Here is a 103,981-nt window from a genome sequence, read left to right as displayed (position 1 = left end):
ATAATGAACACAACCTAAAAGACCAACAAGTATACACTGGGTTATTCCAAACAATGAGATATTGTTGACAACAGTATTTTTCAAAACTATTGTCAACATGGTATATTGTTTTTAGAAATCAAGCAAAAATACTGTATTTTCAATATGATCTCAGTTTGGTGAAAAACATGTGTGGCAGGAGAATGTATTGAGATATCAATTCATTATTTTGTGTTTGGTTCACTATACTTTTTCTCTTTCAACCCTCATCTCCAATTCCAAAAAGAAAATCGGGCCCGTTGTACTCCTTTACCCCTGGGGAAGTCGGTGCTATAGGACTGAAAGCAGATGCTGTCTGCCAACAACCTCCCTTCCTGGCTTGTGTTTTCTGAAAGCCTGAGTTCCTAGGGAGGATTGTGCTGGGGGTCGGGTTGGGGGGTGGGATGGAAAGAGATTTAGGGGAGAGGTAATTGAGAGAGAGAAGGAAAGCAACCAGACAGAGTTTTGCAAGACTGGGAAGAATGCTAGAAGTCTACAGATCCTTTGTTAGGTGGAAACTCCACTCCCAAATAGGGCCCAAAGGAGCAGATGACGGGAGCTCAGAAGAGAACATCTCCGTGATACAATTAAGAGGGTTGGACTTCAAACATTAAAACTTCTGACCTCGGCAAAGAGCCCTGGGACCAATCTTGGCACAGAAACACCACAGCTCCCTGCTCTCTAGAACAATCCAGGCTTGGACAATGAACATAGCAGCAGCAACCATAGGATCCCCTTTTCTGGGCACTCTTGGAGTTTGGTCTGATCTTAGGGAGGGAGAACTCATTCCCAACAACAACAAAAAACAATCAACTGCGACTGCATTTTCCATTAGTAAAGTGGGATAGAAGCCTGAAGTCAGATTTATTTTCATATTTTAAAAATAATGATGTGGCATTTCTTACACAAGTCTGTAAAGTAAGATTCATGCCAGCTACACATGTATATATAAAAGAAACAATTCTGAAAGGTTAAACACCAAAACGATAAGAATGGCTATCTCTGGGTAATGAGATTATGGATGTTAGTATGTTTTCCATTTTGTTTACCTTTATTTTCTAGTTTTTCTGTAACTGATAGATAGATATAAAACTTTAAATGTGTTATATTCAAAATACAGTATACAGAAAATCATGTTTAGCAAAATCATGCTTATACCTTTCTTTACATTTTAAATTTATATTTATTCTCTACATGTATATTTATATTAGTCCTGTTTTCCATATGCTTTAGAGTGACTAAATAAGCAAATTAGCCAAGATCATGGACCTAAGAGTGACACGGCCCTGAGTTTCACACACAACTTCACAACTTACTACCTATTTCACCTCGTGTTTCTCAGAAGCAGACCTGAGATAAGGATTCATGTGCAAGTGATTTATTAGGGAAAAGTTCCCAGGGGAAACCAGAAAGAGAGTGGGTGAGGCAGGAAAGAGAAGGGAAAGAAGCCAAGCAAGGGTAAGATTTCAGACAAAGTAGAAGGAAGTCTCAGCCTGATCGTGAAGGGAGCTCTAAAGTGTAAAATTGTGCCTCAGTTTGTCCCGCATTGAGGCAAGAGAGCTGGGCTTTGCTATCTCCAAACCAGTCAGTCATTGCCTATGTGGCCACCTTGAGGAACATAACCTCCCAGGATTTCCAGCTTTCTGAGCAGTCAAATCAAGCAACTCCAACAGCCCAAGGGCAGAAGAATCACAGGTGTCAGCCATTAGAAGCAAAGCGCACAGAAGTTGGGGGGCGGATGCACAGAAGCAAAAGGGATACAAAGAGATCTGGGTGCAGCAACGGCAATTTCCCCCACGCTACTTCAAGGTTTTTGCCCTGTCTGTCGCTTTCACCTGAAATCTTTCCTCACCCGGATATCTGCACGGCTCAATCCTTTTCCTCCAAATCTTTGCCTAAATGTCACCTTCTCAATGAAGTCCACCTGCTTCTTTCTTTTAAATTTGTAATCCCTCCCCTGACCTGCCGATCCCTTTTAACATGTTCCATTTTTATTCCACAATTCTTAGCACCTTCTAACATATTCTATCATATAATTGCTATTTTACTCTTTAATGTCTGCCTTTCCCCACTACAATGTAAGCTCCATGAGCACACAGATTTTTGTCTGTTTTGTTTCCCATGCATCCTCAGTACCTGCAACAGTGCCTGAAACATAGTACGCACTCAGTAATGTTGTTGAATGAATTGATCAATGAATCTAGGAATTTATCCTAAAGATATAATTAACAATTTGGAAAAAGCAAAGTACTCAATAAATACCCACAAGTTTGTCACTGGATGAATGTAGTTATGTTGACATCTATCAATATATAAGTCAATATACCTATTATTAACTTCCTATTCTCAATCTCAGAATAATTATTTCATGCAGAACAGTAATGAGTTAAAAAAAAAAAATAAGTCCACAAAGTAAAGTGATGTTCGATTCCTCTATATCCTTACTGATTTCTGCTTTGGTCTCCTTGCACTATCAATTACTAAGAGGTATATTAAAATCCCTCACTATTTTGTATATTTGTCTATTTTTCATTATACTTCTGTCTAGTTCTGCTTATACTTTTTGAGGCTATGTTATTAGGTGCAAACGAATTTAAAATTGTTTCGTCATGGTGAATTGAACTATTACCCATATGAATGTCCGCCTCTTTATCCCCAGTAATTTTTTTTGCCTTGAAGTCTACCTTGCTGATAGTAATATGAAGGTTTTTGACTACCAGGTGTTAGAAATTTAGGTTGCAAATTATATGAGAGCACCGCTAGAGTCTGCAATATCCTAAGACCCCCCCCCCCTTTGTTCAGCGTCAAAGGAACTTTCCCTGAAGTGGGGAAGATCGCCCTTATACTTTTAGCATCCACACTTTTATTAGGGGACATCTCCTTTTAGATTATTAGGCTGTTCACCATAAACAGATTCTAGGCTTTGTCTTCTGTCCCTCAAATCTCAGTAGCCCATGAAACTTTTAGCTCAAGTTCACTAGCTTGGTAAACGCCCTCAGGGTAAAAATAGTTTCGGTGCTTTGCTTACCAATTAGGTCTTTGCTTTCACTTAGATTTTGGCCTGGTAATTTCTTAAAATCTTGTCAACTGACACGTTTAAGAAGAGTTTTAAAATACTTTATCCAGCATTTTTCAATGTTTCCGTGAGATGTGGTGGTCTGAATAATTGGGAACGGAACTCCATGATTTATCTTCCTTTGACATGAACTTGAATTTGTAGAATAGCAGAGAAACTACAAGAGAAGTGCAGCAATGAAATTGCAGAAAGAAACAGCAGGAACCTGTCTGAGTGGTAAACTTTTCTCTTGTAAGAACGATAATAAAGTCTGATGTGGAAATATGTACAAATTTATGTTAAAGGCTTTGTATTTGGTGTTGGAGGCTTTGAAGAATAAGAGATGCTATATAGTGTTTTATGGACTAGGAAAATAAATTTCTTATGGAAATATAGTAGGATTGCTAGGCGATGTTCAGCACCCGCTTGTCAAAATTTAAAGGGGGAATAGTTATCAGAGTTGAGTGATTTTTAGCTGATCAGGAGCAGAAGAAGTGTAAGAGGAGAGTTGGATTTAACTGGAGTTCAGGTTTTCCCAGATATGTAAGATTGAGGCAAAGAGGGGCAAGGGAATTAAGGATGTATGTAAATGAGTGATCACGGAATTGAACCATAGATATAAGCTGGGATGGAGAGAAGTGAAAACAGGAGGAGGGTATACATAGTGAACAGTGAAACATGGTATAGCCAATGGATTGGAGATCCCAGCGGAATTGAAGAATCTAGGGGGTAGGGATACTGGAGCAAGTGACCTGGAAAGATAGAAGTGACGGTTGGAGAGTGGAATTCTTGAAATCAGTATTTTAGAGATGGTATCATTATTAGTGATAATAAGGTCTAGAGTATGACAAATGGGTGTAGTTAGCTGATGTAGGGTGGAGAATAAGACCCAGAGAAACGAAACATGTTTGATGGATTGTTTATGTGGGGGCTGAAGTCACCAAAAATGACAAAATTAGTAGGGAAGAGGAAAGAAGACAGTGAACTAGATGCTAAAGTCTTCAGTGAATGAGAGGTAACAACCAAGTGGATTGTAGATAATCGCAACAAAGAGGGATAATGGGTGGTTTGGTCTAATAGCTTAGGCTTCAAAGGAAATGGAATGTGTAAAAGGTGAAAGGAGATATGGTCTGGAAATTGCAAGGAAGAGGAAAGAAAGAAAAATACCTCACCTACAGGCCCAGTGGTACTACGGGAATAGGAGGAAAAAACAGTGGGAGAGAAAAATTGCTGTAATTCGTGTATTATTTTATTTATTTATTTATTTAATAATGTACTGAGCAGCTACAGTGTGCTCAGCAGTTTGCCAGACCATAGGGCTAATGAGACGCAGGCACAGTAATAATTTGTTAGTGACTTTGTCTAATAGAAGCTAGAATGGATTCTCTGTTCAGGGAAAAATAATTTGGTCTAGTTCCACATACTATCATGTCTGGTTGAATTGTTCCTAGACCTAAAATAATGCTGCCTAAGAATAAAAATAATGGATTAGGCATCTGTTCGGTTCTAAAGGAAATAAAGTTATCTTCTTTAAGTACAGCTGCATTTGATTTTAAAATTTAACTATATACTACAGTAATCAAAATAATGTGATATTGGTGTAAGTATGTACGTATACATCAATGGAGCAGAACAGAGAATCCATAAATAGACATACATTTACATGGTCAATTGAATTGACTTTCCACAAAAATTTTAAAGTAATCTCATGGGGGAAATATAATCTTTTCAACAAGCGTTGCTAGAAAAATCGAATAGCCATATGCAAAAAACAAAAACAGAAAAACTTTGACCTTCACTTCTCACCATATAAAAAAATCAACTCAAAATGGATCATAGACCTAAATGTAAAATATAAACTCTAAAATTCTTGGAAGAAAACGTAGAAAAAATCTTTGTGACTTTAGTTTAGACAAAACGTTCTTAGACATTACACCAAAAGCACAATCCATTAAAAATTGGTAAATTTTATCTTATCAAAATTAAAAACTGTTGCTCTGTAGGACACACTGTTATATGACGAAAAGACGAGACACAGGCTGGGAGAAAATATTGAAAATCATATATCTAATAAAGGACTTGTATCCAGAATGTATAAAGAATTCTCAAAACTCTATAGCAAGAAAACAAATAGCCTGATGTTAAAATGGGCAAAATATTTGAACCAGACACTTCACCAAATAAGATATACAAAAGGCAAATAAACAAATGAAAAGATGCTTGACATCATTAGTCATTAGGAAAATGCAAAGTAAAATCACAATGAAATTACAGTTAATACCCACTAGGCTGACTGTACTTAAAGGGTTGCCAATACAAAATGTTGCAGAAGATGTGTAGCAACTTGAACCCTTGTACGTTCCCGGCGGGAAAGTAAATGGTACAGCCACTGTGGAAAACTATTTGGCAGTTCCTCAAAATGTTAAACATAAAGTTACCATATGACCTAGCAATTCCACTCCTAGGTATATACCCAAGAGAAATGAAAGCATACGTCTATAAGAAAACCTGTATGTAAATGTTCATAGCAGCATTATTCACAATAGCCTAAAAAGTAGAAACAACCCAAATTTTCATCAACTGATGAATAGATAAATAAAGGTGGTATATACATACAATGGAATATTATTTGACGATAAAAAGAAATGAAATACTGATACATACTAAATGTGAATGAATTTTGAAAACATTAGGATAAGTGAAAGAAGTCAGACACAAAAGGCAACATATGGTATGATTCATTTATATGTAATATACACAATAAGCCAATTCATAGAGACAGAAAGTAGATTGGTGTTTGCCTAGGGCTGGTGGGTGGGAGTGTGAAGAAATGGGGAGTAACTGCTAATGGGTTCCTTTGGGGGTTATGGAATTTTTTTTTTTTTTTGAGGAAGATTAGCCCTGAGCTAACATCTGCTGCCAATCCTCCTCTTTTTGCTGAGGAAGACTGGCCCTGAGCTAACATCTGTGCCCATCTTCCTCTACTTTATATGCAGGACGCTAGCCACAGCGTGGCTTGCCAAGTGGTGCCATGTCCGCACCCAGGATTCAAACCGGTGAACCCTGGGCCGCCAAAGCAGAATGTGCGCACTTAACTGCTATGCCACCCAGCTGGCCCCTATGGAAATATTTTATATCTTACTTGTGGTGGTTTTTACATGACTGACTATATTTGTCAAAGTTTGTCAAATTATACATTTAAAGATAGTCAATTTCATTGTACATAAATTATGCTTCAATAAAGCTTACTATTTTTTTTAAAAGATCCAAAATTAACCCACATTGATTAATAGACAAGGATCCATACTTTTGCATGACAGCTCTTGACGACATACATCACAAACCACCTTTGGAGGATAAACCGAATAGGGCTATGAAGTTTTTTCACATTCGCTATCCCCACTGGAACTTTTTCCAAAGGATCATTACCCTCTTCATCATTTGGCACTCTTTCTAAGAAACAAAACATTTCTCATTCAAGAAATAGTAATTGGAAGATTTGAACTACTTATGCTCTCCCAATAGGAAAAACTATGAATGCTATTGACGCATATTTTGATTGAATCAAATTTATTTTTTCACAAATATGGTGCTAGCATTTCAACCTATATAAATGGTGGCTCAATCTAATAGTTTTGAAATGTTGATGTAATTGGAAATATACCATGTGAATTAGAAATTAGAGAAATTAGAACTCAAATTTAGATAAATACAATCTTATTTAATATAACTTAAGTTAAATAACTAACAGTGGTACTAGTAGTGGCTAGATTTGTTTGGAGGGTGAATAAATAAAAGCTCATTCACCTGAGAACAAATCTCTTATTACAGCTGGAGGCCAAAAGAATAAGGCCTACCATTTGAGTATGTCTGATAATCATTAGCTTGAGTACACCTAGCCTCTGCTAGTTTGATTTTCAAAATAAACTCATTATTAAGAACTTTTTAACATGCTTAGGGTCTTATTATCCTGTAAATTAGAATAATTGTTACAGGCAATGAAATTTTTTAATTGCAAGTTTTAATATTAGGCCTGTAGAGTTAATGAAACAGTTTTATTATGAATTTAATTAATAATGTAGGGTTGTGATACTAATCATGCACTGCTGAATTAATTATGTATGCTGTTCATCATGCAAGATTTGATATGGGTTGCTTTGGGCTATGAAACTCTAGAATTTACAAAAGCAACATTTGGTGAATGCATTGTACATTTTACTCAGAAAAACTTCAATGTCTTCTAGACCTTAGTATCTGAGAACACTGCAAATTGCTGTATCTTAGAATATGCACGTCTGCCGGTTAATACTCTAAGTCAGTGGTTTCCAAAAGTTTTTTAGTATGGGCTTCTATTGGCAAAATAATTAGCATGCACATCAATGAATGTATATTTATCTATTCATAAATAGTAAACGTATAATATTGTACTAATACATTATGTAAATTATAAAACAGAAAACCTTATCATTTGAAAGGGCAAGATAAAAAAACAAAAAACGTCTTATACATCTATTAGGGCCTATGCACCCCTCTTGAAGACCAGTGGTTCTAAATAAGGGAAGTACATACATATATCCTTGCTTGGGAGCAAGAGACAGGCATTAGTTCATGTGGAAAGGGCAACACAGAAATTAATGTCAAATCTAGAAAACAGGGAAAATAAAAATTAAAAATTTGAAGTGAGCAATTACTAAAGAAATAATATGCTTTAATCAGAAATGGGACAGTTCTTTTACTAATGAGAACATTGTATTACTAGCTTGTGAAACCAAAATATTCCATTTAGCACCATCTAATAAAGATGAGGATATAATCTCAGAAAAAGAATGAATTAACCAGGACTTGACGGGAAAAGAATTTATAAGAAGAATAATTTAACTGGTAGCTAGGGTAAGATAGTGTCAAACTTGCTTTACGGATGTTAAAAACTAAGAGTAAAAAATAAAATACAAAGGTTAATTTGTGCCTAATGTCATTCCTGACACAAAGAAAAGCAGATTCATAGACAATGCAACCTACTTAGCAAGGTATTTAAGACAGGAGACACTCCTGCTTGTGTATCTGTTGGAAAGCAAAAAGGAAGGAGGTTCAGACATAAAAATAAAACAAAAAGCTACTCAAAGATGAAATGGCCAAAGATTCTACAGGTAAAAATTTCAGACAGAATAGCTATGGGATCTTGAAGAAAAGTCACACTAGTTGGAGAAAGTGACATCCAGGCTGACAACACTGATACAAGCATGAGTTACTAGATCACAACACATCATTGGGTACCAATAACGACCAGTGATGAGAAAGCACACTGGAAAATTAAAGGAATGCTCGGACTGAGAAAATGAGCTAAAATCTACTTCTGGCAATAAATTATGAAGTCATTCTATCACCCAGTTTGATGAGACAGATCATACACCCATAGCCAATTTTTTTTAGGAAGTGAAAGAAGGGGTATTATTTTGGTAGATAGCAGCATCAGTGAGGTAAACACACACACAAACAAAGGGCTTGGAAATAAGGTTTCCCTCTGAAAGCTAAGCAAGTGTAAGCCAGCCACAATGGATGTGAGGAGCAGACTGTAGGACACAATCAGAGGACTGCCTATCCAGGTATGACAGCAGAACATGCACACACCCAACGTGCCAGGCAAGGTTGAGTGGGGACCAGCCAGATGAAGGGGAAGAAAGGGCGTGTTGCAGGCAGAAGGGGCAGCACGTGCCAAAGCTAGGGGGCGAGAGAGAGCAGGATGCATTGAGAGAATGTTCAAAAGTTCACTATGGCCAAAGAAGCGAAGAAGGGGGAGCAGGCAGGGGCAGAGCTGTGGAAGGCCTTGCCTGCCCCATAAGGTTGTTTGACCCTAATAAGTTCCAATGCAGTGGGAAGCCAGCCATTGAGGTGTTTTCCGTGAGACGTGAAGGACTCAGATTTGAGGGAGATCTCTTTGGCTGCAGAGTACGTTGGAGCCGTTCCCACCTGCACCCTGCAGCAGAGGCAGGTAGACCAGGTAGGAGGCTGCTGCAGTCATGCAGAAGAGAGCTGGCCAGGCGAGGGTGGCAGAAGTGGCAAACGGGAGGTGTGGGCTGATGAGAGACACTTCGGAGGGAGATGGATGGCATGTGGGGGTGAGGCAGAGGAGGGGCTCTGGCTTGGGCAGCAGGCTGGGTTGTTGGTGCCCTTGGCTGAAAGTGAGGAAGAGGAGGAAGGAGGGGGCAGGAACAGTTGGAGGACGAAGGGGAGGAGCTCAGGTCGAGAAAAGCTGAGTTTTAGGAACCTGTGAGTTGTCCAAATGGAGCTCTTCAGTGACCAGTTGACCATGTGGATCTGGAGTTGGGGTGCGAGGTCTGCCCTGGGTGATAAAAATGTGGGTGTCATCAGCCTGCAGAACCCCGAGGGTGGGTCGGCTGACTAGAGGAAGGCAGACCATGAAAATGGAGAAGGGAAATGGGAAACAGGAGAAGACCAGAGGCGCAGACAACAGGGGCCAAATGTATATGACATGGTGTGGGAAAGAAGGAGGACTTTTGTAACATCCCCAAGTCAATATCCTTTCTTTCCTTACTCCTTCCGTTTCCTACTTGCCGTGTGTCTGTGTTTCTGGAGGGGAGGCAGGCTGGGTGGGTAGGTGTCATCCTGTTATGCTCCTTCTATTCTTTGGGCCTCTGAGGACTCCTGGTGTTCTTCCTCTTTGGAGGAAGGCAGTTTTCTTTTCCTTTTTTTCCCCTCTTCCAGGCTGTTTGTGCAGTTCTGTCTGCCAGAGCCTGCAGGTGGGGACTTCTCAGACATGTACATTAAGATGCAGCATAATCTGGTGGTGAAGAGCACGGGTTTGGGAGACAGTTCAGACTCTAACTTAACTAATTTCTACCTGTGTGCATGCTAGCAAAGATGCTTAACTTTTCTGAGTCTCTATTTCCTCATCTATAAAGAAATACCTATCCCTAAGATATTTTATAAAAATTGAAATGGATAACTCATAGAAAGCTTTCATCACATTTATTGCTATTATCATTATTATCATTATTATTATCAGTATTATTATTATCATTTCTACCTTTATCCTTCCTGTTCCAGGACAATCTGGAGCCTGCCATCCCAGGGCTTTTATGCCAGGCATCAGTAGGAAGAAAGAGTGTCAGAAGCATACCGTATTCATGACCTATAATAAACTTTGTACTTTCTAGACCAGGAGGAAGCCACAGGGCTAGTTTGAGGCCTGATGGAGCAGTTCTGGCTGTTGATTCTGATAGCCCAAGGTAAGAGTTCCCTTCCCCAAGATACCATCTGATCTACTACAACATGACATGGGAAGTTCTCACATTCCAGCAGATTTGTTTGGAGTCCCAGAGTCCTTATTGATGAGATTTTGATTATAGGGTCAACCAGTAAACCAGTTCCAGATTTACCCTTTAAAATAAAACTAAAATAGGTGAAACACATTTTTTTTGGATTCCAGATCCCTGGGGGAGGGGGGGGGGGTCCTAGATCCAGATAAGAGAAAGGCACTTCTCCACTTAGTAGTCAGGATTGTCATGGTTACCGAATGTTTCACATGACTCACAAGTACACCCTGCTCTCCTATAAAGCATTATTTGCATTTCAAAGAAACACGCATTTTTCAAAATCCCCTTCTAAAAACATTTGTTTCAATGGGGAAAATAGAATTAATGTCTAGAAAAGTTGAGACTTGCAATAGCAAAGTTATATTTGCTGCAAGAATTTTAATAATAAAGTTTTTACTAGAGCTATAAGTATACAGCTATAAAACATAGACCTCAATGAGCAAATTCAGGGTTTGATTACATGGAACATTTGCTCGGGAGTAATGGCTTTTCTTCTCCTTACCAACAAAAGCTCTATCGTTAACATAAAGCTTCTTACACATTCTTATCAATTTTTATCACTTTTATCACTGTTAGGATAAACAAAGCTTAAAGGCATCCCAACCAAGTTGGTGTGTTAAGCTTAAAAAAAAATACAGGTGACAGTCGCTCCCAATTTTGATGGCATCAATACCAACTACTCTTTACCTAATGCAAATTAGGTTTCCCAGTTGATCAGTCACCTTATATCCAATTTGAATTATGAAAATGTGGTTGTGAGAGAAATGCTTGCACTGAATAAAAATAGGCCATTAGCTGGGACTTGGGAATCCTTGTTATTCAGACATTTTTTATAGACTCTTACATAATATTCTATAATGTGCTGTAATATTTAATTATCTCACAACATTAAAAGGTAAAAGTTTTAATTATAAATGAAACTGGTTGGGGAGAGGAGTGAGAAGTAAATTGAATTATAGCGCAATTTCTCAGTATTTAATTATTTTAACTGGATATATGTTTTTTGAAATGAGAAAGGACTTATCCAATGACCCATCACTATTTATAGGGTCTTGGTTAATTTACTTAACCTTCTCCTGATCTCATCTGTCAAGTTGAGCAAGATAACTTGTGATTTAAAGAGACAGGAATTTTTCCTCAGTCAAAAAAACTTCCTCTGTCCTGGGAAAGAATTATTGAAGATGAAAAAATGAGGGGCTCCTGAACAAGGAGATACTTGTGCCCTCCTCCAATAGTGTCTCAAAGATGTGGCAAGCCTCAGATAGCACAGCCATGAGATGGTCAGCAACTCCAGCTTTGATAAAGATTTCCATTCCTCTAGCATACAGCAGAAGCACCAGAGCCATCAAGCCTGAAATGAGTTTGCAATTTCGAACAATGTGTGTCTCAGCAGACCATGTCGATGTGCCTGCCTTTGTGATGCTCTAGCTCCTGAATTTGACAGCACTTGAGGTGTAAGGGAGCCACAAAAATAAATGAGGCTGATTTTTCTTCCATTGTAGCAAGATGGGGGCTCAAAGTTTAAATTCCTCCAAGGCACCTTCTATCCCCAAAAGCCCAGAGCCACCAGTGGGTATTAGATTAATGAGAAGCCCATTCGTCAGAGTAGGTGATAGTGCTTGAGTCACCTTTGATTGTCTAGTTGAACAATACCTGCCCTGCCTGTAGCAACTTCTCTACTAGTTTCAAAAAATTCAGAAGAGAGTTGTATGGCAGTCAATTTAACACCTGCTAAAGTCTGTTCTAAAATGGCCCAGAGCCACACATCCTATATCTAAATGTCCCTCAACCTTTGTTCCAGCTTCTAATCTCATTACAGGCAGAGCACATTTTTACGAGGTGCTCTGCTCTGCCACACAGTCCCCTTCCACAATTCCTACACTGAAGGAGACCGGATTCTTAGCCAGGTTAGAGGGAGAAAACTAGCCTCTGAGGAAGAGTGTTTCTGAGACAACCACTAGCAAATTAGAGAAGCACAAGCATGCTCCTCTTTTAGATTTGTTTATGGAAAAGCTAGGCATTTCCTGATAGACTGCAGGATAGCTAGTAAAGCTTAAGTTAGGGCCTCCTGGTGGGAGGAGCATATGGATAGGAGGCACATTTTCATTGTAAGAATGCAGATTGGCTAGTTATAGTAGAGGTAGTAGTCACTATTGATGCTCTCTCCAGATTCCATTTACTGGGCCAATACATCCATCCCCCACCTGCTATGAGCGTTGGCTGCCAAAGATTCATAGCTGCACCCTTGTCAGAGGATAGCTGAAAGCTAAAACCCCTCTCCCCTCATGCCACCTCACACATGCATCACCCAAGCTTGCAGTCAGTGAATATGAAAGCCTGGCTCCTTTGTCTCAAGGTGGATCAATTCTCTGGTGCCCTTCACGTCCCAGAGCTAGCTGCCCTGGGCTCAGGCTGAGGCTACACTTCCGCTGAATTACATCTGTGCCTAATTTCCTCCCCTGTTCTATGCTGCTCCCCTCACCTCCACACAGGTTTCATCTGAGAACACTCCCTCAATAAACCACTTTCACAGGAATCCCCACCTCAGGCCGTTCATCTAGGGAACCCCACTTAGGACACAAGGGTGTTAATTTATGTTTCATTTCTATGTCTGTCCATGTTCTCCATTTTCCCTTTCTCAATCAAGCCAACTCTGTACTTCCTGGCCTCAAAGTCAGTTTGTGGCAGGACTTTTCAGATTTTGTTTGCCCCAAACCCCAAATCCATTGTGAATAATGGAGTTTGGGAAGTAAGGGATTTCTCTCACACGAAAGAGAAATCCCCCCTCCCACTGGAGGGGAAAAGAGAGAGGTTTCTGAGTCCCTTGAGCAGATAGGACCTGTGGCCTGTTCTCTAACAGCCCACAGAAAAGAGTATGGCTGATGGCCATATGATGCACCTTGGAGGCTGGAACCTATTCTGGGCTCCCAGCCTCACCAAATTCCTGTGCCCTCTATGCCAAGCATGGCACAGAAGCTGCCCAACTGGCCCACCTGGAAACTTGGATGATGGATATCACAGCCATGACTAGTGCAGAAAGATATCCCCTTGTAAGTATACATAATTTTTTAGAAAATGAAATCATCTAATATTTCTTTGACACCTGAGTCTGAGAACTAAGTTTCATACCTGCTACATGAAAGGCCAGGAAAAGGGGAAGATTTTGATTTTGATATTTTATTATGAAATAATCTATTAAAAGAATAGTTATGAAGCATTTTCATTCGCTAATAAAAGGCATACCCTGCAATGTAACCTGAAAAAAAATTCCAGGATAACACACACAGTGTAATTGCAATAATGTTAAACATGCACATCCACATTCTTACACAGAAAGACAAGGAATGGTAATTATTGGTGGCTTATTTTTATTTTCTTCCTTATAGTTTTCTGTATTTTCTAAACTTTTCATAGTCAGGATTAATGTCTTTCAAATCAGCTGGTCTCTTCTTGTTCTGCTCTCAAGCCCAGGTGAGTTGGTATATGTAGTACCAGGCACCAGCACCAATCACCAAGCTGGCTGCCGTCAAGCCCAGATCCTGAGCATGGCCTACGCAGCAGCTGTTGTGAGCCTCTCAGGGGTCTCTCTCAGGCTAGTGAGAGCTGGTCGGAGGCAGGAGTCTGAAATTGCAGTCAAGCTGGATCTAGGGGACAGGGGTTTCTTGGGGAGGGGGGGAGGAAGTGAGGCTTTGGGCTTCTCCTTCTTTTGCATTGACAACCACCACCGATGTACAGATGGGCAGACATGGACAGACCAAAGCCAGAACCAGACAGAAATAAACAGGAAACAATGGGTTCTTAGCGCTCTGGTGGATGCACTAACACCGGAATGTGGGTCCAAACCCCAACCTTTCCCTGTTCCCGGTTCAGGTTGTCAGGCCGGTCTCTCAAATCACAGTCCCCCATCCCATTGCCCTGCTCTCCAATAACTGCTTCCTCCTCTCTGCCTTCTTAAGTCAATGCTGCCAACCATCTCTGCTGCTGGCACTGCTCTGCCTTTAACAAAACACCAAATGAAAAAGAGGCTGGATTCAGGTGTTTCCATGGGGAAACAGAGAAGTGCCTCCAAACTGGAAAATTGTGCTGCTACTCTCCACCCTCACTCCAGGAGTCTCCAATCACCACCCAGCCTTATGCAGACCTACAGGAACCAGGATGGATTTCCCCCTCATCCTCCTCCTTCTTCCTTGCCCACAGTCATGCCACCTCCAAGGAAACACGGAGCTGGTTACCTAACCAGGAACCACTATCTAGACCAAGACTTCAGCATATAGGCTCCTGGTCTCATGAGGTAACATCACTGGTGAGTTCGGGTCCCAAATTTCCCCTCCTAATAGTAGCAAAGCAGAGAGTGGCCACCCGCCCCCCCCCCCGCCACTCCCGACAGGACACTGTTACTCTTTTTAGTCTTTGCACACCCAACAAACATGTCATTCTTTTATTAATGGAAGGGGCAGCATCTTCTCCTGGGCTACTGGACAATTCTACTGCTTCTGGGGGAATTGTCCCATCCTTTTCTGTGCTCCCTCCAGCTTTTATCTTCAGAATCACTAATGTTCACTTCCCCAGTCCTGAAAATACCTGGAGATAGGGATGGGGGAAGGGTGTCAGGAAAGGAAACAGAAAGAAGGAATGGATTTTGTGACTTTCTTGTTAGCACTATTCTGTTCCTTTTTTTTTAAACACAAATATGCATTATTTTTATTATTGGAAAATATGATAGAACTATTTTTTATTTAAGAAAAAAAGATTCACTTTTTTTTAAAAAAGTATGTATCATAAACAATCATTCTCAGTGCATAATGAGTTTTACACATGCCACTCAAAGAAATTGTAATGTCTTCTACATCTTGTCACATGACAAGACCCTGATTTAGGTAAAAACTCATTTGAGAGTTTACAAATCTGCTAATGTGGCATAACCAACTAGGCTTTATTTCTGGAATGCAAGAGAGTGATTCAGTGTTTGAAAGCCATTCATTTACTCACTTATTCAACACATTTACTGAGCACCTACCACATGTGATGCCTTGTTCTCAATGCTGTGGTTACAGCAGTGAATAAAACAGACCTAAATCTCTAATCTCATGGCCCTTACATTGTAGTGAGAGAAACAATAAGCAAGATAAATAAACAAAATATATAGTATATTGCTAGTGATCCATACTAAAAAAAATATTAAAAGCAGGAAAAGAAGAAATGAAGAGTTGAGATGGGTTGAACTTTTAAATAGGGTGGCCAGGGAAGGAATCACTAGAAAGGTGACCTTTGAGTAAAGAGATGAAGTCAGTGAGGGATCTAAGTATGGTGATATCTGGGGGAAGAATCTCACAGGCAGGAGGACAAGCAAGTGCAAAGGCTCTGTGAAGGCAACAAGCCAGTATGATTCAGGAACATCAAGGAGGCCAGGATGGCTGAGCCAAAGGGAGAGCAGTAGAAGAAGAGGCAGAGAGGTAAAAAGGTTGAATAGAATAAGGCCTGGTCAGTTGTCCCAAGGACATTTGCATTTACTCTAAACATCATGTGAAGTGGGTGGGGAGTTTGAACAAAGGGGATGTGTTGAGAATAGACTATAGGGAGACTACAGTGACAGGGAGACTGGTCTATCTACATCATTCGTTACAGCAGGAAAATGAAGGAGAAAGGAAACCTTACAATCAAAGCATTTGATAAACTTACCCATTCCTAAATTTTAAAAAACTATTAGTTAAATAGCAATAGAAGGAAACTTCGTTTATGAAGTAAAGAATTATACATAATTTAATGAATCATTCTTGGTTAGGTTAAATTAGATATAAAAGAAAATATCCTTAACCTGATGAAGAACATATACCAGAGGCTCTTCTGACTGGCAGATTCCTCACTCCTTGTGGGTTACCAAGACCACAGAACTTATGACTTGCCTTCACTCACTGACATTATTTCTTTGTACTACTTTTTTCTGGTACTGGTAAACATAAGTGAAAGTAACCTTGAAGAAAGGAGAGAATCTATCAGAAAGAGCAAAAGTTACGCTAAATGATGAAACAAAGGCGGCATTCTCATTTCCTTCAAGAATAGGATCGGGTGGTTCTCAAGTACCACCATTACTCACCACAGTTCTGGAGGTTCTGGCTAATGTAACGCATGCAGAAAAGGAAAGGAAAAAAAGGTAGAAATATTGGAAAGGAAGAAATGAAAAAATCTTCATTTGCAGATGATTATGTATACATACCTGGAAAAACCAAAGGTATCACCTGAAAACTACTGGAATTCATAAGACAGATCACAAAAATTGGCAGATATGAAATAAATATATAATAGCAGAACATTTTCCTAAAGCAGAAAATTACCTACCAGAAACTGTAGATGGACAAAGGAATAGCATTTCAGCAACAAAGACTACTAAATACCTAGGAAAAACCTAACAAGTAATAGGAATTACTTAGCTAAAGAAACTTATGGAAATTTGATTAACAAACATAAAAATAAATCTCAGCAAAATGGAGACATACCATACTCCTGGAGCAGAAGTCTCAGTTTTAAGATGTTAACGCTCCTCAAATTAATCTGCAGATTTATTGCAATTACAATTCTAATTCCAAATGCTTACTATTTGTTTATTGTTGCTCAATTTGGATCTTGATAAATAAGCACAAATACACTTACTAATATGTGAATAAAAAGAAAACTGGAGATTGTTAGCAATGGTTGGGAATGGAAAAAATATCACAGAGCTCTTTCCCTGTATACTTTATATATTTCTTTATTGTTTTGAATAATTTTTACCCACTAATATATATAACTTTTATTACCAGGAAAAAAAACCCCAAGAGATTCTTAATCTGGACTATTACAGATAACACAGAGTCCCTAAGCCATTGTATTGGTTATTAATATCAAGGAGAGGGAACGCAGACCCCTTGAAAAACTAGGGAGGTCAATAACCTCTATTCTCGAAAAACATGCACTTAGCCACACATACATTCACAAACAAAACATTGTGTACAATTTCAAGTAGACCACAGAGGTGGCCAGTTAAGCACGCCTACTCCAGGTTAATCATTATGGTCAGTGGGGAGAGTCCAATGGGTCAGGGCATATATTTGGCTGAGCGGGCACCGAGGCGGGCGTGGGCTGCAGGTAGTGGCCCTGCAGCAAGGCTAGGTTCTCTCTGAGTGCCCTGGGTAAGGAAGCCAGAGCTGAGAGGCTCAGCAGGCCGCACCTCTCAGGCCAGGTGGTAGTAGCAGCAGTGTTAGGAGCAACCTTAACTCGGGCACCATGAATGAGGGCAGAGCGGGCTGACCTGGGTGCTTCCCCCAGCAATCACTTCTCCAGGCTTCCTGGAAACCCGCAGCTGCAGTGTTATGTGGGAGCAGCAATCCCTCTGTGCACCCCTGAGTTCCCTCTGTGGGAATGTGGGGGAGGGAGGGCGGAAAGAAGCCAAAGGCATTTACCCAGGTTGGTCACCTGAGTAAAGGCGACATTTCCCACCCTGGTCACCTGTCCATGTCTACTTTTGGAGTGAGCAACAGAGTCAGGTGCCTGACTGCAGGTGATGAGAGGTTCTGGGATACGGGAGAGGGAGGGGGTAGAGGGACAGCACCTTCCTCCCTCCCCTCTTGACACAGGGCAGGGAGCATTGGACCATCTCCGCATCCCTCATGTGGGTCATTTCCTTGGCCTGACAGCTCTTCCTTTTGCCCAGAGCTGAATCAAGAAACTGGAACCTAATCCAGGGACAGGTGTTCAAAACTGCCATGGTTACAGCCATCAAATTACAGAAGGTTCCCGCAGCAGTCAGCAATGGTTTAGCAACATTAAATAAATGTATTTCTCTAACAGAACAAGACAGGATCATTTATTTATCCAACTTAAAAGCTGTCCCAGAAGGAGAAAAAGTAGGAAATTATTTGTCCAAAATAAATAAGATCGGACAACTGAGTATCTCTCCGTGGATCAATTTACAGATCATATGGAAACATGCTTACCTTGTTGAGAAAAAATCCATTTTTGGATGTTCAAGTACCTTAGCATGTTTTGAAAACTATTCCTATATGGCCAACAGAATTCATTGTCTATGTGGTAAAAATTAACCAAAATTAATGGTGCCTTCCAATACTAGTGGGAAATCTTTCTTATAAAACATGCCTACCTTTTTTGTTGCTGTGTCCCACACTGAACTCTTGTTTTGCTGCATTTTCTTACTCTAACGATAAAGGGTGGTGATAGCTTTAAAAACAAAACAGAGGAGTGTTACAGCAGTACAGACCCCACTCCCACTCCTTGTCTCCTTTTTCACACTCTGCCCCTTACCTACTGGAGCAGGGGCCCAACTGCAAGGGAAATGGTGGGCACTAGTGCATGAGAGACTGGAAGGGCTACTTGTGGCCTCCGGGACTTCAAAGACAAAAAAAATGAGTGACAGGACCTGATGTGGTGGGGTAAGGTGGGAGCAGGGGTAAAGGAGAGGGCTCTGTTCTTGGAGGGAGTGGAAATTGGGGACCCAAGCTTACTGGCGATGCGGTCCTCACGTGACCAGGAGCTGACGTGGGCAAAGGTACTTAAAGCCCTGACCGCCGTCCTCCGTCCTCCTCTGGGTACCAACTCTATTGCGCTGCGCACTGCCGTGCGTTTAACCCAGGCGAGGAGGAGGAGGAGAAAATTCCCCCAGATCGGGCAGGTGGGTGTGAGGGTGGGCATGGCCTGGCACCTCTGAAAGGGGTAGCCCAGAGATGCGGGAGTCTGAGGCCACGGGCGCCTCCACCTCGCCCGCTCCTGGCCGGCTTTCCAGACCCCCGCGCTCAGTCGCAGCTCATTTTGGTGGGCGGCGGGGAGAGGGGGAGGGGGGAACGTAACGACTCTGATGTACTTGCGGAGAATCCGCTTACTTCCTCTCCCAGCCAGTGTTTTCTGTTTTTGTTTTTGACACTCAGGCCCCGCACCCCACATCCCGTCCTGTTTTGAGAAGAGGAGGGAAGAGAAATAAACGTGGCAGCGCACATAAGGCCAGTGGGGAGGTTGGGAAAGGGGGACCGGAGGGGCACGCAATTTGGAAACAATCTGGCTTGTTCACTCCCACCCTCACTTTGCAGATACCTTCCCCAACCACCGCCCCCGCAGCCTCCCTTCCCCCCGGCCAACCCCTGTCCTTTGGGGGCGCTGGGAAATGGGTGTGCCAGCCACTGTAGGGGAGATGGCGGGTTTGGCGCTGTTTGGGTTTCACAGGCGGGGGGGCCCCTGAGACAATCTGGTATTAAACTGCCGTGCTAACTCCCAGGCTGCTTTCCAGACACCTCCGACCCACACAACCCTTCACCCCCGTTTTTTCCGTCCTAGGAAAGGAGCTCGGGTACGCTGCTGGAGAAATGGCGGTTAACGGGAGATTTGGGTGGGGGGTAGGAGGCGGAGCCCAGAGCGGAGAAACAGTGGAAAATCACGACCCTCAAACCGAAAGGACAGATATTGGGGCCCCTATTCTGCAGGCTAACGCTAGCCCTAGGCGCTGGGGCTTGGGCTGAAGGGCGGGTGGTCATAAGAGAGGGACACTAGATTGTTCACAATAATCCCTCGTCCCGCTTCCCATCCAGCGTTCGCCGCACCCTCGCCCCGCCCCCTCCCGCTTCAGTGCAGGAGAAGGGGTGTGGCTGCGTGTCTGGGAGAAATGGCGGACGAGGGGGCGGGGCAAAGGGAAGGAGGGGTTGAGTGCCTGGGGAGTCTGCGCAGGAGGTGGGGATTGGGGGTGGAGGCGGGGGTGAGGAGTTGGAATTGAGAGGTGGAACCATTTGTCATTCTGGTATGTGAATGATAAAAGGCAATTATTGGGACTTTTGTCCTCGGTCTGTTCCATCCACCAGGCTCTCAGTCTCCAACGTCTGCTGTCTATATTCCTGCCCTTCAGTCTGTCCTTAGGATGGAGCCCTAACTGAACTGAAGGAAGGAGAGAAATCCCTGAATCCTTGGAGGTCAGTGGGTGCGGAGGAACTGTCTGGGAACCCCTGGTGTGGGTGTGGCAGAAACCAGAGCAGAGTCTGACACGAGGGGCTCCTCTTCCTCATCATCTCCCTCTTTACAAGACACCTGTGCCCCTGGCCAGTCCTTTTTGGTGCAAGAAGAGGGGTGTGGTATCCGCCGCCTTAATTAATGGTTTGAAGAGGAAGAGATAGGGAAAGAGGAGCCCTGAGAGGGGCAAACTTCGCCTCCAGGGATTCAAATCAGGAAAGGAAGTGGAATCCATTTACCAAAGGCCCCAAAACCCAAAAACGCCCTGTCTGGGGTCTCTCCGCAGGTCTGTCTGCCTTTTGGGCCCTGTACGACTACAGGCCTGGAGGAAAAGAGCAAACTGCTTCTGCTGCCAGTGGGTTGGTAGGTGCATGAGCACCATCTGGAGACCTTGAAGTGGGGGTAGGGATATCAGAGCAGAATCTGGGATCTCTACTGTCTTTCATGCTCTCCACCAGCTTTCTTGACATCCATACTGCCTGTCATCCCCCACTTAGGTGCTGGGAAGTGATATGTGTTGTCATTGAGCAGGGTGGGCTAAGGCTGAAGATGTAGAAAACATTGGATAACCCAGGTCCTGAATCAGCAAACACAGGCCTTGACTCCTGTATCTGTATACTAGCCTACCCGCCAAGCATTATGACCTCAGACTCTCCTCTAAGTAGGCCTGAGTAGGCATGAAGAGAGCCAGAGCTCTAAGCCTCATTTCTATCCTTTAACCCAGGTCCTGCTCAGTTTGCAGCCTCGGCGGAACTTTCGAGCCTGAACTGAAGCACCTCACCCAGACGTGCACGCATCCCTCTTGGGCAAGCCAACTCCACGACCTGGGTCAGAGAATTACTACAGCTGCAACATGAGCCGCGTTCGGGATGCTGGCTGCGTAGCCGCCGGGATAGTGATTGGAGCTAGTGCCTGGTACTGTGTCTACAAATACGCCAGGGGAAGAAACCAGACAAAAAAGAGACTGGCCAAGCCCAAGACCCGGGCTGTGGCCGGGACTGGAGCCAGGGCTAGAGCTGGACTAAGGGCTGGATTCACAATTGACCTTGGGCCAGGATTTGGTCCTCCAACCCCAGTCCGCACTAAGGCAAAGAACAGGGCCCAAGATGAAGCCACTGCTCTGAACGTGGCTGGAAGTGAGGCAGTCGCCCCGGCTGCATCCAGTGCTGGGGCTCAGAGTGGGGGAGGAAGTCAGGCCCAGCGGGCAGAAGGGGCCGGGGTTGGGTCTAAGACTGAATCAGTAGTCGGGGCCACAGCGGCTTCTGCAATGGCACCACCTCCCAGGGAGGCAGAAGCTCCCACAGCTGTAGAGACCCCCACAATGGCAGGGGCTCCCAAATTGGCAGAAGTCTCTGGCACAGCAGAGGCTTCAGGGGCGCCAGCAGTGCTTCCTGGGGCACCAGTGCCTACTGAGGCAGCAGAGGCTCCCGTACTGGCAGCGCCCTCTGGGGCAGCAGCACCTACTGGGGCTGCAGAGGCTCCTGGGACTTCAGGGTCCCCTAGAACAGCGGCAGCGGCCAAGAAAGCAACCCCTGGGGCTCATACTGGAGCTATACCTAAGGCCGGGTCAGCGACTGGAGCTGTACCCAAAGGTGGAGCAAAGGGTGGAACTAGGTCCCGGACTGGAGGCAAGGGCAAAGGCAAGAAAAACAAGGTTGAAGTAGACGAATTGGGCCTGGGCTTCCGACCTGGGGATGGGGCTGCAGCCGCTGCTGCAGCCTCTGCTAATGGGGGACAAGCTTTCCTGGCAGAGGTCCCCGATTCTGAGGAAGGGGAGTCCGGGTGGACTGACACAGAGTCTGAGTCAGACTCTGAGCCTGAGACCCAGCAGAGAGGGCGAGGGAGGAGACCCGTTGCTGTGCAGAAGCGCCCCTTTCCTTATGAAATTGATGAGATTCTGGGTGTCCGAGATCTCAGGAAAGTCCTTGCTTTGCTTCAGAAATCGGATGATCCTTTCATCCAACAGGTAGCTTTGCTCACTTTGAGCAACAATGCCAATTACTCGTGCAACCAAGACACAATTCGCAAATTGGGAGGCCTCCCAATTATTGCAAACATGATCAACAAAAGTGATCCCCACATTAAGGAAAAAGCCTTAATGGCCATGAATAACCTGAGTGAGAATTACGAAAATCAGGGCCGGCTTCAGGTATACATGAATAAAGTGATGGATGATATCATGGCCTCTAATCTGAACTCAGCAGTACAGGTAGTTGGACTAAAATTTTTAACCAACATGACTATTACTAATGACTACCAGCACCTACTTGTCAATTCCATTGCAAACTTTTTTCGTTTGTTATCTCAGGGAGGTGGAAAAATCAAGGTTGAGATTTTGAAAATACTTTCGAATTTTGCTGAAAATCCAGATATGTTAAAAAAACTGCTCAGTACCCAAGTGCCGTCATCATTTAGTTCCCTCTACAATTCTTATGTGGAATCAGAAATTCTTATTAATGCCCTTACTCTATTTGAGATCATCTACGACAATCTCAGAGCAGAAGTATTCAACTACAGAGAATTCAATAAAGGTTCCCTTTTTTACTTATGCACTACATCTGGAGTGTGTGTTAAGAAAATTCGAGCCTTAGCAGATCACCACGACCTCTTGGTGAAAGTGAAAGTTATAAAACTAGTGGACAAATTCTGATTGGCTATGTGCTCTTAAAAGACTTGAAATTTCTTGGTTTTGCAGTCTGGAAGCAATGAAAATTGAAAGTTACTGCTTTTCCACTTGCTTAAATAGTAAAGGGATCCTTTCAGCTGCCAGTTTTGAATAATGCATCATCCAGAGTGATGTTATCTGTGACAGTCTCCAGCTTTAAGCTGAACCATTTTATGGATACCAAATAAATAGTCCTCTTTTACTGAAAACACATTTGTGATTTTAATCGTGCTGCTTGAATGGAAATATTTTTACTGGTTCCTCTATGTGAATTGACAGTGAACCTGTCCATCATGAGTAGCCTACACTTCTATCATTTGTTTTGACTTGAATTTATCCACCAAAGACTTCATTTGTGTATCATCAATAAAGTTGTATGTTTCAAGTGACAAAAAATTGTTCTCGTGCTTTAATTTAAAATCTAACTGGAGAGATAAGGTACATAAATACAAAAGGATTACTAACAGTAACATCTGGACATCTGTTCATTGTCAAATATATACTGTCTGGTTAAATGAAGCAAACGTTGCTAGAAAGCTTCAAGGAAGAAGGGCACACAAGCTGGGCCCCGAAGGATGGCATGAGAAAACATAGACAGGCATTCCAGGAGGGGGACACGGCTTGAAGAAAGGCACAGAGGTGGGAAATCTGTTCCTGTGATAGGAAGGTAACCAGTTTGCCTGGAATGGAAGCTACGGGAAAAGGAATGATGAGGGATAAAGATGGAAATGCAGGGTGAAGAAAGTTTGAGGAAGATGCTGAACCCCAAGCTGAGATATTGAAATAATATCCTGTCATATTCTGGGAGTTATTGGACATTTTTGACAAAAGGAAAAATAATCTTATAGCAATGTGCAAAATGGATTGGAGCTAGGATGGGGTTAGGTATGGAGACTGGAAACAAGAATATTTGTTAGGAAGTGATGATAAACCAAGCATGAGATGAAGAACAAAATGGGGTGGTGTCTATAGGAACTGTTATGGAATGATGGTAACAAAAGGCACTTAAAAAAAAGTACCAAGATCTGCTACCTGATTTGGCTGTAGGTCCACAGAGGGAGAATCATATAATCTGGTGCAGGTCCTAACAGAAAGCCCTCTTTCTTGGGCAGTTCTGGCAACCAAGTAATGCCAAAGTGAGTTACCATTTCCAGTGATGAGAAAAAGCAGTGTGACAGAAAGAATGACTCTTGGTGCAAAGAGTGGGGTTTTTCTTCCCCCTATGGTTAGCGGTCTAGGTCTGCCTTCTTTTCCAAGAGAGGCAGTGGTGAGGCCTTTATGGGAACCTACCCCAACCTCTGAGTTCAATTAAGAGCAGATGCATCTTCCTTCCTCTCCCCACTGGCCCACTGAAGCAATGGAAGAAGAAAATGGGAGACATCCCAGACATTCTCCAAACCCAGCCTGCTTTCCTGACACCCCTCACGAAATCCTCATTTTTGTGAAAGTGTGTGGTAGGCTGTGGCAGGGATAGAGATAGGGACTCTTGGGAGGGAGGCACACAGAAAAGGGACACATTGATATTATATACTGGTACAATTTATCTTGAAGGCAATTTAACAATCTACATAAGAGGTTTTAAAGATGTACCCGCCTTTCAGCCAAGCATTCCACTTGTAGGATTTTTTTTCCTCAGGAAAGAATCAAATCATTGTACACAGAGGAATATACAAGGATGCTCATTTGAGTACTGTTTCTAAAAGAGAAAAGTTAGAAGCAACTTAAATACCTACCACTATGGAATTAGCTAAACAATGGGTGGTATGTCCATGCAGTAAAATATTATCCAACGATTAAAAACTGTGATGTACTTCTATATTATTGGCATGAAAAGACATTCACCATATGTAAAAGTTGGTGGCATCAGTCAAAAAAGGCTCCTGCAGTTGCAAATTGATGAAAATTCTTTCAGATGTTTACTAAGCCATCTCTCTGTACTTTTACACAGAATTGGAATCATATTGTACATGAGTGGTTCTCAACGTCTAGTCCACAGACCACTGCAGCTCCCTGAAACTGTAAGATCAAAATTATTTTCAAAACAATACTAACATGGTATTTGCTATTTTCATTAGGATGACATTTGCACTAATGCTACAAAAGGAGTAGTGGGTAAAATTGCTGGTGCCTTAAGATCGATCAAAGCAGTGTCCCCAAACTGTACTAGTAGTGATTGATTTCCTTACAACCACACATTCAAAATCTTTTTAAATACAGTTTCATTTTAAAATGTCCTTAACAGAGTGTTTATTTATCATAAAATTATTAATATTATTAAATCTCGATGCTTGAGTGCTTGTCTTGTCTTCTTCTTTTTTTTAAGATTGGCCCTGAGCTAACATCTGTTGCCAATCTTCCTTTTTTTTTTTTCTCCCCAAAGCCCCCCAGTACATAGTTGTATATCCTAGTTGTAGGTCCTTCTGGTTGTGCTATGTGGGATGGCAACGCAGCACGGCCTGACGAATGGTGCCATGTCATGTCGGCGCCCAGGATCCAAACGGGTGAAACCCTGGGCTGCTGAAGTAGAGCATGCGCACTTAACCACTCGGCCATGGGGCCAGCCCCATTAAGTGCTTGTCTTTTTACTATTCTGTGTAATAAAATAAGAAGGGTGCACAGAGTACTTCTGCCGCACAGCTTAACACAGTGGTTGTCTCCAAGAAAAATACGTGCATGATTATTTGAGTTGTGCCCTAATTTAGCTGCTTTTTTCGTGGAACATCATTTTTGCTTGAAAGAATGACTGGCAGAAAAACTGTGGCTTTTCAGACATGGTATTGGGCAGACATTTTCTTGAAAATGATTGAGATGAGCCTTCAAGGAAGGCAACTGGTGGCATTTGCCGCCAACAGTAAAATTGGAGTTTTCAAGCAAAATTAGAATTTTGGAAAACTTGCATCCACAAATATAGGCTTGACAGCTTGCAATACTTAAGGATTTTCCTAAATTGATCAGCGGTGATAATGAAGACGAAAGCCTTTTTTCTTTATCTCCTTTTAGGAGAGAAATGATGGCGGCCTCTAGGGCCTAATGTTAATCTTACTCGGTTTTACAGTGAGCATTGTAACCTATATGACATCAAAGCCGTGGCCATTTAATAAAGAAATCACTGCGGTGGTAACAAGGTGAACCTGGGTGAGGCTAGACCCAAGATTTTTTGAACCCTTAATAAGGAGAATCTGAAAAGATGTCAATCCTGGAACTATAATGTCTTTTTCTGGGTACGTTAGAGGTGATATCTGTGCTCATATACTGAAGAGGGATGGATCAGTGTCTCTCACCTTGATCCCAGCTATTTGGGTAATCCAACCAGCTTCCTTTGCCTTGATTAGCAATGGAAACTTTCATCTCCTTCAGATGAAACTTATTCCCCTGCAGAGGTATGTAGTCTGGCCTTATGAATGAGCTAGGAATCACACAATAGGCGAATATTTCATTTCCTAAAGTCTAAGTTTTTGTGTCTTAAATCACATCACATGTGAAAGATCAATGGCATAGTCCAGGTATGGCTGACATTTAAAAGGGTAGTTCTTTGGAAAGATCTTAGTAAAACAATAGTAGACACCAGGAATTTAGCACCAGCTATATAGTGTTCTATTATTCCCGAAACGTAACTGTTGAAACATTCCTTAGACATTCTGTACTATAGTTTTTACCTTTTACATTGTGTGTCCAGGGCTTGGGTGAAGTGGGACAGTTCTCACAACCATGTTTGCATTGAATAGTCCCGCCTTCCTTGCTTTAATTTATTGGTCTGGGTAAACAATTGGATCAAGAAGTGATTATGTTCTTTTTTAAAAAAAATTGATAAACGCAAGGACTGAGAATACAAGGCTGTCATTCTAGTGGTAGAGCACAAGGATAAAGTGATACAAACTCCTGCTCTTGAAGTCCCTGGAGCTGCCCTTATTTCCACCCTTTATCAGGCCAAGTATTCCACTTTTCCATTACTTGTAAGATATATCACAATACCTTTCCTTATATTCCATTTTTGTGCTTAAGCAAAAGGCTACAGACTAAGACCAGAAATACGGTAAAAAGCAATAGACTCTCAAGAAAACATGGAATATTTGAGTTGAGGTGGGCAAAGTGCAAAGCCGGGGTTGAAAACTAACAGCCTATGATTAACTGAGAGTGCTTTCCCTCTGACAATAGGTTCTAGGTAACAAGGTAGTTGCTCCCATAGAACAATTTGATGGAGAAGAGGAATTGGGTAGGATCAGATATTTGTTTCTAAGGACACTGAGCAACTTCCAGTGAAAACAATGAGTAGACTAAATTATGGAATACCTGATTCAATGGAAAAGATAAAATAGAGCAATTGGGAACCCTACTGCAAGAATCTCTCTCCACTTAAGGCTGTCAGACCGAGACAACTCGAAAAATGAGTTTGGAAATTGGACTTCTCTATTGTTTATTGTAATATGAGTTGAATGCACCACTTTACTAGATTTCCTTAGTGAAACTTGGGACAATGGTAACCTAAATAGGTGATCTAGGAAATCCTGAGCTTTTCTTGGTCTTTAGAAAAGAGTTCCCACTGTGCCCTGCTTATAAGGAAAAGAAAGAGCAATTTGCCTCATATGCCCTCACTGAGACTCATACTTTGAAATATGAAAACACTTTAGGTATGAGGGTGATATTGCAATATCAGAACAAAAAAAAAGAGGAGACATAGATTTTGAGTGTGCTTGACTAAGAACATAAGTTTATATCAGTTCAAATTAATTGCAATTGGGGCTCTCACCTATTATTAATATATTGATTAGCTCTAGACTTAAGTTACATACAAATAGTAAAATTTCAAGAGTGGCCATTAAGATACTAGAGAGTATATAACATCTGATGCATTAAAGGGAAAAAACGCACTAAGAAAAATATTAAGCCATAAAAAGGTGAGAAATGAGAAAAGTGGAGCCTCAAAAAAGTAAGACAAATAGGAAGCACATAGCTCACATGTATTAACAATCACAGTAAGTGAAAATGGACTAAACCTACTAATTAAAAGATATTGTCAGATTTTAAAAATCCAGCTCCATGCTAAAAGATAAGCATGCAGAAACTTTGAAAGTGAAAGGATAGAAAAATATATCATGCAAGCACTAACCAAAAGGAAGTTGGCATAGACAAATTAATATGACACAAAATAAATTTTAAGACACAAAGCGTTATTAAAGACAAAAAGTACAGGTGAATGTTAAACAGTGGTACAACCATACCATGGAATACTATTTGACAATAAAAAGGAATGAACCATTGATACACACAACAACTTGAATGGATCTCAAGAGCATTGTACTGAGTGAAAAAAAGTCAATCTCAAAAGGTCACATACTGGGCTGGTCCCGTGGCTGTGTTGTTAAGTTCGCATGCTCCACTTTACTGGCCCAGGGTTTACACGGTTCAGATCCTGGGTGTGGACCTAGTACTGCTCATCAAGCCATGCTGAGATAGCATCCCACATAGCGGAACCAGAAGGACCTACAACTGGAATATACAACTATGTACTGGGGGCCTTTGGGGAGGAAAGAAAAAAAAAAGATTGGCAGCAGATGTTAGCTCAGGTGCCAATCTTTAAAAAAAAAAAAGGTCACATACTGTATGATCCTACTTATAAAATCTTGAAATGAAAATATTATAGAAATGGAGAAAAGATTAGTGGCTGTCAGGAGTCAGGGATGGTGAAGTGGAGGGCGTGTGTGACTATAAAGAGGTAGCACACAGGAGATCTTTGCAGTGATGGAACAGTTCCACATCTTGATTGCAATGGTGTGATAAAATGGCATAGAACTATCCACGCACATTGTACCAACATCAATTTCCTGATTTTGATATCATACTATCGTTAGGTAAGATGTAACCTTTGGGGTAAACTGTGAAGGATGCAGAAGACCTCTGTGTACTATCCTTGCAACTCCCTGTGAATCTACAATTATTTCAAAATGAAACTTTTTAAAAATGATGATAAAATGTTCAATTCACCACAAAAAATAATCATTCTAAATGTATGGGCATTTAATAAAGTAACCTCAAAATATATAAGGAAAAATGTTATGGAACTATAAAAGGAAATGAACAAATTGCAATCACATGAGAGAATTCAATTTACTTCTTTAAAGTATTTAAAAGACAAGGAGAACAAGAAATAGTAAAGATATAAAATAGTGAACAATGCAATCAACAAGCTGATTTAATGGACATTTACAGAATCCTGCACCCAATAATGAGAGGATACATTTTCTTCTCAAGCATACATAGGACATTTGCAATAATTGACATGGACTTGGCCATATAGCAAGTCTCAACAAATTTCTAAGAACAGGTATCATAAAGATCATCTTATCTGACCAAAATGCAATTAAGATAGAATTTAATAATAACAATATAACATTTAAAAAAATGTGTTTGGAAATTTTAAAACATGCTTCCAAATAATTCATACCTCAAAAAGGAAGCATAATGGAAATTTTAAAATACCAGTAACTGGATAATAATGAAAATACTAAAGATTAAGATTTGTGGGATTCAGTAAAAACAGTATTTCAAGGGAAATTTATGGGCTTAAATTTTTTATGTCATATGATATGTACAGAATAGGTAAATCTATAGAGACAGAAAGTAGAATCACGGTTGACAGGTGCTGGAGGGGCAGTGGAGGAGAGATGGAGAATGACAGCTAATGGTTTCAGGGTTTCTTTTTGGGGTGATAAAAATGTTTTTAAATTGATTGTGGTGATGGCTGCACAACGTTGTGAATATACTAAAAAACATTGAATGGTACACTTTAAATTGGTGCATTGTTTAGTATGTGAATTGTCTCTCAATAAAGCTGTTTTTTTTAATCTTATGTTAGACTAGAAAAAAGGCTAAACACTAATAAGCTAAGTATCCAAATTAAGAAGTTATAAAAAGGCCAACATAATAAGCCTAAAAACAAGAATGAAAGAGAGAAGAGCAGAAATAGATGAACTAGAAAGCAAAAACACATTAGACAGTATCAACAAAGCCAAAAGCTGGTCCTTCAAATGGTATGATTAAAAAGGCAAACCTTTAATGAGACTGATTAAGAAAAAAAAAGGTGAAAATAAACAATATTAGCAATGAACACAAGGACATAATAAATAAATAAGCAGAGATTTTAAAAGATAACAGAATACTATGATTAACTTTATGACAATGAATTTGAAAGCATGGATGAATTCCTTGAGAAACAGAACTTACCAAAACTGACTCAACAAGAAACAGAAAACCCAAAGTGTCCTATAACCATCGAGGAATTTAAATCAGTAGTTTAAAAGTCCATCTGCTCCAAAAAACAGGCCCAGATGGAATAGATGATTCCAATCTTATACAGATTCTTCCAGAGAAGAGAAAGAAGTAATACTATCCAATGCACTTTTTGCAACTAGTAGCAACCTTTATATCAAAACCAGACAAAGTCAGTATGAAAAAGGAAAATCATAGATAGGTCTCACTTATAAACATAGATGTGAAAATTTTAAACAAAATACTAGCAAGTAGAATCCAACAATGTATAAAAAAATTCATGATCAATGTTGGAATGCAAAATTGGCTTAACATAAAAAAAATCTATCAAAGCTTGAGTGACACATTCTAACATTTATACTGAAGTATCAAAATTCAAAAAGAGCTACATCAATTTTGAAAAATAAGAATAAAGAGGGGAGACTTATTCTACCAGATAGTAAGATATACTACATAACCATATATTAGTCAGGATAACAATTGGCTATGCTACTATAACAAATGAACCCCCAAATCCCAGTGAAATAAACAAAAGTTTATTTCTTTTTTTACATAAAATTTAATCAGTGTTGGGCAGCTCTCCAATCTTCCACACAGTTACTCAGTAATCCAGGCTTCTTCCATCTTGTGGCTCCTCCATCTCAACACGTGGCCTTTTATACAGGATTTTAAACTACTTTGGCCCAGAAGTCAAATTACTTTTGCTTATACTACCTTGTCCAGATCTAGTCATATGGCCTCAATATAAATGCAAGGCAGACTGGGAAAGTAGGGAAGTACAAAGATCACTTGGTGAGTACTAGCTGCCCTTGCCATAACACAGTAATAAAAGTATGTGGAAGAGATAAACAGATAAGTGGAAAGGCTTAGAAACAGACTTAAGTAAATATAGAAACTTAATACACTATAAAATTGACATCACAAATCAATGAAGAAAGGATGGACTGCTTAGTATATGGTATTGGGAAGACTGGCTCACTATTTGAAGAAAAACAAAACTGGACCCTTCTCTAGCACCAAATATAAATCTGGACTCCGGAGGATGAAAGACCTAAATACGAAAGCTAAACTTATGAAGTTAATAGAAGAAAATGTAAGAGAATATCGGGGCCAGCCCCGTGGCACAGCAGTTAAGTTCACATGTTTTGCTTCGGTGGCCCAGGGTTTGCCAGTTCGGATCCTGGGTTTGGAGCTATGCACCACTTGTCAAGCCATGCTGTGGCAGGCATCCTACATATAAAGTAGAGGAAGATGGGCACGGATGTTAGCTCAGGGCCAATCTTCCTCAGCAAAAAGAGGAAGATTGCTGGCAGATGTTAGCTCAGGGCTAATCTTCCTCAAAAAAAAAAAATATATATATATAGGGGAATATCTTTGTGGCCCAGAATTAGATAATAATTTCTTAAACAAAACCTCAGAAGTACATATCATAAGGCAAAAAAGATTAATAGATTTGACTACATAAAAACTAAGAATCTCTATTCAATAAAGGACATCATGGACAAAGTTAATAGATGACAGATAGAAAAAAACATATTTGCAATATCTTAAACTAACAAAAGAGTAATGTCTAGCATATACAGAGTCCTCCTGAAAATCTGAAAGGAAATGATAGGAATATACCACCCTAAGTAGGCAAAATATATTAAAAGTATACTCAAAGAAGAGGAAAACCAAAATGCTTAGAAAAACATAAAGAGATGTTCAAACTCATTATTAATCAGATAATTGCTAATTAAAATACAATTATAAATACATTTACACCTATTTGGCTGGCAATTAGAAAGCTGAGACATGCCAATTGTTAGTGAGAGTGTGGGGATACAGGAACTCTACCACACACAGCTGATTAGATTTTAGATGGGAGCTACTATTTCAAAAAGCAATCTGACAATACTTAATCAAATTAATTATACATATGCCCTATCGCCCAATAATTCCATTTATTTTATATATATTCCAGGACGCTACCCACACAGGTCCATAAGGGAACATGTATGAGGACATTCACCACAGTGTTTGAGATAGATAGTAAGCAGTTGGAAGCAGTCTAGATTCCGTTTCCAGGAAAATGAAGAAGTAAATTAGAGCGGATGAACACTGTGGTACTTCATGCAATGGTTTAAAACTACAGACCAGAGGCATGTAACATTTTTTTTTAAATACTACTGAGGGGGAAAAGACAGAATGAGAACCACAGCACCATACCACTATGTAAATTAAAAATTAATGCACACAAATTAATGCAAGTTTTAAAAGAACTCAGAAAAACAAAAATATACCCATCAAATATAGATTTCCCCCACTATCCGAAAGTAGAGTGTTCCTATGAAATCTTTTGTAAGTTGAAATGCCATAAGATGAAGAAGCAAGTACCATTATTTTTATATGGGAAAATTTTTGAGCATTCTCAGACTCAAAAAATAACCTATCAAATTATAGCAAATAACACATAAAACATAAAATAACACTAACATATAGTCAAAGCAGGAATTATATGATAAATACACAGGCTATATAAAGTAGTAATAATGTGTGCATAGTATAGTTTCACTTACCACTATCGGGAAGACAACAAGCATGCCAGAAGACTGAGAGGTGGTGATGATGATGGCGTGTTAGGCTGAGTCGTCCGAGGTTGGAGTGGTGGGAGGTACAGGAGACCGGGGTGCAGAGAGAGAGGAAGAGGGTCAGCTAGCAACATCCCATTCGTAGGAATCCATCAGGGCAGGCAGGTCACTCACATCTACACCTTCTTCTATGTTTGCCTGCCTCGAGGTCGAAGGTCGAGGTTCCTTGTCTGCTGTGTCTGTTGTGGCTGATGTAGCTGATGTAGAAGGCTTGAAATACGACAGTGTGCTTGATTGCTTAGCCTCTATAACCACTGGTTGCAAAACAAACGCTATTTTCACAAAGCAAAAATCTTCAGATTTCTTTTGGTTAGCGAAAACAGAAAAAAGGCAATGAAATTATTTTCACTGAAAAATTAAGGAATCAATTTGAGGAAAAATCTATCATAAAAAATATTTCCAACTTAAGGAGGCCTTATTTCATGCAAGTGCCTTAGCCCAATTAAGTTTTACAATTATTTTGTTTTTCTACATAAGAAATGTTTATAAACATACCAAGGTGTTTGATAAGTTTTTAGATGGAATCCTTCGAAACAATGAGATTCAACTCTGGGCAAAGGGAAGAGTTGTGAGGCCAAGCCAACTGAGAGTGTGAGAGATGCGGAGTGATCTGATCCTCCCTGTCCTGTCAAGAGAGGGGCAAGTTGCTGTCTCCCGACCCCTTCCTGTGTTCCAGAGCTTCTCATTATTTGCATTCAGGCATGTGACTGTCTTGCTCACTCCAAAAATATACACGGACAGGTGACCAAGGCGGTGACCTGAGTAAATGCCTTTGGCCCCTTCCATCTGTCTTCCAAATTCCCATAGAGATAACTCAGCCCCAGCATAGATGGGAACACCATTCCTACCAATGGAAACCGAATGGAAACCCTCCTAGACCCCTGCAGCTGAGAGCCTCTATGAAGCCTGGAAAAGTGATTGCTGGGAGGAAAGGCCCTTCAGACACACCTGTTCTCTGTCCTTATTCATGGTGCCTGAGTAGAAGCTTCCCTGGCCCCTGTCTGCTGCCTCCCACCTAGCCTGAGGAGTGCAGTCTAGTGGGCCTCTCAAGCCCAAACTCCAGGGAACCCAAAAGGAGCTTAGGCTCGCTGCAGGGTTGCTGCCTGTCCATTACCCTCCTCCCTAGCGGCCCCTCAGCCAGGCTTAAACCAGTGTCCAAAGAACTCTCACCCATTCACCATACCAATTAACATAGACCAGGTGCTCTCTGGCCGAGTCTATAAATACCTGGAAAGGATATGTAAGGTTGTGTGCTGGGAGTGAAGGGAGGGTATATGTGGATTTTTCAGGAGAGAGAAGCTATAGTTACCAACACAGGAATCACTGGCCCAGAAGGTCTATGCTTATATTTGTTTTAAATCTGATGTTTTCTATTTTCTTTTAATAATGAAATTAATAGTCATTGTAAAAATATTCAAACAATGCAGAAATGTATTCATTTATTCATTTAATGTCTTTATTGAGCACCTATGCAAAGTACTAAGAATACAATGGTGAGAAAAACAGGCTATGTCTTTGCACTTGTGAAGCTCACAGACTAGTAGGGGATATACATAAATCAAATAATCATACAAGTGTATGTAAAACTATAATTCCATATAAGTACAAAGAAGGAATGGAACACAGGTGTACAAGAGTATATAGCAGAAGATCAAGACACACTCTAAAGGGGTAGATAAGGGACAGGGAAAATTTCCCTAAGAAAGTGAAATTTGAGCCTTAATAAGGATAAGTATTGTTAACTAGGCAAATAAGACAATATAAATGTCTTGTAATCTCACTGTTACAGAATGCCATGGCTAATACATTGTGGCATATCCTTCCAGTTGTTTTACTATCCATGTACACATATGTATGTGCATATATATGTATGTATTTATGTGTAACTGCAATAAATCTCAATCCACAAACTCAAGTGTGTAAGACATCCAACTTTTATTTTTTATAGCAATACTTACAATTTCCATTTTGTCTTCTCATTCCATGAGGGTGACTGAAACAGTATCAGTTCAAGATCTACTGTTTTCTCCACGATTGCGTCTAAGTTCAAGGATGTTTATGCCATGCCTTAGAGCTGTTGTAAGGAAGGAATCCATGTGGTTCTAGTATCATTGTTCTACATGATTCACCACTTTCATTCCTTCCTTGTGGCCCCTTCAGACATGGTGATCTCTATTTGCTTCTGTGTCATCCTAATCAATCCTGTCATCCTGTCAACACGATCAAGACTTTCTCTGCTACTTCCCAGCCACTGCTATGCTGGGATACAGAAGGTATGACCCTCTCCTACCTGGCTGAAAGTAATGTTAGCACCCATCCCCAAAGATGTCTCTTAAGAGGCATGACACAAGTCACCCGCACAATCCAATCCAACAAACCTATCTGAGGAACTTTCAGTCAATACAGACTGAACTGATGAGGAAAGTTTCTCCCTTCCCACTTGAAACTCACAGAAATGATAGAATATGCACCCCCTCTAAAATAGTAATATAGTCAAACTCATAATCATAAAATGGAAATCCCCAAGAAACAACTAAGGGACTAAAAACACTGAGCAGGAGGTAAAGAGAAACAGACGGATATTGGTTTTAAGGGCTGGAGACGAGGATTTTAATCCCATATGGCAAGAGAAGGCAATGCCTCTAGGCAGTGGAAGATGCGAAGCTACTACTGAGCTCCTGTCCAAATCCAGACTCCACAGAAGCACAACCAGCACATAAAATGATGACTAGAAAACCTTTTCTCACAGCAAAGATATATAACAAGAAAGCTTGTCTTTTATGTGAAGTTATGGGTGGATAAAGAGCCCCCTGGGAGCAATCAGGACTCAGGCCAGTTCCACCCATAGGTGTGGGGTTGAATTCACAGTTCCTACATGTTAGAGAACCCAGTGGACATAAGCTAATGTAAAAATTAATCTGGAGCTGGCAAAACGTGTATGGCCCTAGCAGAGGTAAACCCAAAAGCAAGGAGATAATTAAGACATTCAAAGATAGCTCTCAGAAAATCACCCAGAATGCAGCACAAAAGGTGAAGTGGTGCAAAATACGAATGAGAAACTAGAAGACATGGTAGAAAGAATGCCTGGGAGAGTTCCATGGAGGCCAATGAGAAGGAGGAAAAAGCAATATTTGAAGAGATTGTGGCACAGCATTTTCAACAACTGAAGCAAGACATAAATCCTCATATTGAACATACTGAGTCTTGAACAGGCTGAATACAAATGAAACCATAACTAGACACATCTTAGTGTAAGCATCAACTATACCTAGCATATTTTCATGTGTTTAGGCTTTGGGAAAACACAAAGCCCTTCCATAAACCTTTCCTGAAGAAGGGAATAGGAAAAATGGGAAAGTAAGAAATACTGTGAGAGAGAAAAACAAAAACATAAGTTTATATCTAAAACAATATTCTATCATATATGCACACATGTAAATACATATATATTTATAATCTCCAGTGGAATATTAAGTCCCTATTTTAAGAATACATAAGATACCATCTTCAAGGAAAGGAGGAAAGGGCACTCTCTTTCCAGGATTCCAGTGAGAGAGTACATGGAAATGTTCAATAGTTTTTTGTGTCTGTCACCCTTCCTTAGTAAATCATTGTATATTTTCTTCTTTCCAACTATTCAGAGGTTTGCCTTGCAGACATAAGCAGGATGAGCCCATTGGGAAATGGTGTCAGCTGTTGATCAAGCCACAGTCTCTACACAGCTTATTTGCTTGTACTCTGTTTTTCTCCTAGACACTAAACTCTGAGTACAGCTCTTTTAAGCTACAACTAAGGTAACCAACATACCATACAATAGAATAATGGTGGCTGGAACACTGTGCTAATGTGATACATTACAAACCCGGAAGGGGTGGGGGAGACAGACTGAGAGAACAGATGAAATATGGGTAACAGTCTAAAGGTACTTTCCAGAAAATCTTTAATCTACGACTTAGGTAGGCATCACCAGGTAGGTCTAAGAAACAACGTTTTAAGAAAATGTGGGTATAGTGAGGAATAAACACAGAATGATAAAATTGATTTCAATAAAATTTCAATCAAATCCCGGTCCTGCCTCCAAGGGACATCTCCCAGAAGACCTTCCTTGGAGTTTTCCCTTCTCCAAATTTCACCAGTCTCTTCTATTACTTCCATAAGTGACTATTCATATCCATTGCCTGTGCACTTCAAAATTCATATTATCTCCCACTGAAATAGAACTATTGAAGGAGTCAGATACAATCTTTAGTAAAATAAGTAATAACAGCATTAAAAGGAATGTAGTTAAAGCAAGAAAAATAATTTCTGGGATTGAAAAACATGATTTTCAAATTTAAAAACTCAATCAGAATAAATGAAAGAAGGAATACACTCTAAAAAGGAGAGAAATTTATAGGCACATCCTCTTATCTTAACAAAACAAAATTAGAAATAAATAATAAAAGATCACCACAAAATGACAGTATAGCACTATTCCATGAAATAACCCCTGGGTCAAAGAGAAAATTAAAAACAAAATTGCAAGCTATAAGGAAAGCAAAGAAAAAGAGAATGCATCCTATCAAAGCCTATGGGGCAATGTCTAAAGCTGTACTCAGAGAAAAATAAATAGTCTTAATGGCCATTATTATTCAAGAAGACCATAAATAAAGGAAATAAGCACTCTTCTTGAAGAATTAGAAAAGTACAACCGAACAAATCCAAAGATAGAAGAAATTAGTAAAAGTTAAAGTTAAAAATAATGACCAAAAAAAGACAATTGTAGAAGTGATAAATAAAAAGCTGGTTCTTTGAAAAGACCAATAATACAAATACATTCTTCATGACTACAACTAAGTAAAAACAGAGGGAAAGAAAAAGTATACAAATTATGACTAATAAAGGGCTTAACTACATAAATAGATGTGATTAAAAGAATTATAATTTTACATACAAATCTATGATATGAAATTTAAAAACCTAAAAGTAATGGATGATTTCCTAGTAGAATAGAAGTTACCAACATTAACCCAGGAAATAGAAAGTCTGAGTAGACAAATTACTAAAGATTGGAAATGTGATTATAGATCTACCACTAAAAAGAAAGGAACCAGATCAAATGGTTTTGCAGTTCAGTTATATCTAACCTTTCAAGAAGAGAAAATATCAATGTTACTTGGATTCTACCAGAAAAAGGGAAAAAACCTGAAAGTTCACTAATGAATTTTATAAAGCTAGCAAACAAACCTAAGACTAAAACCTGTTAAAGATAATACATAAAAGATAACTATAAAAAATATTAATAGTAAATACAAAAATCAAAATAAAATATTAACAAATTATAAACATATAAACAAATAGAACTCAGAAGTTTAGCAAGAAAAAGCCATACTATGACCTAGTAGGGATTGATCCACAAGGCAAAAATGGTCAAAATCTGAAAATTCTATCAATATAATTCATTTCACAAAAAATTAAAAGGAAAAAAGTACATTTCAGTCAGTAGATATTGAAAAGCCATTAGGAAAAAAAATCAGTAGCTACTCCTATTGAATACCAAGAGGAATAGAAGGGAATAACTTAAACATTGAAAGGGCTTTTTACCAATAATCAACAGCAATCCTCATTCTAATCATGAAATGATAAAGTCATTTCCACTAAAACCAGGAACGAGTCAAGGTTATCCACAATCTCCATTTTTATTCAACAGTATTTTTGGAGATTAAAGCTATTACAATAAGATAAGAAAATAAATAATTAGCGTAAAATTGGGAAAAGTTAAAACTAATTTCTATTTACAATTGATATGATTGTATTCGTCTAAAACACAAAAGATTATTTAAAAATCACAAAGTCAATAAGCAAATTAGAAGAGGTGGTGAGACATAAGATAAATACAAAAAATTAATAGCTTTTCTCTATTCTAGCAAGTTTTTAGGGAGCACTATACTGTAGAGACCATGTGCTAACATCATTTTCTAATTTTTTTCTTAAAAATACATATATTACTGGTGAAAGAAGTATCATCTATCAAACTCATCCACAGAATGTTTTCATCAATTGCAACTTCAACCAATTGTCTCAGTGTCAATATCCCACTGATATCATTTCATTATATTATTCATTATATTATTTTCTCTATTTGTACCAAAATGTGTGTTTAAATCTGTATCTCTTCCAGTTTTTTGATAAGAATATTATTTTATCTTGTAAGTGTCCCCCAATGAATGAAATGTCTTAATTCATAGTGCTCAAGCCCTCTAGATATGACAGTTCATCGCGTGTTTCAAAAAGATCAGTTTCTTATCTTTGGTTCCAAGGCACACATGACAATATATAATAACTCTCCTGCTTGGAAGACTGAATTAGCTAGCAGATTTTCAAACACTCAAATACACTGATTATCTCATTCATTGTCCTATGTCCCAGGACAGCATTAAAATTTCTTTGAGTGAAGTGTTGTCACATTCATGTAAGTCACCTGCTAGACTAACTTTTACAAATTGTGGCATTTTCATAGCCCAAAGTGCACTGTATTTATCCTTTTGGTGTTTTAAATGTCTTCATAATAGACCCATACCACAATGAATTACTAGTACCACAACCCAAAATTATTAATTTCATCTTTTATAAAACAGGTTCTGTGGCATAGGACTTCACCAACAGTCCTCAGTGCATCATATCTCAAAGATACCAAAACAGCAATAATGTTCCCATTTATAGAGAAAAATAACAATGGTAAATAACCTATGACTAATAATGCATGAAAAGTGCTGCCAAAAAGTGGAGGAAAAGACGGCATATTCAATGTCTGGGGCTGGGAGAAAGAAGTAAAATTACATCTCTACTTCATAAAACACACAAAAGCACATACCAGAAGAATTAAACACACACCTACACACACACACACACACACACAGAGTTATTTTTAAAAGCTTGAAGAAAATATAAAAAGTTATTTTAAAATTTTGGGTTGGGAAAAGCCTACCTCAGTATGACTCAAAACCTAGAAGCCATAAAGGGAAAGGCTGAGTGATATGACTGCCTTAAAATGTCGATCATCTACAGAGAAAGACACGACGAACAAAGTTAAATGAGGTAAGAGATACATGGAAAGATGCATATGATGTATTTTAAGTGAAATAAAAGTTTCAAAATACAACAATATATGAACTGAGTTCTTTTTCTGATAAAAATGTGACTATGTATATCGTTTATGTTTGTATGTTCATAAACTACAATAGACTGGTAACAGTAGCTAACTGTACAGATGGGTGAGAAGAGGACAGTTTCATGTTTTAATTTATATGTTTATCTGTTTTAATTTTTAGTAGATGAGCTACTTCTATGGTTTAAGAAAAGACAATAAAGATTAAAATAGAGTTCATTGTGAAAAATAATCTCTCAGAGTGCAGAGAACTCCCAAATCCGTCTCAGAGTGGTAGTCAAACGTCCATATGGATGCACAATCCTGTTCACGGATGCAGAGGCTATAATATGGACTTCACTCCCAAACACTAATTTTTCCCCTTTCTAAGTTAAAACAAATATACCTGGGATTTCAATCAGTAGTTAAAAAATAGCTGATTCCAGGATATTACTAACATCTTAATACTTCCCCAATTATCCTCACCTAAACAAATGTGATTATATATATGTGTGACATATATTTATAGATATTCATAAGTTATGACATGCATAACATAAAGGTGTAACCTCTATATTAGAAGAAACTAACCAGAATTTATTGAATTTTCATAAGCGACATGGTGTAATTTAATACTTTTAATTTTTGGCTATAGATTACATGAACCTGCTTAACAAGGGGTGATAACTGATGAAGTAAATAATAACTGGTTATAAAGAGTCATTCTCCAAGTCAGTTTGAATGGATTTAAGATTTATAAAATACTTTAAATAGTTTGTTTTATTTGGTCTTGCTTAGATTCCATTTTTTCTAATATCAAAAAGAGAATCCGTTTAACTCATTTTAAATGATGGAAGAAAGTAAAAATTAAAAGGTTGTTTTATGGATCCATTTCATTATGTCTGGATTTTCATTACAGCTTATTGAAAGAAAGCCACAAAAATTAGCATGAACATAGTTAAATCACATTTTAGTGAAGAGAAGACTGAAATGGAAATAGAAAAGAATAACTAAAGAGGTGCCAATTCATTTTTCTTGGGATTCAAAAAAATTTAATGTCAAGTTATCATTACTGATCAAACAAAAAAATGCAGAAAAGGGACAGACCAACCAATATGTAGGGGAGAATGCACTGCAAATAGTACAGTTTTCTCCTGCTGTAAAAGTATACATCTTCCAAATTATGTATGAAAGCTAATTAATAATGCATCTTAATAGTCATAAAAGTACCATCCATTGATGCTTTGCCTCTGGCAAAGGGGCCTCATGGCAGACAAAATTTATAATTGTGTCCAGGGAGAAATATATTCTAGCTGTTGAATACAAGTATTTGATTTTACCAACAGGTCAGTCCCCATAGCAGACATGGATACACCAGGTTCTCCTCCTTTGACAGCACCAACATCTAAGTCAGTTTGCCCTGATTCCCTGAGCTCTAAATAAACAATCTTCTGATGATAATTTGGTTTCTGATGTAGACTGAGCTTAAGGAGAGAATGTTCTCAGCAGCCAACATAATAATCTGGTCTACTGGGCATTACGTTTCTTATAGTAACATAAATTATCATTCTGTTTTTTTATCTTCAAAAAGAAATTCCACCCCATTTGATAACATGTCCTCTGCAAGCTTAGAAATGCTCAACAAGCAGGAGGCTCTAGGCCCAAACAAAGATGCTTGTGTTACACCTACTCTTTCACATTTTAAAATGCAAATGGTCAACAGGGCCAGAGAGTTACACTTAGCCCACTCTCAATGGTGGACTGAATTACATTTGCATGAATCTTTCAGGATAAAGTTACCCCTTCAACAAGGCTTCTTTCCCGACCCTTTCCTTCTCCCTCCCCCCAGGCCTGTCCCTAGACACACACATTGCCCAAGCTCTTCACACAGACCCCAGAGGGACCCAATGGAGAGGCCAAGTGTGGAGCTATGGCACTCTGAAAGTAACTACACATTACCCTGCTTCACACATACCTCAGGGCAGGGCAGACCAGGGGCCATTCTCCTAGTTTTCTGCACCCCAGGATGGCAGCAAGATAGGTCTGGTGTAGAGGCAAGGAAGAGCCACAGTTTAAACAGAGAACCCAGACAAAACCTCCAGCCTGGGGTGTGATGTAAAAGGAATGTACAAAGACAGCATTGAAAATAGTCACAATCATTCCTAGAAAAGCCATTCTCAAGGGAGCTTAGCAGAGAAATTAACCAAACACAGGCATAAACACAAAATTTCCCTGAACCACATCAATTTGCTAAACCTACACTTAGAATCTCTTTAGAAACAAGGCAAGTAAAATATGAGTTAAAAAAAAACAATTTCCTGAACCTTGAAATATTATGCTTTGGGTGACAATTTATAAGAGAACTATAATCCATCTTTGTAAAATCGCCTTTGAACACATTTGCCTAGGATAGACCACTTATATTCCTAAAATCATTAGATAAGAAGAAAATCAAAAGAGCAAGATAACCTCCAACTTTCCACCTTCCTCGGTTTCCCAGGAGCTGCCATCCTCTCTAAAGGGAGGACACTGCCTCCTCCCTGCCCCCATCAGCTGCCACAATCACAGCCACAGTCCTAGAACTGTGCCCTTCCCAAAATGATTGAGTGGCAACCTCCGATGTGAAAACATCGGGACATCAGCATGTGGCTTGCCTGGACCAGGAGTCACACATCTGTCTCACACTTCCCAACCTCCGGTGATTCAGTTCTAAATAATACCAGGTGTGCGACATCAAAAGTGCATGCAGTGCACATAGGGCTGCGCCACGCTAAGACTGGTTCCTTCTCAGTCTCTGTTCAACAAGGGTTCCAAACAATCGTGGCATCCAGTCACATCCAGGGTCACTGTGTTACCACAGCAACAGCAATTATTATTCTGTACTAAATGCCCACTAGCAGATGACCTGGTGTTGTGGGAATTCAATGGCCACCCCAAAAGACACAGAAGCACAAAGACACTACTGCCAAAGATCTCCCAGAAGGAGGAAATAAAGATAGAAGGGCGAGGGAGGGAGAGGGAAGAAGAATGGGAAAGAAGAGACCTGTGAGAGCAGATGGAGCTGGTGAGGCCTGGGCCCCTGCCACACAGAGGCTTTTTATTACTCAAAGTGAACCTCATTTTCTCCCCAGGCATAAAAGTGATTCAGCACCCCGAGTTCAACACGGCTTGATCTGAATATTTTTTGTAGGTGTTGAAGCTACATATCTGGGTGAGGAGACAAGTTTTTTCTCATTGTCTCTATTTTCTCAAGTACCTCCAGTGAATATTTTTTTAGGAGAGAAGTACAAAAATTTTAAATCAGGAGCAGGCCCCATGGCCGAGTGGTTAAGTGCGCGTGCTCCACTTCAGCAGCCCAGGGTTTCACCCGTTTGGATCCTGGGCGCCGACATGGCACCGTTCATCAGGCCATGCTGAGGCAGCATCCCACACAGCACAACCAGAAGGGCCTACAGCTAGAATATACAACTATGTACTGGGGGGCTTTAGGGAGAAGAAGAAAAAAAGAAGACTGGCAACAGATGTTAGCTCAGGTGCCAATCTTTAAAAAAAAATTGTTTTAATCAGGCTCTGAAAATTTATCTACAGTGTCATCCAATTTTATGGATATAATATCTAGGTATATGGATAGTAAACGTGTCTGGAAGGGTATACACTCAGTTTCAATTCTGTGCTTCTCTCCCCAGCTGCCACAGTCCCTCACACAGTTCTTTTTGCAGCCCTCCACTCTTACACTCGACACCTTCTCTCTGGCCATCACATCTGCTCCCATGTCCTCAGTTATCATTCATTCTCTGCTGGCTCCCAAATCTTTATTTGCAGCCTGGTCTTCTCCTCCCAGCGCCAGATCAATACACTCAAATGACAATAGGGTGTCGCCATATGGATGTCACACAGGTACCTCAAAGTCAGTTTATTGTAAATGGATTAGCTTTCTCCTCTCAAGTCTTCTTCTCCTACTTAATAATAGAGCAAGAAAAATGTTAGTTCCCTCTTCCCCACCCGGCCTTTAAAACTGGTGTCAGATGAGTCTTCACATGTGCATGATTCAGTAGGGTCACCATACCCCACAACTTTAGGTGAATCAGTCCCTGATCTTTGTGTCTACTACAGAGAACGTTAGAGTAAGTATACGCAAGCCTGGGGCTAAAACCAGACCATAAGTGAACAGAGGATATTACCCTTTCCTGGCCTCACATATCAAGCAGGATAACATCTCCAAACCCACTAGGAAGATGTTGTGGGAGCTGGTGAGATCACATCTTAGGAAACACTTTGAGTCCTTAGAAATAAGAAAACTCTATCGTTTGAGGAATTATTTTAACAGTTGCCTTGCAGGAATGACAGAACTCTACAAAGTAGTCACTTAATAAATGCTAGCCTTTATTGTTATTATTATTTATTAAAAGACACTGACACATGGCAGAATGCCCCCAGCAAAACAAAGGTCAACCAAAAAAACTATCAACTCTGCATTCTAGAAAATTAAAGGTGCTTACTTTTCTTAATTAACTGCTATGTGCCAGAACATTCTAAGTATTTTGCATGTATTACTTCATTTACTCTTCACAATGAGCCCTATCTTCACCACTCATCTATCATTTCAAAGCGGAAACTTCAACCCATCTCATTTTTAATCTAAATATTTTTTCTACTCAGTACATGCTCCAATCAATCACCTGCTTCATTCCCAACACTTTCCTTTTTCAAAAATTTCTGAAGAATCAAGATTCATTTTAGATAAATAAGAACAAATAAATGAATAAAACGTAAAGAGATAAAGATCACTCGTTATCTTTCCACCCAAAGATAACCACTATTACTATTTGGGTGTCTGTAATTCCAGAGTTTTTAGTGTCTACTTAAACATATGTTTTATTATTCTCAAAAAAAAAAAGGAATTGTACCATGAATACTGCTATCTAATCTTCTTTTCCCACTTAACAATGCATGATGAATATCTTTTCCTGGCAATATAGATTTGAATCAACATATTTATCATATACCATGTGAACATTCTTTAATTTCTTTAACCAATCCCATATGCTAGACACCTGTTTCCAATTTTCACTATTTTAGACAGTGCTGGGATGAACAGCCTTGTACATACAGTCTTTAGCCAATTGTTCAATTATTTCCTTAGGACAAAGGGTTTACACATTTCAAGGCTTATGATATGTATTACCAAATGGCCCTCCACAAACCTTGCACCAGTGTAAACTTATTCCTACCACCAGGGTTTGAAAGGGCCCATTTTGTCACACCCTCGTGGACACTGCACGTAGGTGAGAGAGGGACTTTTATATGAATTCCAATTCTTTTCCTAGTCAAAAATATTCAGTGGCTCTCTGTGTTCAGTGGGATAATATTCAAACAGCTCTCCACAAACTAGCTTCTCCCAGCTTTCCAAATTTATTTACTTCCATTCCCCACACTCTCCACTCTAAGCAGACTAGTCGTCTCCTCACTGTTATAGGAAGAGAATTCCTACCTCTATGCCTTCCTCACACCAGTCCCCCCTTACTCTCATCTCAGGGAATGCCCTAACTACCTCTCCTGTCCAGGACTTATTTTAAATGGCTGCTTCCTTCACGAATCTGCAGCTAACTACTGTATCCCACAGAAGCCTTTGCTTCCTCTGTGCTCTCAGAGCACACATAGGATAATGAGTACATGCTCTAGATATTCTCAGTTATCTTTTTGTTTATATGTTTCTTATCTCTCCAACTAGATTATAAACCAAAGGACAAGGATGGTTTCTTTCTTTCTTCTTTCTTTTTTTTCTTTCCAGCATTAACACACAACTTTATTGATGATACACAAATGAAGTCAATGCAAATGACAGGAGGGAGCTTACTTATGATGAACTGGTTCACTGTCACTTACACAGAAAAAATAGTAAAAATATTTCGATCTAGGCAGCGAGATAAAAAGCAACAAACATGTTTTCAGAACAGGTAGTGATATTCATTCATCCAGCTTAGATCTGAAGACCAACTCGGGTAAATATCAGCATTGATGAAACAATATGATATTCATTACTCAAAATCGGCAGCTGAAAGGATTCCTTTACCATATAAACAAGGTGGAGAAAAGGAATAGTTTACAATGTGTGTTGCTTCTAAACTACAAAATCAAGAAGTTACTCCTGGCTCTTTGGGAACATATGCTCAGCCAGTTTGGCCATGAATTTTCCAACTTTCACTTTCACCAGGAAATCATGGTGACTTTCTATCCCCAGAATCTTATCAGCACACGCTTGAAATTCTTTTAAGAAGGAAAAAAGTGAACCTTCGCTGAATTGATTCTGAGTGGGTTCATTTTCCTGCCATTTAAAATTGTCATTTATATTCTCAAATATAACCAGAAGTTTAAGAATGACCTCTTTGTTCTCTTTCTTATTAAAGAGGGAACCCAGTGAAGATGGTACTTGGGCCCTGAGCAGTTCTCTACTCATGGCTGGATTTTCAGCCAAATTCAAAAGGAGTTTCAAAACCTGAAATTTGGTTTCTTCATTTCCCGCTGAAAATAAACGAAAAAAGTCTGAAATGGAATTAGCAAGCATGTGCTGATACTCATTAGTAACAGTCATATTCGTAAGCAATCTTAGTCCAGCCAGCTGCACAGATGAGTTCAAGCGAGAAGTGATTGTGTCATCACACACTTGATTCATGTATATCTTAAGCCTGCGCTGATTTTCAGCATTCACACTCAAGTTATTTAGGACAATTAAAGCCTTTTCCTTAACTATGGGATCTCGAGTATTGAGAATCTTTGCAACAATTGGGAGACCACCCAGATCACGAATGATATCTCTGTTAAATGCATAAGCAGCATTGTTACCCAGAGCGATTAAAGCTGCTTCAAGAATATAAGGCTTTTCAGACATCTCAACCAAGCACAGAACTTTTTGCAGCTCTTGAGGGGACAAAATAGTATCATCTGAATTGGGGGAAGCCCGTTTCTGGACAGCCCGACGAGCCCGGGTAGCCCTGGCCCTTGCCCTGGCCCTAGCTCTGGTCCCTGCCTCAGTCCCAATCCGGGCCCAAGGTGGGTACCATACTATACCCTTGTTCTCACTGTTGTCATCATCATCGTCAGACCAGTCATTGTATCTGGGCCCAGGACAGTCTCCAACATCATCCACATCCCCAGACCCACCCTCAGCCATTTTCTCCTTGTTCTGTTTTCTTCCCCGGGTCAGTCTATAAATGCAATAGCAGGCGCCAGCCCCAATCACCAGTCCCGCAGTCACCCAGCCTACTTTCCTGGCGTAGCCCATGCAATCGTCCCTGACAATAGCAGGGACCAAGGAATAGAGTAGTCACTCAGGCTGGGGAAGGAGGGCTATCGGCCTGGGTGCAGGCCTGAGGAGGGTGATCGTCTTCAGTCACTTCAAGGCCACAATAGCTGATACTCGAGATGGACCTAGGGTTGGAGGAAGGAAATGGGTTTGAGTTTCTCTTCTCTTTGTGTTGCCCCATGCAGGGAGTTGCACAGAGGGCCAAGAGAGTAGTAATGAGTAAGTGGTAGGAAACGTAGATTGTTAACAAACTCTCTCTATCCCCTCATTTTACCCTCCTCCTACCCTCCTCAGCCCACCCCCTGTCAAGCCTAGATAAAGGCAATGAAGCCCATAGTCTCCAATGAGGCTTCAGCTACCCAATCTCAGGGTATCCCCAGGGAGCGGCACCCTTGCACTAACCTCCTCCAGACAGGCAGTTTGCCCCTTCTTCCCTCCCCTGGAGGTGTGCCACGCCCAACAACCCGTTTGATCTGCAGAGAGACCAAATCCAGTGAGAACTGAGGGCTTGATAGATTGACTCCTCATTCGTAGTTTTCCTGATTCACTATCCAGGTTGTCAGATTTTTTTAACCTCTCTATGCCGTCCAAAACATGCATATGCCTGCCCCTTCCTTAGCCTGAATTCAGGGAGGGATGTTAGGGAAATACAGTAGGATTGGGTGAGCCTGTCCAACCGCGGCCGATTTCCAACCCCTCCCCCATTCCAGGCAGCCCCCACGCCCACACCGACCTCTGCTGATCCGAGGAAACTTCCTCCCTCGCTTCAAGTGGTGCCACCTGCTACAGCAGACCTGCAGGATGACAGATCGAAAACATGGGGACTAACTGCTGTTGAGAGAGGAGGATTATGAACAAACTATCTGATAGGTTTCCTTTCTGTCATTCTCCCCAGCCCCCACCCCCCTGCGACACACACACACACACACACACACACACACACAACGCACGCCATTTCGCCACGGTCCCGAGAGTGCAAGAAACACACTCAGACTCAGACCTAACCTAGATTATTGCCGTCTCTGGTTTCTCCCCACCCCCACCACCGCCCCTCTTAGGGTCCCCCGATGGTCTTACCCTCAAATCGACCTTCACTGATCGGGGTTAATTTCCTTCCTCTTCTCTTGCCTGGCGTAATGCCGCAACCTACGGAAAGACTAGCAACCCGGGAGAGGCTCGGACCCACTAGACACAGAGCCATGGTCAGGAAGACACAGCCACAGTCAGAAAGACGAGAAACAGCCGCTGCTGAGTGCTTGGTGGACGGACCGGTCCCCAGAACATGAAACTCTTTCCTAATTCGGAGGCCTGGTTGTCAAAGGTTTCCCACCCTGACTACCCCTCTTGAAGTTATGCTGACACGCCATGTTATACCTCCCCCGCCCCATGTCCAGCCTTTCTCCGCCAGGACTGTCCTGGAGGATTGGGGGCCAACACCCAGGCCAGAGCTCCCTTTCCGGATTATGGCCCCGGCTCCCAGCATATTCCCACCTCCAGATCTCTGGCTCCTCCGCAAACACCCCCCTGCTCACCATTTCGCAGGACTGAAATGGGCTGCGGACGGGACAGATGTCTTGGAAAGCCGGCGGTGAGAGGGAGAGACGACACAGGCGCCTCGGACCCGCGACGGGTCCGCCCTACGCCCTCGGCCACCCCCACCTTATGGACTCTCCCAGGCACTGACCTGCAGAGATCCGGGACAATTTCCTTCTCCTCCTCCTTCTTCCCTGTGCCGCAGGCTCGATCGCCCTCAGGGCAATGGGGAGCTGGTACTCAGACGGGAACAACGACCAGAACAAGAAGGACTTCTGCACACGTCAGCTCTTGGTCACGTGAGAGCTACGTCATCCACCAACTCGGGTCCCCAATTTCCCCTCCTACCAGCAGTGCGGCAGAAGAGGGCCCGCCCTCCTCCGTTCCCTCCCCCATACTAGGCCTTGTTACTCTTTCTTCTTTGCTAATCCCGGCTCCCTGTAGTTGTGTTTGCCTTCCTCTGATTACCAGATAGGGACAGCATCGTCCCCTGGGGCTACTGGCCACTTGTACTTCTTGAAAAATTGCCTCTTCCTTCCCTAGGCTCCTGGGACAGTAACCTCTCCTTCTACCTCCCCTCCTCCCAGCTGTTAACGTCTACCATTTCCTCTGAAATCTAGTCCCAGATCTGAAACGGAAAAGCTATCAGAAAAGGAGACCCGGAGTGAGAGTGTGGTTTTTACTTTCTTGATACCTTTTTGTTCTTTTTGTTCTGCCCTCTTCTTCCCCCGGCCTGCATTCTTTTTATAAGAAAAAAAAATTACAATAAAGCTATTTTCATTTGAGAAAAAAAAGAGTGGGAGTTGGAGAGTGATGGGTGATGGCCTCCAAAAGTTTTCTCACTTTTATCACTTGTTGGAAGTGTTACACCCTTGACTCAAAGCGATCTTAATATCTTCTGGGGCCTAGCACATAACACAACGCTGAATGAGCTAATCAGTGTGTCTGAGAATGCATAATCTTCTGACCAGGCCAGTCTTCTAAACAGGAGAGCTCCAGACTTTCACTTGCAGCAGCAAACGGCATGGAGCCTCAGAAGCCAGTGACACAGAAAAGATTAAGTAGAAACCACAACTACGTGGTGGATATCTGTGAGATAAAGAAGCACGCACACTGACAAAGTGAGTGGCATACAAAGAACATTACAAAATATACTTGAGTACAAATAGAGAATATCATTTTCAAATGGAACAGGTGTTGGAGGAAGCTTGAGACCAAGACAAAACGGAACTCAGTATCTAGCAGTTAGTGTGAATTAGTGAAACCATTTCACTGACTGGTTTGATGAACTCAGTGATTCACCTGTCAGCAATGACTGAGATTTATTATAGTGGGAAAAATAATAATGTCAGAACATGGGGTCTACAGTGGGATAGTCCCCAATAGTTTGATATAAGGTTATTATCTGAGTATAACTTTTAAAATCCACAGGCAGTATGACAGTGAATCAAGAGAATGGGAAGTTTGGGAACAGGCAAAACTCCGGGGAAATTCATATGGATGTAACTTCTGGGAGGCAGTACTAGGATATGACTGAAATTTAGTAAGCAGAAACCACATCAACTATATGATTCTGTGTTTAGAGGAAGATCATGCGCAGCAAAGGGGCTTATTCAAGCATAGGAATATATGAAAAGGAGAGCCAGAGGAAAGTGTTGGTAGTTCCCACCCAAGCACTGTCTGGAGGAGAGAGAGTCATGGCTAAGATGAATGGAACATTTAGCTTTCCTTGGCAGAGCCATCCTCATGATGTGTAAGAGCACTTCAAGCTTCCTTAGCTGAAAGCCACTTCTTAAGGTGAACGAATGCCCTTGCTCTGATTGCAGGCTCACCACGCAACCTTCTGAGGTTGTGGTTTCCCAAGTACAGTCGTAGGCTGTGTAACTGACATTTCAGTCAATGACAGACTGAATATACAATGCTGGTCCCCTAAGATTAGTATTATATAGCCTGGATGTGTAGTAGGCTATACCATCTGGATTTGTGTAAGTACACTATGATGTTCGCACAACGACGAAATCACTTAATGATGCGTTTCTCAGAACCTACCCTGTCATTAAGCTATACATGATTGTAGTAGCTTGCCTACCGGGAGAGAATGGGCTGGTAAAACTGACAGAAACCTCCTGTAACCCTGACAGTTGCATTTCTCAGGGTAAATTTGTCAGTTGTCACTCCTGTTGAGATTTAGCTTCCCTTGTGTCCTACTTACAGGGAGCAAATGCAGAGATCCGTGAGTTTGGGCATTCAGATCTAGACTTATACATGTCTCTATGAATGGGGGTCTTTCCTTGAGAGAGGCATCTGCTCACAGCATACAGACAAAATCAGGGATTGATTGTGCAACAATGAGGACAAGACCCTGAACTGTAGATGCAACCTTGTGGAATCCTGTCAGGGAAGCCAGGTAGCTTTGGCTTAGAAGACAATCTTGTGCATCACCATTTCAGAACTGTACCTCTCTAATGTTCAGTTAAAGTGAAAATTACAACTAAGACATGCTGTGGCAAATAGGCCCCTAGCACCTCAGTCACAGCTGGACAACAGATTAATATCCAAAGTAGTTAAAAGTCTCCTGCAAATCAACAACAACATCTGAAGCAGTTTACATTTGTCTCTGGAAAAAGAAAGGACATGCATTTTACATTTTACATACCCCGTCCTTTTCCCCAGCAAAAGAGTGGGCATTGTGCCCAAAGCAGACCAACTCAATACTTTCTTACTAAAATTTAAATCTTGAACAAGAGAAAAAACTGAAAATCAGTGGAATTATGGCATCCTGGAAAGGCCATCCATCAATTTCTCCTACCTAGACCCCTCAGAGCTGACCCTGGTCTTCAGTATTTCCTCATTGTTTAAGTTAACTGGGCTTAGTTTCTGTTGCTTGCAACCAAACAAAATTAACTAATGCACGATACAAAAACAAATACAATACAAAAGGTAATAACAGCTTTTTAAGATAACAGTCTTCTATAATTTATTTTTCTCACCCTCTACAATTCCATTAGTGTTGCCATCTGCTGACTCCTTTTCGGTTTGGGGTACTTTGTAAGTCACACATTACATTTGACCACATACTGATTTAAGCCAAAAGGTTCCTTTTGGCAGTTGCTGCACAGAGTCTTTTGCGGGCTCAGGAACTTTTAACAGGTTTGTCTGAGGAGTGCTTAAAGATTTTCCTTTTTCACTTTTGAAATGGTACGCCAGGCAAATAACATGACCTTAAATAAATATTTGTTGGTGGATGCATAACGGAGAGCAAAGCAGAATTTAAATGCTAGTCCCCGGGTTCTTTGGTAGAAATTGTGGATCAAAACAACAAAGAAGAGAATTGAAAGGGTTATCATTCCATGGGGTTTAGGAAGTTTGAGAGAGGGAGTGGGTTCAAACAAGACAGGTCTGACAGACTGGGAAAATGATGGCCGGCGGTTATACATTGGAAGACTCGGAAAATATACCAAAGCGGGGGAGAGATTTTATACTAGTAAGCAGAGGTAAGAGTGGAGTCTTTATCCTTAAAGCTTTGTTAAGCTTTACACACTCCTTAGTTCTTTCTAATGTATATATTCAAAACAAACAAAAGCCACTTATATAAGTACTTAGCAGCCAAAAATCAAATGATGAACACTTCAATCTGCAAGTTCTGTTAGTAAGGCTTCATAAATAGAATTCACTCGTCTAGAAGTAAATAAAGGGTGACAAAGAGAACAGTATAAGGAGATGATTGCAAAACAAATGAGGTAGGGGTTTAGAGAGATGGGGTATGATATTGGTGAATGAATTTGGACTATAAAAGTTTGAGGAAGACCAGAAAGTTGTGACATGATCTTAACTTCTGAATATTCACCAGCAAGGCGCTTTGGGCTCCCTGGCTCACCTCCTCAAAGGGCCTCCTCCACACAGGGGCCCCTCACCCAGGGAGCTTCCTGCTGGGTGTCATATTTCAACGTTCTAAGAAAGAGGCTGCCTGAAGGGTCTATATTTAGAATATGACTCCCTAGTGGGGACAGCTGGATGTCTGGGGACTAACTTCTGCATGCCTTGTCCCTGAGTTCTGGGATTATTCTGAGGGGCTTGGGGTGCAGTGAAATTGTGACCAGAAGGCAGGGAATGAAAAGGCTTCTTTCTCCTGGCGACTGCTTGGGATCCTGTAAACTGTGCTTTTTGTGAGGGAAAAATGACATGGATCTCAGGGGTGCTGCAAGGATTCACAGTCACCCACAGACCCGCACCAGTGTCTCCGCTGGAAGATGCAGGACACTAGCTGCTCCCAGGGTGACATGGTACCTGAATGACAGACACCAGAGATATCTCACCAGTGTCACAGTTAAATGAAAATTCCATCCGTTGAGTCTCATTTCCATCAGTGGGATAACAGAGAATTCTCCAATTTCTGGATGATTTATGGGTTACACCGTGAAACTTCAGAATAGATTTTAAATGAAGACCTTTGAAATTTTTGTAGCAGGCTAATCTGTGAAGTTACTAGTTTGTAAGGTTCATCTGAAGACGTAAGATTCATCCGCAGTTGTGGTCTGCATAAAGTCTGTCCTTTAAAGCCAGAATGAAAGCAGGCTTCTCTGAAGATCTCGGTCGTCTGATGCCTCATACTAAGAGTTCAGCCAGGAAGATGAAAGAGACAGCAGTAAACTGATCTAAAATGGTCACAACTGAAACACTGACCACCTCACTATAGATTAATTTTATCCATCAATTTATAAATCATATTGAAAGCACACTGGTTTTGTTTGTAAGGATATGTTTTTAAATTTTAATAAGCCGTTTGAAAACTGCTATTTCCTGTGCAGTCACAATAAAATATTTTCAATGTGACACAAATTAACCTAACCAAATCAATGACGCCTCCTTATTAACTGGAAAATCTTGGTTATTACACACACACATATATATATATATGTTTTTAAAGTCTTGATTTTTTTTCTCCTTGTGAAACAGCTTGATTGTATTTTCTGATTACAAAATAGTATACCTTAAGTCCATAAAAAAGGAAGAAAGGACAAAATAGAACATAAATTTATCAAAAATATTAATTTCCTTTTCTGTCTCCCCTGCCCCCAATTTTGACGCATAGACTGGATGTGGGAAGGGGTAGAAATTAAGGAAAGGGGGCAGGAGTCTCAGAGCCAAGGAAAGGATGACATTTCCCCAAGAAGTATAAGTGAATGGTAGACCCAACTAAAGATGCTGCCCCTTCCTGTAATTAAAGAAAGGCAAATTCAAACCCCAGAGAGCCAGGGCCCCTTCTGGTTTCTGGTATTGTTAGAGAGGAAAAGAGTGACAGGGCCCAGTGTGATTGGGGGGAGGTACAGGGCAGACTGGCGCCTGCCGCACTGCTTGTGGGAGTGGAAATTGGGGGCCAGAGCTCACTGGTGACGTGGTCGTCACGTGACCAAGAGCTGCCTAGAGCAGAAGTCCTGCCAGTCGCCTCCGTCTGGGTACCAGCCCCCTATTACTCTGCAGGCGTGTGAGGAAGAAGGAAACTCGCCCCGGGCCGTGCAGGTCGGTAGGAGCGTGAGCTCTGCTTGGAGGGAGGTGGAGGTAGGAGAGGGCCAAGAGGGCCATGGATCCAGGTTCGGGCCGAGAGGGGCTATGTCCCTTTCTCGCCTACTTTCTAAAAACTGCCGCCCCTCCTCGTGCCCATTTTAGTGGAGAGAACTGGTGGACTTCGGGCGGGGGTGAGGGGAGTGAATGGCGGTTACAGAGACTCTGAGGAAAGAAAGGTTCCACAATCAGGGCACTCGTGTCCCGAGTGCTGCTCCGTCCACCAAGCACTCTGTCCCTTAGGTCCCCTATCTGTCTGCAGGCTTGTAGGTCCGTTGGTCCGTAGGTGGCCGCAAAAGTCACGGTGACGGAAGGAGCAAACTGCCTTGGGACCGTGCAGGTCGCTGTGAAGGTGGAATGAGCCCTGGACCCTGGGTGGGGGTGGCGATGGGGGCGGCGGAGGAGGGAGGGCTGGGATCTTTGCGGGGCCGGGTCCGAGTCGCCCTCTCCCGGCCCCTTCTTTCTCCACACCCCCTCCCATTTCAGTGCAGGGAAAGGGGTGTGGCGGCCTTTGCTGGGGAAATGGCGGACGACAAGGGGGGGTGGGGCGGGGGAAGCCCGCGTTAGGAAAGTCAGGAGGGTGTGAGAAATATTTTAAACTCAAAGGCCGAAAATTCAGGAAAGCTTGTATTGGGACCTGTGTTCTCAGTGCTGATCCATCCACGACACTTTCAGTTCTCCACTGCCAGCTATCTGCCTTTCCATCTGTCCTGCTGCCAGACTGTCCGTCAATCACTGTGGAAGGAGCACTGACAACAGAAGACAAGGGAAGAAGAAGGAATTTACCTGACTTTGGTAGAGGTTGGTGGGAGAAACTGCCTGTGACTCTTTGGGGGTGGAGTGTGGTGGAGGAGGAAACTTACCTTACGGTCAGCTTCTCCGTGTCACCCAACTAGCAATCATAGCACAGCCCCACCTCCTGCCCTTCTCTGTGGGGCTGGAAGAGAAATGGTGGATCCTGAGGGTAGATGGAAAATGACAGAAAAGAACAAAGAAATAGTTTCCTAATAATCCACCTCTCTCAACCAGAACTCAAACTCCACTCTGTCTGTCTAGTGAGGCACAAACTCAGGCATAGCCCAAAGCCCTAATGCAATTTTTCACCCGTAGATTCAGCACAAGAGAGCTACGGGAGCCTGGGAGAGGCTGAAGACAACTACCCTCCACCATTACTCACCTGGCCCTAAGAATCCTCTTCAATCAGGTGGAGCAAAGCCCTCTCCTGTCCTGCCCCAAGGCAGGCACTGACTTGAACATGGGCCGGGCACGGGAGGTGGGTTGGATGGCGGCAGGACTGATGATTGGGGCTGGTGCCTGCTACTGCGTTTACAGACTAACCATAGGAAGAGATGACAGTGAGAAGTTGGAGGAGGAAGAAGAGGAATGGGATGATGACCAGGAGCTGGATGAGGAGGAGCCCGAGATTTGGTTTGATTTCGCAACTATGGCTCGGCCCTGGAGTGAGGATGGGGATTGGACTGAACCTGGGGCCCCCGGTGGCACTGAGGACAGGCCCACAGGTGGGGGCAAGGCCTACAGAACACATGGAATAAAACAGCGCCCATTCCCCTATGAACATAAAAACACTTGGAGTACTCAAAACTTTAAAAATTTCAGTTGTGTTCTTAACCTCTCCAAGTATCCTTTCATTCAGGGAAAAATGTTGTTTGCTCAGCCCAAGGAAGCTGGTTTTTCATTTAGCCACGATATCAGTAGTCACTTGGCCAGCCTCTCCATTGGTGGAAACACGATCCCCACAGCGGACCCTGCTGTTAAGGAGAAGGCTTTCTGTGCCCTGGATAACTTGAATGCGAGTGTTGAAAAACAGGGCCCGATTAAGATGTACATCAATGAAGTGTGTCGGGAGACTGTGTCACATTGCTGCAACTCATTTCTGCAGCAGGCCGGATTAAATTTGTTAATAAGCATGACAGTTATTAATAACATGCTTGCCAAGTCCGTTTCAGACTTGAAGTTTCCTTTGATATCAGAGGGAAGTGGATGTGCTGAGGTTCAGGTTTTGAAACCGTTGGTGGGTTTGTCTGAAAAGGCAGTCTTGGCGGGGGAATTGCTGGGTGCCCAAATGCTGCTCTCGTTCACATCCCTCTTTATCAGGAACGGGAACAGACAGGTTCTCCCGGACACCCTGGCCTCTTAGATGGCCATGTCGAACAGAACGGGACTGAATCCACCCAAAACCTGTTGGGCGAACACACCCTTGTGTTCTCAGTCGAGGCATCTGCAGTGGGTGCTACTGAAGGTCCAGCCCTCGCCAATCACCACATCATGGGGTGAAAGTTACACTTGCTAACAGGAGGACCACACTCTTATCGGCCAGGCAGGCAGGGTTCCCACGGAGCTCTGAGTAACCTCTTGGTTTTGCAGTCTGCAGGCAATGCACATAGTAAATTAGTCCCTTGCAGCCTCCTTCCTGTGGTAAAGGGATCATTTCAGCTGCCCGCTGTCGATAAAGAACATCCCATTATAGCGTCACGAGGGACACCTTGCCTGTGTCCCTCACCTTGCCTGGGTCTCCGTGTGTAAGCTGGACTGTTTGGTGGAGACCAGACAGGTATCGGAGCTTGTGCTGAAAATGCAGTTTGTAGCTGCTTAGGTTGACTTCTTTTCCATTTACTCTTTTCTTCTGCGTGAGCTGATGGATAGTGAACCTGTTCATCAAAAAGTACACGCCCCTTCTACGTGCTCTACTGACGTAACCTCATCCACCCAAGCCTACATTTGTATGTATCATCAATAAAGTTGTGTGCTTTGATTGCCGAAAAGGAGCCATGGTACTTGTCCTTGAGTTTAAGGTCTGCGTGGAGAGAACGACAATAATACATGATCAGCGCTAACCGAGGCTTTTGCTCCCCGACAGATGCATGCTTAACAGTGTTCACAGGAGGCAGGAGGAGAGGTGGGCTGCAGTGGTGCTCACGATAAGCCTCCAGAAGGGGCTGGAGGCGGGAGTGGGGGGCGTGGAGGGGAATGTGGTGGAATTAAGATGGAATGTTGGGAGGACTAAGAGAGACAACACCTGTGAAGTGGGCAGCACAGTGCCCGGCTCCTGGTGCAGAGAAATCCCTCGATGAAGGTGTCTTTCCTTGGCTGCTGGCCTAGAGACGCAGGTCAGCATCCTTGGGGTTTGGTCCCCTCCTTGGGGACCACTCAGCAACCCATCCCTGTGCATTCAATGCACAGTTACAGCAATAACGGTTGCCACTTGCTGAGAGCCTGCTGTGTGTAGTTCTCTCTCTCTTGTGAAGCAGCTGTTAAACCTACTTCCCGGCCCTCTCCCTTCCTTGGGATCCAAACCCAAATTCCTGGCAGAGAGAGAAGGGCTGGCCCCTGCTTCCTCTGGGGGAACCCCCTTCTGCCCAATCCCCGGTACGTTTGGTGGGATCCAGGAAGGGGACAGAGGAGCCCTCCGTGGACTCTCTGTGGAGGTGGTGGGGCAGATGCTGAGGGTGCTTGGCGTGGCCGTGATCCGTTGGGAGACGTCTGCATCCCCTCTGTCCAAGATGCTGACACCCTTTGGAGGAAAGGGAGAACCGCCCTGCACACTGAACCACTCCATGGATCTGGGCAGCTCCTTCTGCTGCTCGCTCCCCAGCATTTCGGGACCCTTCCCAGCAAGCCTTAGCCCCTGCCTCACCAGACCAGGTTCCCTGCATGATTTTGATATGTCAGGCAAGGGTCCTCTTCCCCAAAACCCTGGCCACCACAGTCGACGAGAAGCTTCTCTGGGCAGTGCAGCTTCTGGGCCCGGTGCCTGCTCCTGGTCTCCCTGGAATGCCACCCTGGGCATCAGCGCCCTCTGAGTGTTCTGCCTTCTGATTGCTCTCCTCCATACAGAGCGTAATTTTTGTTTTATTTTTTTCTCCCTTTCCCGGAGTTTGGGTTGCAGATAGGTTACAACTGTCCTGCTTGTGCCCATCCGCCCCCCTCTTTGGGCTGACAGAGGGCATAAGTGCCTGTTAGGTCCCAGGACCAACTCTGGGGAATACTCCTACCTGGAACGGGGACACTGCCTCGTCCTAGGCCCTGGTGCCTTAGATGGCCAGGAGGTGACTTGTGGTTGCTGTGACAGCCCGCTGGGGCTTGGCATCCTCTGCTGGCTCTGGGGCCCTGTCTTGTTTCCTAAGAGTTGCTAATATGACCACCCCTTCTTGCCAAGCCAGCCTCAGGTGAGCTGGGCAATCTGCGTCCCAAGTAGGATTGCCCTGTAGACAGCTCCTGCATCCACTTGTCCCAGTGGGGTCTGCTTGGCCAATGCTGTCTTCAGTGACACCTTAGTGCTCAGCGTCTTTCATTTCAGCACAAAGGCCGAACATTTTCTCCTTCCTCCTGGCTCAGGGTCCCAAATTAACACGCACTTTCCTCCTCCTCTGCACTCTGCTGAATCCCGACTTGAGTCCTGCCACAGGCAGGTGTGCACCATCTCCGAGGCGAGCACTTGGCACTTGCAGGCCACAGCTGACCCCCGGCACAGGATGGGCCTCAGAGACTTTCCGCCCATCTCCTGAGCAACTCTCACAGGGAAGGCTGCCTGCATCGAGGCGTCTCCAGCGCTTGGTCTGGGGCCAAGTCAAGAGCCTCCTCTCCATTTGCTGGCACTGCTTGCCCCAAAACATTCTCTGTGTCTGGAAGCTCAGGTCTCATCTCTTGGTTGGTTGCTGTGCCAGGGCGGGAGCCCAGTTCCCAGTGGATTCTGCCTAGGGACATGGGGGGCAGTCTGGGGCATGCCCGCCAGTCAGGGCCTGATTAAGACATTCAGAGGCTATTGGCACTATGGTGCCCCTCCCATACTTGATTCGAAATGAAGCAGCACGAGACCACCAAGCACAGAACTTACCTACGTGTCTGCTGAGACTGAGGGAGATTCTTTCTGGGTTTCCTTGTGGCGAACATCAGACAAGGTCATCAAGCTGGAGATTGACACACAGACTGCCTTGCCTTGATGGGGCAGCCCCAGCCTAAACTGTCTCTTGTGTCAATCTGGAGCTGCTGCTACAGACTGCCTCCCAGCTCCAGAAAGGCCCTGGTTTTTCTCCTTGTCGTCTCATGATTCTGTCTACCTGTGGGGCCTGTAGGTACTGGCTTCCACACTAGCTCCCAGTGCCCTCCCAGCCTGCTGCCTCTCCTGGGGGTTTGGTGATTTGGCTCCTCCACCCCATAAATGCAGGCAAGCTTGCAGACATCCAGCTTCCCAGCTGATACAGCCAGCCTCAAGCTCTGCATCCTCATCAGGACCTTATGTGCCACTCTCAGCAGTTTCGACCACAATCCCCTCACTTTGAAGTGCCACCCTCGGACAGGCACAGCCCCTCACCAAGTGACTCCATGCTGATCTTCCAGCTGACCCCAGCCACATTAATGATCACAGGCAAGACTAGCAGAAGAATCAACAGGTAAGCCCAGTGCAAATTCCTGATCCACAAAATAATGAACAAATAAGATGGCTGTTTTAAGCTCCTGAGTTTTGGAGCGGTTGTTCTGCAGCAATAGACAACAGATACAAAACAAAACAAGAAAAGTTTACGTGCTCCAATATGCAGCAAATTGAGATAGACAGCGAGTCCAGCATTTGATGGAATATAAGGAAAAAGAATCTATTGAGTCTCGAATCTACGAACAGCATCCCTTAAGTGATTCAAGAGCCTTGACCTTGGATTCCAGAACATTTCTAAGCAAATATTCTGTGTTAGATTGAAGCAAAAGCTAATCTCACGTGTTTCTGGGCTCTGAGTACGCCACGTAGGATGCAGCAGGCTTGCACTAGCTCCTCAATTACTAAGAATATACTCCTAGAGTAAGATGCATTCATACCCTGATAAAATTTATTTGTAATTTACACCTCGCTCTACAACACCAGAAGACAGTAGATAAATAGACTATGGCTACATGGCTCCCAAAACAGTCTGAAGTGACCAAATGGATATAAAGGCAACCCTCTCACACCCCAAAAAAGACTTAGGTTGAACTTGTGAAAGTATCTAAAGGAGTCAGGTGGTATCATCATTAAAGGGGTGCCTTCATGGGGTCTTGAAAGCAAGGGGAGCTTGTCCTTCTAATGAAGAGAATGCGGCTGAGGTTTCTGCTTTATATAGTCATATATAGACACATACACACAAACAGATACCTATATAGTAAGCTCCAGTTTACTTTTACATTGTGTTCTATAACAACCAATTTTCCAATTAAAGCTTTCTGCTTTGAACTGTATATATTGAAAATCACGAACAGTATTTAGGTGATTATGACTATATAAATGCTGCTCATTGCTGAGCCGAGTAGTGTCCTAACACTCGAATCTATTTTGTATAGTTTCAGAAAATGATTAACATGTCACTTGTGGGGATGAGCTTTTAAGAAGGCATGAGACTAAATAAAATATAACTGACAAAATGTAAGATATAGAAGAAGATGATAAAAGAAGAAGGATAGCAAAGCTGATATCCTCATTTTATAAAGTGAGAAGTATACAAATCCTGGTGGAATTTAATGAAGCAAAATAAAAGTTTATGTATATCATTTCAAGTTGAATTTAGCTACTTTATTTATTTTAATTGATTTTTATGGCTTATTTCCTCCACAAGAAAACAAGCTTAATAAAAGCTCTCTCTGTCTTGCTTGCCACCAAATTCTAAATGCTTTGAATAGTGCCTGGCACACAGTGGTGCTCAATAAATTATTGTTAACTGTGTGATTAAACTAAAATAATAATAACACTATAAACACTGGGAATGAGAGAGGGAGGAAGGATTGTAAGGCAAATCAGCTAAATTGTCCCGTTTTCATATCAGAAGGCCATTGGGGTAGAAGTACATTTTTGGCATTTTGAATATAACTACAAGAACAGGTTTCACTCTTGGCACTATTAAAATTTTGGGCTGGGGACTATCCTGTGCATTTTAGGATCCCTGGCCTCTACCCACAAGATGCAAGTAGCGCCCTTGTCCTTAGTTGTGACAACCAAAAATGTCTCCAGACACTGACAGATGTCCCCAGGGCAGGGAGCAAAATCACCCTTGGTTGAGAACCACTGCATCAGAAGGAGCTAAAATCAGAAAAGCTAAGAAAAGCTGCCTCTGGATTCTAGAGAGTGGTACTGAGTCTAGGGAAGAGCAGGAGGGGAAATTATTCATTTTTATCATAAACTCTCTACTAATTGTTTTGCTATCACGTGTATGTATTGTTCTGATAAATATTAACATTTATCAAAAACATTAATGAAGTGGAATCAACGGGACTTTGAGACAAGCTAGCAATATAGGACGAGGGAGAGTCAATAATGACTAGGTTTCCAGCAGGTGCAGTTGGGTGGGGGGTGGTTGTGTTCACTGAGACAGGGGACACAGGAGGGTGAAGAGTTTTGGTGTGGGACTGAGGAGTGATGACTCCAATTTCAAATATGTTGAACATGAGATATCTGTGGGATATGCAACCTGAAGGGATCAAATAAATTAATCTTGAACTCAAGATATATAGACTTGCCAGTCATGAATATTTGATGATAACTGATGCTATGGCACTGGATGAGATTCCTGGAAAGAGAAAAGATCTGAGAACACGACCTCAAGATACAGAGTGTGTAACTTTCTGGTCTTTTTCATGCATCTGCATTTTTAAAATTAATTGGACCATATTGTAAATATTATTTAACACATTTTTAAAACAAATTTCTCTTTGCAAACATACTGTACATCTATTGAAGATATTTCACAAATACATAGATAAGCACAAACTCCCGTCCAGAACCAAAATTGCAGCTTGAACACTAGACAATCAAACTGAGTAGACACTGTGCACTAATCATGTGTGACGCAGATGGAGATTGAATAGTAAACAAAACAGGCACCATTCTTGTGTTCATAGAGCTTATCATCTAGTGGGGAATACAGACAAAGGAAACGGAAAACACAATGCAGTGTAGTAAATGCTAATAAAATTAATCACGAAAAACCACTTCAACTAAAGATGCAACGGGATGTGATTTAAGCATCTTTTATGTCACCCATTTTTCTCTTCATAGGCACAAGCTCAGTTGCCAGGGCAGGAAGAACGTGTGTGTGTGTTCCTTTGCCCACCGTGCTGTGTATGAGAAAGCTCAGGAAGGCTGGCAGAGAACATGGAGTTGTTTGCCTTTCTGGGCCTGACCAGAGGCTCTGTCCAAACCAAGCCTGCAGTGTACTGGATCTAACTCCTTCACAGAGAGCATCTCCTGCATTTCTAAGTTGGTTTTATGCTTCACAGTCTGTTCGGTTAGTTTTCCAGAAGCTCTCTAGCTGTGATTCTGCATTCTCAAGTCAGCCACTAAACACCGAATTCCAGAGAGGGGAGAGACTATTTGTATATTTCTTCCTTTCTTTCCTTCTTTCTTTCTATATTGTGGTAAGAAAACTTAACGTAAGATCCACTCTGTTAACAAATTTGTGTATTTCTTAAAGACAAGAAGCATGCACAAGTTAATAGCAGGAGCCACCGTGGAGCGGGAGATCCATAAGGAGAAGCATAGAGAGACTGGGCCAAACAAGGAGTCACAGAGACAAGTCACATTTGCAGGAAGTAATCTGTTCCCAAGATAGCACTGGAGATGAGTTTGCACCCAAGCAGCAAGGAAGAGGAGAGACTGTGCTTTCAATGACTCCACAGCTGCTTCTCTCTAATGACTTGAGCCATAAGGAAAATTTGGGGTATCAGGGAAGACACTCCTGGTCCTTGTCCTAGATGAACCTTCTGCAAATAACTGGTTTAATAAAACCTGATGTTTCTCAAAGATGGAGAATCAAAGTGGAACTGGCACAAGAGGTAAACACAGGTAACACATGAGAAAAGGGACCTGAAAAATGCATGGCAGATAAAGAGAAATCACCTGAAAAAAAAGTAGATGAAAAATGTCACCAAATATTTCACCATGAATTAGAAAGTTTAATGAAGCAATTAAGCAAAGCTCAAGAAAGGGATGGCAAGACAAGAATGAACTGAAATATGAGCTGTCAGGCCTCAGGGAAAATGTAGTAGAAATTTAATCACAGAGATGAAGGCGAAAGTGACAGAAACACAGGGAAGAAAGAAACTATAGCAAAAGTCTAGCAATTAGTGTCAAATCTATGTAAATTTAGGACGAAGACCCAAACAAATGCAGTGATTATGGTTACAGAGCAAATGTAATGGTAATAAACCCAGATGGAGTAGAAGTGATATAATTAACAACAATTGGGAGAGGAAAGAGAAAGATGGTGGGAGGTAATGTAAATATGTTGATATTCTTATCCTTAGTAGCTGGAGTCAAAAGATGCCATCTAAAGCAGACAAATCCGGCAATAGGGGTCTAAGTATACTGAGTAGTATAAAGATACACACTAAGAAGTATAACCTATTCAACCAAAACTGGGTAGGAGGAAAGAGAGAAGGGAAGAAAAAGAAATATATATAAGCAGTGAATCATTATTTGTAATATCAAGGAAAAATGGGGGAAAACCCCTCTTAAATATCCACACATAGAGGACTGACTAAATAATTGTGGCATATTTATGCAATAAAATACTACTCAGCTATAAACTAAAAAGAAAATTTTTCATGCAGTGATATCAAAGGATTGACAAACTATCATGTATGTGTGAATATATATAAATATGCATTATATATATATTTAAAATCTCTCTCTCTCTCTCAAATCTGTCTAGAATGGTGCACAAGAAGCTGATAACGTTGCCTCTGATGGGGAAAACTGAGTAGTGGAGACAGAGAGGTGAGAGGGAGATTTTCAATGTATACCCTTTGTTATCTTTTGAATTTTGAACCACTAGGTTGTTACTTATTTTTTTTGCATAGATTTTTTTTATTGTGCTAATTATTATTATTATTATTATTTTTTTTTTTAGTTAGGAAAGCTTTATTGGTCACACAGTTTGCAAACAGGGGAGACATACCCTTAGACAGCAAAACAACAGCACGCTGCTCCAGGAGAACTAAGAAAGGGGGCTATCTTTTTTTTTTTTCTAATTTTCTTTTTTTTCTTTTTATTTTTTTCGGATGTACATCATATTTCAAATTCTGTATACATCACATCATGTTCACCACCCGAACACTAGTTATAGTGCATCCCCTCACATGTGACCCTAATCACCCCTTTTGCCCTCCCGCCTGTGCTACTTATTTTTTAAAATGAAGTTTAAATGAAATGTAAAGAATTGGTTGACCTCTCTTTGCCCAGCCTTATGGATATTGTATTATGTGAGATGCCTGATATAAGCTTCCTAACCACACCTACCTCTCTCTTTGTTCTGGCCCTCTGAGGACTGAGGCAAACATAGAGGGCAGTGTCCTAGCTGTCCACTTGGCCCCTGCGTCTCTGCCCATTCTTCACCCAGATCTGGTGCAGTCCCTTTAGCGTGTAACAGGGATAATGTTATAAAAAATTTAATCATTCCCCCTGTAACTAACGTTTTCATATAGCCTATTCACCTTTAAGACTAAGTAATTGGGATTATAACCTCGCACAAAGAGAAGCAAGCTACTACCTATATCTAGTTCAAGAAACTTAGAGTTCTCAAAGTTAATTTTTAAAATTCATAGCCATCAATTTAGAGTTTTCCTAATATCCAAAAGCTCTCATTACATATCAGGAAGCAGGCCTGGAAGACTCTGACCATAGATTTTTTTTTTTTAAAGATTGGCCCTGAGCTAATATCTCTTGCCAACCTTCTTCTTCTCTCCAAAGCCCCTAGTTACAGGTCCTACTGGTTACACTATGTGGGATGCTGCCTCAGCATGGCTTGATGAGCAGTGCCATGTCCGTGCCCAGGATCCAAACCAGTGAAACCCTGGGCCGCCAAAGCGGAGCATGCGAACTTAACCACTCGGCCACCGGGCCGGCCTCTGACTGTAGATCTTTGCTGCAAACTATAGGTAGTGAGAACTCAGAACCTAAAGGAAGTGTCCATCAGAGAGGAACTTTGTGGAGGGAGAGAGGGGAGAAGGAAGAACAGCCAACCACACGTCTCCTGGCTCAAATCAATCCCTAAATGAAAACCTTAGAGGTGGTGGGTATTAGAAATGACGAGATCAATTTTAGAAAATCTCAAAACACTAAGGTTAGTTTCTCACCTCCCCAGGCACAAGCTGCGATAAGTGTGGGATCAGACATGGGCAGCACAAGTGGCAGAGTAGAAAAGGCTGAGAGAGAAGGCTGATGGGAACATCCTCCATCACTTCCCTTACCTCTACATGTCCTCCCTAGTTGAGAAAGTCACCAAATTCATCTACTACCCAATTTAAAAGCCTGGGTAGTGAAAAATACAGAATTGTGGATTTACATCGATACATTGACAATTGGTTTTTGTGAGATGCAAATATTTACTCAGAGGGGAGTTCTGTGACATGGTTATTCGGAGTGCTTACTTGTGGCAATAACTTGAGCCATCAAACTACCTTTCCTTCCTTCAAAATCATCCCATATCCAGATAACCAAGAACAAAGAACAATAGGATACTGATGGCTAGACTTAGTGGAGACCTTGCCAGGGTTAAAGAAACAGGATGGAATAAACCAGAAGAACCAGTTTGAACTACTTCACTGCCAGTGGAAAGGGAGGAAGAAACTACAAAAGTAAAATGAAAGAAATGAAAGGATCTCTAGGGAGAGTTCTAGGAAAAGAGCATTTGTAGAACAATAGGGCCTAATGCCTTGTCCTTTTCCCCTTCTCTCCTCTTCAGGAGTAATGATGGTGAGGCACTTGACCATCCCCCTTTTTCACTGCTGTTCAAAAAGCAGCAGACAGATATGTCCAGTGTGCTGGCACAAGGGATAAGCACAGCAGAGTTGAAGTAGCATAGCATTGTAGGAGAAGGAAAGGACCATACCCATTCACAAAAGCAACAAAAACAGACACATATCTAGGAATAAACTCCAAAAGAAATGTGAAAGATCATTAGAAAGAAAACTTCACTAAGTGACAAAGAGGATCTAAATAAATGTGCCTAGATGGGAAAATTGTAAAGATGCCAATCCTTGCCAGTTGATCTACAAACTTAGTGCAATTGCAATCAAAACTTAAAAAATGGATTCAGCAGTAAATGACATTGGTATAATTAATTATACATTTAGAGAAAATTAGGGTACAAGTCTACCCCAAACCAAATATACACAAACATACACACACACTACTAGTAGGTTAACAAAGAGGCTAACTCTAAAAAGAAAACTGCGTTTGTATTAGAAGGAAATATAGGCAAATGTTTTCTCATAAACTTGGATGTAAAAGACCATCCTTATAAATGAAAATATAAAAGTCCATTAGGAAAACATTGACAGAAGCAGAGAACTTAAAATTCCTGAGAGATCAAATAAACTACCCCCCAAAAAAATCAAGGGAAGGATTGAGCGAAACCATTGCAAGCCAAGAGTTCAACATGTGACAATAGCCATATTTCAGCTGTGGCTAAAGGTTACCCTATGGACGGTGCAGCAAGTCTATACATAGCAAACTTGCTTTTCTCTCATACAAATAAGGTAATTTTGGTGAGGGAAGAAAGCAGTCCCCAGTTTCCCACGGTGCTAAGATAGCAGAGTGCAGGTTCCTAAGTTCCCTGTGGGCCAGAATGTGTCCTGAGACGGTGCCTGGGGCAGAGGCCACCCACAGGCACCAACACACCCCTCTCTTCCAACACACACACCACCTGTCACGGACCACCTGTGGAGTAGAGGGTCCCCGAGTCAGTTAGAGGTTCCTAGGGGAAAAGGGTTTGCTTCAGGAGGGACTTAACACCAGGAAGCCACAGAGGGGATGGTCAGCTGGGTGCATGAATGTGCCACACTGTAGCAGGAGAATGGAGTGATAAACAGTGCTGGGTTAATTGGTTATCTACCTGGGGAAAGAAGGAAAGTTGGATCACAGCTCCCACCTATCACAAAGGCAAATTCCAAGTCGATCCGTGAGACAACCCTTTAAGTGGAAAGGAATGAAAGAAGCAGGAAACCATATAGGAGACTCTTTGTAATCGGGGACTGGGGAAGGACATCCCAAGCCACACACAAAAATGAGAGACAATTAGGGAAAATAACGTTTCAGAGCAAACAGAAGGCCATGAGCAAAGACAGGGAAGGGACAGAGTGTGAGGTGACACATGCAGCATGTGTAGCAGACAAGGGATTGGCCAATCCTCTGTAGGACTGTTCTGCACTGTGGTGCAGCACCCATCTTCATCGCAGACCAACCAGTGGTCACTAGAAAGCAGGCAAGAGCCAGTCCTCACCACAGCTGTCCAGCCCCTAGACAAGAGGTGCTACAGTGGCACAGCATGGAGTCACTTGGTGAGGGGCTGTGCCTGTCCAAGGATGGCACCTCAAAGTGAGGGGATTGTGGTCGAAACTGCTGAGAGTGGCACATAAGGTCCTGATGAGGAAGCAGAGTTTGAGGCTGGCTTGGCAAGAAGGGGTGGTCATATTAGCAACTCTTAGGAAACAAGACAGGGCCCCAGAGCCAGCAGAGGATGCCAAGCCCCAGCGGGCTGTCACAGCAACCACAAGTCACCTCCTGGCCATCTAAGGCACCAGGGCCTAGGACGAGGCAGTGTCCCCGTTCCAGGTAGGAGTATTCCCCAGAGTTGGTCCTGGGACCTAACAGGCACTTATGCCCTCTGTCAGCCCAAAGAGGGGGGCGGATGGGCACAAGCAGGACAGTTGTAACCTATCTGCAACCCAAACTCCGGGAAAGGGAGAAAAAAATAAAACAAAAATTACGCTCTGTATGGAGGAGAGCAATCAGAAGGCAGAACACTCAGAGGGCGCTGATGCCCAGGGTGGCATTCCAGGGAGACCAGGAGCAGGCACCGGGCCCAGAAGCTGCACTGCCCAGAGAAGCTTCTCGTCGACTGTGGTGGCCAGGGTTTTGGGGAAGAGGACCCTTGCCTGACATATCAAAATCATGCAGGGAACCTGGTCTGGTGAGGCAGGGGCTAAGGCTTGCTGGGAAGGGTCCCGAAATGCTGGGGAGCGAGCAGCAGAAGGAGCTGCCCAGATCCATGGAGTGGTTCAGTGTGCAGGGCGGTTCTCCCTTTCCTCCAAAGGGTGTCAGCATCTTGGACAGAGGGGATGCAGACGTCTCCCAACGGATCACGGCCACGCCAAGCACCCTCAGCATCTGCCCCACCACCTCCACAGAGAGTCCACGGAGGGCTCCTCTGTCCCCTTCCTGGATCCCACCAAACGTACCGGGGATTGGGCAGAAGGGGGTTCCCCCAGAGGAAGCAGGGGCCAGCCCTTCTCTCTCTGCCAGGAATTTGGGTTTGGATCCCAAGGAAGGGAGAGGGCCGGGAAGTAGGTTTAACAGCTGCTTCACAAGAGAGAGAGAACTACACACAGCAGGCTCTCAGCAAGTGGCAACCGTTATTGCTGTAACTGTGCATTGAATGCACAGGGATGGGTTGCTGAGTGGTCCCCAAGGAGGGGACCAAACCCCAAGGATGCTGACCTGCGTCTCTAGGCCAGCAGCCAAGGAAAGACACCTTCATCGAGGGATTTCTCTGCACCAGGAGCCGGGCACTGTGCTGCCCACTTCACAGGTGTTGTCTCTCTTAGTCCTCCCAACATTCCATCTTAATTCCACCACATTCCCCTCCACGCCCCCCACTCCCGCCTCCAGCCCCTTCTGGAGGCTTATCGTGAGCACCACTGCAGCCCACCTCTCCTCCTGCCTCCTGTGAACACTGTTAAGCATGCATCTGTCGGGGAGCAAAAGCCTCGGTTAGCGCTGATCATGTATTATTGTCGTTCTCTCCACGCAGACCTTAAACTCAAGGACAAGTACCATGGCTCCTTTTCGGCAATCAAAGCACACAACTTTATTGATGATACATACAAATGTAGGCTTGGGTGGATGAGGTTACGTCAGTAGAGCACGTAGAAGGGGCGTGTACTTTTTGATGAACAGGTTCACTATCCATCAGCTCACGCAGAAGAAAAGAGTAAATGGAAAAGAAGTCAACCTAAGCAGCTACAAACTGCATTTTCAGCACAAGCTCCGATACCTGTCTGGTCTCCACCAAACAGTCCAGCTTACACACGGAGACCCAGGCAAGGTGAGGGACACAGGCAAGGTGTCCCTCGTGACGCTATAATGGGATGTTCTTTATCGACAGCGGGCAGCTGAAATGATCCCTTTACCACAGGAAGGAGGCTGCAAGGGACTAATTTACTATGTGCATTGCCTGCAGACTGCAAAACCAAGAGGTTACTCAGAGCTCCGTGGGAACCCTGCCTGCCTGGCCGATAAGAGTGTGGTCCTCCTGTTAGCAAGTGTAACTTTCACCCCATGATGTGGTGATTGGCGAGGGCTGGACCTTCAGTAGCACCCACTGCAGATGCCTCGACTGAGAACACAAGGGTGTGTTCGCCCAACAGGTTTTGGGTGGATTCAGTCCCGTTCTGTTCGACATGGCCATCTAAGAGGCCAGGGTGTCCGGGAGAACCTGTCTGTTCCCGTTCCTGATAAAGAGGGATGTGAACGAGAGCAGCATTTGGGCACCCAGCAATTCCCCCGCCAAGACTGCCTTTTCAGACAAACCCACCAACGGTTTCAAAACCTGAACCTCAGCACATCCACTTCCCTCTGATATCAAAGGAAACTTCAAGTCTGAAACGGACTTGGCAAGCATGTTATTAATAACTGTCATGCTTATTAACAAATTTAATCCGGCCTGCTGCAGAAATGAGTTGCAGCAATGTGACACAGTCTCCCGACACACTTCATTGATGTACATCTTAATCGGGCCCTGTTTTTCAACACTCGCATTCAAGTTATCCAGGGCACAGAAAGCCTTCTCCTTAACAGCAGGGTCCGCTGTGGGGATCGTGTTTCCACCAATGGAGAGGCTGGCCAAGTGACTACTGATATCGTGGCTAAATGAAAAACCAGCTTCCTTGGGCTGAGCAAACAACATTTTTCCCTGAATGAAAGGATACTTGGAGAGGTCAAGAATACAACTGAAACATGCCCAGAAACTGATGATTGGATAAAGAAGATATGGTATATATACACAATGGAATACTACTCAGCCATAAAAAAAGACAAAATTGGCCCATTCGCAGCAACGTGGATGGACCTCGAGGGTATTATGTTAAGTGAAATAAGCCAGTCAGAGAAAGACGAACTCTATATGACTCCACTCATAGGTGGAAGGTAATATATTGACAAGGAGATCTGATTGGTGGTTACCAGGGAAAAGGGGGGGTGGGGGGAGGGCACAAAGGGGGAAGTGGTGTACCCACAGCATGACTAACAAAAATGTACAACTGAAATCTCACAAGGTTGTAATCTATCATAACATTAATAAAAAATAAATTAATTAATTAAAAAAAAAGAATACAACTGAAATTTTTAATGACTTCAGCATTGCAACAAATGTAATTTTCATTCAGGAAAAGGTAATTCTTCTTTATTGGGAAGTGTCCTCTTTGGGATACCCTTGGCACTTACTGCCCATGGTTCATGTGAGCCTTATCCTCCGGACTTTGCTTTTCCCGGATCTTTGACTAAAGACCAGAGCCCGTATCTGTTCTCCCCTGTCTGAAACTCCCTTCTCTTTTGCTCTTTTCTTACTGTGGTGAACCCTCCTCTGATTAGTGGGTAAACACTGTGTCAACTTCTAGCCCTGACCTTCAGACCTGTTTTCACTAATCACCAGTTTGAGCACATTCCACATCTATGACAAGTCACAGAAGGTTCTCCCTCTTGAAAAATCCATCTAGTTGTGGTGTTCTAGGAAGGAGATTGTTGGAAGTTCTTTTCCTGGACAGAAGATGTCCTAACCGCCATGTGACATGGACTAGGGGCAATGCAAATACATAGAGCTTTGATATTTGTCTCTGCAGATAAACACGTCAACAGTCAGGATAGAAGAGTATCAGTATTTCTCTTTCCTGACTTGGGACCTTAAGTTTTAAATATTTCTCCCTTGGTATTTACCTCCCTTAAGCTCATTCCTGCTGTTTCCTCAGACGTACAACATTTGACTTTCCTGGCACCAAAGTAAGAGAGGAAAAGAACAAAGGCTAGGAAAGGGAGAAGCTGAATTGCCTCTAGACTCTGTATTCTGACTCCTACATCCCTATCCTCACCCCTTATCTCCAGGATATCACACTGTGTGGAGCAATTTCCTTCCTCCCTTGCCTAGAGTTATGTCTACAGCTAGACAGATAAGAGACAATGGAGATTGGTAGATATACTGGAACGTAGGTGCACTCTCTCCAGAGTAAAAACAAATCTGGTTTTCAAATGTCTCCCATTTAGGTCTCAGGCACACCACCCACCCTGCTCTCCTACCACTTTCATCACCCTGGCCCTCCTCCACAAATGCACCTTTTCCACTCCCCTGTCCCCCAGCCACTCTCTTGACCTTGCTCTCTCCCTTCAAATGCCCACTTTTCTGCTCTACCCTTCATTTCTGCTCCATAAATATTAACACTGCTTCCCCAGAGCCAAAAAGGATTGGATTGAGTAATGCTTTCCTGAAGACAGGATAAGAGTGGAAGAACAGGTTCTGTTTTCACACTTGCCTTTACCACCCCCTTATAATGGGTTCAGGCCCCACATTTCCTTGAAGAGACACTCACTTGGTTCAGTTTCTACTAAATATCCTATAATTTTCTTTCTCTTACTTTCTCTTGGATTGTGCCGCCCCCTGCAGACAGGCAAACAAACAAACAGATAAGGGTCAGTGAACATTTACTGCTGAGTGGTAGGCCACCATGCCTATCTTTTACTGATTCAGGGCTATGTCAAATGATTCTCAGCTCTCACTCCCAGATGCCAGCACCAGTTTTCCCCCCGACCCTGAGCCTCATTTAGAGAACTAAAATGAGCTGGTGGGTATCCTGGGGGTGTAGATAAAGTTGACTCCATCCCTTCAGGTCTCTGCCCTCCGAAACCCACCCTGACTCCAAGAGACATTTGTTCCACACCAAAAGGTCCTTGAAATTTGGTTCCATCAAAAACACCCATGAGCATATTTGGTCCATGCCAAATGGTTCCTGATACTCAGTCTTATCAAAAATGCCCATAAATAGGGCTGGAGACATGAACAGACATTTCTCCAAAGAAGATATACTGATGGCCAATAGGCACATGAAAAGATGCTCATCATCGCTGATCATCAGGGAAATGCAAATCAAAACTACACCAAGATATCACCTTACACCCGTTAGAATGACAAAAATATCTAAAACTAATAGCAACAAATGTTGGAGAGGTTGTGGAGAAAAAGGAACCCTCATACACTGCTGGTGGGAATGCAAACTGGTGCAGCCACTATGGAAAACAGTATGGAGATTCCTCAAAAAATTAAAAATAGAACTGCCATACGATCCAGCCATCCCACTACTGGGTATTTATCCAAAGAGCTTGAAGTCAGCAATCCCAAAAGTCCTGTGCACCCCAATGTTTATTGCAGCACTGTTTACAATAGCCAAGACGTGGAAGCAACCTAAGTGTCCAGCAACAGACGAATGGATAAAGAAGATGTGGTACATATATACAATTGAATACTACTCAGCTGCAAAACAGAACAAAATCATTCCATTTGCAATAACATGGATGGACCTTGAGAGAATTATGTTAAGTGAAATAAGCCAGTGAGAGAAAGATAATCTGTGTATGACTCCACTCATATGAGGAATTTAAAATTATGGACTAAGAACAGTTTAGTGGATACCAGGGGAAAGGTGGGGTGGGGGGTGGGCATAAAGGGTGAAGTGGTGCACCTACAACATGACTGACAAACATTAATGTACAATTGAAATTTCACAAGATTGTAACCTATCAATAACTCAATAAAAAAAAAAAGAAAAAAAATGCCCATAAGTAGAAAATGTCCTGGGGTTCAAATAGGCCATAATGTTTACTTATACTTTTGGTTTATAGGATTAATACATAAAAAATACCATCATGTTTTATTGGTCCAATAATTGTACTATGGCTGTATTGCCAATAATAGCCCTTCTTGTCTCGGTGGCCTGGGTGGTAATGACGCATGGGGTTAGGTAGATGGGTTGGAGTTCAAATCTTGCGGAAGAGCAGGATTTACATTAACTACGCATACTGAGGAAGAGTCCTACAGTTAGAGAAACGCACAGAGGATGACAAGTCAAAGATGGGATCTCGCAATGCATGATGTGTTAATATGTCACTGGGCATTTGGATGGATGCGGCTGGGTCATTCAATAAGAGGAAAGTTTGAAAGGAGGAGCTTGGTCAAGCTGCTATGTAAAATGGGCAGCGAATGTGTTGATGTAAACACTTTACAGAGCTTCTGGCTCATTTGGGAGGAATGCAAACCAGTGTGGCTCTCCTACTATATAGCAGTCACGTGTAACAGCCACCATGTGGAGGATACCAGGCATCTAATTAATCCCCCTAGAACTATCCCATTGCCCAGGGTTAATGGGTGATGTTTCCCTTGAATTGATGTCCTACAAAGGTAAGATCTGGGTAGACCGCAAGAAGCATCTGCTGCTATTTGGAGAATTGTTAGTGGGTGTGATTCCCACACTTACCTGCCAATCAGTGGTGAACCGCCACATCCTCAGCTGATGCCTACCCACTGGCTGATCCAGCCTGGCTGAACCAGGTATGAAATCCATAAGACATTAGTAAGGTTTTCCCTACCAGTAAACCAGTGACCATTGGTCAGACAGCTACAAAAGAAAAAATAAATAACCTTTCTTCTGTTGCTTGGCAATATGACATCTTTATTTGAAAATTCTCGGTGGAATATGGCAGAAATAGTATAGTCACAAAAAGAAAAGCCAATGCTACATTATAATGGTTTTTGTTACTATTTCTATTCCTTTAACAGAGATAGGAGTAAAAGGCACTGGCGCTGTGAAGAGAGGAGAATCTGCAATGCCCAATGCACAACTAGTCAGGATCTGTGTAACATTACAATCATTCAAGATGGCACAGGGAAACATCAGTACAATGTTGCTGTTGAAGGAGAAGTAAAGAAAACCTGAACAGATTAAAACATCACGTAGAAGAACCAAATGCAAAACTATCACAGGTACTTTGAAGAACTCTCTGTGATATTCATAATGAAGAGGTCTTGTTAATGCTACCAGAAAGAAACTCATTAAAGATGCAAGTAAATGGAATTCAAAACAGACATCGACCTCCAAACTCAACTTCATTGCCTGGAATTGAAACTCCAGAGGAGAATAAAGGAACCGGATGCGCAAAACCATTCTTATGCAGATTCCAGTGCTCATGATAACGAAACAATTCTTACTTACACAACTTATGACAATATTTTGTATTTAAGTGCCAGTACCACATTATTCAGTGATGGTAACTTCAAGACAGCACCAACACAGTTAACTCAGTAATTTACTGTGCATGGTATGGTATTGGGTTATACTATGCCATTGATTTATGTATTAACATTGAAAAGGCAAGAAGACACTTACAGATATCTATATGAGAAAGTACTTGCATTTGCATGGGAAAGAAATTTTGACATTAACCCTTCATTGTGCATGATGGATTTTGAGATTTCAAATATGAATGCGATTCAACTACTCCTACCAAATGCACAAGTAAAAGGATTCTTGTTTCATTTTTCACAATCACTGTGTTGAAAAATATCTTTTTGGGGTCTAACATGAGAGTATGACAATGAAAAGTAACACTTGTAAGTGTGCATCAATGTTGTTTGGACTTCCATTTGTGCCTTTGGAAGATGTTAATGAAACTTTTGAGTACATTGTGGGGAATGCAGAAGGAAACTTAGATGACCTAATGGATTATGTTGTGAGAGTGTATGTCCCTGGAAGGCATGGCAGAGGCGGAAGAAGACAAGAAGCTCCAAGATTTCCACTAGAAACTTGGAATGTTTATATAGCAGTACTGAATGGTGATCACAGGATGAACAATGCAGTGTAAGGCTGGCATAGAAAATTTCAAAAGCTGATGGTAGTGCATCATCATTTAATCTGGAGATTTATTGAAGAGGTAAAAGAATAGCAATAAACAAGTTATCACCCAGGTTTTCAGTGGTCACACTCAAATACAGCCACCAACTTCACAATGACACTGACAAAATCAAATTCGTGTAACTGAAACTGTTGATGGATATAACAAATATAAAGCCAATAATCGGATCAATACATACTTGAGAGCAATTGTTCATCGACTTAAGAGTAACCCTACCAAACTTCATGACGAGGAAGAACAAGAACAAATGTGAAATCCCAAATTCATAATGAACTACAATAAAAAATAACAAAAATAAAATTTTAACGAAGTTAAATGTTTGTATTATTTAACTAATCATGGACCAAATGTCTCAATGGACATTTTGGACAGGACCAAATTTCAAGACTTTTTGGCAGAGGTAATATGTGAAGAAATAATGTTTGAGAATTTTCTGAACTTTCCAAAACACCAAGCCACATATTCAAGAAGCCCTTCAAATCTCAAGCAAGATAAATTTTAAAAAATCACATCTATGCACATTATAAAAACTACTGAAAACCAAAGACAAGAAAATATCTTAAAATCAACCATAAAACAAAAACCTCAGATTAACTTACAGGAAGCAACAATTAGACTAACAGCTGACTTCTCAACAGGAAAAAATGGAAGCCAGACAATGAAAGAATATTTTTAAAGTGCTGAGAGAAAATTACTGCCAACTTAGATTTATATGTCCATAGACAATATCCTTCACCTATACAGGTGAAATGATGGCCTTCTCAGACAAAAAAAAATCACACTAGAAGAAATACTAAAAGTTGTCCTTCAGGCAGAATAAAAATGTATCTTCCTACAAAGCAGGAAAAAAAGAAGCACAAGGGAAAGAATAAATATGTGAGAGGATCTAAACAATTCTTGACTATATTTAACAATGATAAATATGTCTTCAAATATTGAAATATAGAGAGAATTATGTTGAAAATATATAGAAAGTTGGAATATATGATGACAATGGCATATAAATTGAGATGAGGATAAGTGGAGTTATTATTTTAAGTCTTGTGAGTTATCTTGGAAGAGGGTAAAAGGCCCAATTCATAGCAGATTTTTAAAAATCAAGAATGCATATTCTAATTTATAGGCTAACCACTAAACATTAGTACAACTTTCAAAACAACAGAGAAAAAGCAAATAATGAAAAAAAAGTCAATAAATCCAATAGAAGATAAGAAAGGAAAGAAATTGGAATACAGAGTAGACAGGTCAAAAAGAAAGCATCAAATAAGATAAGAGATTAAATGTATCAGAGATTACATTAAATGAAAACAGACTAAATGCTTCAATTCAAACATAAATACTGCAAGATTGGATAAAAGTAACAAAACCCAGTTATATGCTGTTCACAAAAGATACATCTAAAACTTGAACATAGAGAAAGCTTGAAAGTATAAGAGTGAAAAATATATACCATGAAAACACTAACCAAAAGAAAGTTGGTGAAGGTATACTAACATCAAATAAAATGAACTTCAAGTCAAAAAGCATTTCTAGAGATAAAGACGGATACTCCATGAGGAAAAAAAAGTATAATTCACCAGAAAGATAGAACAATTCCAAATGTATGCATCTAACAACATGACTTCAAAATATATAAAGCAAAAATGGACAGAACTATAAGAAATAATAAAGGTCCCCAATTATAGTGGGAGATTTTAACATACTTCTTTTCACGGTTGACAGAATAAGCAGATAGAAAATAACAGAGATATAGAAGATTTTAACATGATTAGCAAACTTGACTTAATTAGTTCAATCCCTGGTTGGTATAATGTTACATTCAACAACTACAAAAGATACATTCTTTTCAAAAACATATGGAATGTGCATAAAAATTGATCATATACTGAGCCATAAAGCAAGTTTTAACAAATTTTGAAAGATTAAAATCAAACAGAGTATGTTCTCTAACCATGGTGCAATTAACTAGAAATCAATAATAAAAATATAAATAAAAATTCACACATTTTTTGGAATTAGGAAATGCATTTTTAAATAACGCATGGGTCAAAGAAGAAACCATAATTAAAATTAGAAAACACTTGGCATGGGATGGTAATGAAAATATTACATTCAAAGTTCTGGAGAATGGTCTGCTTTTGGCAATGATGGTATACTACTAGAAGACCAATCTTCCCACTTAGAAGGACAAGAAAAGCTGAAAAATAAATTATTATGTTTAAACAAATAAAATTGTTTAAATACATTGGAGAGCTACCAAAACAGCCAGGATTTGAGGTACCAAAATCCCGGAAAGAAGGGAAACTTAATGAGGTGAAACCAACATTTGACACCAATTTTCCCTTCAAGGCATTTATCAATTCTTTATCAACATGGGTGAAGAGACTGAAAAATAAGCTGCTAAGAGGCAGAAAACCTGTGTAGAGCTTTCAGCATTTATGCAGAGCTAAGGATTCAAAATCTAGAACTCAGGGCTACCTAGACAGCCAGGATTTGATAGGCTAAGATCCTGGAGAAAATGAAATTACAAAGAAATGAAATGGGCAGTCTGAGCTAATTTTCTCCTTGTGGCATTCCCAATTCTTAATACGTGTAGAGCTAGAAGCAAAGAAGCCAAGTAGAAGGAGGCAATTAAGAGGGTGGGAAGATAGCGCTATTGTCAGCTTCCTAGTGGAGGGAAGATAGAAATTGGAGTTTGGGGGACTTCCAAGGTTGGAGGGCCTGATAAGTTCCCCATGCTGTTGGTTAGAAGCCCTAGGAGTAAGGGTGAACTGGAAATAGAATAGGTCTGACAAAGATTGAAATCCAACCTCAAATTAGTTCGATTCTTGATTGGCTTAAGGTAATTTACTTCTATAATGCCCTCCCAAAGTTAAAGAGAATTCTCTACAAATCAAGAGAATGTTATCTAGATTTTCTAGAATTTTTAAATTCATTTTGTTAAGCATTCAAACAAAAGCATACCAAGAAACAAGAAAAACAGAAAACTTCTTAAAGGAAGAAGAGAAACCAGAGAGAAAGAAGTAGACAATAGAAATAGACTTATAGGAGATTAAGCTATTGTAGGTATCAAGCATAGACTTTAAAATAGTTGCGATTAATATGTTCAGGAAAATGGATTACAAGACAAATAATTTCACCCGGGAACTGAAATGTGGAGGAAAAAAGAATCAAATGGAAATTCTAAAACTAAAAACTACAATAGTGACTTCCAGTTTCAGCTTCAACATATAAAAAGCTTGGAAGTCCTCACTACCCTCCTCACAATAAAAAAAATGCTGAACAAATGGAAAATCAGCAGCTTTTCTAAGATCTATCAGAGAATTAAGGCCACAGGACAAACCAACACCTCAGAATCTAGAAATAAAGGCAGAATCACAGCTATGACAATCTTACTTGAAGCAGAAGGCTCTGGAGCCAATAACTGGTTAGAACATTTAAATGGTAATTTTGATTAATTGCTAGAAGCTAAGTGTAGACTAGCTTAAGAGTTACAAATTTGTAGGAGGGCACTTTTGGGGAGAGTCCCACACTTTGATTTTACCTCAAGGAACCCCAACAGGTTCTCACAATGAAGATCAGAGAAAAATCCCCTGGCAGGAGAGGAGAAGATAGCCATGGTGAATTAAGCTCAGGGGAAAAGTAACCATTTTGAAATATGTCTAGAGCGTTCTCCATAACAAAGCCTGTCTTGAAAGAGAAACTACTTTACCAGGGCCTTATCTGACCTGGGGGAAGAACACCTAGCCAGCTCCAGCTCGATCTAGACTTACTGTCTCACATAAAGGGAGAAAAAAGTAACATTGATCAACTGGATCTAATTAACATTGTAGAATACTTCACCCAACAACAGCAACAGAATACACGTACTTCTTAGGCTCACATGAAATACTCACCAAGATAGACCACATTTTAGGCCATATAACACACTTTAACAAGTTTAAAAGAGTAGAAAGCATACAAAATATCCTCTCAGACCACATAGAACTAAATTAGAAATCAATAACATAAAAATAACTGCAAAATCTCAAAATATTTGGAAGTTAACACACTCCTAAGTAAAACAGGGGTCAAGGAAGAGCTCTAAAGAGAAATTTTACAATATTTTGAACTAAATGAAAATGAAAATACAACTTATAAAAAATTGTGGAATTCAGTGAAAATAGTGCTTAAATGAAATTTATGAAATTTAATGCATATATTAGAAAACAAGAAAGATATAAAATCTGTAATCTAAACTTTCACCTTAGAAAACAAGAAAAAAAGAGCAACGTAAAACTAAAGCAAACACATGAGAAGAAATAATCAAAATTTGAGTAGAAATCAATAAAATTGGAAACTGAAGTTAATGGTGTAAATCAATGAAACCAAAAGCTGGTTCTTTGAAAGAATCAATAAAATTGATTAACCTCTAACCAGGCTAACTGAGAAAAAAAGAGAGAAGATACAAATTACTAATATAAGAAATGGGAGACAGGTCATCACTACTGATCCCATGAATATTAAATGGGCAATATAGGAATACTATGAAAAACTCTATGCCCCAAAATTGGATAACTTAGATGAAATTGACCAATTCCTTGAAAGACACAGACTACCAAAACTCACATGAGTAGAAATAAATCTTTTAAATAGGCCTATTATTAAAGTAATGGAATCAATAATCAATATCCTTCTAAAAAAGAAAAGACTAGCTACTAATGGTTTCGTTGGTGAATTATATCAAACACTGAAAGAAGAAATGGTATCAATTCTTTATAATCTCTTCCAGAAAATAGATACATAGGGAACACTTCCTAACTCATTCTGCAAAACCAGCATTACTCTAATACTCTAAAATTAGTATTATCTAATACTAGATAAAGACATTACAAGAAAGAAAAACTATAGACCATTACCTCTCATAAACATTGATGCAAAAGTTCTCAACAAAATATTAGCAAATTGCATCCAACAATGTATAAAAAGAATTATGCACTATGACCAAGTAGGATTTATTCCAGGTATGTAAGACTGGCTCAACATTAAAAAATCAATTAATATAATCCATCACATCAACAGGCTAAAGAAGAAAAATCATATGATCATATCAATAGGTGCAAAAAAAGCATTTAACAAAATCCAACACCCATTTATGATTAAAAAAACTTTCAGAAAACTAAGAATAGAGGGGAATTTCCTCAACTTTGTAAAGAATATCTACAAAAACTCTACACCTAATGATATCAACCCTGATATCAGTTTCCCTACGTTAAACCCAGCATATATGGGGTTAAAACCAAAACACTCTTTTCCTGCTTACTCCCTGGCATCCTGGCTCCAGAATCCACTATCCTCCATGAAGATAGACACTGCCAAGGACAAGCACCTGGCTTCATTATCTCCTCCCACAAAGAGATACAGACTGGTGGGAAAGCTGCTGACCAGCAAGGTCACAGGCTCCCTCCTCTCTGCAAGTTGTCTCAAGGACAAACACAGGCTGGTGGGAAAGCTCCGACCAGCAAGGCCATATGCTCCCCCCCCCCCCCCCCCCGCCTAAAACCCCAAATAAAAACCCTTCCTTTTAGCTTTTTGGGGAGTTTGGGATTTCAGTGTTAGCTGCCCTCTCTCCTTGCTCAGCGCTGTGCAATAATAAAATTCCTACTTTCTTCCACCACACTCAGTGTCAGAGATTGGCTTGCTGTGCAATGAGTGAGAAAACTCACTTCAAGTTTGGTATCACTAACATTATACTTAATGGTGAGAAACTGAGTACATCCCCCCTAGGATCAGGAACAAAGCAAAGTTGACCCCTCCCACTACTCCTATTCAACATTGTACTTGAAGTACAATAAGATAAGAAAAACATTAAATGTATACAGATCGAGGAAGAAGAAATACAACTGTCTTTTGTCCACAGATAATATGATTATGCAACAATTCCTAGAAATTGACCAAAAAAAAATCTCTGAAACAAGCAACTGATTATAGCAAGGTTGCAGAACACAAGGTTTATATACAAAATTCAACTGCTTTCCTATATACCAGCAATGAGCAATTGAAAATCTAAATTAGAAACAACACCATTTATATTAACACCAAAAATAAATACTTAGCCATAAATCTAACAAAATATGTACAGGATCTATATGAGGAAAGCTATAAAACTCTGGTGAAAGAAATCAAACAAAATCTAAATAAATGGAGAGCTATTCCATGATCATGGATAGGAAAACTCAATATTGCTAAGATGTCAGTTCTTTCCAACTTGATCTATACATTCAACATAATCCCAGTCAAAATTCTAGCAAGTTATTTCGTGGTTATCAACAAACTATTCTAAAGCTTATATGGAAATGCAAGAGATCCTGAATAGCCAACATAATACTGAAGAAGAACAGCAAAGTCAGAGGTTGACACTACCTAACCTCAAGATTTACTGTGACTCTACAGTAATCAACATAGCATGGTATTGGTGACAGAATATTCAAATAGATCAATGTCACTGAATAGAGAGCCCAGAAATAGACCCACGTAAATGTAGTAAACTGATCTTTGACAAAAGAACAAAGGCAATCCAATGGAGAAATTCAATTAAAGGTACTGGAACAACTGGATATTCATAGGCCCTCCAAAAAAGAATCTAGAAACAGATATTACAGCTTTCACAAAAATTAACCCCAAATGGATCATGGACGTAAATGTAAAATGCAAAACTACAAAATTTCTGGGAGATAACATAGGAGAAAATCCAGGTAATCTTGGGTTTGGTGATGAGTTTTTAGATACAACCAAAAGCATAATCCATGAAAGAAAAGTTGATAAGTTGGACTTTACTAAAATTAAAAACTTCTGCTCTGCAAAAGAAAGAGAACAAAAAGACAGACCACAGACTGGGAGAAAATATTCGCAAAACACATGTCTTAAATGGACCTGTATTCAAAATTTTTTAAAAACTCAAGAAAACAAAAACCCAATTTAAAAAATGGGCAAAATATCTGAACAGGCACCTCAACAAAGAAAATATACAAAATGACAAATAAGTGTAGGAAAAGAGGCTCAACATGAAGTGTCAGGAGGGCATTGTGCCCACCACAAAGAAGAAATGATAACTGTGTGATGGGATGGAGGTGGTAGTTAATATGATGGTGACAGCCATTTTGCAATTTATAAAAGTATCAAATCAACATGTTGTACACCTTAAAATTACACAATGTTATGTGTCAATTACATCTCAGTAAAGTTGGAAAAAAATAAAACAAAATAGAACAAAAAGAAGGGAATTGCAAATTGAAACAACAAGATACCACCATACACCTATTAGAATGGCAAAAATCCAAACAACTTATAATACCAAGTGGTGGTGAGAATGTGCAACCAGAACTACTCTCATTCATTCCTGGTGGGAATGCAAAATAGTACAGCCAGTTTGGAAGATAATTTGGCAGTTTCTTATGAGGTGAAACACAGTTTTGCTATATAACTCAGCAATCACTCTCTTTGGTATTTACACAATTGAGTTGAAAATGTATATACACACAACAACCTGCACAAGATTTCTTACAGCAGCTTTATTCATAATTGGCAAAAACTGGAATCAATCAAGATGATCTTCAATAGGTTAATGAGTAAACAAACTGTGGTACATTTACACAATGGGATATTCTTCAGTGATAAAAAGAAATGTGCTATCGAGCCATGAAAATACACCCTAGAAGGAACCTTAAATGCATATTACTAAGTGAAAGAAGCCAGTCTAAAAAGGCTACATATGGGGCTGGCCCTGTGGCCAAGTGGTTAAGTTCGTGCGCTCCGCCTCAGTGGCCCAAGGTTTCACTGGTTCGGATCCTGGGCACGGATATGGCACTGCTCAACAGGCCATGCTGAGGTGGTGTCCCACATGCCACAACTAGAAGGACCCACAACTAAAAAAAATACACAACTAAGTGCCAGGGAGCTTTGGGGAGAAAAAGGAAAAATAAAATCTTCAAAAATAAAATAACATAAAAAGGCTACATACTATATGATTCCATATATATGGTGCTCTAGAAAAATCAAAACTATAAGTACAGTAAAAAGATCAGTAGTGGCCAGGGGTCTGGGAGGGACAAATAGGTGAAACACCATGGATCTTTAGGATGTGAAACTACTCTGTATGATACCATAATAGGCAATATAAAACATACTTTTGTCAAACCCATGGACTGTACAACACAAAGAGTGAACCTTTATGTAAACAATGGATTTTACTTAATAGTAATGTACCGATATTGGATCATTAATTGTAAAAAATGTACCACACTAATGTTTCATGTTAATAGTAGGGTAAACTGGCAGGCGAGGGGATATATGGAATCTCTGTACTATCTGCTCAATTTTTCCGTGAATCTAGAACTGTTCTAAAAAAATAGTCTATTAATAAAAAATATATACATAATTGAAATGAAGGTAATTGATGGGATTAATAGCAAATTAGAAACAGTTGAAAGAGAGAATTAGTGATCCAAAAGACAGATCCATAGAAAATATACAGAGTAAAGCAAGAGAGACAAAGAAATAAAAATACAGTTGGCAAACTTTTTTGTAAAGGCCAGATAGTAAACATTTTAGGCTTTGCGGGCTATATAATCTATATGGCAACTACTCAATCCCACCTTTACAGAGCAAAGGCAGCCACAGACAGTACATAAACAAATGAAGGTTGCTGTGTTCCAATAAATCTTTATTTATGAAAACAAGTGGTTGGCCCACAGGCCAGAGTTTGCTAACCTCTGATGTAGGATTGGCACTATGAGAAGGGTAAAATAATATAATTTAAAAGCTAATGTGTGAACAATATGAAATAATAAAAATACTTGTTTAATCAAACAGAGAAAAAGACAAGAAAGAAAGGAAAAGAAAACATAAAACAGATTGGCCAAATAGAAAGCAATGGTAAATTGGTAGACTTAAACACAAATATTTCCGTAACTAAACTAAATATAAGTGGAGTAAATAAAGTGAGGAGTAAATGAAAAAATTAAAGTAAATACTCCAATTAGAAGAAAAAGAGTGTCACACTGGACAAAAACAAAATCCAATTCTATTCGGCTAGCAAGAGATGCAACTCAAGTATAAGGACATATAAATATCTAAAGTAAATGAAGGAGAAAAAATACACTATACAAATATTAACCAAAAGAAAGATAAGAAGCATTAGTTGAGACAAAGGGAAGAATTTTATAATGATAAAAAGATCAATCAGCCAAGGAGATATAATTCTAAATTTTTATGTAACTATCACACAGCTTCAAATACATGAATGGATAGAATTAAAGGTGAAATAGGTCAATTCACAATCATAATAGGGGATTTAATATACCTATCTCAGTAATTGATGGAGCAAGTAAACATTAAAAAAAGTGAAGATATAGAAGATTTGAAGAACATGATCAACAAACTTGACTAAATGGAAATATAAAGAACATTTCATTGAACAATCACAAGATATACATGATTTTTGACAGCATGTGGACATTTATAGAAATTAATCAAATACTGAATCATAAAGAATGTTTCAATTCAATTTAAAAGATAACAGAGTATGTTATCTGACTACAGTGGAATTAAAATAAAAATCAATAAGTAAAAGATAACTAGAAAATCCCCAAATACTGGAAAATTAAGCAACACACTTCTAAATAATCTATGGATTAAAGAAAAAGAGTCAATGTAAATTTAAAAATATTTTGAACTGAATGATAATGAAAATAAAAAATATCGAAATTTATGGATGCAACTAAAGCAGTGCATAGAGAGAAATTTATAGATATAATCTTTGTATAATGCATGTTTATAAAGGAGAAAAGTTAAAAATCAATCATCTTAGCAAAAGAACAACAAATTAAACCCAAATGAAAAAAAGAAGGAAGTAACTAGTGAAGATAAGAGCAGAAATTAATGAAATAGGAAACAAGTATATGACAGAGAAAATCAACAAAGCCAAAAGTTGGTTCTATAAAAAGGCTAAAAAATTGATAAGCCCCAGCAAGAGTGATTAAGGGGGAAAAAAGAGAGAAGCACAATATCAGGCATGAAAAAGTAGGCATTGCTACAGATCCCACAAATATTAAAAACTCAATATAAAAATAAATAGATGCAAGCAAAGATACAAAATTTGATTAGTCCTATACTTATTTTTTAAATTGAGTCTGTAAAAAAATCTTCCCACAAAAAACACTCCAGCTACAGATGGCTTCACTGGTGAATACATCCAAATATTTAAAGAAAAAATCATACCAATTTTATACAAACTTTTCCAGAGAAGAGAAAAAAGGGAACAACTACCTGTATTAGGGTTCTCCAGCAAACAAAATCAATGGGAGATATCTATAGATATAGATTTGGATATATAGATATATAGATATAGATATGTATATAAAGAGAGAGAGATTTTATTTTAAGGAATTGGCTCACACAGCTGTGGAGGGTGCCAAATCTAAAATCTATAGTGTAGGCCAGAAGGCTAGAGACTCAGGAAAAAGTTGATATTGCAGCTTGAGTCTGAAGACTGTCTGGAGATGGAATTCCCTCTTAGTCAAGGAACTTCAGTCTGTTTTTTCTCAAGGCCTGAAATTGATGGGATTAGGCTCATTCACATGGTGAGGAATGATCTGCTTTACTCAAAGTTTACTGACTTAAATGGTAATCTTACCTAAAAAATACCCTCACAACAACATCTAAACTGGTGTTTGGCCAAACATCTGAGTACTGTGGCCTACCCAAGTTGACACATAAGATTATCCATCACACTACCCACCTTGTTTTACGATCCTTCCATAAATATGATACCAAACCTGAAAAAGATACTACCAAAAAGAATAAAATTACAGGTCAATCCTTCTTATGAATATAAATGCAAAAAAATTAAACAAAATAAGAGCAAACCAAATTGAGAGATATAGGAAACAACACACAACAGTCATATGTAGTTTCTTCTATGAATGCAAAGTTGGATTAACATTTAAAAATTAATCAATGTAACTAGCCACGTTAATGTAATAGAGGAAAAAACTTATATAATCATCACAATAGATGCAGAAGAGGCATTTGATAAAATTCAACTTCCATGATTTAAAACTTTCAGCAAGCCAGGAATAAAACGGAGCTTCTGTAATCCGATAAACACTATCTACAAAAACAAACAAACCAACACTATAGTTAATGTTGAAGTATTGGGAGCTTTCACGTGAGATTGGCAACAAAAAAAGGATGGCCACTATCACCACTTTTATTCATCATCATACTGGGGATGCAAGACAGTGCGATAAGGGAACAAAAAGAGACCAAAGCTACAAGAATTGGAAAGGAAGAAAGATAATTATAATTCATATACAAAATGATTACATATGTAGAAAATCCAATGGAATCTATAAATAAACTATTACAGTTAATAAATTATTTCAACAAGGTCGCTAGAGACGGTGGCAATATATTTTTAACAGTCAGCTCTATGCCTATATACCAGTAGCAAACAATTAGAAAATAAAATTTTAAAAACTAAGCCATTTAGAATAGCATTGAAAACCCACAATATTCTAGGGATAATTCCAAAAACATATGTGTAAGTCTGAAGATGAAAGTCCATACACTATTGAAAGAAATTAAAGAAGACCTAAATAAATGAAGTGGTATACCACATTAATGAATTGGAGAACTCAGTATTATAAATATGTTAATTCTCTCCAAATTTATCCATGAATTCAGTGCAATCTCAATCAACATCCAAACAGGTAAGTGTGTATGTGTGTTTAAATTGGAAAGTTTATTTAAAAAATTATATGGAAATATAAAGGGCCAAGAATAAACAAGACAATCTTAAAAAAGGACAATAAAGAGGATTTATACTACCAAATACCAAGGTATATTATAAAGCTACAGTAATTATTCCAGGATTCAAAGACATTGGTGCAAGGATAAACAAATACACCAATGCACAGAATAGAAAGTCCAGAGATAGATCCACACATATATTGCAACATAATTTATCAGAAAGATGACATTGTAGTGTACTGGGGAAAGAATAGTCTTCTCAAGGAATGGTGTTGGGTCAACTGGATATCTATATGGGGAAAAAATGGAATCTTGACCCTTACTTCACACCACATACAAACATAAATTCCAGGTAATCATCTCACAATATATGTAAATCAAACCATCATGCTGTATGCCTTAAATTTATACAGTGATGTATGTCAATAATTTCTCAATAAAACTGGAAAAAAATAAATTCCAGGTGAATTGTATATCTAAATGTGAAAGTAAAACAACAAAGTTTCTAGCAGATAATGTAGATAATCTTCATGATCTTATAGTATGGGAAATTTTCTTTAAAAAGAATGCAATAAAATGAAGGAAAATATTGATAAATTTCTCTTTATCAAGACATCATTATGTAAGTGAAAAATCAAGCCACACAATCTTAATATCAAAACTTAAAGATGATATAAAAGAAAATTATAGATTAATTCCACCAATGAATGTACAAGCAAAAATTCTAAATATGAGAATAATAAATAGAATCTAGAGTTATGGCAAAGAAATAACACACCATGACAAATCAATCAATTGCTACAATGAGAATTCAAACAATTGTCTCAGTTCCAATGTCCCTCTTCACTTGTATTTCATTTTATCCTTATATTATTTTCTCTATTTGTGCTCAAGAATTTTTTTTTAAAGATTTTATTTTTTTCCATTTTCTCCCCAAAGCCCCCCGGTACATAGTTGTATATTCTTCGTTGTGGGTCCTTCTAGTTGTGGCATGTGGGACGCTGCCTCAGCGTGGTTTGATGAGCAGTGCCATGTCCGCGCCTAGGATTCGAACCAACGAAACACTGGGCCACCTGGAGCAGACCGCGTGAACTTAACCACTCGGCCACGGGGCCAGCCCCCTCAAGAATTTTTTAAAAGCTATATCTACATCTAACCCACTTTGCCAGACAAATTGTCACTTTCTCTTGCAGGTGCTGACAAAGATGTCTTGATTAGTACTGTTCACGTCTTCAAGATCTAATACTATGTTTTGTATTTGTAGGACACCAATGTCCTGTCCTTGGTCACAAGGCACAAATGACAATACGTAACTTGGAGAACAGGATTAAGCAGCATATTTGAAAATGTTCAGATGCACTGCTTAGCTCATTCATTGTCAGGTATCCTGAGACTAAGTGTATTATGAGTACTTCACTTGCTGACTCAGAATTTTGGGTCCAGATCACCTTTTACAAATTATATAATTTTCATAGTCCAAAGTATATTGTATCTTATCCCCATGGTACTCTGGGGTCCTTCATAATAGACTCATAACACAATTATTACTATCACAACGTTTTCAGACTCTATGTGTCATCTCAAATCCACTTGGTCCAACTGCCACCCCACCCGCCCTGCCAACTGCCTTACTTCCTAGCCAGAGGGAAACACAGCAATGATCCATGCTGTTTCTCCCACTGCCACTGCTGTATGAACCACAGCTTGAGGAATGACCTAACATACTGTCACCTAACAAGAAAAGCTTCAAACTAGCCAGACTAGACCCTCCAAAGTACAGTGGACTTAATGCTCTGGGTGAGGGGGTAGACTTTGACCAATGAAGACTGGCTACTCAAGAGAGCTGGCAGATAAATTCTTTTTCATTCATCCCACTTAGACAGACTGTTCTTAGCTGCAGTAATTTTATATGCCCTCACTGAAGGGATCATGTCACATAAAGTAATCCATTGTGTTTTGTTGAAAAGTTCTATCCGGATGGGAAACTCATCCCCTTGTAATTTCTTACTCTCTTTTCTTACCTCACTTCCCTTTCCCCCTCACACACGCTTCCTTGTATTACACATCCCAATAGAGTAACACCAGGAAACTTTTGCCCTTGGCTCTCTTTCCTAGTCCTGAACTAAGAAACCACCCAAACTATTAATTCTATTTTTAATAAAATGAGTTCTGTAATATAAGACATTACCAATAGTAGCTCAGTATACCATGCCTCAAAAGTAATAAACATAAAAATAATGTTTCTGAGAGTGATGTCAGCATTACGGCAGAGTGAGCTCTTCCCTTAGTCTCTCCCCCCATGAGCCAATGAAAAGGACATTCATAAACCAACAGAGGACATTCACCCAATACAATAGATGTCTGAGAGATCCACACAGTCATATGTCTCAAGGTGGAGTGCTGGACATCCCAGGAGGCATTGGAAGGAGGTAAAAGGATCTCCTCTCCCTCCCAAACAGCAGTGATCTAGGGTGCAAGACCTCACACGGCAGCTGTTGCTTGACTCTGAGAGGAGAGGGGGTAAAGGGCAGCCCTCCTCAAGAATGCCTTCACTCTTGGAGTTACCTCCTACCCCATGGGAACACTTCACTCTGAGGAAGCTAAGTAATCACAGGGGCATCTTCACCAAGCTGAGCAGCCCAGGAGGGCACACAGTGAATGCAGAGCAGAAGTGCCCAGGATCATGCACATGAGAGAAAGTGCCCCCCAAGTTGGTGCACCAGCTCAGTCAGTCGGTCAGAGCAGGGGATCCCCACCAGAGCATCTGTGTGCCTATAGGTGTAAAGCAGTGTCTGCCAGTAGGCAAACACAGACAGGCCCTGTCAGTACAGCTTCCAAAGGACAGGCACAGCTGCCAGGGATCACAGTGGGCTCAGAATACACAGCTCCTGCCCCCTGCTTCCCCCATGGCAGCAGGTGGAATCTGCAATCAGATACTACCACTATGCGATGGCACCCCATCAAATAGCATGAAGAGGTATATTAACACTCCAGATGAGAAGGAAAATGACACATACCCAGAAATCAATCCTGAAGTTACAGAAATTTACACTCTAAATGACAGAGAATTCAAAATAGGCATCATAAAAAAAACTCAATGAGTTATAAGACTCAGAAAGATAGTTCAGGAATAAAATTAATGAACAGAGGGAATTCTTCACAAAAGAGATTGAAACTATAAAAAAAACAATCAGAAATGTTGGAGATGAAAAACACAATGGACAAGACAAAGAAAAATCTGGACTCCCTGAATAACAGAGCTGATATTATGGAGGACAGAATTAGTAATTTAGAGGACAGAAATTTGGAAATGCTTCAGATGGAGGTGGATGGAGAACCAAAACAAAAAAGAAATGAAGAAATTCTCCGAGAAATATCCCACTCAACTAGCAAATGCAACATAAGGATTACAGGTATTCAAGAGGGAGAAGTGAGGGAGAAAGGAGCAGAGCGCATGTTCAAAGAAATAATAGCTGAGAACTTCCAAAACCTGAAGGAGGAGCTGGAATTACAAGTAAATGAAGCTAACATAACTCCTAATTACATCAATGTAAAAAGACATTTTCCAAGACATATAGTAGTAAAGCTGACAAAAGTCAATTACAAAGGAAAACTATTAAGGGTAGCAAGGCAGAAGAAAATAACCCACAAAGGAACCACTATCAGGCTTTCAGCGGATTTCTCAGCAGAAACCTTACAGGCTAGAACAAAGTGGAATGATATACTCAAAATTCTGAAAAACAAAAATTTTCAGCCAAGAATACCCTATACAGCGAAAATATCCTTCAGATATGATGGAGCAATAAAAACTTCCAGATAAACAAAAACTGAGGGAGTTCATTGCCACAAAACATCCCCTACAAGAAATGATCAAGAAGGCCCTTATACCTGAAAAAAAAGAAAGAGTTTACAAAGCCTTGAGCAAGGAGATAAATAGACAGACAAAATCAGAAAATTGCAATTCTCTATCAGAACAGATAAGCAAACACTTAATTACAACATTAAAGTTAAAGGGAAGAAAAACATCAAAAATAACTATAATTACTTCATTTGAACCACAAATTCACAACATAAAAAGGAATAAGTTGTGACAATAATAACTTAGACAGGGAAGAGGAAAAGAATGGAACCTGCTTAGACTAAGGAAATAAGAGGCTATGAGAAAATGGACTATCTCATCTACGAGATCTTTTATACAAACCTCACTAAACAAAAAATCAGAACAGAGACACTAATGATAAATAAGGAGAAAACCATCATAGAGAACCACCAAACTGAACTGGCAGTCAGAAATACATGGGACAAGAAATAAGGGAAATACAGAACAACCGGAAAACAAGTGATAAAATGGCAGTATTAAGTCATCATATAGCAGTAATCACTCTAAATGTAAATGGATTGAATTCTCCAATCAAAAGACACAGAGTGGCTGGATGGATTAAAAAACAAGATCCAACAATATGCTGCCTCCAGGAAACATATCTCAGCTCTAAAGACAAACACAGTCTCAGAGTAAAGGGATGGAAGATGATACTTGAAGCTAATAGCAAACCAGAGAAAGCAGGTGTCACCATACTTAGATCAGACAAAGTAGACTTCAAAATAAAAAAGCAATGAGAGACAAAGAGAGGCAATATATAATGACAAAAGGGACATTCCACCAAGAGGTCATAACACTTATAAATATAGATGCACCTAACACAGGAGCACCAAGCAACTAACCATAAAGCAACTATTAACAGGCCTAAATGGAGAAATTAACAGCAAGACAATAATCGTAGGGGACCTCAACACCCCACTGATATTAATGGATAGATCATCCAGAAAGAAAGACAACAAGGAAGTAGTGGAATTAAATTAAAAAGTAGATCAGATGGACTTAATAGATATATATAGAATGCTCCATCCAAAAAGGGTAGAATACACATTCTGCTCAAGTACACGTGGAACATTCTCAAAGATAGACCATATGCTGGGAAGGAAGGCAAGCCTCAATAAATTTAAGAAGATTGAAATCATATCAAGCATCTTTTGTGACCATAATGCTATGAAACTAGAAATCAATTACAACAAAAAAGCTGGGAAAGTGACAAATATGTGGAGACTGAACAACAGGTCACTGAACAACCAATGGATCAATGAAGAAATTAAAGGAGAAATCAAAAAATATCTGGAGACAGATGAAAATGAAAATACACCATACCAACTCATATGGGATGTAGCAAAAGTGATCCTAAGAGGGAAATCCACAGCAATCCAGGCCCACCTTAACAAACAAGAAAAATCTCAAATAAGCAATCTTCAGCTACACCTAACAGAACTAGAAAAAGCAGAACAAATAAAGCCCAAAGTCAAAGAAGGAGGGAAATAATTAAAATTAGAGCAGAAATAAATGAAATTGAAACCAAAAAACAGTAGAAAGAATCAATGAAACTAAGAGCTGGTTCTTTGAGAAGATAAACAAAATTGACAAATCATTAGCTAGACTCACTAATAAAAAAAGAGAGAAGGCTCAAATAAGTAAAATTAGAAATGAAAGAGGACGAATTACAACAGATGCCACAAAAATACAAAGGATTATAAGAGAATGCTGTGAAAAACTATATGCCAAAAAATTGGACAATCTAGAAGAAATGGATAAATTCTTAGACTCATAAAGCCTTCCAAAAGTGAATCAAGAAGAAATAGAGAATCCGAATAGACCAATCATAAATAAAGAGATTGAAACAGTAATCAAAAACTTCCCAAAAAGTAAAAGTCCAGGACCAGATGGCTTCTCTGGAGAATTCTACCAAACATTCAAAGAAGATTTAATACCTATCCTTCTCAAACTATTCCAAAAAATTGAAGACGACAGAACACTTCCTAACACATTGTATGAGGCCAACATCACCCTGATCCCAAAGCCAAACAAGGACAACAAAAAGAAGGAAAATTACAGGCCAATATCACTGATGAACATAGATGCAAAAAATCCTCAAAAAAATATTGGCAAACAGAATGAATCAATACATTAAAAGGATATACACCAAGATCAAATGGGACTTATACCAGGGATGCAGGGATGGCTCAACATCCTCAAATCAATCAATGTGGTACACCCTATTAACAAAATGAGGAACAAAAAACACATGATCATATCAATAGATGCAGAGAAAACATTTGACAAGATCCAACATCCATTTATGATAAAAAAAAAACTCTCAATAAAATGGGTATAGAAAGACAGTATTTCAACATAATAAAGGCCATGTATGACAGACCCACAGCCAACATCATACTCAATGGGAGAAAAATGAAAGCCATCCCTCTGAGAACAGGAACAAAACAAGGGTGCCCACTCTCACCACTCTTATTCAACATAGTACTGGAGGTTTTGGCCAGAGCAATTAGGCAAGAAAAAGAAATAAAAGGAATGCAAATTGGCAATGGAGAAGTGAAACTCTTGCTGTTTGCAGACAACATGATTTTATATATAGGAAACCCAAAAGAATCCCTCGGAAAACTATTAGAAATAATCAACAACTATAGAAAAGTGGCAGGGTACAAAATCAACATCCAAAAATCAGTTGCATTTCTATACTCTAATAATGAACTAATAGAAAGAGAACTCAAGAATACAATCCCATGTACAATCACAACAAAAAGAATAAAATATCTGGGAATAAATTTAACAAAGGAGGTGAAAGATCTATAAAATGAAAACTATAAGACATCATTGAATGAAATCTATGATGACACAAAGAAATGGAAAGATATCCCATGCACATGGGTTGGAAGACTAAATGTAGTTAAAATGTCCATACTACTTAAAGAAATCTACAGATTCAATGCAATCCCCTTCAGAATCCCAATGACATTCTTCATGGAAATAGAACAAAGAATCCTAAAATTCATATGGGGCAATAAAAGATCCTGAATAGCTAAAGCAATCCTGAGAAAAAAGAACAAAGCTGGAGGCGTCACAATCCCTGACTTCAAAATATACTACAAAGCTATTGTAATCAAAACAGCATGGTACTGGTACAAAAACAGACACACAGATCAATGGAACAGAATTGAAAGCCCAGAAATAAAACCACACATCTACATACGGACAGCTAATCTTTCACAAAGAAGCTAAGAATGTACGGTGGAGGAAGGAAAGTCTCTTCAATAAATGGTGTTAGGAAAACTGGGCAGCCACATGCAAAAGAATTAAAGCAGACATTATCTTTCCCCACAGACAAAAATAAACTCAAAATGGATCAAAGACTCGAAGGTAAGACATGAAACCATAAAAATCCGAGAAGAAAATATAAGCAGTATGCTCTTTGACATCAGTCTTAGAAGGATCTGTTCGAATACCATGTCTACTCAGGCAAGGGAGACAAAAGAAAAAACAAACAAATGGGACTTCATCAAACTAAAGAGCTTCTTTTGCAAGGCAAAAGAAACCAGGATCAAAATGAAAAGACAACCCACCAACTGGGAGAAAATATTTGCAAATCATATATCTGACAGGGGATTAATCTCCAAAATATATAAAGAACTCATACAACTCAACAACAAGGAAAAACAAGCAACACGATCAAAAAGTGGGCAGAGGATATGAACATTTTTCCAAAGAAGATATACAGATGGCCAATAGGCACATGAAAAGATGTTCAACATCACTAATCATTAGAGAAATGCAAATCAAAACTACAATGAGATATCACCTTACACCTGTTAGAATGGCTATACTTACCAAGACAACAAACAACAAGTGTGGGAGAGGATGTGAAGAAAGGGGAACCCTCACACACCGCTGGTGGAAATGCAATCTGGTGCAACTACTAGAGAAGACAGTATGGAGATTTCTCAAAAAATTAAAAATAGAAATACCACACGACCTAGCTCTCCCACCACTGGGTATTTATCCAAAGAACTTGAAATCAACAATTCAAAGAGACTTATGCATCCCTGTGTTCACTGCAGCATTATTCACAATAGCCAAGACGTGGAAGCAACCAAGTGCCCATCGACCGATGAATGGATAAAGCCATAAAAAAAGAGAACATCATCCCATTGGCAGCAAGATGGATGGACTTGAGGGTATTATGTTAAGCGACATAAGCCAGACAAAGACAAACACCATATGATTTCACTCATATGTGGAAGATAAACAAACACATGGACAAAGAGAAGAGATTCGTGGTTATCAGAGGTGAAGGGGTTTGGGGTGTGGGCATAAGGGGTAAAGTGGCACATATATATAGTGATTGACAAATAATAACGTACAACTGAAATTTCACAATGTTATAAACTATTATGACCTCAATAAAATTTTAAAAAAGAAAGAAGTTGGATCTCTATCTCATACCACCTACAAAAATTAACTCAAAATAGATCAAAAACCTAAATGTAAGAGCAAAAATTATAAGCCTCTTAGAAGAAAATATAGGCATAAGTCTTCATGACTTTGAATTAGGCAATTAGATTTCTTAGAAATAACAACAAAAATGGAAGCAACGATGACAACAAAAATAGATATATTAGATTTCACCAAAATTAAAAAACTTTTGAGCTTCAAAGGACACTACCAAGAAAGGGAAAAGACAGCCCACAGAATGGAAGAAAATATTTGCAAATCATATACCTGGTATGGGTCTAGTTTCTAGAATATTTAAAGAACACTTACAATTCAATAACAAAAAGACCATTAACCTAAAAAAAATAATAATGTTTTTACTTATGGAGAAGAATAACATTTTGTAAGTAACCAAAGGTTAATAGAATATAAAAAGGCCTTCCACAAAGTATGCTGTTGGGGAAAAGATAAGTTTTGAGAATAGACATCTACTTCATAATGCACACAACTATATCTAACAGAAAAATCAAAAACATTGAAATGTGTTTATTAAAAGTTTGAAAGGAATAAGAGTTTATTTGTATAAACTAGAGGTAGGAAGGACTTTCCTCAGCATGACCAAAAACCTAGAAGCCATAAAGGAAAAAATATGAAAGATTTGCTAATCTATACGTGATCATCTATAAAGGAGGGGAAAAAAACATGAGCAATGCTAAATGAATTAGATATCCACCTACTTTGATGGCATGGACATCTAGTTAAGTCAGTTTGCCCTGATTCCCTGAGCTCTAAATAAACAATCTTCTGATGATAATTTGGTTTCTGATGTAGACTGAGCTTAAGGAGAGAATGTTCTCAGCAGCCAACATAATAATCTGGTCTACTGGGCATTACGTTTCTTATAGTAACATAAATTATCATTCTGTTTTTTTATCTTCAAAAAGAAATTCCACCCCATTTGATAACATGTCCTCTGCAAGCTTAGAAATGCTCAACAAGCAGGAGGCTCTAGGCCCAAACAAAGATGCTTGTGTTACACCTACTCTTTCACATTTTAAAATGCAAATGGTCAACAGGGCCAGAGAGTTACACTTAGCCCACTCTCAATGGTGGACTGAATTACATTTGCATGAATCTTTCAGGATAAAGTTACCCCTTCAACAAGGCTTCTTTCCCGACCCTTTCCTTCTCCCTCCCCCCAGGCCTGTCCCTAGACACACACATTGCCCAAGCTCTTCACACAAGACCCCAGAGGGACCCAATGGAGAGGCCAAGTGTGGAGCTATGGCACTCTGAAAGTAACTACACATTACCCTGCTTCACACATACCTCAGGGCAGGGCAGACCAGGGGCCATTCTCCTAGTTTTCTGCACCCCAGGATGGCAGCAAGATAGGTCTGGTGTAGAGGCAAGGAAGAGCCACAGTTTAAACAGAGAACCCAGACAAAACCTCCAGCCTGGGGTGTGATGTAAAAGGAATGTACAAAGACAGCATTGAAAATAGTCACAATCATTCCTAGAAAAGCCATTCTCAAGGGAGCTTAGCAGAGAAATTAACCAAACACAGGCATAAACACAAAATTTCCCTGAACCGCATCAATTTGCTAAACCTACACTTAGAATCTCTTTAGAAACAAGGCAAGTAAAATATGAGTTAAAAAAAAGTTTCCTGAACCTTGAAATATTATGCTTTGGGTGAAAATTTATAAGAGAACTATACTCCATCTTTGTAAAATCGCCTTTGAACACATTTGCCTAGGATAGACCACTTATATTCCTAAAACCATTAGATAAGAAGAAAATCAAAAGAGCAAGATAACCTCCGACTTTCTAACTTCCTCGGTTTCCCAGGAGCTGCTGAAACCAGCAAACAGCCATTGATGATTAAGTATCTAGGTACTAAAGTTTTTTCCTCTCTGCAATTACTGATTATACCTTTTAGCTGTTTAACCCACCCATTGTTAACTGTGCTGCTTAAGCAATACGCCATCTGACTCCCACTAGGCTCCTATAGATAACATCTCCCTGGAGCCTGGGTCACCATGGTAATGGGTGTGTGAGCGGTTTTTCAGGAATTAGAACCCCTAGTCCACTTGAGGCCAGTTGAGCCCACCAACTCATCAACTGGGCCCACGCAGATGTCCGATAGGTGACCTTTTGACGTCAAGAGGCTGAAAACTCCACCCTCAGATCATGCTAACACCGCCATTTTGTGAGCATGGGTCCTATGAAGAGGCATGGAGTCGGACTACCCTTGTGCAGATCATCAACTACCTCACCTCTCCTCACTTCCAATCACCTCTCTCAGCATTTCAGACCACCTTGCCCCCTATCCCATAAATATCCCTGAGTCCTTATTTTCAGGGAAGTGAATTTGAGGCTCACGCTCTCGCTTCCTCACGTGGCTGCCTTGTGAGTAGACTCTCTCTCTGCTGCAGTCTCATCTCGGTGTTTGGCTTTCTGGGCGGCGGGCAAAAATGAACCTGGTTCGGTAACACTGCCATCCTCTCTAAAGGGAGGACACTGCCTCCTCCCTGCCCCCATCAGCTACCACAATCACAGCCACAATCCTAGAACTGTGCCCTTCCCAAAATGATTGAGTGGCAACCTCCGATGTGAAAACATCGGGACATCAGCATGTGGCTTGCCTGGACTAGGAGTCACACATCTGTCTCACACTTCCCAACCTCCGGTGATTCAGTTCTAAATAATACCAGGTGTGCGACATCAAAAGTGCATGCAGTGCACATAGGGCTGCGCCACGCTAAGACTGGTTCCTTCTCAGTCTCTGTTCAACAAGGGTTCCAAACAATCGTGGCATCCAGTCACATCCAGGGTCACCGTGTTACCACAGCAACAGCAATTATTATTCTGTACTAAATGCCCACTAGCAGATGACCTGGTGTTGTGGGAATTCAATGGCCACCCCCCAAAAGACACAGAAGCACAAAGACACTACTGCCAAAGATCTCCCAGAAGGAGGAAATAAAGATAGAAGGGCGAGGGAGGGAGAGGGAAGAAGAATGGGAAAGAAGAAGAGACCTGTGAGAGCAGATGGAGCTGGTGAGGCCTGGGCCCCTGCCACACGGAGGCTTTTTATGACTCAGAGTGAACCTCATTTTCACCCCAGGCATAAAAGTCACTCAGCACCCCGAGTTCAATATATCAATACAGAAGTTATTATTATTTGCTCCATACCCAAACTGCTTATCCTACCTGACACATAGGAATAGCAAGATAAATATCAGTTTGTCCATTGCTCACCTAAGCCTCACCTATTGGCAACTCCTAAGACTTTACTCCTTCTTCTGCACCTGGTTGTGTGGGTATCTATAAATTTATGGACTCAACATGAAGAATATCATTTCCATCACTGTCTTCATCAAGGGGAGTCTTGTGTTGAGTATATATGGAGGCATTAATACAGATGTTTGGCTCCATACTAAGCAATTTTAAAGCAACCAATTGCTCAAGTTTTCAAGGCCATTGGCGCTGCCTCTTACTAATGGAGTGATCTTGGGAATCTTACCTAACTTCTCCAAATCTCATTTCTTCTGCAATAAAGGTATAATAATATTTACTTGACAGGAATGTTAAGGAGATTAACGGGGATGGGGGGAGGAAACTATGAAAAATGCCAAACACTGTCTGACAAATATTAGGTACCACCCACTTCTTTTCTTCTACAATATTCATGTCTTTGGCATAAATACATTGATTATCTAACCTGAGTAATATTATTTAAAAAGAAGAAAACTCAAGGGCTTCTAATATTTTCTGAAGTTATTATTGTTATAATCTTACTTAAATATTTACACACCTAAAACTAGGCATAAACTTTGCTTATAGCTCTTGTAGGAGAGGAAAAATCTTTCCTCTATCCATCTTGAGATATGGACTGAGACTGTGCCAAAAGACAGATTAACAAGAGAAAAGCACACAAATTTATCTAACGTAAGTTTTCCTTGGCTTCTATAAGTAAATGCTTATATATTAGGTTGAAGGAAGAGAGGTGATTGTATAAAGGTAACTCAAATATGGGGAGACTAAAAGAAGATAAAAGTTATTTTAATAAGATCTGTTCGTACAGAACTCTCTGAGTCTCAACTCCCTGTCTCTGGTGATAAGAATGTGTCTTTTCTCCTGGCATAGAGAGGACATCTTTCACTTGGGATCTTTATCTTCTGCCTTCAGGAAGAAAAGAGAAGATCAGAGCATCCTTCTATTTTTCAAGTGCTTTTAGCTCAAAATAATCCTTACATCAAAGTGGCATATTTTGGGGTGGCATATTCTGTGATCCCTCACTCTCATACAAAATATAAAACAAAAAAAGTCACAAACTAAAAATAAAACAATCAGAGGTTGGCTCCGTGGCCTAGTGGTTAAGTCCAGCATGCTCTGCTTTGGTGGCCTGAGTTTGCAGGTTTGGATCCTGGGCACAGACCTACACCATTTGTCAGCCATGCTGTGCTGGTGACCCACGTATAAAATAGATGAAGCTTGACACATATGTTAGCTCAGAGCTAATCTTCCTCAGAAAAAATAAAAATTAAAAAATTAAATAAATCAAGCTACAAAAGCAAGCAAATTTAATTTAACCTTAATTCCACAAGATTGATAATGTTGCTTTGGTGGCTCTAAATCACAATTTGCAACATGAATATGGTACTAATGGCAACAGGAGAGATTCTCTTGATTGAAACATTGCTTCAGTAGGGAGAGTGATGACTCCCCCTCAACCCTCTGCCAGTTTCCTAACTCAAACTACTGCAAAACTTCTATCAGGACAAAATTATGTACTTACTATGGAGCAAATGCATCCTTTATGTATTAAGTACATCTTCACATTTTTCTCATTGACTAGAAACAGAACTTTATTGATCTAAGATGCCTTTGATTATTAGATGCATGATTATTTTATATACCACTAAGAAAGAAAAAATATTTCTAGTTAAATTATGACACAATGCTAAGGTGCCATCGCCTGTAAGATGCATCATAACTTCAGAGATATTATAGTGCAGGAAAAAAGTCTACCTTATGATCAATGAATACAGTAGTGCTACTTAGTGCCTTGACAATATTTAACATAAACACAAAAAATTTGGCTCCCAAGTCATTGGGTGACACTTGAAAATACAGAATATATTTATAATGAATTTATTTAATGAAAACAAAACATTTATAGGGAATTTGTGGGACCCAAAAACATGTACCTGTATTCCTAGAATTCCACCACTCCTACTTTGAGAAATATTGGCTTAGGCTTCACGTCTAAACCACAGTAACATCACCTAGGCATCAGGAATGTTGTAAAAATTGATGAGATCACATCAAGGAAGCATTTTCCGGTTCTTAGAAGGGAACAAAGACTCTATTCCTCAGAGGAATTATTTTATCAGTTTATTAAATTCCACTAGGCTAACAACTACATGAAAAGGTGCTCAACATCACTTAGGGAAATGCAAATCAAAACCACAATGAGATACCACCTCACATCTGTTATAATGGGTATCATGAAAAAGAGAAGAGGTAACAAGTGTTGGCAAAGACATGGAGAAAAGGGAACTCGTGCACTGCTGGTGGGAATGCAAATTGGTGCAGCCACTGTGGAAAACAGTATGGAGTTTCCTCAAAAAATTAAGAATAGAACTACCATAAGATCCAGCTGTTCCAATTCTGAGTATTTATCTGAAGAACACAAAAACACTAATTTGAAAAGATATATGCACTCCTATGTTCATTTCAGTGTTATTCACAATAGCTCAAAAAATTTAAAAATAGAACTACCATATGATCCAGAAATTCTGCTTCTCGGTATATATACAAAGGATATGAAAACAGGATCTTGAAGAGATACCTGCACGCTCATGATTATTGCAGCGTTATTCACAATAGCCAAGATAAGGAAACAACCTAAGTGTCCATCAATGGATGAATGGATGAAGAAGATGTGGTACATATACATATAATACAATAGAATATCATTCAGCCATGAGAAATAAGGAAATCCTGCCATTTGTGACAACTCGGATAAACCTTTATGGCATTAGGCTAAGTGAAATAAATCGAACAGAGAAAGATAAATACTGTATGATATTACTTACATGTGGAATCTAAAAAAGCCGAACTCAGAGAAACAAAGAGTGGAGTGGTGGTTACCAGGGGCTGGGGGGCGAGGGGGTGGGAAATGAGGAGATATTGGTCAAAGGGTACAAACTTCCAGTTAGAAGATTAATAAGTTCTGAGGATCTCATGTACAGCATGATGAGTATAGCTAATACTGTAGTGTATACTTGAATGCTGCTAGAGAGTAGATGTTTTTTTTTCCTAAAGATTGGCACCTGAGCTAACATCTGTTTCCAATCTTCTTTTTTTTCTTTTTCTTCTTCTTCTCCCCAAAGCCCCCCAGTACATAGCTGTATATTCTAGTTGTAGGTCTTTCTGGTTGTGCTATGTGGGACACTGCCCCAGCATGGCCTGATGAGTGGTGCCATGTCCCCACCCAGGATCCGAACCAGTGAAACCCCGGGCCGCTGAAGCGGAGTACGTGAACTTAACCACTGGGCTACAGGTTCGGCTCCTACAGAGTAGATCTTAAACATTCTCACCACAAAGAAGAAATGGTAACTATGTGACAGGATGGAGGTGGTAGTTAATGCTATGGTGCTAGTAATTTTGACATATATAAATGCATCAAATCAATAGGTTGTATATCTTAAACGTACACAATGCTATATATCAATTATATCTCAATAAAACTGGGAGAAAAATCCACTAGCATATGGTAGAATGACACCTTAGAAAAAACGTAAACCAAAAATTATCCACCTGTCTTTTAGCTAATTAAAGGTGTTCACTTGTATTGATTAACTGCTACATTGCAGCACTATTTCAGCATTTTACATACATTACCTCATTTAATCACATAATATAAGGACTTTTTATTATCCACATCTTGACAACTCATCTATCATTTTAACACATCTCCCATTTTGGTCTAAATATTTTCCTGCTATGTGCTCCAAACATAGCCATATAAACCCCACCCACTCTCCCATTCTATCATCTCCCTCATTTCCAACCTAGCCTACACACATTTTTCTTTCCCAACAATTACACAAAACATCAACATATATGTTACAGATAAGAAATCACAAATGAGGAAAAAGATTAGAATATTAAATTCATGCATTATTCTGTTACTCATAATCATTCTTATTTTAGTATATAGCCTTTCAGAAGTTTTAATGCACATAAATGTTTTGTATTTCACAAAAAGGGATATACTATGGCTACAGTAATGTAACTGGCTTTCCCATTTAAGATTACATGCTGAATTTTTTTCATGTAAATAAATGAAATGTCCATCAACATCTTCAAGAGCTGCACAATGTGTCGATGTGCAGACATACCTTACTTTGCTTAGCCAAGTGCCTATTCTGAGACACTTAGGTCATTCACGATTTTTCAGTCTTCAAAACAGTGAAAAGATGCACAGCCTTGTATAAGCCAATTATTTGATTATTTCCTAAGGATCAATTCCTACAAGTGGAATTACTGAGTCGAACAGCATGCACATCTTGAAGGCTTTTGAAACGTGTGTCGAAGTGGACCTCGTCCTAGTGTAGGCTCCCACCAGCACAGTTTGAGAGTGCCCCTCCCCCCACACCCTCACCGCCCTCTGGGAGAGACATGGATCTTCTCCAGTAAGGTTACCAACAGCCCTCCTGATGGTTCCGTAAAAGTCCTGCCCCAACCAACCTTATGAAAGTAATCTGATAGAAGCACTAAAAATTATTCATTCTTCTAGTATATTTTATTATTTCAAAATAGTAACTAACGTATTCACTTACGTGGACACCAGAGTTGGCCAAGAAAGAGGATGTTTTCCTATCAAATGCCCCCAGGACCCCAAAAGAAAATTGTCCCTCACTGTATGCCCCCAGAATAGGTTTCAGCACTTCTTCCTTCAAAGGGCCTCTCACCTCCTCCCTCCCCTTACCACTCCCATGGCCAGCACTCAAATTTCATGCCTTTATCATCTGGTAACTTCCTAACTGGTGTTCCACTCTCCAGTGGTCACTCCTGTCCCCACCCCAACTCCGACCCATCCTGCACACAAATCAACCACATCGTTTTCCTTTCATCCTGTCATTTCTCTGGTCACGAAAGCCTTTGGGGTCTCCCAGGGCTGGAGAATAATATGCAGACACCTCGGTTTAGCAATCAGGGGTCCTCCACGAATGGGACTCACTCCAACTGCCAGACTGTATTTCCCACCACTCCCCTCCCCACACTTTGTGCTCCAGGCAGGCCAGCCTCCTCTCTGGAGCAGGATTCCCACCTCCATGCCTTTCTTCCCACCACTCCTCCCTCCTCCAATGCCCTTTTGCC

At 40.5% G+C, this 103,981-nt stretch overlaps 4 protein-coding genes across 16 annotated transcripts; 2 read left to right on the top strand and 2 right to left on the bottom strand.

Annotated features, from left to right (window-relative positions):
• Window positions 1-18,935: 18,935 nt before the first annotated feature.
• On the top strand, window positions 18,936-44,849 carry ARMCX2 (armadillo repeat containing X-linked 2). 6 transcript variants are annotated; one of them, XM_070503269.1, is made up of 5 exons: window positions 18,936-19,069; window positions 19,323-19,394; window positions 20,244-20,351; window positions 20,675-20,747; window positions 21,113-44,849. In XM_070503269.1, exon 5 carries the CDS (start codon window positions 21,242-21,244, stop codon window positions 23,036-23,038), a length of 1,797 nt encoding a protein of 598 aa, XP_070359370.1. In that variant the 5' UTR covers window positions 18,936-19,069; window positions 19,323-19,394; window positions 20,244-20,351; window positions 20,675-20,747; window positions 21,113-21,241; the 3' UTR covers window positions 23,039-44,849. The 6 variants fall into 6 exon arrangements, with proteins under 6 accessions (XP_070359370.1, XP_070359369.1, XP_014684065.1 ...); XM_070503268.1 differs by having other exon boundaries at window positions 20,675-20,751; XM_014828579.3 differs by lacking the exon at window positions 20,675-20,747.
• On the bottom strand, window positions 44,438-49,500 carry ARMCX3 (armadillo repeat containing X-linked 3). 4 transcript variants are annotated; one of them, XM_070503273.1, is made up of 5 exons: window positions 49,063-49,256; window positions 48,456-48,535; window positions 48,112-48,172; window positions 47,781-47,851; window positions 44,438-47,503 (listed from the first exon to the last, which is right to left on the bottom strand). In XM_070503273.1, the coding sequence occupies exon 5, from the start codon at window positions 47,355-47,357 to the stop codon at window positions 46,218-46,220; it is 1,140 nt and encodes a 379-aa protein (XP_070359374.1). In that variant the 5' UTR covers window positions 47,358-47,503; window positions 47,781-47,851; window positions 48,112-48,172; window positions 48,456-48,535; window positions 49,063-49,256; the 3' UTR covers window positions 44,438-46,217. The 4 variants fall into 4 exon arrangements, with proteins under 4 accessions (XP_070359374.1, XP_070359376.1, XP_014684052.3 ...); XM_070503275.1 differs by having other exon boundaries at window positions 48,456-48,563; window positions 49,063-49,214; XM_014828566.3 differs by lacking the exon at window positions 47,781-47,851 and having other exon boundaries at window positions 49,063-49,500.
• Window positions 49,501-54,290: 4,790 nt separating this feature from the next.
• LOC139042707 (protein ARMCX6-like) lies at window positions 54,291-57,256 on the top strand. Of its 5 annotated transcripts, none has more exons than XM_070502585.1 (4): window positions 54,294-54,431; window positions 54,736-54,825; window positions 55,149-55,274; window positions 55,584-57,256. In XM_070502585.1, exon 4 carries the CDS (start codon window positions 55,729-55,731, stop codon window positions 56,629-56,631), a length of 903 nt encoding a protein of 300 aa, XP_070358686.1. In that variant the 5' UTR covers window positions 54,294-54,431; window positions 54,736-54,825; window positions 55,149-55,274; window positions 55,584-55,728; the 3' UTR covers window positions 56,632-57,256. The 5 variants fall into 5 exon arrangements, with proteins under 5 accessions (XP_070358688.1, XP_070358686.1, XP_070358687.1 ...); XM_070502586.1 differs by having other exon boundaries at window positions 55,123-55,274; XM_070502589.1 differs by having other exon boundaries at window positions 54,316-54,431; window positions 54,717-54,825.
• A 12,038-nt stretch (window positions 57,257-69,294) lies between these two features.
• LOC106823100 (protein ARMCX6-like) lies at window positions 69,295-70,460 on the bottom strand. Its single transcript, XM_014828583.3, has one exon. It carries the CDS (start codon window positions 70,415-70,417, stop codon window positions 69,920-69,922), a length of 498 nt encoding a protein of 165 aa, XP_014684069.3. The 5' UTR covers window positions 70,418-70,460; the 3' UTR covers window positions 69,295-69,919.
• Between the last annotated feature and the right edge of the window lie 33,521 nt (window positions 70,461-103,981).

This window comes from Equus asinus, chromosome X (assembly GCF_041296235.1).
Source record: "Equus asinus isolate D_3611 breed Donkey chromosome X, EquAss-T2T_v2, whole genome shotgun sequence".
NCBI classification, from domain to species: domain Eukaryota; kingdom Metazoa; phylum Chordata; class Mammalia; order Perissodactyla; family Equidae; genus Equus; species Equus asinus.
The sequence above is the reverse complement of the archived record's forward strand: the minus strand, read 5'-3'. Positions and strand labels throughout refer to the sequence as shown.

Excerpts from the sequence above, each read along its gene's own strand:
- LOC139042707 (XM_070502587.1), top strand. The coding sequence starts at position 55,729 with ATGGGCCGGGCACGGGAGGTGGGTTGGATGGCGGCAGGACTGATGATT.
- ARMCX3 (XM_014828566.3), bottom strand. The coding sequence starts at position 47,357 with ATGGGCTACGCCAGGAAAGTAGGCTGGGTGACTGCGGGACTGGTGATT.
- LOC106823100 (XM_014828583.3), bottom strand. The coding sequence starts at position 70,417 with ATGTTGTTTGCTCAGCCCAAGGAAGCTGGTTTTTCATTTAGCCACGAT.
- ARMCX2 (XM_014828579.3), top strand. The coding sequence starts at position 21,242 with ATGAGCCGCGTTCGGGATGCTGGCTGCGTAGCCGCCGGGATAGTGATT.